The following is a 144,179-nucleotide window of genomic DNA, read 5'->3' as shown; positions in this document are numbered from 1 at the left end:
AAACAATTTGGCGACAGAGAGGAGCAACAGAGACCAGAGGGCTCTGGAGAGGGCCAAGACGGTAGAGTAATACTTCCACCAGCCATGCGAGGAGACAGATTTGCAGAAGCCCATGGGCTGGGCCATGTTGGGCCAGCACAGATGTTAAGGAACTTGTGCCATTGGAAGCACCCGTTTATGGTAGACATGGTACGTAACTACACTAGGACATGCACCATCTGCACTCACCACAATCCAAAACCGATGATTAAACCTGAGATGGGGGCGTTCCCCATGACGACGAGACCTGGACAAGAGATAGTGATAGACTACACGGACATGGGGGAAACAGTACGGGGGTGCCGTTACATGTTAGTGTGTGTGGACATGTTCACAGGGTGGCCAGAAGCCTGGCCGGCAAGAAGGGAAGACAGTCAGACAGTGATCAAATGTTTAGTGAACCAGTACATTCCCAGACACGGCTTCCCAGAGAAAATCAGGTCAGACAATGGGACTCACTTTAAGAACAGTGATTTACAGAAGGTAGAGAGTTTATTGGGCCTAAAACATGCTTTTGGCAATGTATACCATCCACAGTCCCAGGGAAAGGTAGAAAGGATGAACCAAAATTTAAAAAACATGTTGGCTAAGATATGTACACAGACTAAATTGTACTGGGTAGATGCACTGCCACTTACATTTTCATCTGCAGGATAAAGCATTTTCCTCACCAAGTCAACCGGTGCAGATCAGCATCAGCTTCTTGTAAGAGCGTCGTGTGAGCAACATTATAGTAACACTTCCGGGTCACGAAAATCTGGAATTTTTCAAAATAAAAGAGACCAACGAATTACTTAAAAACAGAGATAAATTGAGTTTATTGTTTGAGAACATGTACCGCTCAAAACATTGACAACAATTCAAATATGATCATATTTAAGAGTAATTTTGATAAAAAGTGGGTGTTAAATCACGTTCCAAGGGTAAAATTCAGACAATGCCAATGAGAGAATATGGAATACATATTGCCTCATAGCTCATAAACTATTGAATATTCCACAGAGAAAGCAGTGTAGGAAATGTCCAGGAGAATGTGTAGAGTAAGACAAACCTGTCTAATCATGGGGAATGGTGTGCTACATCTAGCAACACAATATTTCCACACCCTCTTTTTCCACAATGTAACTTAATGGATATGAAATACATATTCACTCATACAGAAAAAACTATTATATACGCCGCAGTGTATGTATTGTAGGAAATGTTTAGGAGACTATATAGAGTGTTTATGTGCGAAAGAATCAAGAGGCACTGTGTATTTGCAATTGTTGCTGGTGTTTAGCTCCGCCCACCCCATTGGCCACAATGTAACTCAATGCATATGAAATATATATTGCCCTATAGGAAAAAAACGATTCTATACGCCACAGTGAATTTGTTGTTGGAATTGTTCAGGAGAGTGGATAGAGTAAATATATGCAAAGAAATCAAGGGGCACTGTGTATTTGCAATTGTTGCTGGCATTTTACTGCGTTCATACCATTGGCCACAATGTAACTCACTGGATATGAAATACATATTGACTCATACAGAAAAAACTATTCTATACGCTGCAGTGAATGTATTGTAGGAAATGTTCTGTAGACTCTATACACTAAGCAAAGTGGCAAAATAGATTCATTTAAAATTATTAAAATTGTTTTAAAATGAAATTGTAAAATACATCTTTAAATGCAGGAATACACCATTTAATATGTTATGTGTTTTTTCATAAATTATTTTATTTATCAATTAAATTATATATCTCACTTTATATTTATTTCATGGTGTATATATATATATCCCTAACATTCCTCCATATCTGTCCAGTCTGTCTGTATAATGCAATGGCTTGCAACCATAAACGTCTGCATTTAGCTTCAGGGCGTCTTCGACTATGGTATTCTATAAAAACATAGATTTTGCATTCCTATTCTGACATCCAGGTTCGTTTATGTCTAAATATTAATAAATGTGAGCTGTTGCCTTTAAAGGATTGTAATATAAAAACCATTTGCAACATTCCAATCATGAAAGAAGTTACGTACTTGGGTATTATTATCTCTAAAGATCAGACAATGAGATGCCCGTTAAATTTCTCTACATTCATTCATTCATAAATGTTTTTCATCATCTTCCGCTTATCCGGGGCCGGGTCGCGGGGGCAGCAGTCTAAGCAGGGATCCCCAGACTTCCCTCTCCCTAGACACTTCCTCCAGCTCTTCCGGGGGGACACCGAGGCGTTCCCAGGCCAGCCGGGAGACAAAGTCCCTCCAGCGTGTCCTAAGTCTTCCCCGGGGTCTCCTCCCAGTGGGACGGGACCGGAACACCTTCCCAGGAAGGCGTTCCGGAGGCATCCGACACAGATGCCCAAGCCACCTCAGCTGACCCCTCTCGATGTGGAGGAGCAGCGGCTCTACTCTGAGCTCCTCCCGGGTGACTGAGCTTCTCACCCTATCTCTAAGGGATTGCCCAGCCACCCTGCGGAGAAAGCTCATTTCGGCCGCCTGTATTCGGGAACTTGTCCTTTCGGTCATGACCCAAAGCTCATGACCATAGGTGAGAGTAGGAACGTAGATTGACCGGTAAATCGAGAGCTTTGCCTTGCGGCTCAGCTCTTTCTTCACCACGACAGACCGATACATCGACCGCATTACTGCAGAAGCTGCACCGATCCGTCTGTCAATCTCCCATCCATCCAAGACCCCTAGATACTTAAACTCCTCCACTTGAGGCAGGCACTCTCCACCAACCTGAAGTGGGCAAGCCACCCTTTTCCGACTGAGGACCATGGCCTTGGATTTGGAGGTACTAATTTTCTTCCCCACCGCTTAACACTCTGCTGCAAACCGTCCCAGTGCATGCTGAAGGTCCTGGTTTGAAGGGGCCAACACGATAACATCATCCGCAAAGAGCAGAGACGCAATCGTGTGATCCCCAAACCTGACACCCTCCGGCCCCTGACTGCGCCTAGAAATTCTGTCCATAAAAATTACGAACAGAACTGGCGACAAAGGGCAGCCCTGCCGGAGTCCAACATGCACTGGGAACAAGTCTGACTTACTGCCGGCAATGCGGTCCAAGCTCCTGCTTCGGTCGTACAGGGACCTGACAGCCCTTAGCAAGGGACCCAGGACCCCATATTCCCGAAGCACTCTTCACAGGATGCCGCGAGGGACACAGTCGAATGCCTTCTCCAAATCCACAAAACACATGTGGATTGGTTGGGCAAACTCCCATGAACCCTCCAACACCCCGTAGAGGGTATAGAGGTGGTCCAGGGTTCCACGGCCCGGACGAAAACCACACTGTTCCTCCTGAATCCGAGGTTCTACTATCGGCCGTATTCTCCTCTCCAGAACCCTGGCATAGACTTTCCCAGGGAGGCTGAGAAGTGTGATCCCCCTGTAGTTGGAACACACCCTCCGGTCCCCCTTCTTAAAAAGAGGGACCACCACCCCGGTCTGCCATCCCAGAGGCACTGTCCCCGACCGCCACGCGATGTTGCACAGGCGTGTCAACCAAGACAGCCCCACAACATCCAGAGACTCTCATCCAATTCCGTGCCTTGCCACAGAGGAGTTTCTTGACCACCTCTGTGACTTCAGCCCGGGTGATGGACGAGTCCAAGTCTGAGCCCTCATCCTCTGCTTCCTCAATGGAAGACGTGATGGCGGGATTGAGGAGATCCTCGAAGTACTCCTTCCACCACCCGACAACATCCCCAGTTGAGGTCAACAGCTGCCCACCTCTACTGTAAATAGCGTTGGTAGGGCACTGTTTCCCTCTCCTGAGGCGCCGGACGGTTTGCCAGAATCTCTTCGAGGCCAGCCGATAGTCCTTCTCCATGGTCTCACCGAACTCCTCCCAGGCCTGAGTTTCTGTCTCCACAACCACCCGGGCTGCAGCCCGCTTGGCCTGCCGGTACCCGTCAGCTGCCTCAGGAGTCCCACAAGCCAACCAGGCCTGATAGGACTCCTTCTTCAGCTTGACGGCATCCCTTACTTTCGGTGTCCACTACCGGGTTCAGGGATTGCCGCCTCGACAGGCACCGGAGACCTTACAGCCACAGCTCCGAGCGGCCGCTTCGACAATGGCGGTTGAGAACATGGTCCACTCTGACTCAATATCTCCACCCTCCCTCGGGATCCAGTCGAAGCTCTGCCGGAGGTGGGAGTTAAAGATCTCTCTGACAGGAGACTAGGCCAGACGTTCCCAGCAGACCCTTACTGTACGCTTGGGTCTGCCGAGTCTGTCCAGCTTCCTCCCCCGCCATCGGATCCAACACACCACCAGGTGGTGATCAGTTGACAGCTCCGCCCCTCTCTTCACCTGAGTGTCCAAGACATACGGCCGCAGGTCAGATGAAACGACAACAAAGTCGATCATTGACCTACGGCCTAGGTGCACTGATGGACACCCTTATGCTTGAACATGGTGTTTGTTATGTACAAACTGTGACTAGCACAGAAGTCCAATAACTGAACACCGCTCGGGTTCAGATCAGGGGGGCCATTCCTCCCAATCACGCCCCTCCAGGTGTCACTGTTGTTGCCCACGTGGGGTTGAAGTCCCCCAGTAGAACGATAGAGTCCCCAGTCGGAGCACTTTCCAGCACCCCTCCCAGAGACTCCAAGAAGGTCGGGTACTCTGCACTGCCGTTTGGTCCGTAGACACAAACAACAGTGAGAGACCTATCCCCGACCCGTAGGCGCAGGGAAACGACCCTCTCGTTCACTGTGGTAAACTCCAACACATGGCGGCAGAGCTGGGGATTTATAAGCAAACCCACACCAGCCCGCCGCCTCTCACCATGGGCAACGCCAGACTGGTGAAGAGTCCATCCTCTCTCAAGAAGTGTGGTTCCAGAGCCCAAGCCGTGCGTAGAGGTGATCCCAACTACCTCTAATCGGAACCTCTCAACCTCACGCACTAACTCAGGCTCCTTCCCCGCCAGCGAGGTGACATTCCACGTCCCTAGAGCCAGTTTCCGTGTCCAGAGATCGGGTTGTCTAGGCCCCTGCCTTCGACTGCCGCCCGATCCTCTTCGACCGGCCCCTTATGGTCCCTCCTGTAGGTGGTGAGCCCACGGGAAGGCGGCCCCACGTCGCCCGTTCGGGCTGAGCCCGGCCGGGCCCCAGAAATATGAACTCGACACCGGTTATTACAGCAGCATATTAAAACTAGTGATAGAGCTCAACAGTCATATAAAAACACATGGTTTATCGGTGGGGTACGATGAATTTAAAAATAGAGTGTTTCTAAAAGGTGAGCCCCAGTTTAGTTTGAAATTTAGTGCAAAACTGGAACAGATATTGGGGTTAAAACCAGGCGAGCGGTGGTCCGCCACATGGTACGGAACATACCCCACAGATATTCTGGCGGGGTTTAACACCCTATACATCTACACAGATATAATTGATTATATGTGTTGGTGACAGTCATGTCCCACTGCTGCGAACTGTACATATTACAGGGAGAAAGAACGAAGTTGTCACAGTGACGTACAACAAGCCACACTACGTACCTCTTAGTAAGAGACAATTTGATGAGATCTGTATTGAAGTAAAATCTGATCAAAACCAGCTGGTTTCATTTGTAGTGGGGAAGGTGATTGCAAAATTACACTTCAGACCCGTCAAACAATCTTTTAGAGTTTAAGATGCAGCCGCAGAAGCTCTATGATGATCCTCGAAGGTATGTTGAATACTACACAACACAGGCCGGTAACGGTTTACCAGGGTATCATGGTAGCTCAGCAATGTATGGGGCCGGTCTAGGGGGCCTTTTCCGAGGGCTTTTCCGGATGGCAATACCTTTGTTGAAGCGTGGGTTCTCCATAGCAAAACCACATCTGAAGAATGTGGCTAGGAATATAGTCGGCGATGTTGTCAACAGTGTTATGTCACGACAAACAAAACAGCAGGATGGTTCTGGATTGATGGTTATGTCTCGAGGTGTTAGAAAGAGACCACCTGGTAGGCGGAGCCTACCTAACAGTAAAAAACGTAAGAATGAGACAAAAACAAGAGCCAAGGTTAAAAGAGGACATACACCCCGGAGGACACTCAAAGGGAACACGACAAAGCTGATTAAGAATATATTTTAGAAAGATGGCACTCCTACACCGTATGTCTGGCGAATGTATGAAGACTGAGTTGGATTTATTCACAGTTCCATTCACACAGACATCTATTGAGAAAAATACATACATTGAAATACCGACCCTATCAGACGCAGCCCCTCTGGAGTTCCTTATTGCCGGGAATGGCGAAGACTACGTTGATCTAAACAATACTTTGCTGTACCTACGTGTAAATTCACTAAACCGGACAGAACTAATATTGATGCCGGAGCACGTGTTGGGGTTATCAACTATCCGATAGCCACCCTATTTTCACAAGTGGATGTCTCCTTGGGTGATCGTTTAATTGGCCAGAGTAGCAACGCATACCCCTACAGAGCCGTTATAGAGAGCATTCTGAATTATGGATGTGATACATTAAAGACACAGTTTTCAGCTGGGTTGTTTTACAAGGATGCCGCAGGTCACATGGATGTTACGGACCCTGCAGGCGAGAATGATGGACTTACGAAAAGGGCAGCCTATTCGGCGGATAGCACCACATTTGAAATGATCGGCCCTGTTCATAGCTATATCTTCTTTCAAGAGAAACTTATGTTAAACGGCGTTGACATTAAGGTTAGGATGGTGCGCGGTAAAGATGAGTTTTGCCTTATGGGGGTCGGGGATGTGCGTTATCGTTTGCATATACTATCAGCATCACTATTTGTCAAGAAAGTGTCTGTTTCGCCAGCCGTGAAACTTGGACACGCTCAAGCGCTACTCTCAACCAATGCCAAGTACCCAATTGAAAGAGTGTGTATGAAGACATTTAGTTTACCGGCTGGGGGTCGTGTTTGCAACCAGGAAAACCTATTTTTAGGACCTCTGCCAAAATGTATTGTAATCGGATTGGTGGACAATGACAGTTTTACAGGAAGTTACACAAAAAATCCATTCAATTTCAAACATTATAATTTGGAGTTTATGGCTATGTATGTAGATGGTCAGCAATTTCCTAGCAAACCATTCCAACCAAATTACACAACAGGGTCAGCAGTGCGTGATTTTTACCAATTGGCCTTAGCTTCAGGAAAACACCTAAAGGACCAAGCCTTGGCTATTGACAGGTCGGACTTCTTACACGGCTATGCCCTTTATGCATTCAACTGCGCGCCAGACGAGGAATGTGGTCAGCACATATCCTTGATCAAGTCAGGGAATGTACGACTTGGAATGAGGTTCAGACAACCACTACCCCACACAATTAATTTAGTTGTTTATTCAATCTTTGACTCCATTATCGAAGTGTCAAACCGGCGACAAGTCATGGTTGACTACTATTAGGAGAACTGTGTGGAAATGAATACCGCAGAATTGACCAGTGTGGTGAACAAATTTTCATCTAGGACCCATTTCTATGGTGTGCTGGCAAGTGACCAACTACCTAGGGTGCCTGTCCGAGATGTTGCATCAATGATGATTGTTAATACACACCCAAGCAATCACCCTGGGGAGCACTGGCTGGCTATTTACATAACGGATGATGGCATTGGAAGGTTTTATGACAGTTTTGGAAACCCCCCGGATTTTACATATTTTCCCAAGTCAATCAAGGCCTTTCTGAAAACCTGTGAGAATGTGGAATACAGTTCAAAACAAGTACAGGACCTGGTTTCAACCACGTGTGGACATCATTGTTTGTTCTTTCTCTTTCTAATGACAAAAGGTCTGAGTTATAAAGATTTATGTCTTTTTATGCTGATGATTTACGAGAAAATGATGCCCTAGTCTCAAAGTTTGTAGCTAAGATGTACCACAGTAAGCGTGATAAGCAAATGTTTAATTGCATACAAAATGCTCAATCTTGTGAAACGTTTAATTTGTGCCATGGTTGTTGAAGAAATAGAAAAGCCAATCACGTGTATGTCAAATTTATTATTCAAAAATAAAAACATTTGTAAAACCACATCAATGTTTACATATTATTTTTCATACAACATTTATTCAAGATAAAACAAACATACAATGTATCACAAATAAAATAAAAACACATTAAAATGGAAGCCATTTTGCGGGGTCCGTGGTATGAGGTTCAAAGAAAGCTTTGGTTGTTTGAAAACCAGTTGCTGGTGGTGTGGCTAAATCTTCCATTGTGTCACCAGACTTTTGTTTATACAAATTGATTTTACGTCTTACATGCGCATTTGGAATAGTTGTAAAAGGCATGTTGAGACAAGCCATGGCCTCTAAAAACACACCCCACCCCAACGGTCTTCTATCGTCAGCAATTTTATTGGTAGCTGTCATACTTTTAACAAGATCCAATAGGTGCGAGCCCTTGATTATCTCTCCTTTGAAAACGAATTCACCATTTGAATTCCATGAAGTCAAATCTTTAGACCTGTGCATTCTAGTAAGAATATATTCAACATTCTTTCTACACCTCACAGGCACATTATCCAAAATTTCATCAACAAGGTCAACATTTCGGTCAACAGTTTGCTTATTCTCAGTCATGTTTACTACAGCAGACCCGGTCTCAGACCCGGGTAGACTTAAAGTCAGGGTGTTTGTATCAAGCTCCCCCTGGCGCACAACAGTCAAAAATCTTTGTAAAATGGCAGAGTATCTTTTAGCTCTCTCATGTAAATCCATATCAGGCTTCAACAGTATATTGCGAATCGATGAGTCCAAATAATTCTCAACAGACTGTCTTACATCGGTGCTAGTCGTTTTGGATTCTCGCAGTTTTTCTAACTGATGTTGTGGCACCAGAAACATTTTCTGAGCATGCTCCATGTTGTTTAACCCTGTCTCGATGCAATTAGACTGGTTAAGAATGGAACTGCAACGCTTAGTAACGGCAGTAGAAAACCTCCAGATTGGTTGATGGTTTTTCTTTTCCGTGCAACTGAAGTGTTCTTTCTAGACATGTATATAATTTTGGCTTTTTGTCTCTTTACTTTTCGGAGCTGCGACTTGGTTAAGGGTATATTACCGCGCCTTAGATTAAGCGCTATTTCACAGTGATAGAATGAGGTCGGTGGATGCTGATTCTAAAATAACTTTTCGTTGACTTGCCGGTGCCTTAAATATCATTTTCAAAAGTGGTAAATTTCTACGAATGCGTTTAGACATGATCAAACTTTCCTAGGAATGTACACGACAGGCCAATCCCCTGAAAATAACCCTGTTCTCAGACGGTAGTCTTCTGGTGTTGTAGCTTTAAAGTCAATAAGTAAATAACCAAAAGGCGGATGTGTTGCATCTTTAAAACTCTCCATGAAGAATCGAGAAAGACCGGGGTATATCTGTCTGCCTAAAATACTAATCTGCTGATTGTCGCGGGGGTTTTTAAACAAGATGAGGTAGTTTGTGTTCAAGTTAATAGTTCTACTAGATTTGCCTTTAACAAACATGTTTTGGACGAGGTAAATTGCACTCAGGTTACGGTGGTGTGAATATTGTGTGAAAACTCTCTCCATCTCCAAACTCTCTGATGCACTTTTCATTAAATCGTCAATAATTAAAAGGTTGTTTTTCTGAATCGGTAGCAGATTGTCATCACACAGCGATGTTGGTAGACCTTCTATAAAATGTATCTCCCTTACTTTCAACAGTTCGTCATACAGCGTTTGCCAACATGAATAAACCCAGACGATATTTTGAATTTCTTTGGAGAATACAACCTCTGCATTATCCAACAACATCTTCACAAAATATGTTTTACCAGAGTTACTGGTGCCATTAATGACACAGCTGAACGGGTGTTGTAGTCGCGGGTCAAAACCGCTATCCATCCTAGACTGTGGTTTAGTACCCATAAGGCCTTGTGCTGTAATCAGGGAGTAGTACACGCTTGTTGTACACAACTCTGAAACGCTTAGACACTATTCGGTTTTTCAACGTGAATGTTCTTTTATCTCTATCAATTGTGTCTGCATTAGCAAGGACATGATCATCATCACCGCCCTCACCCCATACAAAGTTGTCAACCAGTCGTGTCAGCGTCTCCAAATTAACAATGGTTGTGTTGTAGCTGTTGAGCGTAATGCCTTTTGCTTTGAGACAGGTCAGACCTTTAACGGTTTTGTAACCATATGTCTTTGGCCCACCACTAACAAATTGAGCTATGCTGTCACCATCCGGTAACTCATCGGTCAAGTCACCCAAGAACGGGCCCAGTGGGGGGACCCAATCCCCATGGCGTGTGACAAAGATCACGGAATCAGTGTCTGTGTAGAGTACACATCTATCCAACTTCTCCAAGAGTGAATACAACTCGAGTCTAGCATAAGCGGTTGTGAACGCGGCAATAAAAATTTTGCCGTTACGTGGTTTGATTGGTGTCTGTTTTGTGTAACGCCACTGTACCATCGCAACAGTGTCTGAGATGAACGAGAAATAACCAACATCTATTTCACTGGAAAAAAGGTAGTGGCTAAACTCCTCCGGATCTGTAATTAACATTGTGTTCATAAGGTTAGTCCGCTCACCCATCTTACCCCAAAGACTATTCATTGCCAATTTAGCTAAAGATCGCCTAGCACTGTTTACAACAATGTTTTCCTTGTCAAGCTGCACACCCTCCTTTTCATGATATTCACGGATATACCGGTCTTTAGCCTCATCGTTAACCACAGATGGTGGGAAGCCACTAGCTTCCTGCTTGTGCTTCAGGAATGTTCTCATGTACTCTGCAAAAAGATCATCTGATGTCCTGGTGAAATCCCAGACTTCAAATATTTCCACAATGCGATAACCTTTCTCAACAGCCTTAACCAGCTCAATAGAAACCCAGGTACCGGTTAAAGATCTTTCTGAATCAGTATGTGAACAATCAGTTACCTGGTTTTCAGACTCTGCACATAATCTACACAATGGAAAGAACAGCTTACCGCGGTGATAAAGGCGGACACACTGTAGCCTTAACAATACCAAAGTAGTTGTCTAGTGGTTTGAAATCTCGAAAGATTATGTCTGGATGCCCAATCGGATAAGTCTTTGTCTTGTTGCAGAATGGGTAAAGACTACAGACATCGTTATACTGAATAGTCTCCCCTTCTCGAGCCGTAAACCTCAGATGAATCGCATTAGTACGACCACCAAAAAGAGGATCCCGAGGGTCAAGGCGCTCTGGAGAACCTAAGGTCTTCAAGAAAGCTTTGACATCTGCGGATGTGTTTTTAAGCCGATTCCACTCACACTCCCATATGTATTGAACATGTACGTTGTGTTGTTCTTTCAAAGCCTCTAGCTTTGTCAACCATTGCTGGTGCATCAACCCATACTGAATCTTTGTCATTGGATTGATGCTTGTTGAACAATGACACTTTGGGTGACCGTGCCAGAAACAACATAGAAATTCATAGACCGTGCTAAAACCATCGCGTTCAGCATATCCATCAACGTAGTAGGCACCGATTTTCACTTCACCCCTGTTCAGGGCGTGCTGTATTGATATATTCTCATTGGAGGCCACATATTCAAGCCACTGGATTGAGCTGTTTGAGAATGTCTTCTGACAACGGTTGTAGTTGTCTGAGGGGACCAATGCAATGGTGTCCTTGGTGAGGAATCTGTTGCAAAAGACTTTCATGCAAGCCGAAGCAATCGTAATTGACCGGAATGGGTCAACACCACCACAGTCCAGGAACTCGAGTCTGTAGCGCATACAACCCTCTCTCAAGATGACCACATCATTCACGCAGTAAGCCTTTATTTCATCCTGCATGACAAAGGGGTCTGCGGAAACAGTTGCATACCATTGCAAAAACTCATCTTTTTCTTTAGCCATCATGGTATTCACACCATAGTAATGCGGTTCCGGATGGGGGCCAACATAGTTCTCATTCTCCTTGATGTTAAATTTGTAAGGAAAGTACCCTTTTTTCGAATCCTTAAAACCCATAGCACGTGGCAAGGCTGACAGCTTCATAGGTAGAAAGCAATGACTATCAATGTATCTCTGATTGAATGTGCTGTCTGTAAAAATCATGAGCTTGCTACCATTAGCAATAAGTGTCGTGCCAATACCATTGTTAGCAAGGTACTGCATCAAGATGTAACCACCGAAACCTTTAGAGTTGTGTGCTATAAATGTGTAGTCATTATATTTCGGTTGCCTAAACTTTTGAAATAAAGCAGTGACACAACCATCTCCGGCTGAACACCACGTCTTGTTATCAAAGCTTATTGCACACACAAAATTTGCAGTGTGTACACCATTCACCGGATTGGCAATTGTCTCAAAATCATAAAATATGTAGCGCTCACTGGGGTCCTCGGGCTTGGAGGGTTTTATAAAACACTTATGATTCATTTCAAAAGCCAGATCCACATTACAATTGGGGCACATGTTAGCAATGCACCTGTGTGCTTTATAGTTGTAATACTGACATTGTAATAGCGACCACAATCGACACAGTATTTCTTCTGGTCACACCTGCTAACCCAACGATCCACACTTTTGTGGTACTTCAAACGTTTATGCTGGCTATAACAAAAATCTGAATAACATATCCGTTTACAGTCAGGGCACTGCTTTGTGTTACGGGGTTGGGTATGACAATCTTCATGAAGACAGACACTACAGCTATGTTTACAACCATGATCACCACGTGTGTTGAAACCGGTATAGCACCAGTCACAAACATAAGACACACCCAGAAAACCCTTCAGATTCATGATACCGTAGAAATGGTTATCGTGTAAGTACATAAAGACAGTTCTAGGGTGGGTTTCCTCGCTGTTTTGAAACTTGGTAAAGTGACCATCCCGTGTTCGGTGAAAGACAACAATTTTACACCCTGTCATTTCTTCAAACCGAACAATATCTGTGAATGAAACACATTCATCTAACGCTAAACCAGCCCCCTTATGTAGCTCATGACCACTAACCAGGGCCTCAGGATGTGTACTGCGGGTTCAACATACCCATCAAACAAACAGAAAAACACGTGGAATCATTATTCACAGCCACATATAAATGTCTTCTTTTTTTATTGATAATCTGATCTATCAACAATGTTTGAGCTTTACGTCGCGGGGCACCACCCTCACGGTTTTTGACAATTTGTACCACCAGTTCTAGTGATTCATCAATCATAAGCTCCGTATTACTCTGCATAACACTTTCAAGTAAATTACCAAACGTGCGTTCATTATATTCATCCGCTGTCATGGTCACGTGTACGGGATCTATCAGAGATTCACCAATCAACTCAATCTGCAGACGATCACCAGGCCCTTGTACAAAGTCTGAGGCTCTAACAATCAAAGTATCCAAGCCTGCCATAATACTTGCGTAGAATGTGCCAAAATCACCAACTTCACCAGTATTTTGTAAATTGATCAACTGTCGTAATTCAACATTGTCAAACGCATTAAGCTGTATAACTCTAACATCGCCATCACTGCACTGAGTTTGCATCAGAGAGCTCGAAGGAGTGTCAACTAGATCGTGTGAAAAATTGGGGCTACTAAGCTCGGTTAACAAGCCTTGTATCTGAGGATTATTGTGCGCATCGCTGTGTAACAAAGTAATGGTTGGTTCATTTGTATTTTGGGGTGTGGTCGATTGATTATGTGTAGAGGTTGTGGCTGTTCCGTGTCTGGACTGTCGTTAGCATTATCTTTCGCCATTTCTCTGGTTTAACGTGTAAATAAAAATCCACTTTTCAGATTTAAATATTCTAACTCAAACATACATTTACATACAGTGCAGTTTTGAAGAGTTGGCTGTATTACCTTCAGCTTTCAAGCCTGAAAGAAAACAAAAATCCGCTGTGCAGCCACAAGGAAGGGTGTCCGTAACTGACCCCATTGTGGTAATGTACTTTGTATCATCACCCGGCTGTCCTCAATCTGTTGGAATATAGAATGTTGTACCAAGGGTCAGTATGCATAGTCGTAATTGTTAATAACACTTTAAACATACACAAAGTATCTGCTCAGGTTGTGTAAGATCACAGTCTGACCACCCAGTCCAACTGACGCAGATGCCGGTCACTTGAACTAAATACAAATAGGATTAACAAGCATATACAGGTAATTAAAGCTGATTAACAATAATGTCAAAAGTCTACTTACCAAGATTTGGAGGTCCAAAAATTTGTTTACCAAACACGGTCGGTGTTCAAATCCGCTCAACCTAAACCGGAGATTTAACCAGGCAATATGAAAGACAGCTAAAAATGAATGGATTGCGCAATCGTAAAATTGATTTACAAATGATTTACAAGTTGCATCACAATTCAAATAAATTACTTCAAATAAAATAACTTGTACTTACAGCAGAAACTATATACTCCACGCTTGAAACAACCGCTGTCTTTTGTGGATGCTGCAGGGTTTAATTACTGTCTTCACATCGCAGCCGGGGCTCCTCCAGCAAGTCACGCCTCTTAACTTTGTCATTGGTTACATGTCATCGTTCTTCACGTTAGATTCAAATTGTGTTAGAACTATACATGCTGCAATGATACAAATTCAGGATAAAACGTAACTATTTAGTTCTGATTTTTGTAGCCATTTGGCAACCAAATATATTGATATATCCTGTCTGGTAGAACAGCCGTTCTCGTTAATTTTCGCGGCTCAGCCGTGACATCACGTCATATAATTGTATTTATTAACGATGAACTCATCTGCTTACATATAAACGCTTGCTATTGTCACCATATCCCAAGAAATCAGTTAAACATTTAACAAACACAGGACCATAATACAGCAATACAAAATCAGATTTCACAAGTTGGTCATTAAGAGAATGCAGCATCTTCACCCGGAAGTGACAGCATAAGCCCATACTAACACAAATACTATAGTATTTTTTTAATCAACGTTGCCTATTATTAAACATTTCTACCAATGTGTGGAAAACAATCTTGCGTTGATCTCTGTTGTACAATTTCAAAAGACGGCTTTACGAATGTTTTAATTACCTGAAATAACCTATCCTTACCTGTCAATGATTTGCCTTATAATGCAACATAGAAGTTAATGCTGACTTAAACAACCATTTTTATTACAAAACTCAACATTGCTCATACATACACTTGTTTTTATTTATAACAATATTTTAAAACCCCAACCACGACGCAATCCACCTTTGCGAAATGTGTGGTTGGCCCTGGGCCATGGATGCTCCTTCAAAATAATAGCATTGCTCATGCGATGTTAGCTTGCTGTAATGCTGTGTTGGACTACAAACCGTGAGACACGGGATGGTTTCTAACCTGCATATACTACAGTTTGTATTAGTGGTTATTCAGGGACCGTTACTACTGAGCAGATATAACCTTGAAGCCCATCTCTTGTTAAAATGAATGTTGGGCTGAAAACTATCCAAAATTGTAAGTCCCTCCCCATCCCCTTCTTTATATCTTACACGTGAGAGACATGTTTTTCTGTAACTCTGTGTTTGTGGAAAAACACCATGTTACAACCACATTGTAAAACATGGAAGTTTACATCTGTACCACAAGGCATTGGAACCCTGGCCCCCTTTTGTTTAACACCAAACACCTTACCGCTGACACAACACTTATTTACTGCATGGGAATTTAACATTCCGGAACCCTAAGCCCCATTTGTTAATCATCAAACATAACCCACCTGTTAGAACACTAGTCTGGTTTGCTCATCAGACGTTGTAAAACATCAAACACTGACACAGCAATGTAATCATAAATCACAAAGTCACCGGACATGCATACGTCACTCCTGAAGTCCCGCCCTAACATACGTCATACAGGAAGTCCCACCCTAACATACGTCATACCGGAAGTCCCACCCTAACATATGTCATACAGGAAGTCCCACCCTAACATACGTCATACCGGAAGTCCCACCCTAACATACGTCATACCGGAAGTCCCACCCTACAAACCGGATGTCCCGCCCACCTGTCACATCAATATGGAAGTCCTGCCCCCCAGGGCCATAAATCACCATTCTGACACATTATACCCTACACTAACTACTGTCATCCATTCCTCCAGCAGATTATCTACCCCGGAATGATCGTATGCGACCCCTTGACATAGTCCAATTCAATGCCCCCAAATTTCCTCAAGCAGGTGTCCTCAGGTGGGGTCGCAAACCTCTTCGCTGGGGGAATGAAGACCCGATGCCAACCTGGGAAACCTGTAACAATATACAACACACATCATTATTCTACCAATGTCCATGTACCACTTCATTCTATTATCATCTCCCCAGACCTTTCTCTGTAACCCTGTCATCTTGGTACGAGTGGTAGGAGCCACTCAGTGTCCTAAACCCCCTTTTGTTACAGTATTCTTTCGGTTCCTTCCCCTAAAAGTCTATTCCCCTAGCGCCGTCCTTTGTCTCCTTCTCTCGCTCGTAGTCCCGCAGTATCCTGGGGTCCGCTCCGGGCACTGGTCCAGCTGGTTTTGGTCCTCCTTCCGTCCACACTGGGGCAAGCTCCTCCTTCCCGGTTTGGATGAGGTCCGTCAGTGATCTCCCTGGCTCCTGCGCTGGTGTACACTGGCTCCAATGGTACCACGTCTCTCCTTTGTCCCTAAGGCGGACCGCATGGCTCGTTCTCTCCACCACCTGATGAGGACCCGTCCACCTTGGCTCCGACCACTTTCGTTTGATGACCTTCAGCAGCACCCACTCCGCCTGGAGCAGGTTCTGGTCTGATCCTGGAAACTGATCCTGGAAACTGTCTCCCCGTCAGCAGCTCGTATGGGGTGAACCCAGTGGTCTGATTTAACGAGCATCGAATCGTCATGAGTGCCAGTGGCAGTGCATCTACCCAGTTCAATTTAGTCTGTGCACATATCTTTTACATTTTCTAAATTTTGGTTCATCCTTTCTACCTTTCCCTGGGACTGTGGGTGGTATACAGTGCCAAAAGCACGTTTTAGGCCCAATAAACTCTCTACCTTCTGGAAATCACTGTTCTTAAAGTGAGTCCCATTGTCTGACCTGATTTTCTCTTGGAAGCCGTGTCTGGGAATGTACTGGTTCACTAAACATTTGATCACTGTCTGACTGTCCTCCCTTCTTGCCGGCCAGGCTTCTGGCCACCCTGTGAACATGTCCACACACACTAACATGTAACGGCATCCTCGTACTGTTTCCCCCATGTGCGTGTAGTCTATCACTATCTCTTGTCCAGGTCTCGTCGTCATGGGGAACACCCCCATCTCAGGTTTAATCGTTGGTTTTGGATTGTGGTGAGTGCAGATGGTGCATGTCCTAGTGTAGTTGCGTACCATGTCTACCATAAACTGGGGCCACCAGTGGCCCAACCCATGAGCTTCTGCAAATGTATCTCCTCGCATGGCTGGTGGAAGTATTACTCTACCGTCTGGCCCTCTCCAGAGCCCTCTGGTCTCTGTTGCTCCTCTCTGTCGCCAAATTGTTTTCTCTTGTGGGGACGCCCCCTTTTGATGTCTCACTAGTTCGTCACTCTCAGGGCCTTCTCCCCACCCCACTTCCTCTTCTGCTCTTACCATCCTTACCTGCGGAGTGTACCCTGCTGCCTGTTTTGCTGCTGTGTCTGCTGCTTGATTTCCCTGAGCTACTGCACTATTTGAGCTATCGTGTCCTTTGCATTTTATGATGGCTACCTTTTCGGGCAGGTCAAGGGCCTCGGCTAGTTCTCTCATCTCCGCCTCGTGTTTAATCGGTTTGTCCCCTGCTGTTTAAACCCAGCTTTTAACCACTGTCCTAGCTCCACGTGTGCTGCGCCTACCGCGTATGCCGAATCTGTGTAAATGTTTACTCTCTTCCCCTTGGCCTGCCTGAGTGCTGCTCTCTGGGATGACTGCAGCCCTTGAAGTCTCTCTGCTTTGACCGTGACTAGACCCACTGGTGTTAGTTTCACCACCGCAAAGCCGCCCTCAGCCCATCTTGTTTGTGTCTGAAACAACACCCATCAGTGAAGAGGTCCTCTGCCCCTTGGAGGGGTTCTGCCTCCAGATCGGTTCGTGTCTTACTCTCCCTCACTACCTCTTGCGCGCACTCATGTGGTAGCCCCGTCCCCATCCGGTCTGCCATATTTATCCCCTCGTGTGTGAAAGTCAAATTTGGAGCCCCGAGAATTTTGCTTAGGTGTTGTTGCCTGAGGGAAGTCATAGTGAACATCTGTGAATTTACATACGCCACTACACTGTGTGTTGTAAGTATCTGAAGTTGATGTCCCATTACTATGTGTGCGCCTTTTTGAATGAGTCTCGCCACCCCTGCAGCGTGCTGTGTGCAGGTGGGGTGCCTTTTTTCGGTTTTGTCAAATCCTACGCTTATGTACATAAGGATGTTCCTATCTCCCCCTTTTTTCTGAAACAGGACCCCATTCATGTCTTGTCCTGTTTCAAAAACATCTAGAAAAAAGGGTTCTGTGTAGTCGGGAATTGCTAAATCAGCTGTGGTGGCTAGTTGTTGTTTCAGCATAATGAAGGCCTGGTCGGCCGGGCAAGTCCAATTGAGTGCGGCTTTAAGTTTACGCATTCCCTGCTCTTTAACTAGCGCCCTAAGTGGCCCTGTGAGCCCTGAGCCCTGTTTGGGATGTAATTGCGGCTGTACCCCGTGAGCCCCAGGAATGATAGCATTTCCTGAACAGTAGTGGGTTTAGGATGGGGGAGGATGGTTGTGTGGTGTGCCGGTGAAAGCCCCGCTCCCTTCTGCGAGATTAATCTGCCCAGAAAGGAGACCTGTGTTCTTACCAGCTATAGCTTTTCTTTCGACACCTTCAACCCTTTCTCCGCCAGTCTGGTGAGGACCGTCATTGCAGCGCTTCTCTCAGTACCTGGTTGAATATGCCAGGGGAAAGCGCAAACCCCTGTGGTAGTCTCGTGTATCGCCATTGTCGACCCCTATGTGTGAAAGAAAAGATGTCACGAAGTTCCTACGCTAGTGGGAGACAGAAAAAAGCATTAGCCAGGTCAATGCCGGTGAACCATTTTTGATCAGGGGTCAAATTAGTGAGTGCTACATACGGGTTAGGTACCGGTATGGTGGGTGTGAGTAAAATGTCGTTAATAGCTCCACGCGGAACATGACTCCTCCAACACCCCTGTGGGCCACAAACCATTCAATGTTACCTCCCTTCGCTCTAAATATACCCAATCCGTCCCTGGTGCCTCTAACCGATATGTCTTACAGCCGGGTGAGTACCATACGTTTGGCGCCTGAGTTGGTGTCCAATCAGTGCATTCGACCGCCCTTTTAACCATGGGCCCCAGGTCTTTTGCTTGATGTTTAGGATGCAGGGCCAGTGAAACATGCGGGACGGACTCCTCCGCCATCATGTACCACTGTTCCTGCTCGTCTGTCAACTGTACATCTGCCGCAACCCCTTCAGGGCCTACATATATGAATTTAGACCCGACCTGCCACGTGTCCCCACACACTTCATCCTCAAACCCCTCTCTATACACCTCATCGCCCTGTCGATCATAAAATAGGGTTACATGTGGGGGGTCTGGCGGAGGAAATGTCACTGGCAAAGTCTGTCCCACCCCGTCAAACCCCACAACCTCCACAGTCTTGGAGGATAGTCCTGTGGCGGGAGGGGCGGTGATGGTGGGAAAAGTGGCACCTGTGTCAACCAGAAAGGGGAAGTCCCTCCCGTCGACATTCAGGGACAGCATAGGGTCTACCTTTCCCCCGCTGTCCCCTCCCCTCCCTGTAGACCGTCATTCCTGGTCCCACCCTCCGTCATAAGTGAGTGGGTACTGGCCAGGCGCGCTAGGTGGTGGGACGGCGTGTGTGTTGGGAACTGGAGCTGCCCCTTGGTCTGGGTATCCTCTGCCCCTCCCAGCGTTCTGTGGGCACTCTTTGGACCAGTGGTTTGGGTCCCCACATGTAAAACAGGCTCCGTATGGGACTTGGGCTCCTGGAGCACCTCTGCCTCTACCCCGCCCCCTCCCCCTACCGTAACCTCCCCTCGGAGTCCCTAGTCGTCAGGGCGCGGTGAATGCCCTCCGGCCTCCGTGAGGTTGGGGTGCCCATGTGGGAACAGGGTATAGATCGGGTGTGTCAGGTTTTCCTATTTCTTTTTACACTTATTTGCCTTTGCTTTGGCTTCCCCCAGCTGTAAGCGCAGCAGTTTTTCTTTCAGTTCATCTATCTGTTTCTCTTTCTCTGTCTCCTCATCTTTAGCCCTCTGTAAATGATGCACTACATGTCTTTCCCATACGTGTGATTCACTGCCCGGCAAGTCAGGATTTGCCATCATTGCCTCTTTTATTTTCTCTGGAAGTCCCTCTAAGACCCCCTTCTAAACCACTCCTGCTGCAGACCCCCCTTCCCCGGGTGGTGCCCTGTGTGTTTGGCCCATGTTTCTTTACATGCTTCTAAATACTGTCTAGGGTGTTGATCTTTTTCCCAAGGTAACTTGGGTACCGGGGCCCCAGCCGGCAAGGGGAAGCGGTCCCTCAGGCCCGTGGCTATGCGCCCGACCACCTGACTGAAAGGGGTGTCATCAGGGCTCCGCCTAGTGGAGTCATAGCCTGGGCGGACATGGTTCGGGCGGCTACTGCCCTCCAGTCCCCCAATGCCAACGTTTGACCGGCTGTGAGTTTGTCAAATTGTGCCAACCATAGTCCACCTCCCTCTCCCATCAGGGGTAATTTATCTACCAGCGCCTGTACATCTCCCAGCCCCAGTGGTTTATACCGTGCCTCACCGCCTCCCACTCTAAAGAGAGGCATCTGAAACCCAGCGCAACTAGTTTCCCCTGCTTGTGATCACGTATACATTTTATGTTGAGTCCTTTGGGCCGATTCTACTCCGTCATGGTGTAGTTTTTGTTCTGGTGGGGGCGAACGCGGCAGAGGTTCTACATCTATGTCTACCTCTACGGTCTGATTCGGTGTCTTCGTCTGAGTCAGTCCATCTCCCTACTGCTTTCCTCGTGAGTGTCACCCGTCCTCTATGTGAATTTCCCTTTTCCTGCTTATTTTTTGTCTTTCTCAATGTGTCACTCCCATCAGACCCCAACCCCGTGTCCTCACCTAACCTGCCTTTAGCACTGCCTAGCCTTTTCTTCCTGATTCCTTGAACCTCACTTTGTTTGTTAAGTTTCTTACTCCTCTCCTGATACGCTCCGTACTCTCTCTCTGCCCTTGCCTTAAATGGTTTCACTTCCTCCTCAGTGTCTGTCTCGCTCTCTGACTCTGCCTTCCTACTCAACTTCCTCTTGTCTTGCTTCTCGGTGAACTGAGGTACAGGCTCGCTGCTCTGTGTGTCTAGGCTCAACGTTCCTTGTTCTATGCGCAGCACTGGATACAGTGGTGCGGGCGGTGCACTAGGCGAAACCGGGTCGTCTTCATATGCTGGGGGTGCTATCTCTCCTTCCTTCCTCTCCTCCTTTTTCTCCTTGTTCAAATGCTCTACTCCCTGACACCACACTGCTAACTTACACCATTATTTTCTATAATTTTCCCATGCCTTTTACTCATCTTTATACCTCCCTCTCTTGACCAAATTTGCGGTTTCCCTCTTGTCCCTAACTCCATCTGGATTCTTAGCACAATCCTTCTCTTTATCCCACACAATTACATGTAATGGTCTCCTTTCATCCATCCTTAGTCCTGCCTCACTCACCACTTGTCGCAATTTCTCTTCTATCTTTCCCTTTTCTTTCTGAGTTGGGTCCATCCTGCCTACAACTGTCATTACATTTGCCACCTGTATTCCCAATTTCTTCCATCTCCCGGAACCTGGACCCCACCCATTGTCATCTACTTCTCTCTTAAACTCCCTGTCCATTTCCTTACTAGTGTTTATCTATATGTGAGATCCTATCTCACCCGTTATGTTCGAGGTGTCCCTATCTCCTCGGGCCGTTCACCCGACTGATTGTCAAGTCCCTTACTTACAATCTCCACCGTCCCCGTCGGGAAGTGGTCTAGGGTAGTCAACCCGAGAACAAATACCAATTGCCTCGCCCTCCTGAATTTAAACCAGTACCCCACTACGTTTTCCACAGGTTCACAATTTAGTCCATAGCCAATATGCAGATTTAGATATAACAGGCTCTGCTTACCTTTATCATGAGCCGGCTCGGAACCTGTGAATCTCGTGTAGGTTGTCTGGACCGGGTCGAATTCCTTCTCCTTTTTCCAATCCCGGACGAGCCCCCAAAATTGTTGAAGTCTAACACTTCCCCGAGTTGGTTTGTTGGAAAGGAGAATAAAACACCAGGAGTCAGGTCAATTACCGTACCTCATATTCCGTTTATTACAAAAGCTTTTGGAGACAAGTGTCGCCGCACAATGTCTAAATATGAGTGGGGGCGTTAAGGTAGCCAAGCAGTGTGCCATTGGTACAATTTATGTTCTATACCTTATATTATATAACTCATATTTGGGCTTTATGTCTTCAGCTTGAAGTTCCTCAGTATGTGTGTGCGTTGTCAATCTGTGTCCTGTTTGCCTAAGACACCCAAGCTAAATCTACTTCCTCTTCCTAGCAACCGTCTAAATAAGATTTCCTGTTTTCAACATTTGGCCTTAATGCCCACAACAGTTTAACAGCTTATACAGTCAATATATCCACAGTCTCTAGAGCTAGTTTCCATGTCCAGGGATCGGGTTGTCGAGGCCCCCGCCTTCGACTGCCACCCGATCCTCTCCGCACCGACCCCTTATGGTCCCTCCTGCAGGTGGTGAGCCCACGGGAAGGCGGCCCCACGTCGCTCCTTCGGGCTGAGCCCGGCCGGGCCCCATGTGGAAAGGCCCGGCCACCAGGCGCTCGCATACGAGCCCCAACCCCGGGCCTGGCTCCAGGGTGGGGCCCCGGCTGCGCCATACTGGGCGACGTCACGGTCCTCAAAATGTTTCTCATCATTAACCCTTTGGCGCATAAGATCACACCGGTGTGATCAATCTAGAGTGGTCCCTGAAGCGTACGATGACACTGGTGTGATTAGAACGTCATGTTTAGAACGCACCATTAGCATGCCTAGCTACAAGTAACGTAACAATGGCTGGTCAGACCGCGCTGTTATTTATTCACATTTAGCTCAAACAGTGTTTATAACTTTAATTCCTGATTGTAATTGTTTCAAGACCATACTGTGATATTAACCAGCTAGAAAGCATTCAAATAGGGACAAGAAGTTTTACTTACGTACCAACAGACAGCCAACACTAATACACAAAAACAAAATATATTTGCGACTACTACCGATCCAAACCATTGCAAAAACTTTCTAGAAGTTACGTTACCCGTTGTATGCATTTTATATAGTTTATTCATTTTCACTGCACTGAATTACTGGTCACGATTTGTTAGCTAGCAGGCAGCTGACATTTGCTAGCGGTTAGCTGACGTTTTCTAGCTAGCTACAGTTATAAATCAACCAACTTTTGCAGCTCTTAGAATTCGAGTCAACGAGAGAAGCTTGCAATGCAATGCATGTAGTGTTCCTTACCTAGCAAGATGACTGTTCAAATGCTTGTGTGAGTTGAAATGCTGGAGAGTACTGAAGTCACGTGCAAAAAACTCACGCTGGGGGGGTCGGTAAGGAATATTTGAAACTCACACGTGAAAAGGTTAAAGGGTTTTGAACCGCTCTTAGTCTGACCCGTCACCTAGGACCTGTTTGCCTTGGGAGACCCTACCAGGGGCATATAGCCCCAGACAACATAGCTACTAGGGTCACTCGGGTACTCAAACCCCTCTACCACGTTAAGGTGGCAGTTCTTGGAGGGGTTCTACCTTTAAAATAGGGAAAACATCTACCTTTGACAGGGACCACCTATAATAGGGAACAATTCACTATCCAAACATACCATGATAGCCGTCATAATGCAGATCATTAAGCATCATCACAAATACGCCAAAGTCCAATATTGGGATTTTCATTGTATAGTTTCCCACCTGTCTTGCGAGAAACAAACCTTCATACATATGAAATCACCATATCAGTTAATGTAGGAAAATCTTAGATTGTAAGGAAAGAAGTTCGTTTTCAATCAAGTGTCCTTCAGTTCTTGTCTTCAGTGTGATGTGGACCCAGCAAATTGCCTGGTGGGCCTAACAAGTCAGTGTAGGTGTATAATGGAACAGTGAGTTTCCAACACTTCACTAATTCAAGATTAACACCACAACAGTGTCTTCCACTGTGTTGGGACCATGTGACCTTTCCAGTCAACTGGCCCATGGTACTCTGACCTGTAGTATGTGGAGTCCTTCAGGACTCAGGTGGATTCTCCCCTCATCTTGCTGTCGATGATTCATCTAGAAACGGAGTGTGAAGCCAAGTGATCTGACCCTGGCATCCTTCTGCCATGTGAGTGGTCAGGAAAATTTGGAACAGATTCAACCAGTGTAGTTGTAGAAATCCTTCTTGAACATGTTGCTGGTACTCACACACTCAGTTGTCTGTGTCCAGTCAGTGACGTGATGTATTATCAGAAAAGGGTTTGTGATGTCCTGATCTGTTGAAAGTATAACTACAAAACAACGATTAGTGTGGTTCAACAGTCCATCGGACTTTTATCCACTGGGTATGGTTCCATCAACTCCCAACAATGAAGACAATAGATAAGTCCTGAAAACTTGTGGATCTCAGAAGTTCCATCATAAGAGTGAAGCATACACCCTATTCAGCCAATTTTCCATAAAAGTCTATGTCAAAGTTCCTTTTCCATCCAGAACTGGCTTGGTTGATGTTTGGTTCCTTGTGCTATATTATTGCCCAATAGCAACTAGCAGTGGAATAAGATTGTCAGACTTGACTTTGCTTAGCCAAATCATAAATGGTTAGATCTATTCTATTCAACCATTAAAATGTTAGACCTTACATCAAACAAAACAATCTCCAAATAAACCAATTAAAAACATCCTGTAAATGGAAAATGTAAAACATAACAGATGCCAATGCTCTGTTATAACTATGCAAACAGGAAAAACAAAATTTTATACGTAGCCCCTTATAAATACCAATTTGATTTGCCTTGAGCCCTAAGCTCAACTCTTTCCAATCATAATCAATTATCATATCATACATCCCCCCTGCCTTCACTTCATTAAGTCAATGGAAAGTGACACCATGAGTGAATGCAGAACAATGACAAATACAGCCACAGGAGGCGCCATCCTGAAACTTGCACTGACCATCTTTTCAGGACAGACATGAAAAATAGAGGATTGGTAGTAGGGATGGATCTATAATCCATTCGATAAGGAGTTGCATCCTGTATATTCATCAAAACAAAGTGAACAAGTTAAAAAACATGAACATTCACTAACACCATCAAAGACATCAATGTGCAACACGATCGCTTGTGCAAAGGAATTATAAACCATATAACCCATTAACAAATTTTACAACATAGCTAAACAGCTCTCAAATGTGACTTTACCACAGTACTGTCACATAGGTCTGTGAAATTGGCTATCATGCATTTATAATATCCTGTAGTTTCTTGGCACTAAATTGTTTGGCCCCCAGGGGACAAGCTGCACAACTAAATTGTAGGAGTGAAAAAACCCCAGCCCATGTGGAGTGGTTTACCTGTTTTTTAACCTGCAACCACCAGGGCAATTGTATTAGCATAGCTACAGCATACAAATTTTGCCTTTTTACAGGCAATGGCCAAACGACCTCATGGCAAACACAAAGTGTCTTGATTAACCTAAGGTTTAGGGAATTCGCAAAGTTAGATTCATTTTTCTTCCAAATAGTGTCAGTCAGCCAAACCCTAAATCACAATTTTATTTGTTCTATCATCAACAATGGGGGATGACTTTAGGTCTCTACCCTCACTTCAGTTGGTTTCAAAATACTACATTTCAACATAAAAGCTACAGAGAGGAAAATATATTTAGCTTTCACTTAATGTTTGTTCATCCCAAAACTGTATATGCTTGTGTTGATAAAATTACCATAGATGAGACCAGACTGTGTTTATGGTCCTCAGACTATCCTATCAATTTAGCCGACATTCTTTGTTAACTGAAGGTTTAGATTTAGTGTCCAACTCATCTAATATATTTCCAGTTTGTAAAAATTTGCTTATTTTTATCTACACAACAACTCAACATTAGGGTGGAAATTAAGAAAACTCTTAAGAATGGCGATGTAGACAGAAAACAGATGTATGATGTCACTAAATCAAGGTACAATAAGTAATCCAAAGGAAACTCAATGTAGGCCTTAAATACTGTTACATCAATACCCTATTTGTTCATTAGTCAAGTTACCATTTTAGAATTTAAACTCCATTAACAAGTATCAGGCGTTGGTTTTAAAAACACAAGTATTATTCCAGTTATCATTGGTAAGAGAAACTATATTATTTAACCAAACTCAATTCAGCATTTAAAATACATAATTTTTATTTATTGTGGGGAGTAAACTCGCTTTAGCGTTATTACCCTTTTTTATAACTATATTGGATTCAAATTCAGTCCTCAAGAGACACAGCGTGTCTCCTTGCAGCCTTGGTAAGCAACACTCTGCTTTTTAGAGATAAGTCCCTTTGCAACCACTGGTTCAGTTTGTTCTGAGTTTTTTTAATGATTGGAGAGAAATGATGGGGCCCGGCCGGGCTCAGCCCGAAGGAGCGACATGGGGCCGCCTTCCCGTGGGCTCACCACCTGCAGGAGGGACCATAAGAGGTCGGTGCGGAGAGGATCGGGCTGCAGTCGAAGGCGGGGGCCTCGACAACCCGATCCCTCGACATGGAAACTAGCTCTAGGGACATGGAACGTCACCTCGCTGGCGGGGAAGGAGCCTGAGATCGTGCATGAGGTTGAGAGGTTCCGACTAGAGGTAGTCGGGATCACCTCTACACACGGCTTGGGCTCTGGAACCACACTCCTTGAGAGAGGATGGACTCTTCACCACTCTGGAGTTGCCCATGGTGAGAGGCGGCGGACTGGTCTGGGTTTGCTTATAGCTCCCCAGCTCTGCCGCCATGTGTTGGAGTTTACCCCGGTGAACGAGAGGGTCGTTTCCCTGCGCCTACGGGTCGGGGATAGGTCTCTCACTGTTGTTTGTGCCTAGGGGCCGAACGGCAGTGCAGAGTACCCGACCTTCTTGGAGTCTCTGGGAGGGGTGCTGGAAAGGGCTCTGACTGGGGACTCAATCGTTCTACTGGTGGACTTCCACCCCACGTGGGCAACAACAGTGACACCTGGAGGGGCGTGATTGGGAGGAACGGCCCCCTGATCTGAACCCGAGCGGTGTTCAGTTATTGGACTTCTGTGCTAGTCACAGTTTGTCCATAACGAACAACATGTTCAAGCATAAGGGTGTCCATCAGTGCATGTGGCACCAGGACACCCTAGGCCGTAGGTCGATGATCAACTTTGTTGTCGTTTCATCTGACCTGCGGCCGTATGTCTTGGACACTCGGGTGAAGAGAGGGGCGGAGCTGTCAACTGATGGTGAGTTGGATACGATGGCGGAAGCTGGACAGACTCGGCAGACCCAAGCATACAGTAAGGGTCTGCTGGGAACGTCTGGCCGAGTCTCCTGTTAGAGAGATCTTTAACTCCCACCTCCGGCAGAGCTTCGACTGGATCCCGAGGGAGGCTGGAGATATTGAGTCAGAGTTGACCATGTTCTCAACCGCCATTGTCGAAGCGGCCGCTCTGAGCTGTGGCCGTATGGTCTCCGGTGCCTGTCGAGGCGGCAATCCCCGAACACGGTGGTGGACACCGGAAGTAAGGGATGCCGTCAAGCTGAAGAAGGAGTCCTATCAGGCCTGGTTGGCTTTTGGGACTCCTGAGGCAGCTGACGGGTACCGGCAGGCCAAGCGGACTGCAGCCCGGGTGGTTGTGGAGGCAGAAACTCAGGCCTGGGAGGAGTTCGGTGAGACCATGGAGAAGGACTATCGGCTGGCCTCGAAGAGATTCTGGCAAACCATCCGGCGCCTCAGGAGAGGGAAACAGTGCCCTACCAACGTGGTTTACAGTAGAGGTGGGCAGCTGTTGACCTCAACTGGGGATGTCGTCGGGCGGTGGAAGGAGTACTTTAAGGATCTCCTCAATCCCGCTGTCACGTCTTCCATTGAGGAAGCAGAGGATGAGGGCTCAGACTTGGACTCGTCCATCACCTGGGCTGAAGTCACAGAGGTGGTCAAGAAATCCTCTGTGGCAAGGCACGGAATTGGATGAGAGTCTCTGGATGTTGTGGGGCTGTCTTGGTTGACACGCCTGTGCAACATCGCGTGGCGGTCGGGGACAGTGCCTCTGGGGTGGCGGGGTGGTGGTCCCTCTTTTTAAGAAGGGGGACCGGAGGGTGTGTTCCAACTACAGGGGGATCACACTTCTCAGCCTCCCCGGGAAAGTCTATGCCAGGGTACTGGAGAGGAAAATACGGCCGATAGTAGAACCTCGGATTCAGGAGGAACAGTGTGGTTTTCGTCCAGGCCGTGGAACCCTGGACCACCTCTATACCCTCTACGGGGTGATGGAGGGTTCATGGGAGTTTGCCCAACCAATCCACATGTGTTTTGTGGATTTGGAGAAGGCATTCGACTGTGTCCCTCGCGGCATCCTGTGGAGAGTGCTTCGGGAATATGGGGTCCTGGGTCCTTTGCTAAGGGCTGTCAGGTCCCTGTACGACCGAAGCAGGAGCTTGGTCCGCATTGCCGGCAGTAATTCAGACTTGTTCCCAGTGCATGTTGGACTCCGGCAGGGCTGCCCTTTGTCGCCGGTTCAGTTCGTAATTTTTATGGACAGAATTTCTAGGCGCAGCCAAGGGCCGGAGGGTGTCAGGTTTGGGGCCCACACGATTTCGTCTCTGCTCTTTGCGGATGATGTTGTCGTGTTGGCCCCTTCAAACCAGGACCTTCAGCATGCACTGGGACGGTTTGCAGCAGAGTGTGAAGCAGCGGGGATGAGAATCTTTACCTCCAAATCCGAGGCCATGCTCCTCAATCGGAAAAGGGTGGCTTGCCCACTTCAGGTTGGTGGAGAGTGCCTGCCTCAAGTGGAGGATTTTAAGTATCTAGGGGTCTTGTTGACGAGTGAGGGAAGGAAGGAACGGGAGCTTGACAGACGGATCGGTGCAGCTTCTGCTGTAATGCAGTCGATGTATCGGTCTGTCGTGGTGAAGAAAGAGCTGAGCCGCAAGGCGAATCTCTTGATTTACCAGTCAATCTACGTTCCTACTCTCACCAATGGTCATGAGCTTTGGGTCATGACCGAAAAGACAAGATCCCGGATACAGGCGGCCGAAATGAGCTTTCTCCGCAGGGTGGCTGGGCGATCCCTTAGAGATAGGGTGAAAAGCTTGGTCACCCGGGAGGAGCTCAGAGTAGAGCCGCTGCTCCTCCACATCGAGGGGGGTCAGCTGAGGTGGCTTGGGCATCTGTTTCGGATGCCTCCTGAACGCCTTCCTGGGAAGGTGTTCCGGGCCCATCCCACCGGGAGGAGACCCCGGGGAAGACCTAGGACACGCTGGAGGGACTATGTCTCCCGGCTTGCCTGGAAACGCCTCGGTGTCCCCCCGGAAGAGCTGGAGGAAGTGTCTAGGGAGAGGGAAGTCTGGGCATCTCTGCTTAGACTGCTGCCCCCGCGACCCGGCCCCGGATAAGCAGAAGAAGATAGATGGATGGATGGATAAAGGTAGAATCTGTCACAGGTACAACAGGATATGCATTAGTCTTTTGTATGATATTGTCGCATGGATCATGATATGGACAAGGGGGGGTTTGAATGTTGAATGGACTTTGGGGGACATGTTTTATTCATGGTGTCATGTTTTTGTCAGATTTTCTGCTGAACACCGTTAATACTAATAATAACCTGTTGATGTCAATATGTTTCTCGACTCATTGATGACGGGATTGATGACTGTCATGCATTGAGTTATGTGTCGGAGTGTGGTGTGTCAAATGTCTTATCAACATTCATTTTCATTTGAGGAACAATGAGACCTGCTTGGTCAGATACTCCTTTTGTTGTTTCATTTTAGTGATTTGTAACATAAGTGTATGGGCCTTTTCTTTTCATTAGGTATTGAATTGTACTTGTAATGTAATGTTTTTCTTTAAATGTTTGATAGGGGGGACTGTGGAATCTGAGCATTAACAATTACAATATGAATGTACATTTCATTGGAAGTGAATGTGCGTAGATAAAGAGAACAACAGAAACCTCTGCTTAGATTATCTCTCTGTAGGTTGTTCTCTAATGACCAAAGGAATGTTTACGATGGCCATTTGGCATGGGGGTTACTGTCTTGGAAACCTGATCTTTGCTAGGTAGGCACACCCTTCAATGTATATATCAGCTTGTAACCAACATTATAGTGAGAAGAGATTGAGTGAGATGAGATTGAGGTTGTGTAAGGAAGACCAAGTCTGTAACCTCATGAACAAGACTTTCTAATGTTGCAATAAATAATATACTTTCTCTCTCCCTTGACAAACGAGTATTCGATAATTATTACAACCACTATACGAAACGGCCGATTTCTAACAAGTACAACCACAAGAACACCATCTCAACCGTGTAGGTGGAAACATCATTCTTTGGAGATGCTTTTCTGCAAAGGGGACAGGACGACTGCACCGTACTGAGTGGAGGATGGATGGGGCCATGTATCGCGAGATCTTTGCCAAGAACCTCCTTCCCTCAGTAAGAGCATTGAAGATGGGTCGTGGCTGGGTCTTCCAGCATGACAACGACCCGAAACACACACCCAGGACAACTAAGGAGTGGCCCTGGTCTAGCCAGTCTCTAGACCTAAAACCAATAGAAAATCTTTGCAGGGAGCCGAAAGTCAGTTTTGCCCAGCGACAGCCCCGAAACCTGAATGATCTGGAGAAGGTCTGTGTGGGCCAAAATCCCTGCTGCAGTGTGTGCAAACCTGGTCAAGAACTACAGGAAACATATGATCTCTGTAATTACAAAGTTTCTGTACCAAATATTAAGTGTATCAAATACTTGTTCTCCCCACTGTATAAACAGAGACACAAACCCATTACAAAAGGTGTGTACAGAGGTGGATGACATTTATTGTTCCAACCTCTTTAGGAAAACAAACAGGGACACCATAAATACTTTGCGAGACCTTTGGTTCACACAAAAAATATCCTATCAGCAGTTGCATCGCACACAACATTTCCCTGCCAGGAATCTAGCTTGGGATGACGCTGCCACCTAGTGGTTTAATGGTGGTATGACGGGAATGACAAAACCATGAACTGGTCTCCAGACAAGATTATTGGTTCGGATTGGTTCCTGAAGTTAAATTCCTTTTTCACTAGAGTGCAGTATTACTGAAGGTTAGAAACAGTGTACTCCATAAGAACTTGGACAGGTTGTTGTTTTGGCTCTGTATTCAAACACACTGGATTTGAAATCAACCAACGACTAAGATGTTAATATGCAGATCAGCTTTAATTTTAGGTTATTTACATCTACAAACTGTGAACCGTCTAGGATGTTTAAACCCTTTTTAAACATAGCTCTCTCCATTTTTGGAGACAAAAAATTTGACCAAATGACAAAAATATTCATTTATATTTAGCTCATGGTTACACATCCTTTGAATGGTTCAATGAAGTCAGCACATCCCCAGATATCATCACTGTTGACGGTGTACCAGGTCGGCACCGCAGCCATCTTCAGTTCCTGTTCGGTTTCAGGCCATTTTTGCTTTCAGTCCTGTCTACAGCATGTAGAAACCCATGCTCATTTGGTTTCAGGTCATTGCCACTCATGAGCCAACAAATGCATTCTTTATTTTCTATTTAATATACCAAACAATAGATATTGGGTTATGTCTCTGACTGATTTACTGTGATTGATCTGGGTCATGATGGCCAGCTTGACCTGCATTGATAGTTCTTTGGTCCTTGTTCTGTCAGAAACCAGCAACTGACACTAAATGCAAATGCATTAAGTCTTGAATCAAGACAAGGCATTGACAAGCTCTCGTGTTGATGCACTAATGATGCAAACCAACACACCTGCATAAAAATAAACAGCTGTGAAGGTAATGTCCAAATACTTTAGGTTCCCTTAAATGGGGATACTTTGTATGAAACGCTTCTATTTTTAAATGTTTCATCCAATATGGTTAGAAAAACACTCAAATCAAAGCTGACAGTCTGTAACACCCTCATCATTTATAGTTTCAAAGCCAGACTGCTGGAATGCAGAGCGTAAACAACAAAGCATGTCACTGTCCAAATACTTAGTTTTTTTATTGGTTATCCTTTAGAGTGATCAGGTGGTCTGTGGCCACTCAAAGCAAGGACAATCTAGATCAGCAACAGAACTAAGTGAACTTTGGAGAACTAGGAGTCTACAGGCTAGGTAGTTCTAAGGTGTGGTCCTAGAGCTGAAGTGCTCCTAAAATCAATCAGATAGACAGGATGAATTACCTCAGACAGGACCATTAGACTAGACTAGAACCCTGGCACATTGACTGGAGACTGATACTCTTTTCAGACATACAATGCTGCATCAGTAACATATCAATGACTTCAGGAACATGTTTTGGAGATGCTGCTAATGGTTGAGTTGGGGGCGGTATCTGGAACAGCAGTATGACGCACACAGCCAGTAGGCAGCAGACCGGCTCTGCTAACACTGCCTGAGATTATTTGATTGGCAGTTTTGATTGCCAAGTGATAAACATTGTTCTTGCTTTAGACCCGGCATTCCTTTACAGATTAATAAAATGCCAGAACGATTGCTGTTCGAAACTATTTCCAGAGAAGAAGATATACAACAATGCGGGAACCAAAACAATTCCAAGGTGACTCAGTGCATGTTTGAATAGGGCATGACACTATTCCTTTAATGAAAGGCTTGCCTGTCTAGGGAGTGCTGTGTAGTTTTAACAATGCTCACATTCCAAGTGTCTGATCATGAATATCTGATCATGAACCAGCCAGAGCCCAGACGTGAATCCAAACAAACATCTGTGGGGTGATCTGAAGAGGGCTGTGCACAGATGTCCTCGCAATCTGACAGATTTGTAGCACTTTGGCAAAGAAGGGTGGGCAAATATTGCCACGTCAAGATGTGCCATGCTAATACTCCTACCCAAAAAGACTGAGTGGTATATAAAATCAAAAGGTGCTTCAACAAAGTATTGGTTTAAAGGGGTGCACACTTATGCAACCAGGTTATTGTTTTTTTTATTTTTTTATTTCTCCCCCTTAAAGATTTCAGTTTGTTTTTCAATTGAATTGTTTACGTTATAGGTCACATTAAAGTTCTGACATGATTTATGTTTGTCTCATTCTTTTACATCAGAAGAACCTGGCATTTTAACAGGGGTGTGTAGACTTTTTATATCCACTGTATAAAGGAGATAATCAGGGCCAAATCAACACAAAGGTGCATGTATTTTTACAGTCTGTCCTGAACGTCTTAATGGGCAGGCCACCATAGCTCAGTCTGCTCGCTGTGCTCCTTGTGCCCACTGCACCGGTCAGTTACTTCGGATGACCAACACGGAAAAAGCACTATTCTCCCCTCACTGTCCAGTTAGAAAAGCACATCTGCCAGTTCAAAACACATAAACTGGAAGCAGACACAAATCATCTCTCTCTTTATTTCTTTACTCTCTAATTTATCATGCACTTTTCAATTCAGTATTTACCTATTAATTATGCATATAAAAACAAACATTTAGGAAAAAATAAGATAAGAATTGTGTGGACAGGCTTGTGTAAAAAAAACAAAAACATTTTAGGCTATAGTTATATTAACTATATTGACTTTGCATTGTGAGTGATGTGACTGACATGAGTCCTTCCTGAAGTGGATGACTGAAGCTTCCATTGAGCCAATGCAGTGTCATTGCAGTAATCATTATTTGACCTGCTATTAATTATTTCAACCAGTAGGTGCCCTCAGTGGTGCCTAGAGCCACTCTTTCAGGTTCAGACTATGACCCTCAGACCAGCGCAGAGATGGATAGGGGAGTCCTCATAGCCAGGACCTGACAATATTTTTTAACTAGGGTCCTAAATTTATAGGACTGGAGAATAGTAAAGACGTATTTAACAGTTACTATTGTTCAAGACTATTTTGAACATAAATAAAGATAGTGATCGCAAATAAACCAGAACAGATTTGTGCTTTGTGATGGAAATTCCATGTATCGACACTCGGAGTAAGGAACACAGAGACAAAGTTCTCTTTGTACATTCTAACAGTTTTATTAACTATTATGCACATATGAGAGATGCGTCAACCGCTTACACACACATAATCGTCTGAGGAGTCTCTGACTTAATATAGCTCATTCAACCTTATATATCACATAGAAAAAGGGGTGTGCTAAGATGCTGTCCTATGTCAATAAAACACCTTTGTTCTATCACACAAGTCAAATGCTATCTTACCCCCACCTTATCCTTCCTGCCATAAGTAACTTCTTCAATTCTAAGAGTTTCAACCGAACCCGAACAGACAATAGATGCCCTGATGAGTTATACAGATGAGGAGATAAAGAGTAACCATTTCATCAGCTGATACCAGTCCATGATACCCCCTTGGTAAATACCAGCTCCCCCACATTCCTTTACCTATCAAAACAATTTTGACTCATGTCCTTTAATCAGTAAGAATGCATCAGGATTCAGAAACTTCCCCAACAGCTTTCTGCAAGCAGTGCTGAGAAATTGCTAGTTTGTGCACCACCCTGCCCAACCCTTAACTATTGCCTCAACATGCAGTTCTAGTTAGAACTGGAACCAGTAGGACCTGTTATATAGGTCCTGAGGGCTGGCAGCTAGGGAACCAAGAGGCAAACCAACTTCCCTTCATCATACCAACATAATTCCCATCATACTGGGATAAGAACAGTTGCATGTTAGTAACCAATATCTTTTCTAGATTTCATGTTGGGGTGCTGAGGTGTTAAACATGTTCCCCCGACACTGGGGGCCCTTGCTTCAGAGTAGGCCTTCATAACCTCTTAGAAAACCACCAGAAATCCAAGGCTTGATAGTCATTGGCTTAATCTGTAAATGTAAACAATGTCCTAGGTCCAAGGTCTAACGCTGCTATATTATTGTGCTGGGGGAGTAGGGTCAGTTCTCCCTCTCCACTAAGTTCTCCTTCTCCACTTTAAATTGTTGTTGATATGAGGAATGCATTTTCTGATTTTTCCCAGTCTCCTCCCGTTTTAAAATTAGGAGGACACAAGGTCCTGATCCACACCTGCGGAGTACCTGGCTTGGTGGGCCCATTGCTGTCCCTGTCCAAAGTCATCCTGTTTGTGTTGCAGATCAAGATGATACCTGACAATTTCAGCTGCCACTGTGCTGACACCTCCTCCCTCTCTTGAGTTGTCCCTTTCCTTGTCTGACCATCTGGTCATGCATTTGACCTGGTCTAAATTTAAATAGACTCTGGATTTAGCCCACAATCATTTATTAATTATTACATTTGGACTCTAAATATTTCACCTGGGAACAGTCAGAAGAGGACTGGTCACCCCTTTGAGCCTGGGTCCTCTAGGTTTCTTCCTAAATTTTGAGCCTGGGTCCTCTCTAGGTTTCTTCCTAAGAACTGCTGATGTTAAAAGGGTTTTATAAGTACATTTGATTGATCCTACTTTGCCATCCCCCAGAAAATGTCTCGTTCAGAGCTTTAGGGCTGTTGGAAGATATATTTGATGCAGTTCTGTCATGAGTATGCAAACTGGATTTACTAACAGCAATAAAAGGACACAGAGAATCTGTTTGAGACAGCTTGTCTCCTAATTCAAAGATTGCAACTGGCCAACATTGTACTCCGTTTTAGCCTGAAAGCCATTTGTTACGGTTGCAATTATATGGTTCCTCCTTATTACCCCTTGGCTCTGTATTCAAACACACTGGATTTGAAATCAACCAACAACTAAGATGTTAATATGCAGACTATCTGCTTTAATTTTAGGTTATTTACATCTACAAAGTGTGAACCGTCTAGGATGTTTAAACACTTTTTAACATAGCTCTCTCCATTTTTGGAGACAAAAAATAAAATGGACCAAATGACAATCTTAAATTCATTTATATTTAGCTCATGGTTACACATCCTTTGAATGGTTCAATGAAGTCAGCAACCAATAGACATCCCCAGATATCATCCCTGTTGACGGTGTACCAGGTCGGCACCGCAGTCATCTTCAGTTCCTGTTCGGTTTCAGGGCATTTTTGCTTTCAGTCCTGTCTACAGCATGTAGAAACACATGCTCATTTGGATCCAGGTCATTTCTACTTATGAGCCAACAAATGCGTTCTTTCTTTTCTCCTTAATATACCAAACAATAGATATTTGGTTATGTCTCTGACTGATTCATTGTGATTGATCTGGTTCATGATGGCCAGCTTGACCTGCATTGACAGTTCTTTGGTCCTGGTTCTGTCAGAAACCAGCAACTGACACTAAATGCAAATGCTTTAAGTTTTGAATCAAGACAAAGGCATTGACAAGCTCTCGTGTTGATGCACTAATGATGCAAACAAACACACCTGCATAAAAGTAAACAGCTGTGAAGATAATGTCCAAATACTTTACGTTCCCTTAAATGGGGGTACTTTGTATGAAACGCTTCTATTTCTAAATGGTTCATCCAATATGGTTAGAAAAACACTCAAATCAAAGCTGACAGTCTGTTACACCCTCATCATTTATCGTTTCAAAGCCAGACTGCTGGAATGCAGAGCGTAAACAACAAAGCATGTCACTGTCCAAATACTTAGTTTTTTTATTGGTTATCCTTGTGATCAGGTGGTCTGTGGCCACTCAAAGCAAGGACAATCTAGATCAGCAACAGAACCAAGTGAACTTTGGAGAACTAGGAGTCTACAGGCTAGGTAGTTCTAAGGTGTGGTCTTAGAGCTGAAGTGCTCCTAAAATCAATCAGATAGACAGGATGAATTACCTCAGACAGGACCATTAGACTAGACTAGAACCCTGGCACAATGACTGGAGACTGATACTCTTTTCAGACATACAATGCTGCATCAGTAACATATCAATGACTTCAGGAACATGTTTTGGAGGTGCTGCTAATGGTTGAGTTGGGGGCGGTATCTGGAACAGCAGTATGACGCACACAGGCAGTAGGCTCTGCTAACACTGCCTGAGATTATTTGATTGGCAGTTTTGATTGATAAACATTGGTCTTGCTTTAGAACCGGCATTCCAGATTAATAAAATGCCAGAACGGTTGCTGTTCGAAACTATTTCCAGAGAAGAAGATATACAACAATGCGGTAACCAAAACAATTCCAAGGTGACTCAGTACATGTTTGAAAAGGGCATGACACTATTCCTTTAATAAAAGGCTTGCCTGTCCAGGGAGTGCTGTGTAGTTTTAACAATACTCACATTCCAAATGTCTCATCATGAATATCTTATCATGAACCAGCCAGAGCCCAGACCTGAATCCAACTGATATTCTGTGGGGTGATCTGAAGAGGGCTGTGCACAGGAGATGTCCTCGCAATCTGACAGATTTGCAGCGCTTTTGCAAAGAATGGTGGGCAAATATTGCCACGTCAAGATGTGTCATGCTAATACTCCTACTCAAAAAGACAAAATCAAAAGGTGCTTCAACAAAGTATTAGTTTAAGGGTGTGCACACTAATGCAACCAGGTTATTGTTTTTTTTTATTTATCCCCCTTAAAGATTTCAGTTTGTTTTTCAATTGTATTGTTCACGTTATAGGTCACATTAAAGTTCTGACATGATTTATGTTTGTCTCATTCTTTTACATCAGAAGAACCTGGCATTTTAACAGGGGTGTGTAAACTTTTTATATCCACTGTATAAGGGAGATAATCAGGGCCAAATCAACACAAAGGTGCATGTATTTTTACAGTCTGTCCTGAACGTCTTAATGGGCAGGCCACCATAGCTCAGTCTGCTCGCTGTGCTCCTTGTGCCCACTGCATCGGTCAGTTACTTCGGATGACCAACACGGAAAAAGCACTATTCTCCCCTCACTGTCCAGTTAGAAAAGCACATCTGCCAGTTCAAAACACATAAACTGGAAGCAGACACAAATCATTTCTCTCTTTATTTCTTTACTCGCTATTTTAACGTGGACTTTTAAATTCAGTATTTACCTATTAATTATGAATCGGAATTGTGTGGACAGGCTTGTGTAAAAAAACAAAAAAATGTTAGGCTATAGTTATATTAACTATATTGACTTTGCATTGTGAGTGATGTGACTGACATGAATCCTTCCTGAAGTGGATAACTGAAGCTTCCATTGAGCCAATGCAGTGTCATTGCAGTGATCATTATTTGACCTGCTATTAATTATTTCAACCAGTAGGTGCCCTCAGTGGTGCCTAGAGCCACTCTTTCAGGTCCAGACTATGACCCTCAGACCAGCGCAGAGATGGATAGGGGAGTCCTCATAGCCAGGACCTGACAATATTTTTTAACTAGGGTCCTAAATTTATAGGACTGGAGAATAGTAAAGACGTATTTCACAGTTACTATTGTTCAAGACTATTTTGAACATAGATCTTTATTGGAATAAAGATAGTGATCGCAAATAAACCAGAACAGATTTGTGCTTTCTGAATGCAGTTCTGAGAAATTGCTAGTTTGTGTGTGTTTGCTAGTTTGTGTATTCTTACAAGGTTCAGCTTCCTTCTCCTGTTTGCTGGATCCTGTATCCACATTTATAAAGGCGCTGTTTTTCTCAGTGTCATACTGGAGAACCTGAAATTCCTCTGGCAGTTCAGCTGGGTCATGAGGAATAGACAACAACCTACTCAACAACATGTGACTGTTTCCAAGCAGTACAAACTGTAAAAAACCCACACAGAGCAGGGGATTAAGCCACCACCCTGCCCAACCCTTAACTATTGCCTCAACATGCAGTTCTAGTTAGAACTGGAACCAGTAGGACCTGTTATATAGGTCCTGAGGGCTGGCAGCTAGGGAACAAAGAGACAAACCAACTTCCCTTCATCACTACCAACATAATTCCCGTCATACTGGGATAAGAACAGTTGCATGTTAGTAACCAATATCTTTTCTAGATTTCATGTTGGGCTGCTGAGGTGTTAAACATGTTCCCCCGACACTGGGGGCCCTTGCTTCAGAGTAGGCCTTCATAACCACTTAGAAAACCACCAGAAATCCAAGGCTTGATAGTCATTGGCTTAATCTGTAAATGTAAACAATGTCCTAGGTCCAAGGTCTAACGCTGCTATATTATTGTGCTGGGGGAGTAGGGTCAGTTCTCCCTCTCCACTAAGTTCTCCTTCTCCACTATAAATTGTTGTTGATATGAGGAATGCATTTTCTGATTTTTCCCAGTCTCCTCCCGTTTTAAACTTAGGAGGACACAAGGTCCTGGTCCACACCTGCGGAGTACCTGGCTTGGTGGGCCCGTTGCTGTCCCTGTCCAAAGTCATCCTGTTTGTGTTGCAGATCAAGACGATACCTGACGATTTCAGCTGCCACTGTGCTGACACCTCCTCCCTCTCTTGAGTTGTCCCTTTCCTTGTCTGACCATCTGGTCATGCATTTGACCTGGTCTAAATATAAATAGACTCAGGATTTAGCCCACATTCATTTATTAATTATTACATTTGGACTCTAAATATTTCACCTGGGAACAGTCAGAAGAGGACTGGTCACCCCTTTGAGCCTGGGTCCTCTCTAGGTTTCTTCCTAAATCTTGAGCCTGGGTCCTCTCTAGGTTTCTTCCTAAGAACTGCTGATGTTAAAAGGGTTTTATAAATACATTTGATTGATTGATTGATCCTACTTTGCCATCCCCCAGAAAATGTCCCGTTCAGAGCTTTAGGGCTGTTGGAAGATATATTTGATGCAGTTCTGTCATGAGTATGCAAACTGGATTTACTAACAGCAATAAAAGGACACAGAGAATCTGTTTGAGACAGCTTGTCTCCTAATTCAAAGATTGCAACTGGCCAACATTGTACTCCGTTTTAGCCTGAAAGCCATTTGTTACGGTTGCAATTATATGGTTCCTCCTTATTACCCCTCTATTCAGCCACTATGCTACCGTAATGCATTCATAATTTGTATCAACTTGATCCTACTTTTTAGAGGTAGTAACAAGGTATTGTCTATTCAAGCCTTAGTAATGCACTTCAGACCAAATCTTCATATGTTCTTATTGAGGAAGCATTGCGTAGATCTCTCAGTTCAGTCCCCCCTAAAAATGTCAAAACAGTATTGTGACCTATGTAATGCACGATTTATTAATAGAATATCGGTGACCATGGCAATGACACAACCAAGTGATGGAGGTGCAGTCCATGAATAGAAATTCAACATTTTAGACTGAGCTTTTTTGTATGCACCAAAACTCTTTGCTGGTGAAAACATTGTGTTGAACACTATCATTCCACTATTACTGGATTAAAAATATGGACATTTTCTTATATTACAATTATATTTCTTTATATAAATCCTACATATAGCCATGTAATCTTTTTTATTTTCATATATTTGTTTTGTGTATGGGTAGTAGGAGAGGATGAAAACCAAAAAGGACATAAAGGCTTTCATGATCAAGGTCATAATGAATGGTGTGACGATGTTACCCAATACCACAATAGAGTACAAAACATTTCACACAATAACTCTTCATTAAACAGACAGGATAGACTCCCAATGTACTGTTGTTAGTCGTCATAGCTACTGGAGCTCAGGGTACAACAGAGTTACAATAGATAAATATTCCGGTTTTGTCCTAGAAACCCAAAGACCATTTAAACTATTGTGGAATATTGTGTAATGAGCAATAACACTGGCTGAGATGTGCAGCATTGCATGCAATTTTACTTGGTGTGTTAACAGTCTGGTGACATAAACATGACTCAGGTTCCAGTCCAGTCAAAACCTGTCTGGGAAGATTGCTAAATAAATTTGATTTTCAAATAGGACACAGAGAAGTTTTTCTGTCTGGACTAATTCCAGAGACTAACATAAACTACAAAACTGCTGTAGTCACACCCATCTTAAAGAAACCTGGTCAGGAACCCAGCAATTTCCATAACTTCCCCCCATCTCCAACCTCCCTTTCCTTGCGAAAACCCTCGAAAGGACTGTTGCCTCCCAACTGCAATGTCACCTCCTCAATAACAGTTTAATAACAGTCAGTCTAGCTTCTGACCACTCCTTAGTACCGAAACTGCCCTCCTCAAGGTTGTTAATGACCTCCTCATCTCTGCGGATGCTGGTGCCCTCAACTTCCTTATCCTCCTTCACCAGAGTGCTGTGGTTGACAGTTTTAGTCATGAGGTCCTTCTCACCAGTCTCGAGACTCTGGGTGTTGAGGGAACCGCACTCTCCTGGCTACACTCATACATCACCAACCGTACCCACTACATCTCCCTCAATGGCCATAATTCGGATTCAGCTGCAGTCACACAGGGTGTCCCTCAGGGCTCTGTTCTTGGCCCAATGATCTTCATCATCTACATCCATCCCCTTGGTCAGATCCTCCATCACTTCAAATATGACTTCCACTGCTATGCCGACAACTCAAATTTACCTTTGTACCAAATCTCTCACCAACCCACCTTTGGTCCACATCGAATTCTGCCTGTCATTGATAAAAACATGGAAGCAGCAAAAGTTCCTCAAGCTCAACAGTGGTAAAACGGAACTCCTACTCATAGGCACTAAATCCACGCTCACCAAAACTGGCGCTTTCATTCTCTCTATTGACAACACAATTATCTCTCCTCTCCATGCACACAACCTTGACATCTTCCTGGACTCAGCTTTGAACAACACATAAAACAGTCAAATTCTCATTCTTTCACCTCCGCAATATTGCCAAGCTAAAAGCCTCCCTCTTCCATACTGCCACTGAAACCTTAGTACATGGATTAATCTCCTCCTGCCTAGACTACTGCAACTCTCTTCTTTCTGGCATCAACTCTTCATCTCTCCATAAGCTACAAATGGTCCAAAACTCAGCAGCCAGACTTCTCACCCACACCAAGTCCTGGCAGCACATCAATCCTGGCTCCCACATTGATTATAAAATTATTCTGCTCACCTATAATACCCTCCATCAGCTTGCTCCACCCTACCTCTCTGATCTTATTCATCAGTACCCACACTCTCGGTCACTCCGCTCTGCTACAGCTGGTCACCTCATCATCCCCCAGTCCAAGCTACGGAGCTTTGGAGACGGGGCTTTCTCTAGGGCTGCTCCAAGGTTTTGGAACTCACTTCCACAATCAATCCGTGACACTGAATCTGTTACCATCTTCATCCGTCGCCTCGAACCTCATCTGTTCAAACAAGCCTACCCCTGGCCCCTTTCCTTTTTCCATTTTCCAGTGTCATGCCGGAGTCCTTTTCTTTACGTTTGTCTGTGTTGTCTAATCGCTCTCCTTGGATGTTGTTTTTTTTTTCCAGATGTAAAGCAACTTTGGGTCCCAGAAAAGCGCTTTAATGTATTATTATTATTATAAAATTCCTGTCTGTCTGGCAGTATAGCTGTGTCATTCTGGCCAGAAGCTCAAATTCTGGTTGAGGGGTACCAATGATTCCTTGTGTCATGTGGCAGTGCAAATTGACTCTGCACCTCTGGGGGAAGTGGGTGTCAGACAGGTTAAATTGATTGATAGAGCGCCTATGGAAAACTGCTACTGGTGTGATAAGAACCAGAAAGCTTAGTGAGGACACGTGGCTTGATATTTGTCTTTGCTGAGTCTGCTGGGGAGTTGCTGCCATCGTATGTGGTGCCTGTCATGGTTCCATCCTGGGGCTAATCCTGTTTTCTTTGTATATGCTTCCATTAAGTAGTATAACTCTGCAGCATGACATTTCCTTTCATTGTTATGTAGATGATACCCAGTTGTATTTGTCGGTTAAGCTAAATGATTTGAGCAAGTTGTGTGTTCTGCATAATTGTCTTGAAAACACTGATAAAACTGAAAGTTTTTATCAGAAAGGACCTGTGAACTAAAGGTCCCGAGTTTGTATCTCGGCGAAGCAAAGTACGCATTATGAATTATTCTGTATAGATGAAAACTTCACTGACTAAAACCTCCAGTGATTACATTATAGTAAGCCTGAAATAAAACAGTTCACGGTTGTAGTGCAACTGTTTCTGGTGGATTTTCGAAGTAAGTATCCCTGCATGCGTTTTGGGTCAAGATAGACAAACACATTGCTGACTACAACATAGGCTACAGTAGTTATGTTACAGTGAGCCTTAACTAAAACTGTATACGGTTATATTGCAACTGTTTCTGGCATGGAAAAGTTAATCTTCAGTCTCGCTAGAAATTTCCCAATTCTTATGATCATTTAGTTATGGTTAAAGACAGTGCCTCCCGTTGTTGAAGATCTCTGCGGACCGCCACCGCGGGGAGGCCCCGGTGTATCGGCCGGGCGACCGGGTCTGGCTCTCGTCCAGGGACCTGCCTGCCCTGCCGGAAGCTGGCCCCACGGTTTGTGGGGCCCTTTAAAGTCGGCCCGGGGGACGCGGAGCAGGGCGATCCAGCCGACGCTGATGGAAGTCGCGGACAAGGACGGGAGCCAGGACGTCCTTCACCGGAACCCAGCTCCGCTCCTCCGGGCCGTACCCCTCCCACTCCACGAGGTACTGGAGGCCCCCCGCCCGGCGCCTCGAGTCGATGATGGAGCGGACGGAGTACGCCGGGGCCCCCTCGATGTCCAGAGGGGGAGGGGGAACCTCCCGCACCTCACACCCCTGAAGGGGACCAGCCACCACCGGCCTGAGGAGAGACACATGGAACGAGGGGTTAATACGGTAATCGGGGGGGATATGTTACCTCGTTGACTCTCCTCAGGACTTTAAAGGGCCCCACAAACCGTGGGGCCAGCTTCCGGCAGGGCAGGCAGGTCCCTGGACGAGAGCCAGACCCGGTCGCCCGGCCGATACACCGGGGCCTCCCCGCGGTGGCGGTCCGCAGAGATCTTCTGACGGCGGACAGCGAGCCGGGGGACCAGTCGTCCACCGCAGGGGTACCAGCCTGACTCGGCGTCCAGGGCGCCAGGACCGGCTGGTAGCCCAGTACGCACTGGAAGGAGTGGTGCAGAGAATTCAGTGCGTATTCTGCCCACGGCAAAAACTCTGCACACTCCCCCGGCCGGTCCAGGCAGTAGGACCGGAGGAACCTACCCACTTCCTGGTTCACCCGCTCCACCTGCCCGTTGGACTGGGGATGGTAGCCCGAGGTCAGGCTGACCGAGATCCCCAGGTGTTGCATGAAGGCTTTCCATACTCTGGACTTGAACTGGGGACCCCGGTCAGACACGATGTCCTCGGGCACCCCATAGTGCCGGAAGACGTGTGTAAACAAGGCCTCCTCGGTCTGTAGGGCAGTAGGAAGGCCGGGCAGAGGCAAGAGGCGGCAGGACTTCGAGAACCGATCCACAACGACCAGGATGGTGGTATGGCCCTGGGAAGGGGGGAGATCAGTCAAAAAATCAACAGATTGGTGGGACCATGGTCGTTGTGGAATGGGCAAGGGGTGCAACTTGCCCACAGGTAGGTGCCGGGGTGCCTTACTCTGGGTGCACACCGAGCAGGAAGAGACGTATACCCTCACGTCCTTGGCTAAAGTGGGCCACCAGTACTTACCGGCCAGGGCGCGCACCGTTGGCCCGATGCCAGGATGACCGGAGGAGGGAGATGTATGCGCCCAGTAGATGAGGCGGTCGCGGACAGACGCCGGCACATACGTACGGCCCTCAGGGCATGTGGGCGGAGAGGGCTCGTCGCGCTGCGCTCTAGCGATGTCCGCGTCCAGTTCCCATACCACCGGTGCCACGATGCACGACTCCGGGAGCACGGGAGCATCATCCACTGGCCTCTCCTCCGTGTCATGCTGGCGGGACAGCGCGTCAGCCCCGACGTTCTTACTCCCCGGCCTGTAGGTAAGAGTAAACACAAACCGGGTGAAGAACATAGCCCACCTTGCCTGGCGAGGGGTCAGCCTCCTCGCTGCCCGCATGTACTCCAGGTTCCGGTGGTCAGTCCAGACGAGGAAAGAGTGCTTAGCCCCCTCTAACCAGTGCCGCCACGCCGACAAAGATCGAACCACGGCCAGCAGCTCATGATCACCTATGTCGTAGTTTCGCTCCGCCGCACTGAGCTTCTGGGAGAAGAAGGCACAGGGACGGAGAATGTTACGACTCCCCGTCCGTTGGGAGAGAATGACACAGAGCCCACAATCGGACGTGTCCACCTCCACGAAGAACTGGAGTGACGGGTCGGGATGGGCCAGGACCGGAGCGGTGGTGAAACGGTGTTTCAGTTCCACAAACGCCCGTCAATGTGAGGCTCCTCCATAGCCACACCTGTGCTGGAAAAGCGATAACCCAGGAAGGACACAGACGACTGGAAAAACAGACACTTCTCAGCTTTAACATACAGGTCATGCTCCAGCAGTCGAGCCACCACTCTGCGCACTAACGAGACATGTTCGGCGCGGGTGGCAGTGTATATCAAGATGTCATCGATATACACCACCACGCCTTCGCACAACAAGTCCCGGAATACGTCATTGACGAAGGACTGAAAGACTGAAGGAGCATTCATCAACCCGTACGGCATCACTAAATACTCGTAATGGCCAGACGTGGTACTGAAGGCTGTTTTCCACTCGTCCCCTTCCCGGATACGCACCAGGTTATAGGCACTCCTGAGGTCTAATTTAGTGAAAAAGCGGGCCCCGTGCATCCTCTCCACCTCCGCAGAGATCAAAGGGAGAGGGTAACGGAAGGGAATGGTGATCTTGTTCAGCGCCCGGTAATCGATGCACGGGTGCAAACCACCGTCCTTCTTTTTCACAAAAAAGAAACTCGAGGAGACCTGTGATTTGGAGGGCCTAATGTAGCCCTGTTCCAACGCTTCCGTAACGTACGCGCCCATCGTCTCCGTTTCGGTGCGGGACAGTGGATACACGTGACCCTTCGGGAGTGCGGCTTCGTCAATGAGGTCTATCGCACAATCCCCCGGCCGGTGTGGTGGCAACACAGCGGCCTTAGCCTTGGAAAAAACCGCAGCAAAGTCCCTGTATTCAGGGGGAATGGGTATGGCGTGAGCACTGTCTGGACTTTCCACCGAGGTCGAGCCAACGGAAACACCCAAACACCTACCCTGGCACTTCCGCGACCACCCCGACAGACTTCGACTTGACCAGGAGATGACGGGGTCATGTAGGGACAACCAGGGGAAACCCACAACGACAGGGAACGTGGGTGAGTCGATGATGTGAAATGAAAGGATTTCGCTGTGTTGGTTGTCGGTGATCATGAGGGGGGGAACAGTGCAACTTGTGACCAGACCTGACCCTAGTGGCCGGCTGTCTAAAGCTCTCACGGGCAGGGGGGTGGCGAGGACCTGGAGGGGTATGCGTGACCGCAGAGCAAAGGACCTATCCATGAAATTCCCAGCTACGCCTGAGTCTACCAGCGCCTTACACCGGGAAAGCAGCGGAAAGCCGGGGAATGGGCATGTGCTACCTGGGGTGACGCGGAAGTGCCATGCCTGTCGCCTCTCGACTCAGGGAGGGAGGTGCGGTGTGGTGCAGTAGTACGGCCTCGTTGCCTCTTGGAGGCACTCCGCACCTGTCCTCCCCGACGTCTGCCCGGCAGTGCAGCCGCCGCCAATTCCATGGGGACGGCGGTGTCCGGTTGGTAGGGTGGAACGGCCGGGCCTCTTCCGGGACGTCCTCGGGCAGCCAGCAGGTTGTCGAGACGGATGGAGAGGGACACTCCTCGACAAGCTAGCTCCATCCGGACGTCCTCGCGAAGGCTACACCGGTAGTGGTCGATCAGAGCCCGTTCGTTCCACCCCGATCCCGCTGCCAGGGTCCGGAACTCCAGTGCGAACTCCTGCGCCGATCTCGTCCCCTGCCGTAGGTGGAACATCCGTTCACCCGCCTCTCTTCCTTCGTGCGGATGGTCAAACACGGCTCGGAAGCGGCGGGTGAAATGGGCGTGGCTGCCCTGGGTGTGCTGCTCGGAGTTCCAGACGGCGGTGGCCCACTCCAGCTTTTCCGGACAGGCAGGAGACGAGTGAGGTGATCTTCTGGGTCTCGGTCGGCGCAGGGTGCATCGCCTGGAGCGCGATGTCCAGTTGCAAGAGGAATCCCTGGCAGCGGTCCGCCGCCCCGTCGAAATCCCTGTGCAAGGGAAGATGCAGCGGCCCCATGTTTGGCGGCGAGGCTGGGGCAGGCGGAGAGACGGCCGGTGCTGGGGGGTTCTACTGGCTCAGCTCTAGGCGCTGCACCGCTTTTAACACGTTGTCCATTGCAGCGCCTAGGCTGGCCAGCATTGTTGAGTGTACTTGGACCGCCTCCGCAACACCGACCTCGCCTGTGGCTCCTTCGGGCTCCATATCCTTGCAGTCTTCTTTAAGGTGTGTGATTCTGTCACGGCTTCTGGGTTAGAGGAACAAGGAGAAGCAGGAGAAGGCGTGGTGGAAGGATATTTAATAGTATCCAAACGAAATATACAGTATATGCTTCACGAAGAGTCGCACAGCTCTTTGACATTTAGAGACAATCACACACAAAGACAGGGGGAGCAGAGGGAACATATATACCGGGGGTAATAGCGATGATGAGGAACAGGTGCACTAAACGGGACACAGGTGAAATGTTTGATGAGACGATGGTGTCAGAAGGCCGGTGACGTCGACCGCTGGAGCCCGCCCGCTGCAGGGGGAGGTGAACCAGCAGAGGTCGCAGTTGTCACACCCGTGGAAGGCTCAAGTTCGAATCTATTGTGAACAACGACATTTATTTATTTTATTTCCACGATTCTCTCGTCGTTTCACTTGAAGAAAAAGTAAGTTATCGTCACCTTTCCTGATAGTTATTGTATTGATGACATTCACGAATGAAAGAAAAAAGTATGTTGTTATGCCATGAAAGAAAAAAATATGTTTTTATGCCATGAAATGAAATAATTTTGGCAGACTCGCTAGCAATTGCTCAATTCCTATGACTATTCCAGTAAGTTAGTAGATACTAGTAAAGTCTATTACTGGCTAATAAGCTGTTCAAATGGCCAGGTGGCAAAAGCTAACAGTTCATAGACGCTATTTGTGGTGGAGGTAAACTTAGTAAGAAACGTTAGTCAGTTTAACTGTATCAATATCCTTCACGAATGGCCAATTAGCTGTTAAAACGACCAGTGGCAAATGAAGATTTGTTCATAGACACAAGAGGCTATACTGACATCTGTCAAACATAGAGCTCTGTGTGGTAGTGGTTTGCAACACAGCCTTTCAAGTGGGTGACCCAGGTTCAAATCTCAAGAGTGCATTGGTTGGCTGAACTAGGCTTGCCTGGTTTCTTGTTTATTATTATGAGTCAATGCCATAAGGAAAAGGTGGAGGAAAAGGTGGTAAAAAAATAAATAAAACGTTTTGCTGTTTAGGGTTCCTGTTAGCTATTTGTCACAAGAGAAGTATCATTACTATAATCATACAAACTAGATAGGCCTATCACCTTACTGTACATGGCCTTATATTGGTCGTTAGTCACATACAGGATGTTTTATGTTGATCATTGTTCACAAAGAGGATGTCATTGTAATGGTTTGGTTTATTTTTTTTTGTATATTGATTTAGGAACTCCTAATACATTTGTTTGTATTAATTTATGTTATTCAAAGTCCGTTAATATGGACATGAGCGTCACATGGTGTCCCATGACGTGTTGCGCAGGTTTCACTCAGTCAAGTCTGGATTTGAAGAAAGAGGTATGTTGTATGGTGGTTCCCAAACCTCTCCTGGGGCCCCCCGGCCATTCCATCTATTAGATGTATCCCAGAGCTGACTCACCTGATTCAACAGGTAAGGGCTTGTTGATTAGTTAATAAGTTGATTCAGGTATGTCAGCTCTGGGATACATCTAATAGATGGAATGGCTGGGGGGTCCCCAGGAGAGGTTTGGGAACCACTGATAGATTGCACTGGTTAGAAGTTTCAAATAATTAACATATATAGTTTAGTTAGAAAATGTTCTGCCAATAAGCATTATTAGTATTGTGTACAACTGTATTGATATGTGCATTTCAATAGTTTTCTGTGAATAGTTTTTTTATTAGAAAATGCATTGATAGTTGTGTTAGCATTCTCAGCCCGCCAACATAGTTGGATGACGCCAGCCCACAATGTTTGCTAGCTCTGTAAATAGTGCTTTCTTGGGTATATTGGAGAGAAACATCACATCCATGCTGCAATTTCGAATTCATGCAAGTGTTTTTAGCAAGGTTTTCAACATAATGTGAAGTAGGATGGCCCATGTGTTTTGTCACCGTTATGTAGGCTATATTTCATGAATGCGTGCGTAAGATCAGAGTTGCCGCATTTGAGCAAAAACCTTTGGCATTAAGTACGGTATTAAGGGTAATGTAATTTATATCCTGTATCTACATGTCATGTAGAGCTATTATTTGTTCACTTATTCTCTTGCAATTCATTCTATTTGAAAAACAAGTAGTTGACATTTCTGTAAGCATTTTTTTTGAAAAACAAAATATTGGTGCATTGAAGAACGTCTGCTTGTTGTTATTCATATGATTGCAGGTACTGAAATTTTATTGTGACTTTCCAATTGATATATTTCTGTATAACCTTTGTACCTTTCTTAAATGCTCAGTCAAGTCTGGATGCACCAATATTAAGAAAAACTTAATTTTGGTGCATTGAAGAACTTCTACTTGTTGCTATTCATATGATTGCAGATTACAAATTGCTCCGTCACAAATAAACAAACCAAAAGGGCAGGGGTGTCGTGTGGTCCTGTAGCAGTCCAGAAATCACTACATCATGTCATGCTCCTAAAATCTACTAGTGCTGGCATCCTATTCATGAGAAACAAAGCACTGGGGAATGTGACAAACTACAGTTTATGAAAATGTCATGATAGCATTATGACTATCCTGTGTCACTTTACTTGAGCTGACAAAATACAGTTTACAAAAAGAAGCATACAAAATACAAATACAAAAGAAGCATTAAGACCATTTTCATTGGAGCCAGATCTAGTGCTGGTATCCTAGTCATGAGAAATGTTCCATTGGAGAAGGTAAATATCTGATATCACTTCATGCATAATTATATTGATATATAGCATTTATAATGAAATGTATTAAGACTGTTTATAAAAAATATTGTTTATAAGAAGACTGGTGTAACCGAAATTTTTTATATATATATGTCAAAATATTTCTAAATATGTGTCATTACAGTGTTGTGACCATGTTGACAGGATATGACATGTTATGTCAGCTGACATGACGCCTTATGACATGGTTATGACAGAGTTATGACCATGTTATGACACTACAGTTTTCTAACCAGCTACAGGCAGTCTAGGCCTATTGATTTCAATTTATGAATTTATGAGTGATCAACAGTGATCAGCTTTTTAATTGAAAATGTAATTAAAAAGTGCTGGATGGTGTTTCTTTTTATGTAGACTTTTTATCAAGTAATAAGTTAAGGAACAAGAGAACATCTGTGTTTAGATTGTTTCACAGGAAGTCATGCTCTGTCAACTTCAGGAATGTGTGATTGACCATTGGGCATGGGGGTTGTCGCCGTAGAGTGATCTCTGGGTTACAGAATGAGTGCATTCTTCTAGATAGACACGCCTATCTTGATTTTAGGGTCTTGTGTATTTGTATTATTTGCATTGTCTGTGTACTTTGTAAAATCCCTTGTAAATAACTATGTATTTTAAATGTCAATCAGCTTATTTGTAAAAAAAACTCACATTCATAAAGTAATAATACAATCAAAATACTACACACCGCTGACCCATTCGTTGTGTGTATATATACAGTATATCACAAAAGTGATTACACCCCTCACATTTTTGTAAATATTTGATTATATCTTTTCATGTGACAACTCTGAAGAAATGACACTTTGCTACAATGTAAAGTAGTGAGTGTACAGCTTGTATAACAGTGTACATTTGCTGTCCCCTCAAAATAACACAACACACAGCCATTAATGTCTAAACCGCTGGCAACAAAAGTGAGTACACCCCAATTGGGCCCAATTAGCCATTTTCCCTCCCCGGTGTCATGTGACTCGTTAGTGTTACAAGGTCTCAGGTGTGAATGGGGAGAAGATGTGTTAAATCTGGTGTTATTGCTCTCACACTCCCTGGTACCTCATGGCAAAGAACTCTCTGAGGATCTGAAAAAAAGAATTGTTGCTCTACATAAAGATGGCCTAGACTATAAAAAAATTGACAAGACCCTGAAACTGAGCTGCAGCACGGTGGCCAAGACCATACAGCGGTTTATCAGGACAGGTTCCACTCAGAACAGGACTCGCCATGGTCGACCAAAGAAGTTGAGTGCATGTGCTCAGCGTCATATCCAGAGGTTATCTTTGGGAAATAGACGTGAGTGCTGCCAGCATTGCTGCAGAGGATGAAGGGGTGGGGGCTTAGCCTGTCAGCACTCAGACCATACGCCGCACACTGCATCAAATTGGTCTGCATGGAAGAAGGAAGTCTCTTCTAAAGATGATGCACAAGAAAGCCCGCAAACAGCTTGCTGAAGACAAGCACACTAAGGACATGGATTACTGGAACCATGTCCTGTGGTCTGATGAGATCAAGATAAACCTATTTGGTTCAGATGGTGTCAAGCGTGTGTGGCGGCAACCAGGTGAAGAGTACAAAGACAAGTGTGTCTTGCCTACAGTCAAGCATGGTGGTAGGAGTGTCATGGTCTGGGACTGCATGAGTGCTGCCAGCACTGGGGAGCTACAGTTCATTGAGGGAACCATGAATGCCAACATGTACTGTGACATACTGAAGCAGAGCATGATACCCTCCCTTCGGAGACTGTGCTGCAGGGCAGAATTCCAACATAATAACGACCCCAATCACACCTCCAAGACGACCACTGCCTTGTTAAAGAAGCTGAGGGTAAAGGCGATGGACTGGGCAAGCATGTTTCCAGACCTAAACCCTATTGAGCATCTATGGGGCATCCTCAAACGGAAGGTGGATGACGACATCCGTGATGTCGTCATGGTGGAGTGGAAGGGGACCTGTGAAGCTCTGGTGAACTCCATGCCCAAGAGGGTTAAGGCAGTGCTGGAAAATAATGGTGGCCACACAAAATATTGACAATTTGGGCCCAATTTGGACACTTTCATTTAGGGGTGTACTCACTTTTGTTGCCAGTGGTTTAGACATTAATGGCTGTGTGTTGTGTTATTTTGAGGGGACAGCAAATTTACACTATTATACAAGCTGTACACTCACTACTTTACATTGTAGTAAAGTGTCATCTCTTCAGTGTTGTCACATGAAAAGATATAATCAAATATTTACAAAAATGTGAGGGGTGTACTCACTTTTGTGAGATACCGTATGTATATATATAAAAATACAATATACAAATCTTAAAAAACATTATTTTTTATTACTATCTGAATGTGATTTCAAAACTTATAAAATGTCGTGTTTTTTAAGATGAATTTATGTTGGGATAGTCTAGTCATTTGAAACAAAGTTGGTTTAATTGCCAAAGGTATTGCTCTAAAAGACAATTTGGAGCCTGGGACTCCTACGTGCTCCTATCTTTTGTCTCATATTTTTGGCTTTAATCTGATTGTCTTGGTGTTTATCTGGGTTTTATCTGGGTTTTCTGGTGGGTTGGCATGTGGTTGTCTCATGTTTTAAGTTTGTGGATGTGTTTAAATCCTTGTTGGATCCAGTCTTGGTTGAATCAGGAGAAGACCTCTTTAGGTATTTGTTCTGGAAAAACAATGATATGCATAACATACATGTTTACATATTTCTTGGTTCAACACTTGCTCAAGCAATCAATTAATTTAAAATGGAAATATACCTGTCTTTGATCAATCATAAGCTTTTTCATGATTTCCAGAAACTCTGGCTCCATTGATTTGATTAGAGAGATGTTTTTCATCTTCTGTGTTATGTTCTGGCTTCAGTTCCTTCCACTCCTTGCTTGTCCTGAAAACAGAGAGATGGTGTTACTCATTCTATATCAGATTCCAATCAATGAGTTACATGTAACAGCCCTGCATGGCAGTTCAACTTCATATTTTGAGGACTCAAATGTGAATTCAACATGAAATCAAAAAGTATGAAACAGTACAAACAAGATTGAAAATGTACACTTTCACTACTATAAGTTGTTTTGGATAGCAGTATCTGCTAAATGACTTATATGTAAATAAATAAAAGCCACCATATCATTGAATTTAGGTGGCAACTTTTTTCAAATTGTATCACATTCATGTTTTTTGTTGATATGGAAATATTTAGTCTTGCTGAAATTGTCAATGTTGTTGTTGTAGCAATAGATAGGCATTCTTTCATTTCCAGCTATAGACTATTATCAGAGTTCTGAATTGGCTGAGTTGGAAGAGCATGGTGCTTGCCATGCAAAATGCACTAAATTAAATGTAATTCTTGCAGCGGTCAGATACATAAAATATGTATGTACGCACTACTTAATGTTGCTTCGGATTCAGTTATTTGCTTAGTGGCTTAATATACAAATTATATGTTGATATACTGTATATGTACTGTATGTACTCTTTTGTTTGCTTGTGGTATATTTCTGTCCTGTTTAATAAAAATATGTGTTTCTAAGTTTACAACACTGATAATGATCCAGAGGCATGTAAATGAGGATCCAGACATTTCAGATTTGTTCCCTTTCCCTAATTATTGGGGTGATGATATCATAAAAGATCATGTTGATTAAGAGCATTGTTAGTAGTACTCTAAAGACTAATGAGTAAAATTGCTTAAGAGTTAACATTACATGACATTTCATGATATAGGGCGGATTGTCATGGAATGTCTTGAAGTAATGTATTCTTACTGATTAAAGTACGGAGTCCCCATGTTTAGATAAGAACAGGAATGTTGGTTGTGCTGTAACTGTAGGAAAAGAAGAATGAAGTGTTGCGGTAAACGTCAACCTTCTGTCAGGATGGGGTCGATGCAGGTCAATGGGTTTTAGGACAGGATAGAGGTAGACAGGAAGTTGGAAGGATAAAGTACATGACATGGAATAATTTGGCAAGACGAGTTCAGGAATCAAAGACAGAGGATTTCATGGCAATACCTGGAACTGACGTGAGCTTATATAATCATTGATTAATTGTTTTAAATGTGTTTCATAAAATGTATCGTACCTAAATATTGAGTAGAGTTGGAACTTATCAAGGATATCTGATCAATTCCTTTGATAATGACCATGCTTAATCAAGTGAATATTAATTTGAAAACACATTAATGGTATATGCATGTTTTAATAGGCATTTGAAATAGCCTGTTTTGTTTTAATAGGTATTCAAGGAATACCCTGCTTTGTTCTTGATTGTCATGTTCACTATGTAAATTTAAATCAAACACATTTATTGTGTTGATGATAATGTTTAAAACCGTAAGGCCTCAAGGAGGGTCTCATGACAACGTGGGTAGGCTTTTTTCAGGCCCACCGCATGGTAACCATATGTTGCATGCTAAGCTGTTCACTAGCACACGTAGGTACATCTAACCCTAGTGATAAATTAGAAATTGGTACATTGATGATTTTCAAATCTGGTAAAATAGTCTCATGGTTTTCTTACAAAAGGTTAAAATATTGTGTTTTTTCTCTCCTTATATATTGTATAAGTGGTAGCATGAAGAATCCACATGGTGAGAGTTTTTAACGTTAAGGAGACACACTGTGTCCCATGAGGACTGAATATGAATCCAAAACAGCCATAGGCTGTTTTACAGAGGGTTTCCACCAAGTTGGAATGTGTGTGTGTTTTCTCTCTCTATGCCTCGTCACAGGATAACTGGTGAGAGCGAAACAATACACAGAGGGTAATCATTTTTTGAAGTTGGTTTTCCATGTGCACAGAATTTGATTCTAATACATGTTATACTTTGTGTTTAGACAAAAGATTGAGGTTACAGTCTCATGTGAAATTATGACAAAAAGGGTGAAAACAGCCAAAAGCGAATTCATCCCCTACAATAAAATTAAATATTTTATTTTGAATGCTAAATTGGCTTTGGTTTACTAATAAAATTTTCATTTGTTAGTTTTTTGTGTTTCTCTTATAACTAAGATGACATTTGTGCTTAATAGAACAAGTTAGATACTAAAAAGTTGACTGACTTAAATAGTCTCACCCTTGGTTCAGAGAGCAGCACAGGAGGTAGGAGTGCTTGAGCCAATCCCCCCACACACAGCCCTGGGGTAGCAAGAGTAACATAGGCTTACTTGGGTGGTCATGTCTGTTTTTGGTTTAGTCATATTTTTATCAATGTTTTGGAATGTCCACAAGAATGTTACGTTACTGTATAGATATGATACGCATATTTTTACAAACTGCACACAATACTAAAGATGGGTAGGACAATAAATCTGAACCTTCACATAACAAAGGATATTGGCTAAGTTGAAAGTATAACATACGGTGGGGAGAACAAGTATTTGATACACTGCAGATTTAGCAGGTTTTCCCACTTACAAAGCATGTAGAAGTCTGTAATTTTTATCATAGGTACACTTCAACTGTGAGTGACGTAAAACAAAAATCCAGAAAATTACATTGTATTATTTTTAAGTAATAAATTTTTATTTTATTGCATGACATAAGTATTTGATACATCAGAAAAGCAGAACTTAATATTTGGTACAGAAACCTTCGTTTGCAGTTACAGATATCATACGTTTCCTGTACTTCTTGACCAGGTTTGCACACACTGCAGCAGGGATTTTGGCCCACTGCTTCATACAGACCTTCTCCAGATCCTACAGGTTTTGGGGCTGTCGCTGGGCAATACGGACTTTCAGCTCCCTATAAAGATTTTCTATTGGTTTCAGGTCTGGAGACTGGCTAGGCCACAGATGATGTAAAGTTCCAATATCAGTTTTTATAGGTAGTGTGATGTGAACCCAGCAAATTGTCTAATTCAAGATTAACACCACAAGAGTGTCTTCCACTGTGATGGGACCATGTGACTTTTCCATCATCTGATACAAAACAGAAAAGACAGAAGACAAGCACTACAGGACATTTGATGAAAATCTAGCTTAATTCCTAACAATCAATGGTTTTCCTAAATTGACTGGTGTTTTGATATCTTATGTATGTTCACTCCTCACAAGACAGGTAGAGGACTACATATGACTGATAGTTGCCTGGGACTTGATGTGTATGGTAAAGATTGATCACGATGGTCACTACGACTGCAACGCCATACAGTGTTATGTGTCAGGACAAGGTGTGTTGCATCTTTTTTGCATTTCATTTAAGGAATAATAAAGCCTCATAGGCCAGATAATCCTTTTTATTATTTTTATTTATTGTTTTTTAACTGAAGTGTTTGGACCCTTTCCATTCATTAGTAATTGGATTGTACCTTTATTTTGCTAGTTTTATCATCATGTAAGGATTATTTGTTACATGATTGAAGGGGGGACTGAGAGGAAATGGGCATGAGGAACTTAACACAACACAGATGTGCTGACTAACTCTGAACAAAGTACAATACATAGGACGTGATGCCTGTTACTGATGGGCCCCACACGTCCTATGTATCCTGGCATAAAAGACTGTGTTAACTCTGTAATTATTGGAGAGAAAAATGAAAGAACTATGGAAGATTAACATCGTAGCCTCATGCTGAGTTAAGATGGCTCTGACCTGACTTCCGGTTGCATACATTTTGTTCCTGCATCAAAATTGGACAGAATCTAACTGGCCTCATAGACAATTATTACAAAAGGCTGCACACTGTCATTGATCCATAAAGGGGTCAATACACAGTATTAACAACTAAAGTTATGCAGACTTTTGAACAGGGATCAGTTCATTTATTTCTTTGTTGCCGGGTTTTAAGATTGTGCCATTCTGTTATGACCTACAGTTGAATGTGAATTCCATAGGAAATGAAAGACATGTTTTACCTGCTCACTCATGTTTTCCATACAAATGGTGCATATATTATCAATTGACCAAGGGTATGCAAACTTTTGAGCACAACTGTATATACACTAATGAGCCAAATCATTATGACCACCTGTTGATAGTCTTTGTTGACCTCACGCATCAATGAGCCTTGGGCGCCCGACACCCTGTCACCTTAGTGGTTTGTCCCTCCTTGGACTACTGTCGGTAGGTACTCACCACTGCCTGACCCGGCGCACCTCACAAGCCTTGCCCTTTCAGAGATGCTCTGACCCAGTCATCAGAGATGCTAACACATTTTTTTAAACCCACACAGAGCAGAGGATTGGGCCACCACCCTGCCCAACCCTCAACCCTTGCCTGAACATGGGCGAAAATGTTTCTAATCTAGCCTTTCAATTACAATCCTTTCCATATCTTAAATCTCTAGCATGGAAACCTCTCTTGAATAATGCAATAATCGGCCAAATATAAATCCTACATTTAGCCCTTTAATATGTGTTTTATTTTAATATATTTGTTTTGCGTATGGGTAGTAGGAGAGGATGAAAACCAGAGTGGACATAAAAGCTTTCATGATTAAAGGTCATAATGAATGGTGTGACGATGTCACCCAGCACCACAATAGAGTCACTCAGTGACTCTTCATTAGACAGACAGGATAAACACCCAATGTATTGTTGTTAGTCGTCATAGCTAGTGAAGCACAGGGTACAACAGAGTTACAATAGGTAAATAATTCCGGTTTCATCCTAGAAACCCAAAGACTATTTAAAGTATTGAGAAATCTTCGGTAATGAGCAATAACACTGGCTGAGATGTGAAGCATTGTGTAAGCAATTCTAAACCTTTTGCTGTCTGGTGGCATAAACATGACTCAGGTTCAAGTCCAGTCAAATCCTGTCTGGGATCACAGATTAAAATGGGACTGAGGGAACCGTAGTCTTTCAATCTGGACTAATTCCAGAGAACTTAAATTCCCGCCAGCCGGCCAGTATACAGTTATGTTGGGAAATAATTGAACATTGACACAAGTGTTTTTATTTTGGCTGTTTACCAAAATGTATTCAAGTTACAGTTAAATAATGAATATGGGCTTAAAGTGCAGCCTCTCAGCTTTAATTTCAGGGTCCAACGCACATCCAAATTGGAGGAAGGGTTTAGGACTTACAGCTCTTTAATATGTATCACCCTCTTTTTCAAGGGACCAAAAGTAATTGGACAATTGACACAAAAGCTGTTTCATGGAGAGGTGTGAGCTATTCCTTCGTTATTTCTTCAATAAAGCAGGTAAAAGGTCTGGAGTTGATTCCAGGTGTGGCATTTGCATTTGGAAGCTGTTGCTGTGAACCCATAACATGCGGTCAAAGGAGCTCTCAACGCAAGTGAATAAAGGCCATACTTAGGCTGCAAAAAGAAAATTCCTCAGAGAGATACCAGGAACATTAGGAGTGGCCAAATCAAGTTTTGTATGTTCTGAAGAAAAAAAACACACTGGTGAGCTCTGCAACACAAAAAGGCCCGGACCTCCATGGAAGACAACAGTGGTGAATGATCATAGGATCCTTTCCATGGTAAAGAAAGAAAATATTTGAATAAAAGGATGTCAGTAATTCTAACCCCTTTATTTTGACATGAAGATGACTTGTAAATTCAATTTGTTTTCTTTGAGTATTTGTATTATTTCTTTAACATATCATTGTCATGAATCATTCAGCACAGGCAGAAGTGGTGTGGTTCCAGATGCAGAGCAACAGGCATATTTATTAAAGGGTTAAGGTAGAAATCGTGATCAGACAGGCAAATGGTTAAAACACAGTAATCCAGAGGTCTCAAACCGGTTCCATGGAGGGCCGAGTGTCTGCAGGTTTTCGCTCTCATCTTGTACTTAATTGACTAATTAGGTCACTAATTGGTTTGTTTCTACCCCCACCTGGTTGTTCAGGTCTGAACTGGGAACCAATTTAAAGGAAAACCCAAAAACCTGCAGACACATGGCCCTCCGTGGAACCGGTTTGAGACCTCTGCAGTAATCCAATGCAGTCAGGCAAAGTTTCCGAAACACTAGGTAGACAGGTAGTCAAAAATACAAGGCAGGCAGAATGGTCAAAAGGGATAGCTAGAGTTACATTGAATAACTAGACAGCCTTTGTACGCTGAGTGACAAGTTACAAACAACAATACTTCACAATGAAGAAACATAACTGAACAGACAAAGTAGGGAACACTAATTGGGAACAGGTGTGTGACACAGGCAGGGGGCAATTAACAAAAGACACAAGCTACCTTCAAGATAATGAAAAATAATGAAAAGAAACCAAAATATTAGGACGTAGAAAAAAAACCAGAACAAAACAGGCAGACATGGAACCTCACAATAGATTTGGGAATTCCATATCTTTATTTTCACCTTAATTTGAAAATAACTTTTATTATATTGTGATCTTGTAACGGCCAGCCACGGCCTGTGCCATGCCGGTCATTCTGTTTCTATGTTCAGTTCTAGTTTCTTTGTTACTATGTTCTATTTAGATCCCTTAATTTATTGGTGTCACCTATTCCTTGTTTGCCCCATGTTAAGTCCCTATTTAAGTTCCTCCTGCCCTATTGTTTGTTGTCATTGTTCCATGTGACATTGCCATTTTGAGCCTTTTGTGTCACCAATTCTGTTTATTAGAAGACGATTTGTTCAAGAAACCTTTGTGTCTGTGCACTGCAACCCACCAAGAAAATGACAGATCTCAGCATTGGTCCAGAGCTTGGAAACTTAAGCTAATAACACAATGTCTATTTGAAGATATTGCCATATTATTCAGAAATGTTTTAGTATATTTGAACAATTTAAAAAAAATGGTCTCCCTGTTCAGATGGATGACCATGACATTACAATCTCAACTATATGGGTAAAAAGGTAAAAGGTACAGTAACTGACCAATGACTAAGAGGATGCTAGATCACTGAGCTGGCAATGTAAAATTAATATGTTAAAATGAATATGAGTATGTTCTTTAGAAAATCACAAATGTATAATTTAAGTTGCTTTAAATAAGAGCACCTGCAAAAAAGTTATAGACCAATGATCGCTCAACTACGTAAGTGTGTGCATTAAACCCAGAACATGATAAATGCAAGGCTTTTGGCTCCAGCAATAGTCAATATTTATAATGATGTATGACAATATTTATAACTGATGTCATCCAGCTGATCTCAAATATTTATATTTGAGTAATAAAAGTATATGTACATGTTTGAATGCAGTCATTTCACATTTACTTTGTCAGAAATATAGCATCAATATCAAAAGGAGGTTTTTCTCCTGATAATGTCTGTTTCAAAAGTTTTTTCATTTTTATTTTCATTTCAGAAATCAAGTTGCCCTCTATTGAAGGTAATGGCAGGTGACCCCTTTCAACCTCTTCTGTGAGAAGATTACTGAGGCTCTCAAACTCTGCACAGTTTCCAGGGGGATAGGGGACCGGATTGTCACCTTTCAACTGAAGAATATCCTGACAAGATTTGCAGGGATCAATTATTAATCGTTTTTTTATGTTATACGTTTCAAGTATTAAGTCTTCTAAACCTAAACGTACTGTTTCACCACTTATTTGATTGTTTTTGTTTTTGGATGGGAACTGCAAGCTTACAGCATAAGCTATGTAATCATTCCACGTATGCAGACATGATTTAGCTATCATTATGTTTCTGGCTTTCTTATTGAAGCAAGACAAGGAAACTCCGTAGTATTTCACAGGAGGGTTAACTTTTGATTTTGGATTGTGGGAGACACACACAGCTGTTGCAAACCATGGGCTATTGCCATCCACTTCATATTTTTCCCTAAGAAATGTCAACAGCGGCATTATATTCTCATCCTTTGGCCTGTTCATTATGATGACCTGGAATATAAAAAACATGATTAATATGACTGATTCATAATTGTTAGATGTTATAAATTAATTGAATATAACATGACATGGACATATATTATGCACAAGGTGACACCAAGTCAAGTTCAGTACCAAGGTGACACATGAACAAGTATGTAACCACTAAGTAGAACACACTATCTATTCCTGCACTGCAGTGAAGGTAAATTTGAATGCAACCGCAATACTTACCATCTCAAGTATATAGGAGAAAGGAGTCTTGGAGGGCACAACTGTAGTGTACTGCTGAAATGGTTTGTCAAACAATTTCCGCAGGTTTTTACACATATTTTTTCCCAAAATATGTTTTGGCTTAATTTTCTTCAAAATATAGCCTAGGAAAAAGATGCTATGGAGCATCTTGGAAACACATAGTGTACGTTAGTGTTGTATCTAAAAGTATTGTTGGACTCTTTCTTGCTGAAATACTCATGATGTATCTAAAATCCTGACACCCAACCCGGGGAAGATGCCAACCCTAAACACATGACACTGGCTGTGATTGGATCTGTTCTTTTCAGTCTTTCCCGACATGTCTTGATCAACTAATGGTAAATGTGTGGCTACAAGTTGTCCTGCTTGTCTTGAATTAACTCAGCTCAGTAATATTAAATGGGTGTGATTACACTCACCTAAAGGATTATTAGGAACAACCATACTAATACTGTGTTTGACCCCCGGTCGCCTTCAGAACTGCCTTAATTCTACGTGGCATTGATTCAACAAGGTGCTGAAAGCATTCTTTAGAAATGTTGGCCCATATTGATAGGATAGCATCTTGCAGTTGATGGAGATTTGTGGGATGCACATCCAGGGCAGGAAGCTCCCATTCCACCACATCCCAAAGATGCTCTATTGGGTTGAGATCTGGTGACTGTGGGGGCCATTTCAGTACAGTGAACTCATTGTCATGTTCAAGAAACCAATTTGAAATGATTCGAGCTTTATGACATGGTGCATTATCCTGCTGGAAGTAGCCATCAGAGGATGGGTACATGGTGGTCATAAAGGGATGGACATGGTCAGAAACAATGCTCAGGTAGGCCGTGGCATTTAAACGATGCCCAATTGGCACTAGGGGCCTAAAGTGTGCCAAGAAAACATCCCCCACACCATTACACCACCACTACCAGCCTGCACAGTGGTAACAAGGCATGATGGATCCATGTTCTCATTCTGTTTACGCCAAATTCTGACTCTACCATCTGAATGTCTCAACAGAAATCGAGACTCATCAGACCAGGCAACATTCTTCCAGTCTTCAACTGTCCAATTTTGGTGAGCTTGTGCAAATTGTAGCCTCTTTTTCCTATTTGTAGTGGAGATGAGTGGTACCCGGTGGGGTTTTCTGCTGTTGTAGCCCATCCGCCTCAAGGTTGTGCGTGTTGTGGCTTCACAAATGCTTTGCTGCATACCTCGGTTGTAACGAGTGGTTATTTCAGTCAAAGTTGCTCTTCTATAAGCTTGAATCAGTCGGCTCATTCTCCTCTGACCTCTAGCATCAACAAGGCATTTTCGCCCACAGGACTGCCGCATACTGGATGTTTTTCCCTTTTCACACCATTCTTTGTAAACCCTAGAAATGGTTGTGCGTGAAAATCCCAGTAACTGAGCAGATTGTGAAATACTCAGACTGGCCCGTCTGGCACCAACAACCATGCCACGCTCAAAATTGCTTAAATCACCTTTCTTTCCCATTCTGACATTCAGTTTGGAGTTCAGGAGATTGTACAACACCCCAAAATGCATTGAAGCAACTGCCATGTGATTGGTTGATTAGATAATTGCATTAATGAGAAATTGAACAGGTATTCCTAATAATCCTTTAGGTGAGTGTATGTTCCATAACTAAGCACCATGACAGCATTCATGGAGTTGTGAATGTCTCTATCAACAATGGATCCTATTCAACCCAAACAGATGTACCTTTTAATCCCTGCTATTCAATTTAATTTTGTCTGATGTGTTGATGATATAAATCCAAACTATTTTTTAGGGGATTGGATAGGGTCCATTGCAAGACTGTTTATTTAAGGACTGCATTCATTGGCTGGTTTATGTATCAGGCTGATGAATAAGATTTATAGCTAATTGCAATCACCCAATCCTATTATCATGGAGCCAGTCACCAATAGTGTAGGTATTATTCCATACATACATAGCCTACCTTTTGTGTGTTTTCCTTTAGGATCGGCCAATCCTGTAAACAGATAATTACTTATGGAATTACTACATTCAGAAAGTGTTTAAAGCTGTTAATTTTGATTAAAGTCAACATGCAGTCATAACAGTATAGAAAGATCAATCATAGAAAGATGAATACGTAGCCATTGTGTACAACGCAAAACGCTCCAAAACCTTTGAGACACTGCGGTGACGAAAAACATAGTGTCGAAGCTTGTTTAAAAGTGGCCAAATGACGTGATCTAAACAGATGAAATCTCGGTTATATTATACAGTTTCGATCATGTTTTGATCACCTATGCCAGTCCTTGAAATAAAAGTCAATGAAAATTGACAGATTTCGAGAGTTGTTTTAAGTAGCCCCTACAAAAACAAAATGTTTGCGGCAGATTTGCGGCAGATCTGGTGTTGAGCAAATATATTGTAACCGAACTTTTACATTCGTCACCCCATAACTTATGTACCATTGCTAGCATTAGTAATTAGTAGGCTACATGAAGTCGTTGTGCTATGGTGAAATGCCCCTTTACAGGTGATGAAATACTGTCACGCAGCAAAAAGCTGTAAATGCATCCATATATTCATTTCGGCAAAAAAAGCATTGAGAAGTGAATTGTGTTAAATTGTTCCCAACTTTGATGTGAGAGGACATGACCCTTATCATCACCAAAGACCTTGGTTCAATCCTCCCCTCCAACTTTTATTATTATATGTCTCTCAAAAATCTGTCATTTTATACAAGTTGCCATAGCCACGGGAGAAAGAGGTGCTGCAGTGCCATCTGTCATAACCTCAACATCCCCTGGCGAAATTCCCAAAGGTGAATTTTAGCTTTTGTACATAACTGATTTGATGGGCAGACAAATAAATGGACGGATAAACAAACAGACGATGGCCGTCCCTAAGTCCGACGGGCATTTGTTGTCCATGTAGATCGCTACAACGAATTCTCCCACTCCGCTCTTTGCAATCATCAACACCCCCTCATAGAAACATTTTGTCCCAGCTTTGAATGTGTTTACCTTTAATTCGTCTTCAGTTTTTGCAGGATTTTTTATAAATGCCTGTTTTAACAACAATGTCATCAAGAAGTTTATTCCCACATCACAATTAAGCAATTTGTTAAAAAATATTTATACAGACACTTAAGGAAGGCTACTAGATCAAGGTCATGACGGGCGGAGTGCTGACAAAACATTAAAAGCTTAACATAGTGAATTGTTAACATAGAAGTAAAAGACATAGGTGCCACACTTAACTGAATTAAAAGGTATGCCAAATTAATTGAAAAGGACATGCATACCATCAAATCTTCGATCCTGTTTTTTATTATCTTCTTTGCATTTTGAATAAAGCTGTTTAGATGTTTGTTCCTAATCATAATCACAAAAATGCAGAAATCAGTAATTTTTCTTATTTCATTTACCCTGATATTACATGAAAAACGTGTAATCAAGTTTGAACTTACCAACGACCTTTTGCCTTTACTTCGGCATCCTACGTCATAGTAATAGGACAGTTGTTGGTTAGACCAAAACATAATGTCTTGAGCTTCAGGCAATATAAATAGTTTTAAAGTTAATACATGAATGAATAGATTGATCAATTCTGCTTACCTTAGTAGTCATGTTAATGTCTGGTGTTGATGGTTACAGATCACACAGGGGAATGGTGCATTCCAGTCACCACAAGGAAATGTAGTCATAACTTACAAACTGGACGGACCAGAGGCAGGCAAAATAAATATTACGTTGTCTACAGTTAGACGCCACCCCTATGCCAACAAGTAATTTGGGTATCATGCCTGAAGTAAGCCTGAAGCAATCCGCCACTCTCATCAAGACAACATCAGCCACTGGAATTGGCCTATGTGCTCCGATATTTCTGGAGGGCACTGTATGTGTGTGCATATATATCTGTGAATTTTACAGTGTTGTGCTGCCAAGTGCATACTGCCAAGTGCATACAATAGGTCCTAATTGTAACAAAACATACAGTACATTCATACAATAACAATACAATCAGAATACTACACCATTTTACATAGAACCAGAATATATACAGTGGATATAGAAAGTCACTGTATACAACCCTGTTTTCAAAAAGGTTGGGACACTGTGTAAAATGCAAATATAAACAGAAGGCAAGGATGTACAAATCATTTAATCCCTATATTTTATTAATTGAAAATAGTAGTAGAAATATAAAAAAAAAACATTTCCAATGTTGAAGCTGAGAAATGTTATTGTTTTTAGATAAATACACTGCTCAAAAAACTGAAAGGAACACATCGGGTATCGATGAACAAAATATATAAAAGTCTAAATCTGTATTGTACAATGTGTCATTTGTTGACACATTGTACATTAAGAGACAATGCAAACCTTCTTGCGACGGCACATATGGATGTGCCATCCTGGAGGAGCTGGACTACCTGTGCAACCTGAATGGGCTGCATGTATTGCCTCATGCTACCAGTAGTGACATGGGCACTGGCAAAACACACAACTATATAAGAATCAGTCTGGAAGGATGAGGAGAAGACAATTACAGTGGGGAAAACAAGTACTTGATACACTGCCGTTTTTGCAGGTTTTCCCACTTACAAAGCATGTAGAAGTCTATAATTTGTTTCATAGGTACTCTTCAACTGTGAGTTACGGAATCCAGAAAGTCACATTGTATGATTTTTAAGTAATTAATTAGCATTTTATTGCATGACATAAGTATTTGATACATCAGAAAAGCAGAACTTAATATTAGGACAGAAACCTTTGTTTGCCATTACAGAGATAATACGTTTCCTGTAGTTCTTGACCAGGTTTGCACACACTGCAGCAGGGATTTTGGCCCTCTCCTCCATACAGACCTTCTCCAGATCCTTCAGGTTTTGGGGCTGTCGCTGGGCAATACAGACTTTCAGCTCCCTCCAAAGATTTTCTATTGGGTTCAGGTCTGGAGACTGGCTAGGCCACTCCAGGACCTTGAGATGCTTCTTACGGAGCCACTCCTTAGTTGCTCTGGCTGTGTGTTTCGGGTCGATGTCATGCTGGAAGACCCAGCCACGACCCATATTCAGTTTCAGCTGTCGCATTCCTTGTGTCAAGCCACTCTTGAACAAGACACAGCGTCAGAAGCGTCTCGCCTGGGCTAAAGACAAAAAGGACTGGACTGCTGCTGAGTGGTCCAAAGTTATTTTCTCTGATGAAAGTAAATTTTGCATTTCCTTAGGAAATCAAGGTCCCAGAGTCTGGAGGAAGAGAGGAGAGGCACAGAATCCACGTTGCTTGAATTCCAGTGTAAAGTTTCCACAGTCAGTGATGGTTTGGGTTGCCATGTCATCTGCTGGTGTTGGTCCACTGTGTTTTCTGAGGTCCAAGGTCAACGCAGCCGTCTACCAGGAAGTTTTAGAGCACTTCATGCTTCCTGCTGCTGACCAACTTTATGGAGATGCAGATTTCATTTTCCAACAGGACATGGCACCTGCACACAGTGCCAAAGCTACCAGTACCTGGTTTAAGGACCATGGTATCCCTGTTCTTAATTGGCCAGCAAACTCGCCTGACCTTGATCCTATAGAAAATCTATGGGGTATTGTGAAGAGGAAGATGCGATACGTCAGACCCAACAAATCAGAAGAGCTGAAGACCACTATCAGAGCAACCTGGGCTCTCATAACACCTGATCAGTGCCACAGACTGATCGACTCCATGCCACGCCGCATTGCTGCAGTAATTCAGGCAAAAGGAGCCCCAACTAAGTATTGAGTGCTGTAAATGCTCTTACTTTTCATGTTCATACTTTTCAGTTGGCCAACATTTCTAAAAAATTTTTTGTATTGGTCTTAAGTAATATTACATTTTTCTGAGATACTGAATTTGGGATTCTCATTAGTTGTCAGTTATAATCATCACAGTTAAAAGAAATAAACATTTGAAATATATCAGTGTGTGTAATGAATGAAGTTTAACTTTTTGAATGGAATTACTGACATAAATCAACTTTTTCATGATATTCTAATTATATGACCAGCACCTGTACAGTTCCCGAAAAAATTAAGAGACCACTGCACCTCTTTTTCCTTTTCCAATTTACAGTGGTCTCTTAATTTTAACCCTTCTGGTCTTTACTCAAAACCTTCCTTTTCAGCTTTTTTGTAAGGGAAAGAATAAGATGCAGTGGTCTCTTTAGTTTTTCCAGAGCTGTTTATTAGTTTTTTGCGGAATTCAACATCAACTTCAGGTCAAACAGAGATTTTGCAGGAGTAAATTTTTACTCAAGAATGAGTAAAGAGTGATCAAAAGTGTCAAAGGCTTTTGAAAGATTAATAACAAGTGCTGGATGGTGTTTCTTCTTATTTATACTGTTTATCCAAAACCAAGGAAAACAAGTCAAGGTAAGAAAGTGCTATGACTGGGTCTTTACCCTGATTAAATGACATTTAAAATACATACTTATTTACCATGGATTTTACAAAATACACCAAAAATGCAAATAATACAAATACTTAGGACTATAAAATCTTAAACAAGCACATGTAGAGGTAGGCAACCATCCCTGTCAACTTTCCTAGCAGCACCAATGTGTCCAGACCCAAAGAATTCTAGTTATTCCAGAGGGCAGGTGGTGAAAAACCAAATGGAGACATCCCAACTTCAGATAAGACATTCAGAAACTTGACTGTTGTCCACCACTGAGTCCTAGTAATGAGTATGTTGGGATAGTCTAATAACTCTAAAATGCCTTCAAACTTGACAGTTTCTTCTAGGTTTGAATAAAAAATTATGGGTGTTTCTCTGGCATTAATCTTGGTTTGGAACATAATTCATGAAAGATTTGTGCTTTTGAAGGTTTCTTCCTCTGACCAGTGTGTTTTCTGGAATGGCTTGTTGTTTGCTTTTTTTTTTGTGGTTGTGTCCGTCCATGTTGGATTCAGTCTTTGTTGAATCAAGAGAAGACCTAATTAGGTATTGTTCCTGGAAAAGGAATGAGATGCATAAAATACAAATTTACATATTTATTGGTTCAACACTCAGTTCATTTAAAATGGAAATATACCTGTTTTTGATCAAACAGAATAAGCTGGTTTATGTTTTCCAGAAACTCTGTATCCGACATAACATCTTTCCTGTCATGTTCTGGCTTCGGTTCCTCCCACTCCTTCTTTGACTTTGAAACAGAGAGATGGTGTTACTTATTGAATATTGGATTCCAATCAATGATTTACATGTAACAGCCCTGCACATCAGTGCAACTTCTAATTTTGAGTTCTCAAATAAACGTGAATTCAACATGAATTTGAAAAGTATGAAACAGTACAAACAAGTATGAAAATGTACACTCACTACTACAAATTGACTTAAATGTAAATAAAGAAAAGCCACCATATCATTCAATTTGGGTTGACATTTTTCTTAGTTTGACAACTTCTTTCAAATTGTTTCACATTCTTGTTTGTTGTTCATACTTCATATGGAATTATTTTAGTCTTACTGGAAATAAACTGTGTTCATAGCTCTGCATTGGCTGAGTTGGAACAGCATGGTGCTTACAATAGGTAAGCGCTAAATTCAATGTAATTCTTGCTGCGGTCAGATACATCAAATATGTATGTACGCACTACTGAATGTTGCTTTGGATTTGGTTAGTAGTGTCATTTGTTTTATTTTTACCATGTTTTCAAATCGTTGACCATAGTTAAAGGTTGGGATGCCAGGATACTGAAGCCCAGAGTCAAAGAGGTCCTTCAGGCTCGAAGCGACCAGGTGCATCTCCTCTCCATCGTAAGCATACACCTGGCGGTCCTCACAAAGCATTATGACCAGCTGGGCACACTCATTTGGGAAGGTGAGGTTTTTCACAGCTCCCAGTACCTCCATCTTTACACTTTTACTAGGCAGGAATGCATTTTCCCAATCCTCTGCCTTGTCTTTATCTCCTTTGTAGATGGTGTTATCCTGGCCTCCAATTGTGAAATTAAAATCTCCCATATCCTTTATTTTGATATTTATATTTTGACTACAGTAATTTGACACTGAATTTGCTGCAATTTCAAGGAACTTCTTGTCATCTACCCAGACACCAGCAAAAAGGAAACAAAAAACATTTGTGAACAACTTGACAAACTTACTGTTTCACTGTACGTAGTATTACATAATATATATTTGAATGAAACGCATTATGGGGATTTCTTATGCTGTTGGAAGCTATACAAGTCTGAATTGCAAGTGGGAAACGAAAATAAATTCTACACTTAACAATGACCTTTTACAGTTTAATTACAAAGACAAATCTGTTTTTGTCTGCAACAACCTTTTGGATATAGATAATGAAACAGTTTTTATCATATTGTCTATGTTAAGCAAGCTAGCAAACTAACAATTTTATTGGATTAAAGTATCTCATCACTTTTAAAGCAATTGAACATAAAGCACAGTCATGTCAGATCTCTCAGGTATCAATTTACAACTTCCCACAAGCATATGAATGCCTCTTTATTAACATAGCATTTGTAAAATACCTTTAATTGCATTCCATTGTTTGTAATGGCTCCTTATTTCTTTCACAACGCTGTAATGTAATAAGTCAAAAAATTTGAACATCTTATTTTTAGATTTCTAAAATGTTCACACAAATAATTTTCTGCTTTTACTACCCGAATACAATAAAGCTCTGACATTCATTATGGCGTGTTCTGCCTTCTGCTGTGTGGTTTTAGAATGTTTACTAAATCCATAATATGTCTAACAACTTACCTAATGATTATAGCAGTCGACATCTTTAACAGAAATGGAAGATGTTTTCCTTTAAAATAATAGATGTACAGGCTTTAAAAGAACACCTATGCCCCATGAAGGTGAAAGAACCTGAATGCACTCTGTATCGACAAGTATGACGGGTGTGTGGTATGATGGGTGTGGTCCCTTTAAGACAGAAGTGGGTGGGGCTGGCCGCTAAACCTGTTTGGGGCAGCTTAACTTCCTGCACACTCAATGTTGTGACAACCGCAACTGGCTTTGTCTAGTGCTTGCTGGTGAGCCATTGTTTAAGCGATCAATAAGTTCCCAAAATGTTGTGCATACGTGTGTGCGTGTTGTCATATAAATTTACTAGGTTAATCTGTTTCTGTGTACTGGCTCGAATAAAGGAATGTACACGGTTCCTTGCTGGTCACATGATGAAAACCTGGCAGAGTGGAAAAGTCAGTCTTTTTTTTTTTTACTCAAGGGGACCCGAAAATGAAAGTCATGTTTTGTCAGTCCGTGGCACAAAAACGTTTACGAATGGCTGATGTAGAGAAAACACCAGACAAAGATGTCCGATCACCAAAGGTTTTGGGACAGCCGAGACTGGAGTAGTTATGGCACGCGCTGCATTTAAAACTAGATACTGAACTGGAACTTGTGGTTCCGTAGTCTGGAGAAGTGAAAACAAAAGCAGAATCAGCAGCCAAAAGAACAAATAACAATACAACACTCCATATAGCCCAAAAAATTCCCAATTTTGGAACAGCCTTCCTCGTAAGGACACTGAAATGGTAACACAACTTTAGTGAGGACAGCACCAGGGAGTAATTTCCATGTTTAATTATAACTGATGGCAAAAAGTATAATAATATTTACATATTACACATAAACACTCACGGTCTCTGTACAAAGTAAAATATACATGCAAAAGGCGTAGACAGGCATAGACATGTAGTTTGGTCTACGCCTATTGAAGTCAGTTTCTGAAGAATGAGTAAAGAGTGATCAAAAGTGTCAAAGGCTTTTGAAAGATTAATAACAAGTGCTGGATGGTGTTTCTTTCTATTTAGACTGTTTATCCTGTAATTCAAAACCAAGGAAAACAAGCCAAGGTGAGAAAGTGCTATGACTGGGTCTTTACCCTGATTAATTGACATTTAAAATACATACTTATTTACCATGGATTTTACAAAATACACCGAAAATGCAAATAATACAAATACTTAGGACTATAAAATCTTAAACAAGCACATGTAGAGGTAGGCAACCATCCCTGTCAACTTTCCTAGCAGCACCAATGTGTCCAGACCCAAAGAATTCTAGTTATTCCAGAGGGCAGGTGGTGAAAAACCAAATGGAGACATCCCAACTTCAGATAAGACATTCAGAAACTTGACTGTTGTCCACCACTGAGTCCTAGTAATGAGTATGTTGGGATAGTCTAATAACTCTAAAATGCCTTCAAACTTGACAGTTTCTTCTAGGTTTGAATTAAAAAATATGGGTGTTTATCTGGCATTAATCTTGGTTTGCAACATAATTCATGACAGATTTGTGCTTTTGAAGGTTTCTTCCTCTGACCAGTGTGTTTTCTGGAATGGCTTGTTGTTTGCTTTTTATTTTTTTTGTGGTTGTTTCCGTCCATGTTGGATTCAGTCTTTGTTGAATCAAGAGAAGACCTAATTAGGTATTGTTCCTGGAAAAGGAATGAGATGCATAAAATACATATTTACATATTTATTGGTTCAACACTCAGTTCATTTAAAATGGAAATATACCTGTTTTTGATCAAACAGAATAAGCTGGTTTATGTTTTCCAGAAACTCTGTATCCGACATAACATCTTTCCTGTCATGTTCTGGCTTTGGTTCCTCCCACTCCTTCTTTGACTTTGAAACAGAGAGATGGTGTTACTTATTGAATATTGGATTCCAATCAATGATTTACATGTAACAGCCCTGCACATCAGTGCAACTTCTAATTTTGAGTTCTCAAATAAATGTGAATTCAACATGAATTTGAAAAGTATGAAACAGTACAAACAAGTATGAAAATGTACACTCACTACTACAAATTGACTTAAATGTAAATAAAGAAAAGCCACCATATCATTCAATTTGGGTTGACATTTTTCTTAGTTTGACAACTTCTTTCAAATTGTTTCACATTCTTGTTTGTTGTTCATACTTCATATGGAATTATTTTAGTCTTACTGGAAATAAACTGTGTTCATAGCTCTGCATTGGCTGAGTTGGAACAGCATGGTGCTTACAATAGGTAAGCGCTAAATTCAATGTAATTCTTGCTGCGGTCAGATACATCAAATATGTATGTACGCACTACTGAATGTTGCTTTGGATTTGGTTAGTAGTGTCATTTGTTTTATTTTTACCATGTTTTCAAATCGTTGACCATAGTTAAAGGTTGGGATGCCAGGATACTGAAGCCCAGAGTCAAAGAGGTCCTTCAGGCTCGAAGCGACCAGGTGCATCTCCTCTCCATCGTAAGCATACACCTGGCGGTCCTCACAAAGCATTATGACCAGCTCGGCACACTCATTTGGGAAGGTGAGGTTTTTCACAGCTCCAAGTACCTCCATCTTTACACTTTTACTAGGCAGGAATGCATTTTCCCAATCCTCTGCCTTGTCTTTATCTCCTTTGTAGATGGTGTTATCCTGACCTCCAATTGTGAAAATAAAATCTCCCATATCCTTTATTTTGATATTTATTTTGTGACCACAGTATTCTGACATAAAACTTGCTGCAATTTCAAGGAACTTCTTGTCATCTACCCAGACACCAGCAAAAAGGAAACAAAAAACATTTGTGAACAACTTGACAAATGTACTGTTTCACTCTATGTAGTATTACATAATATATATTTGAATGAAACGCATTATGGGGATTTCTTATGCTGTTGGAAGCTATACAAGTCTGAATTGCAAGTGGGAAATGAAAATAAATTCTACACTTAACACTGACCTTTTACAGTTTAATTACAAAGACAAATCTGTTTTTGTCTGCAACAACCTTTTGAATATAGATAATGAAACAGTTTTTATCATATTGTCTATGTTAAGCAAGCTAGCAAACTAACAATTTTATTGGATTAAATTATCTCATCAATTTTAAAGCAATTGAACATAAAGCACAGTCATGTCAGATCTCTCAGGTATCAATTTACAACTTCCCACAAGCATATGAATGCCTCTTTATTAACATAGCATTTGTAAAATACCTTTAATTGCATTCCATTGTTTGTAATGGCTCCTTATTTCTTTCACAACGCTGTAATGTAATAAGTCAAAAAATTTGAACATCTTATTTTTTGATTTCTAAAATGTTCACACAAATAATTTTCTGCTTTTACTACCTGAATACAATAAAGCTCTGACATTCATTATGGCGTGTTCTGCCTTCTGCTGTGTGGTTTTAGAATGTTTACTAAATCCATAATATGTCTAACAACTTACCTAATGATTATAGCAGTCGACATCTTTAACAGAAATGGAAGATGTTTTCCTTTAAAATAATAGATGTACAGGCTTTAAAAGAACACCTATGCCCCATGAAGGTGAAAGAACCTGAATGCACTCTGTATCGACAAGTACTCTAATATGACGGGTGTGTGGTATGATGGGTGTGGTCCCTTTAAGACAGAAGTGGGTGGGGCTGGCCGCTAAACCTGTTTGGGGCAGCTTAACTTCCTGCACACTCAATGTTGTGACAACCGCAACTGGCTTTGTCTAGTGCTTGCTAGTGAGCCACAGTTAAAGCGATCAATAAGTTCCCAAAAGGTTGTGCATACGTGTGTGCGTGTTGTCATATACATTTTCCAGGTTAATCTGTTTCTGTGTACTGGCAGACTCAAGGGGACTCCAAATGAAAGGGGACTCCAAATGAAAGTCATGTTTTGTCAGTCCCTGGAACAAAAACGTTTAAGAATGGCAGTTATGGCACGCGCTGCATTTAAAACTAGATACTGAACTGGAACTTCTGGTTCCGTAGTCTGGAGAAGTGAAAACAAAAGCAGAATCAGCAGCCAAAAGAAAAAATAACCACACAACACTCCATAAAGCCCAAAGAAATCCCAATTTTGGAACAGCCTTCCTCGTAAGGACACTGAAATGGTAACACGGCTTCAGTGAGGACAGCACCAGGGAGTCAGTTCCATGTTTAATTTTGAAATAACGGATGGCAAAAATTATAACAATATTTACATATATCGCATTAACACTCATGGGCTCTGTACAAAGTAAAATATACATGCAAAAGTAACAAAAAAAATAATACATACATGAAATAAATCCTCTTAAAAATACACATGTATAAATGATGATTGGAACAAAAATAATAATAAAAATCCAGTCAACTATCCCACATTTAAAACAACATTTTTACAACTTTACAAAAACGGATTAAAAAATAATTTAAAAGGACATGGCATGGGACTTTACAGGAGACAATGGACCCTATATTCGTTGATTCCTTCCTCCTCTCCCTGAATATCTACCAGAAGGAAATACTCCAGTTAGAATGTTCCATATGACACATAATACCTCCCAAACGACAAACAACACATTTCAGTATATGAAATTAGACTGCATCACAGCTTGGATACACTCATCTCTTCAGAATGTTGACCAGTCACTTGGTAAACCAAACCCTCGAAGTTAGGCCAAATATAGTTCTAATATGAAACATACCTCTCGCTTTGACCGTAAAAACGTCTACCCAAAACATGGTAAGAGGACAATTTCATTCAGAAGAGATAGAAGTAATGGACTGCCGATAGTTTCAGATTCCCTAGCAACTGAAATGAAATGTGAAATACTACTCACTGTCAGGCTGTTTTACCATACGTTTTTCAGCAGCATCTCCCAGTGTCGGGCTGTGATTCTACGCATGTTGTCGGTAGGATGTTGTCGGAAGCAGTGAAACTTTTAATAACCGGAATCATGAGAAATTGCTGTGAAGGTATCTGTTATTATATTGGTAACGTAATACAACAGGTTTTGACATTCAGTTCATGAACACTATGAATGCCTCTTGTTCGCTTCATAATAGACAACGGCAGACCAGAGCCTTCTCTTCAGAAGACTTCTGACTTCAGATATTTATCTTGGCACTGGACTTTTTATCAGTGTGAAAATAACCTGTAGTTCTATATAGTCTAATTTGTAACAGGTGGGAGACATTTCCAAAGATCCAAGCAAGAAAGTGTGGTTTGTTAGAGTTGGATTGACACAGAGAAAAAAAACATTAAGGTAAAAACAAAGTGTAAACTACCCATTAGGTTTTCATAGCGCAGAACAAAAAAACCTGATGTCATTAACAAATGTTTAATCGTTAAAACAATAGCGTAGTACAGGGATGCTATGGTAACGACAGGACAGCTTTGGTATACCAGTAAAGTACTGTATATAAAGACCAAGGACGATGGGGAAAAGTGACAAATCAAAAATCAATACATTAAACTTGTTGTTAGAGCAGTGTAGAGAGCTCTGGAGGTTAGGTAACCGAGAAAGTCATAACCATACAATCAGAAAGTCCTATGTTGGGCACCACTCCTAATACGCTATCATTCACCAATTTTCAAGGCCTGTTCTACTAATTTTTTTCCTATGGTGATAAGTTAACACCCCTAACGGGGTCATAGGTCAAATAAAGAGGACCACCACCAGCAGAGCTTGCAGTACCATGTACATGCTTTTATCTCTATTTATTACATGTACAACAGATGTCTTCATAAATAGTTGCATAAAATGTTAAAGCCGCAACATTGCACATGATAAGAATGGGGGAACATAACATACAGTGAGTGCATTTACAGTATTTTGTCTTCCTCATTTCCTCTCCGTCTGATTGGCCATCTCTGCTGCCACTCAGGCTAGGTCACCCAATTGGCGATCGACTACATTTCATTTATGAGATCCTTTAGTCCCGCCTCCAAGAACATCCTCAAAAGCAGACAGACATTTTGAAACGGGAGGAACAGAAGGCAGAGTCTATATACAAAGGCAGAGTCTATATACAAAGTAAGGCTTAAACATCTTAACTCTGCACAACACAATTTGTGTTCTAGTAAAAGCAAAAAAACCATTTTCATTTTCAGAGACTTCGCAGCAGTTAGCAGAATCTCTATTGTTACTTTTAACAGGGTTGTTATCATGGTTTCTTAGATTAAGTAAGCGCAGCAATCAAAAAGCTCTGATTGGACATAAAACTGTCTCAACAAAGTGAAGGAGCTCAGTCATTGGATAAGTCCTCCCCATGTTCTAGAGTAGCATAGCGACTTTCCACAGCAGAGTGTTTTCTTAGATCTTTTTCTGAAATGTTCTTCTGAGTTTTTCATATTTTTTCAAACATGTTTTTGAAAAGTCGCGGACATTGTTCTGTCTATACATTGGTTCTTTATGAAAAGCAGAGTCTCAAAAGACTTTGAGTCACATTATTGTAAAAGCACAAAAACTAAATCTCTCTCTGGTAGCAAGAGGGAAGGTAAAGTTGCTATGCGTGCTAACGCTAGCCTCCTAAGCCACTTGTTCTTCAGAAAGCTCAGTATGTTTGTGCAGGTACATACACCCTATCCTCCACATGACAAAGATCGATCAGAGGCTCTCCTGTTGATCGACTGACTGCCAGTAAGATGGAGAAAAAATAAGGGACTCCACCGATCAGTCATTTTTGTTCATTTTTTTTTTTTTTGTATTTTAAAAAAGAATCAGTTTGAGTGTAAACCAGCAAGCAGCAGTAGACCGGTGAGGACATTGTGTTATCATTGTTTTGATTGGCTGAGAACTCAGTATGTGTTCTTTCAGGGGAAACTCAGATAAGGACCAGTAGGCCAACAAGCTCTATGTTCTGATTAGCTGAAGGAACACAGGACTCAAAGAATAATAAAAAAATACATAATCTGGAAGAGGATGAGATCAGCACATTTTTCTCTTCACCTTCTTCTTTCTCTGAGATGCCCAGTCTCAAATCAAAACACTCGACACTTCCTGTGGACCGGAAATGAATGGATAGGTCTAAGCAACATGGTTCCTCCAACTCCACCCTGCACCTCTGACAGTTTTTCCACTTAGCCTAATCTAATCACCTCAGATCTACACCAACATATTCGTGGGTATCTAGGAGTGCATTTGAGATTTGAGACTGGACATTCTCTCTACCTTTCCCGTCAGGTAAAAAGGGCGGGGGCGGGGCATCTCTCTCTCCCATCATCCTTTGCTCAGGTCTGTGGCTGTAGCCGGCTGTGTAGGAAACTCTGCATACCGACGATGGGCTTGGCATCCGTCTGGTGCTTCCTTCTGTCTATGAACAACACCAGGCGAGACGTGTCCAGGCAGCCCACCTCCACCCTGCCCTGGGCATCTGCTGACCCGGCTTGGCCCTGGACCCAGGGCTCCTGCAGACACAGTCCAGCTGGCGGCCTCCGGGCTGGTTCTGCCCGCAGTAGCAGGCGGACAAAGTCCCGGGCTTCCCGGGTCACCCCCTGGAAGTAGTCCTGGGGGAAGCTGAAGTCCAGCCGGCAGATGTTCAGACACGTCTCCTCCACGCTCTCGTCCAGGAAGGGAGAGGCCCCGCTCAGGAGGACGTAGGTCACCACGCCCAGGCTCCAGAGGTCAGAGGTCAGGGTGGCGGGCTCCCCAAGGACCAGCTCAGGGGAGGCGAACTCGGGGCTGCCCAGAAGAGGGTGGACGTAGTGGTCACTGTTGAGCTGGACGGCGTCCCCGAAGTCAGTCACCTTGACCACAGGCTGGCCGGACGAGGTGTGGGCCACCAGAAGGTTCTCAGGCTGGAGGGAGAGTACGGTAAAAGTGAGGGGGAGACGTGGTGGGGGTAAAGACGGGTAATAGAAGACAGAGAGACGGAATAAAGAACAGGTACCTTTATGTCCAGATGGGCTATCCTGCAGTTGTGTAGGTAATGTAAAGCTTCTAGGATGTTGCGCAGGTAGCTGGCGACTTTCTTCTCAGTGAGGTTCCCCCAGCTCACAATGTAGTCCAGGAGACGACCCTGGTCAACCCTGTAGATCAGACAAACACACACATCAACGTTTTGATGAAGAGTGGTGTCTGAGAATGCATGTGTGTGTGTGTGTGTGTGAGAGACTCACATCTCCAGGACCAGAGCATAGCTGCTGGGGGTCTCGTAGGTGTCCAGCAGGGTGACCAGGTGTGTGTGCTGAACCCTCTGAAGCAGGCCGAGCTCCTGAGTCACCTGGTCCCTCTTCATCAGCTTCTTATTGACCAGCTTGACCGCCACCTGGCGCTTGGTCGACTTCTGGTCACAACACTTGACCACCGAGAATCGGCCCCTGAGGAGAGAGAGGTCAACGTCATCTTCAGAAGGTGCCTCTTGGGCTTTTTTAACCGTGGTCACTCATCATCACTAGCTTTAGAAGTGCGAAGGGTAGGACATAAACCCCCCTCAGTGGGTACAGTACCTGCCGAGCTCTGCCACCTCGGTGTAGTGGGACTCAAAGTCATCCTTCCAGCTCACCCTGACCCCATCGCTGGACGTAGCTAAACACAGGAGAAAGGTCAAGGGTCATCACGATCAGGGGTGGACAGACAGATAAAATGCACCCAACGTTCCACCGATCTCCCTCCTCCTCGCCGTCAGTGCGCGCACTCGCGGCCTCACCTAGCACCCTGAGGCTGGCCGATGACGTCACCGAGCCCAGGTTGTTAGTGGCAACGCAGGTGTAGATGCCGTCGTCTTCCGAAGAAACGCCCACTATCCTCAGCGTGGCCTCGCCCGTCTCACTGCGACGGAAACACACCCGGTAACAGGTCAACAGCAACACCACTATACGGCCAACAGGCAACAGCTGCCGGCTGTTCTTAGACAAAGCACTACGGACTGATAAACCATGACAGCTTCCAGCCAATCAGCATCCGGGGAACAACCCACCCAGTTCTCATCCCACTCTCTCAGGGCAGTAAGTGAATATATATTGTATTTGGGATGAACAGAACATGCTATTTCATACTGTTTCCCTCTCCCAGGCGGGTTTGGGTCTGCGGCTCTGCGGGTGTGTTGGGCCCACGGGTCTGTGCGTTGCCGTACCTGTAGGCGATGCTGTGGTGTCCGTTGGTCGTCAGGGAGGTCTGGTCAGGTCCTTTCCAGGTGATTGTGGCTTTTGGCCGACCGCACACCTTACACCTCAGTGTCACGCTCTCGCCATTGTCACACGTCACCTCGCTCAGGGGGACTAGGAACTCTGGCAGACCTAGGGGTCAAAGGGCAGACGTCGTCACAAACGTTATATTTACACACATACTTCAATTCTAATATGTTGTTGTGATCTTTGCTCAGGCTAACAGATTATAGACTTACCATCATAGATGTAGTTGGGGTTTAGAAGCTGAAGAAAGGTAGAAAACCAACAATAAGACATAGAAATAAGCTGTTTGTTCTGAAACTATTACAACCACCGAGACATCCCTAGAAGACCAGGTTGAGTTTACACTCAGAAGACAGTTCAACACCCGTTTCTACAAACAGAGGGTTTTGTGGCCATGGCTGGCAATATGAAGCAGGCAGACATGAAGGCATTCAGCTACTTTTTGATTGAACATTAGAATAAGCAGAACTAGTGTTGTAAACAACATTGGCCTGATGATAACAGACCTTTACAGAAACCTTGTTGGTCAGCCCTTCTCTGGATTTCCTGTAACCATTTTCCAGCTTGCCCTCTTTCTTTCCCTCCTTCTCTTTCTTCTCAGACTTTTTGCGGATGCGCAGGGTGGTGTGCCAGGATGAGGACTTCCTGTTTACATTAATGATGTAGTATTATTGTACTATATACAATAATACTACAAATGATAAAGACATACAAAACTATACACAATATAATATATATAATTTATTATTATAAATAAATAATAATAATATATACAATATAATACTATACATTATACTAATCAATTACATGTTATTATAGTCATATTACTGTCATTTTAGACCATATCTTGCGTGTGGTGTCCCAGTATAATCATCCCCCTTTATAAATTCACCACAGCCTCTTACTTGATGGTTCCGTCTGGGTCGGGGACGATGGTGGAGGTGTGTCCTAGAACGTAGCCGGGGATCCAGCCCTCGGCCGCGGGGCCCTGTTCGGTAGCGGCCCGGAACACCAGGAACATGTTCTGTTGGTTACTGGCCAGGATCTGGACCACCTCGCCCTGGGACACACTGATCTCATCCTCCTTCAGGGCCACATAGTCCTGGGTCACCAACATGGTGGACACACTACTGCTGCTGCTGCTTTCACTCTGAGGGAGGAAGGGAGGGAGGGGGTGAGAGAGAGAGAGGGAGAGAGAGAGAGGGAGAGAGAGAAGAAAGTGTGGTGATGAGAGAGGAGTGCATGATGTAGGTGTATTTGAAACGGGATTACAGACGCCAGTTGATTCCCCAACACCAGACACACAGAATCATGACGTCCCAAAGAGGACCAAGAGGACCAAGCAGCTGAGAGGAAAAGACCGTCACATCAAACTTGAGTCATTTGAGGGATTGTTAGCCATCCATTCGCTACGTTTCACACACACACACACACACACACACACACACACACACACACACACACACACACACACACACACACACACACACACACACACACACACACACACACACACACACACACACACACACACACACACACACACACACACACACACACACACACACACACACACACACACACACACACACACACACACACACACACACACACAGAAGACTGCAGTAAAACTCCATGAGACACAGAGAGCATCCAGAGAGGGGTCTCACTACTCCTTCATCCCAGAGGAGGAGTCAATCGGCTGCACTGAAGCGGAAGAGAGAAGGACACACTCAGAGGGATGTGGCGAAAAGGGTAGTGTTGCAAGTTGACGTCTTTGCCATTTTGCTCCGACACAAAGACCCAATTAGTTGGAGAGATTAGTCGGTATGATAGAAGCCTGGTTAGATTTAAAAACAGCAGACACGAGTCATCCTTGTGGATTACAAATATTTAAAAAAGTCAAAAACGAGCAGAAAATCATTTCACTCTTTCAGCGTAGTGGTTGTTAGAGCTTTGTTAAAGACATACAAGAGGCACATAGCTAGAAGTAATAGTAATAAAACATAGCTAAAGCGTTCCTTGCAGAGTGGTTTAGTATAGCTGATTCATTAGAGACTTAGAAGAGTTGCGTAGAAGTAGTAGAGTACTAGTAGTGGTAGTAGTAGTAATGTTAAGCATACAGGAAAGGTCTTCGGTGAGTGTTGGATTAGTCAGTCAGGAGCAGGCCACACTGAAGCCTGGGTAGCGGGTACATCTCTTACCCCATTGCTCTGGGTGGACTGGATGGACTGCTCACTGGTCGACGAGCACGTACTCATGCGATCTGCCTCCTTGCTGTGTGTTGAGTGTCTGTGGGAGCCAGTCCCGGACTGAGCCGGGTTCTGGTTCTGCCTCCCTAGGTTCTCCCCTGCCTCCCCAGGGAAGGTGAAGGAGCCGGGCCGGCTGGCTGGAGAACCAGGCATGGAGCTCCAGAAGGAGCTAGACTTCAAGCCGGGGCTTGCAGGGGGAGGGGACAGGGCGTCTTTCCCAAAGGCAGGGGTGGCCAGGGGGGACGCCATGGGGGAGATGGTTCCTGGGCGAGGCTTTGTGGGGGTCGAGTGAGGCAGGGGTACAGGGAGGGGAGCCACACTGGCCCGAGGGATAGGGCCGAGGGGAGGGGGCTGGTCGTCTGAGGCAGAGACGGGGCGCGTAATCTTGGGGATTCCCCCTTGGACCCTCACCCCACGCTGGGCCTCCCTGAACTCCCTCAGCCCTCCTGCCGGGGCCTGCTCCCTCTGGTCCGCTGAGACCGACGGAGGGAGGGAGGGGGGAGGGGGGAGACGAGACGCGGAACCTGAATCAAAAGTGAGGAAAACTGAGTGGACGGGCGAGCAACTCCTGTGACCGGGGAAACGCCCACACACACACACGCACGCTCTGTAACACGGGGGGAGCCTCGGCCTACCTGACATCTTGCTGGGACCGTCTGGGTCTGCGGCCCCAGAATGGTGTGGGTGTCGTAGGGGCTGGGGCAGGCGTGAGGGCTGGGGTATCCTGGAGGGCCTCCTGGACGAGCTGGCTCCGCCCTGGGGACCACCACCCACGAGGGGACTACCTACGCCGAGAGGCCCGGACTGAGGCACACCCTGCACGCCTACGACCGGGGCCACACTGGGCTCAGCGCTGCTCACTGACGGAGCTCCGCCACCAGGCAGACACGCCCCGCCTCCGGCCCCTACGTGGTTCCTCTGGTACTCCATGGGGGAGGTCAGAGCTGAAGGAGGATTGAACACAATGTCAACCTGAGCTGGACGAGCTGAACATGAACCAATGCATACATGCGACATAGGTCTATGTGCGTGCACGTTGCGTGTGTGTACCGTTGAGGAAGTTGCGCTGGCTCTCCAGGATCTGGCTGATTTGAAGGGTCCAGACCTGGCGTACTCCTAAGTGGGAGGAGTGGAGGACAAAGGATTCTACGCTGCTATTGGTCACCCTGGAGGTCAACACAAACGTACAGGGGTCACCGTCCACACTGTCCTCCAGCCCCAGACAGCTGACCTACAGTTGAGGGAACAACAAGGGAACGCAGAGCTTAAAACTGGCCTTTTCTGATCACGCAGCAAAATGCAGGAGGGTCTAAAGGATTATTCCGCAGTTTGGACAGACACAATGGCCGGTTACCTTGATGCTGTTCTTATACAAGAAGCCCGGCATGGAGAAACCCTTCTTCTTATCCAGAGGCTCGCTGAAGACGACCACCTGTTCGAAGAGGAAGACCCTCCTCTCCCTCATCCTCCCTCCTCCCTCGGGGTCTGAGACCATGAAGGTGTCCTGGAGCATGAGACGACCCTGGGCCACTAATTTACCCTGGGGGGGGAGAGGAGAACACAGAAGAAATTGAAGGGGAGAGAAATGACAAGGGACACTGAGGAAGAGACAAGCAAGGCAGATTAGGGCACAAGTGAGGAAGACGGAAAACCAAGTGAGCTTATCCGTTCGACCAATCAACTCATCCACTTGGTAATGTCCGTTTCTATGTTCCGTTTCTTACGTCGAAGCCTTGGAGTCGGCCAACACTCATCATGTCGTTGCATCTCTTTGGTACGATGCACATGAGCTCAACTCCTTTCTGTAGGACACACAGACACGCTGAGTGGGTTCAAAATGGCACACAAGGACGTATGGACATGAAGAAAACTGAGGGAAAACACCTGAAGGATGGTCAGTGCCCTCCCCTCACCTCAAGCTCAGCTGAATCCAAGCCAGCCTTTTTAGAGAATTTTTGGAAGTCCTACAAATACAACGACACGAAGTTAAACAGGCATCACAAAAAGGTGACTTGCAATTTCAGGTAAGAATAAAGTGGCGGCTTGTTAATTGGCCCCTCCACAACAAGCTAGGGAAATGTGTGTGTTTGCGGTGCCCCCTGCTGGACAACGGACAACACGACTGGTACACTGGAACACAGGGGGAGGGTAAGAACACACCTTGAGCAGCAGCTGGTACTTCATGATCCTCTGGACAGGTTTGATGAGGAGGTCAGTTATCTGAAGCCGGTGACCGAGGCGCTGCTTTAGGTCCTCAAAGTAGGTGTCGATGTACTCTGACACAATGTGCTCTGACTTGGGCTTGTTCTGACAGTACACTATGTACATGTGGAGCCTCCTCTCCTGCAAACAGAACACACACACACAGATTGTAAACACAAATATACAAACACCAAATTTTTATATATATACACACACACACACACACGTACAAACAGTTTAGTAATTTCGTAAATCCATGTTCTCTTACCTTAACCCTAATCCTAACGATAAGCTAAACCTAACCTCAATAATGACAAAACGTTCATGCCTAAACTTAATTTAGGCCTACTGCCCTGACCTATAATGCCTCAACCTAAAATGAACACCTAATTGTAACTCTAATCCCAAATATAAATTTGACCTTAACCCCTCAAAGGGAAATTGACCATGTCCTCGTGGGGACGGCAAAAGGGCCAGTGTTTAATGTTTCATCATCCCTGAGTGGGCTTCTGCTCCTAATCTGTGAAACACAAACGCACGCACGCACACACACGCACACAGTTGGAGCGCTAGTCAGCCACTCACATGCTTGACAAACAGCGGGCCGAGACGGTCCGGGTCTTCCAGACATTTCTCCAACTCTCCCATGAAGACACTGAAGAGAGAGAGGAGGTTAGGGCGGAACATCCGTATGTGGACCGTGGACGTGGACTGACGTGTGTGTGTGTGTGTTCATGTGTGTGTGTGTGTGTCTGTGGGTGTCATACTCTCTGTGCCAGTCGTAGATCTGGTGGATGTTTCCAAACACAATCTTGTCCTTCCCTTTCATATCGTCTGGTACCCCTTCCTCCTTCATCCGTGTCATATAGCTCTGAAACACACACACACACACACACTCAGGGCCACAGCGTCACACCATCTCATGTACCTCAATTGACAGGAAAGGAGAAGGGCTCTGAAGGGGAGAGTGATGAGTTTCGTCCTTACCTCCACCAGCAGGCCCAGATCTCTGACGTAGTCCCTCTCTGTCTCCACCAGCTCTAACAATACATAACTAGAGAGACAGACAGAGAGAGAGAGACAGACAGAGAGAGAGAGATACAGACAGAGAGACAGTCATCAACATGTGTGCATCTAGTGTTTAAGAATTCCCAGTGTCCAACGCCCAAATGAGGACTTCTGCTAAGATTCAGAATGTCCTAACATGGCCGCCGTATCAGTGAGTCAGACACAACATCCAGTACATACTGTCTCTTCTTTAGGAAACCTGTCTTGCGTTCCTCCATCTCATCGATTGGGGAGGAGGAGGAGAGGAGGGAGTTGTCGGAGGGGTTGAAGGAGGGAGAACTGCTATCCCCCTGTTCTACCGACAGAGTGCTAGGACGATCCTCTAAAGCCTGGAGGAAGGAACCGAGGGAGAGGCGATGTAAACCAGACAACCTCCTCTGTGTGTGTGTGTGTGTGTGTGTGTGTGTGTGGTGCGTGTACGCGTGTCCTCACCATCTTGCTCTTGACCAGTTCCTCGATGGCGCTCACCAGCTCCGCTGCACTAGGTGTCTCGGAACTGGACGGACGGACCGAGAGACGGGAGGAGGTCTGGAGATGAGGAGGAGAGAAACGTGTGAGAACGTTCCAGTCAACACGGTTCAACGTCAACTTAATCTGGCTGAAGGGCTCATTTACTGCTGTTCCTGTTATCCAACAACCAATCAATCAAAAAAATCAATTACTATCAATTAACTGATCTGTCAATCAAGAAATCACAGTTGTTAAGATGAACAGTGATCAACATATTGGTTTATCCTAATATGACCACACCCTCTTTCAAGGGTGAAATAAAACATTCTAATCTCCAGAAAAATTGTAAAATTACAGAATTCAACCAAAAACAATTTTATTCCAACTTCAACCCAAGATTTCTGAGGCAATAATGGTGGATGAAAATCTGCTAGCCAGCTTTATGTTGGAGTTTTCTGAAAGTCATTTGTTGGTTTGTTTGTGATCTCGCTTGGTCTACCATGACAATGTTAGGGCAATGTTTGTATTTTGATCCTCTGCTCTCCATGAGTGATCCAATGCCAGAACGTGAAAAAGGTCTTAATATGAAGTTTAAAGAAAAAAAAAAAGTGAATCTATAATGGCTCAAAGAAAGTTTGATAAAGAAAATGTGCAATGAGTATCATAACATAAAATAAGCTATTGAAAAGCAAGAGGGAACACGTGAGGTTAAGGTGTAGGACATTGTGAATGTCACAGTCTAGTATAGATATATATTAACTCAGATGGGGAATTCCAAATGAGGTGAAGTGGAATGAAATAAAACGGTGTCCTGAAGTGTAACTGGAACAAAGGACATTGAGACAGAAAGACAGTGTCTGAGAGAGTCCTCACCCTTGCCGCGCTGCGTCTCCAGACTGAGCTGTGCCCGACTAAGGGTCTTTGTGTGTCGGGGGTTGTGCCCTCTGGCCGCGCCAGCACTTACAGTAGGCGCCAATTAATAACACGGTGCAATGGGGTTAACGCACAAAGTGGAGGGGTGAGGAGTGGTGAGGGGGGGTGAGGAAGGGGGGTGGGGGTGGGGGGGGGGGGGGGTTCTGAGTCATTGTCATTTTGGCACATCGTGACTTGGTTTGTCCGTACGGGTTCTCCGAACTCAAGACATGGCCTTTAGGCACAGATTTAGGACCAGCTGGCCCCATTCCAACCCTGAAGCGTATAGGGTGACAGAACGCAAAAAAAAAAACGAGCGCGGATCAGCATCTACCGACATCTACCTACTCTGTATGGGCCTCTGAGTTACTATAAGGGGTCCAATCACAGTCACCAGGCACTGAGGCAGATTATTAATCTAACAATGTCAAACGCATCATTAAAATGTAGACTTGTTAACTGAAAGCCATATATTAAAGCAACCGGACTGATGAAGGACATTTTCAAAGAGACAAAAACTAAAAAGGAAAATGGCAAGAGGCAATAATACTATAATTAGATAGAGCACTGCAGAGACTAAGAACGGGGGGGGGGGGGGGGGGGGGGGGGCTGTAGAAGAGAGTGTAAGGTGGGAGACTAAGAGAGCTCCTGACAGAGACGTTTGGACGAATGTCCGTCGTCTCAGACAGAGAGAAAAAAAAAGAACAACTATAACATGGGAGGGGATTTAAAAGCTCCACATCCCGAGTCCTTAGACTGCCTATAGAGAATGTAAAGAAAAACACTCTGTCTACAATAGAGTTACCGAGAGGGGAGGAGAGACGGAGAGAGAGATGGAGAGAGAGAGAGAGAGACAACTGAGGTTCTGAGGGGAGAGAAAAAAGGGAAAGAGAGGTGGAGGGATTGATTCAGGAGATGGAGAGGTATGGGAACTGAGACAAAGCAAAGACAGGACATAAATCAAGATAATGCTACAGCATGCAGACAGTAAACAGACAGCAGACCAACGGTCGGAAAAACAAAACAAAAAGAGAAACACAAATTAGTGTCAGAGGGAAACGCTGCTGTGCCCCCCCGCAGGGTTTCACTGCATTTCTGTTTGAATAACATTCTCAGTGTTTTCTAACGGACTGAAGTCTCGGCCTGTGTTCCCCAAAGTGTCTCAGATCAAGGGCGCAAAACAAGGATCAGATCAGCCATGAAACCCATAACGATTAAGAGGGAGACCCTGATCTGAAATGGTCAGTCCTGCTCTGAGTCGCTTCGTGGATACAGGCCCCTGCAAACAGGGACGTGATAAGGAAACTAAACTAAAATGGATGCAACGTTTGTCAGTAGATAATAAAATAATCAAAGTCATGACTAAATAATAGGAGAGAAACCGCAACAAAAAGGATGAGTGTGTCGTGTGGGGGATTTAATTCAAATATTTCAGGAGTGTTTAGTGTCTCTGAATATTTCCACTACCAGGTAATAGACCTAAGGAGTGTACCAGATGTCTTTGACCTTTAACCTTTCAACCCATCCACCCCGAACGTCTGTAACCCGGTTCCTCCCCACCCCACCTCACCTTGTCGTCCTGGGCGTCAGGTTGCAGTAGGCTGTGCTGCTGGATGGCCATGGGGGGAGGCAAGGGGACGGAGTCCGCCCCCTCCTCACCCTCCTCCTCCCCACAGCTCTGCATCCCGGATGAAGAGGACTTGGACAGGGTCCCGCTGGACAATCCCTCGTTACGAACTCTCTGTGGGGGGGAGAAACGAGGAGAAATGGGGGACAGAGATGAAGAGGTTAAAGAGAGAGATACAAGAGAAAGAAAAGGAAAAACAGAGAGAGGAAAAACGTTCGCTCCTCACCTCCTCCACAGTTTCATCCTGGGGCGTGGCTGCGCTGTCGTCACTGTCCTTCTGGGCGCTGCCCGTCACCTCGCCGCTCTTCCTCACCTCCCGGTTCTTCTTGTGCTTGTGGGCTAGCTTCTTCACATGCCCGTCTGCCTTGCCACTGCTCAAGCGACGCACTGGGCTGGTCAGCCACTTACGCAGAGTGTTACCTGGGGGGGCAGCGTTAACATCAACGCTCATCGCCGCTAACACCAACGTTCATCGCCGCTAACGCCAACGTTCATCGCCGTCTGTGTGAGTGTGTGTGTTTACCTGGTCGTTTGGGTCCTGGCGAGGTGTGTGAGCCCATGCCGTGGTGCCCAGGCTGCAGGGTGGCAGAGGAGCCTGGCATGATGGAGTCATTACTGCACACCGACAGAGTGTCTGGAGAGGGGGGGGGGGCGAGGGGTTAGCAAACATCCACGAGGACATAAACACATCGCTCATCCCACACGTAACACAATACTACGCACGACGGCCCAGTTCTGGTCCTGGGCGGGGATTGGCCCAAAGCTTTGGTATAATCGGCCATTTAAGACCTCCTTGAGGCACATCGAAAGGCTGCACCCCTTCCGAACACACCTTTATGGTTGAATATCCCCTCCATCTCCATGGAGGAGCGCGAGTGGGCGATGCAGAGCATGGCGCAGGGCACCAACCCCTCGTGGGCGGGGGAGCGGTCCGTGGTCCGGACCAGGCACCAGTCGGGCTTGTCGTGGCACCTCTCCAGGACCTCCACCGTCTGGCCCCGTCGGACAGTCAGCTCGTTGCTGTTACCCGCCATGAAGTCATGGATCACCACGGTCAACTCACAGCCCCCGGACAGCTGGACGGGGGAGGACGGAGAGGGGGGGGGGGGTGGCTCAATGCTTTGTTTATCGGGATTACATCATCATCCCCCTTGGGGGGCGAAGCGGGAAGCCTTGTGTTCACGATGAAATGGACCTTTACTATTACTGTGGGATGTGCTCACCGGTCCATGAGAGATGACTGTGTGTATGTGTGTGTGTGTGTGTGTGTGTGTGTGTGTGTGTGTGTGCGCGCACGCGCACTTACCTTGTCGCTGTCCAGTGTGTTCTGGGAGGTGCGTGAGGCGATAGAGATGGTGTCCGGTTGACTGCTCCCGTCACCCTGACTGTCCAGATCCTCTCCATCCCTGTCAGAGGCAACACACGTCAGATGTCAGCGTGTGTGTTTGCTGTGAGTGTGTGTGTGTGTGGGTGTGTATGTGTGACAAGGTGGTCGGTGTGTGTACCTGTACCTGCGGTGTCCCTTGGGGTGCTTGGCCGTGGCAGACTTGGGGATGTGGATGGGCTCCTTCAGGGCTCCTCTCAGGTGGATGGTGCGCTCCTGGATCACCTCCCGGATGTGTTTGATCCAGTCCTGCTTGTTCTCGATGCTGGACGCCTGCCGCCGTCCCAGGGAGGACAGGGTTAATCCCTGAGATGCCCGAGCTCCCTGAACTGACATTTTAGCTTATACGTCCTCATAAACTGTAATATTCCCATATCCACACTAACGGACCACAGTGAATGCGTGTCCATTAAATGTCTCCATGGCAACTTAGTAAGCTAGCGTGGACATGCAACCCAGAAGAGAGTAGGAGGCCACAGAAGATATCTTGGATTCAGCCCAGCGGCTGTGTTAGGTGTTAGGCTAGTTAGTACTGTATTTACTCACCATAGATCCATGTTTGCATCCCTGACTTGGCTTTGGTTAAAATATAGAATAGAGAATTTCACTGGTTTGTTTGGTAGTTAGTTGGTGTTACATTTTCTATGACGACAGAATGGCTCGAGATGACAGACGGACAACAGTGTATTTTGGCGGTGGCCAGTTGATTTGGTGGTTAATATGGGTAGAACAGTTATATTAATGGGCTGATTAGAAACAGAGTCCTTTATACTGTCAAAGACAGAGTCGATGGGTTACTAGCATGGCAATGTGCTTTTCCAACCACTGACACGAAAATATTTGTACTTTCAAATAGTACTAAAGAACAGCTTTGGAGGTGTGTGTTGAAAGACTTAATTTGTCATGGAGAGATGGAGTACACAAAGAAGACAAAGAGGGAATGAGAAAAATAGGGTCAACACATGGGGTCATTTTATAAATCAACAGGAGGTTCATTTTTCTAGAAGAGAAAAATGTTTATGACTGTAGTCTATGGAAAGGAAGTAGAATGAGGGCGTGGGAATTTCAGAATCGTGATTCACGTGTTTGAGTTCATGTCAGAAGTGTTGGTGTAAGCACAGTCGATTGGTTAGCGAACAGATGGTTAATATTCAGAGATACAAACACAAACAGCTCCAGCCGCAGACGTACTCCCTTAAACTAGAGCGTACGATGGTGCAGATACTAGCACAAAAATGTCCAGGTGTCTGAGAGAGACAAGCAGACACAGGAATATACAGTGGATATAAAAAGTCTACACACCCCTGTTAAAATGCCAGGTTCTTGTGATGAAAAAGAAAGAGACAAAGATAAATCATGTCATGGATGTGTGCTTTGGGTCGTTGTCGTGCTTTCTAAGGGACGCCTGAAGATTTTGTGCCAAAATTGCCTGGTATTTGGAACTGTTCATAATTCCCTCCACCCTGACTAAGGCCCCGGTTCCAGCTGAAAAAAAACAGCCCCAAAGCATGATGCTGCCACCACCATGCTTCACTGTGGTCATGGTGTTCTTTGGATGATGTGCAGTGTTGTTTTTGCGCCAAACTTACCTTTTGGAATTATGGTCAAGAAGTTCAACCATGGTTTCATCACACCTTAACACATTTTCCCACGTGCTTTTGGGGGACTTGTTTTTGCAAACTTCAGCTGGGCTTGGATGTTTTTCTTTGTAAGAAAAGGCTACCATCTTGCCACCCTACCCCATAGCCCATTCATATGAAGAATATGGGAGATTGTTGTCACGTAGCACACTGCCAGTACTTGCCAGAAATTCCTGCAGTTCCTTTAATGTTGCTGTAGGCCTCTTGGAAGCCTCCCTGACCAGTTTTCTTTTCGTCTTTTCATCAGTTTTGAAGGGACGTCCAGTTCTGGGTAATGTCTCTGCTGTGCCATATTTCCTCCACTTGATTATTTTGTACCCTTCTCCTGATATCTTTCAACAATGAGATCCGTCTGATGCTTTGGAAGCTCTCTGCGGACCATGGCAGGAAAATCCTACAAGCTGAACTTTATTTGTGATTAATCAGAGTCACTTTAAATGATGGCCGGTGTGTAATGACTTCTATTTAACATGAGTTTGAATGTGATTGGTTAATTCTGAACACAGCCACATCCCCAGTTATAAGAGAGAATGCACACTAATGCAACCAGGTTATTGTAAAGTTTTTCTTTTTCATTTTTCCCCCTCGAAGATTTCAGTTTGTTTTTCAAATTAATTGTTCGCATTATAGGTCACATTAAAAGTGGAATGATTTATCTTTGTCTCATTCTTTTACATCACAAAAACCTGGTATTTTCACAGGGGTGTGTAGACTTTTTAAATTCACTGTAGAGAAAGAGAGAACAAGTGCGGGAAAAATGAACAAAAACACTTTCCGAACTAATTAGAGCGAGAGATGAGGGAGAAAAAGAGAAAGCAAGAGAACACTTGAAGGAAAAGAGAGAAAAGTGCGAGAGAGGGAGAACAGAATAGAGCGAGAGGGACAAATAGCTCATACAACACTTTACATCCATCAGGCTTCACCGCACAGTCATGCAACCAACAGGATAGAAGGAGAAGGGACGGGGGAGAAGAGGAGAGGAAACAGGAGGAGGAATGTGGATCGGAGGGGGCAAGATAGGGCAGGGAGGGAGGAGAAGGAAAGGAGCTATAGTGCTCTGTTCTTACTTTGAGTACAATCTTGTTGTCGGAGGTCGGGGTGCGTCCCACCCACAGAGCAAACTTACAGGGGTCCCCCTCCACATGTTCGGTCACCCCCAACTCTGACGTCTGGGGATGGGAGGAAGGGAGAAGAACGACAGCCATTGGCCTGGAGTTTCTTGGGCAACAGCACGTGTATTTTACCCACCGACCCACCAGAGGGCGATAGAGGAGAGAGAGAGAGAAACTAACTGGAGAAGCAGAGTGAGAGAGTTGTACTCACGTAGAGTTTGCTCTTATACATATACTTGCTCCGTCCGTTGGAGTCCTTGACCTCCTTGCTGAAGACCAGGGACATCTCAAACAGGAAGAGGTGACGCTCACGCCCCTTGCGGATCAGAGTCTTGGGATCCCACACCTGGAAGGACTCCTGCAGGATCAACTCTCCCTGAGACTCAATGTTCTCATCGAAACCTACGCGGTTGGACCGGGAGGGGGGAAGGGACGGAGTAGCAAGCGTGAGGAGGTGTTATGAGACGTGCTGGTTGATGGCCCAGAGGGAGGACCTCCAGTCGGACATCATACAGGCTGGTTGACTGAAACCTTTGACCTACCCTCCAGCATTGACAGGTGCATGGCATCGTTGGCTCTCTTGGGGACACTCAGCATGACCTCCAGGCCGTCCTTGATCTCTCCCTTCCCCTCCTCACAGCACGTAAGCAGTTCCTAGACACACACACACACGAGAGAGAGCAATACAGTGAAAAAATACCCTTTAAAATTGAGTATGTTTGCAGTGAATCACAAAAACACCTATTAGCGAGGTGAATCAAACGTCATGTTAATTGCGGCAAAAGACAAAAGGCGCGGAGCGGAGATGAATCAACATGTGGGTTGTAACCGTGGTGACAGTTGCATGAAAGCTACTCAACAAACAAAAAAGGTGTCTCTCTATACCGTGTTCATTACACGCCGATACAAACGTGTGGAGGTGTTGTTAAGCGCTTCACGGGAGAGGTTCGCTTCAGTTACCTTGAGCAAGAGCTGGTACTTAGTGATTCGCTGAACGGGCTTGATCAGGTAGGAGGAAATGGAGTTGGCCAGACGGTGCCTCTGCTGGATCTCCTGTAGACGCACATGCCAAGAAACAAAGAGCTGTGATTGGCTGCAGGGAGCTGTCAAGTCACAGCGAGAGCCAACGGGACGGGAGGACACTCACGTCAAAGTATGGTCCGGCGTGCTCGAGGATGAGCTGCGTGGAGTCCGGTTTGTTCTTGCAGTAGTTCACGTACATCTGGAACTTATCCGCCTGGGCATACAGAAACACAACCAAGGGGGTTAAACCCAGCTACTCTGAACACATCCAGTTCAGCTGCTTTCTCAGCTACAGCGTCAACGTTTGGAAACAGATTTTCACAAGACAACTCTTTACGTCGCGGGGCTGACGTTGTTCGACATCGTTATGTCAATCGACTGTTCTGGATCAACAGATTATTCAAAAGAGTTAGAAATGAATCAATCAGCACACACACACAAACACTCACCCAGGTGACGAAGCAGTGGCCCACATCTTCTGGTAACTGTTCGTACTTCTCTAGCTCTTTGAGGAAGATACTGTTGACATAGGAGAGAGACGTGGCCAGACACCATCATTAATGATAAAACCTTGGTTTGTATATGACAGCTTTATATGTTAACGATCTGATTCAACAGAACTACCCAGTATTGTCTGACCCTCTGGGCCTGTCGGTCTTTGTCTCTCTGGGTATGTCTTTGTTTCTGTAGGTTACTTACTTGTGGTGGAACTCATAGAGGTCCCCCATGTTACCGAAGATGATGTGTTCCTTGTTGACTATGCCTGGAGGGATCTCCTCTACGCCACTTGTCATCTCCCACAGGTATGTCTGGGAGGAGCAGAGAGAGACACCCATCAAATACCAGACAGACCAACGCCCCACTGACTGATTTCCTGATCGAAAGCATCCTCCAGTTGATCAGTAGGTGGTGCGAGGACAGGAAGGAAGCTTTAACTTACATCTGTACACTCCCTCAGGTCTCTGACATAGGTCTTCTCTGTCTGAATCAGCTCAGCCATGATGAACCTACACAGACACACACACTTACTTTAGCTGATTTATGGCAATGTCAATAGAACCCTCTTTGTATGTCCACTCTGACCATTTAGACTGGTCAATGACGTAAGGTGGATACGACTTCCTGTCAGCTAAAAGTAATTGTAACATAAAAACCATAACTCACTGAGACGTTTGTGGATTATTAGTGAGCAGCAGGATAAAATGCAGTGTCATGTTTTTAGTTGTTGCTGTTCGAGGTGTGTGTGTGTGTGTGTGTGTCTTCATAGCATCAGTACTGACACAATGGTTTAGTCATTATATTAGGAGGGGCACATTTGCTATCTGATTGGCTGACTGCCACCAATCCACCCGTCTGAGCACGACTGATGCAGAGACAGGAAGTAGAAAGGAAGAGATGGCGTACTCCTTCCTGCGAGCGGACTTGCGTTTCTCCTCGTTGAGTTCGTGAGCTGCGTCTCTCAGCTTGACCTCTGACCCCTGAGGTGTGGCCGGTATGATGTCCAACTGGAGATCCTTACTCTGAGGGAGAGAGACACTTGAAGTCAGTGCGCAGTCATGATTTTTTCCATAAATATATCCGGCTCCGCCAGACCCCGGAATGCCACCATCCCCATACGACCCCCCCAGTCTTACAGCCTTGGAGTTGGAGTCGGAGGAGATGCCCAGGGCCTTCTCCAGACTGGTGCGGTACTTGTCCATGCGCAGGGAGAAGTCCCGGTAGCGTTTGTCCACCGCCGTCACCCACTTCTTTATCTCCACAGCGTGACTGTGGCCCTTGTCACAGAAGCCGTCTGCCAGCTGGATCAGCAGCTTCACACGCTCTTTGGTTTGCTGGGAGGAGAGGGGGAGCGGTGGAGGAGGAATGAACGGAGGAGAGGGGGAGCGGTGGAGGGGCAAGGGAGGTGAGGGGGAGCGGTGGAGGAGGAATGAACGGAGGAGAGGGGGAGGGACGGAGGAGGAAGGAAGGGAGAGATTCGTCCTTAAATGCTCGGTCTACATGTGTAGGTGTGTTTGTCCGTCTGTGTGCGCGCGAGCGCTCCTACTCTGGCTGTGATGTGGAAGTCTTCGTGCTCCTTCAGGAGCTCCTGTGTGTGGTGTATGCTGGACCCGGTGGAGGTGTGTGTCGACAGGTAGAACTCCCCCGTGTCGTGGATCCACTCCAGAGCCTGAGGGGGGAGACACACAGTTTAGGCAGGACTGCGGGAAGAGCGACCCACCACGGCCCCTTTGGGCCGGGCTTTGAGAAGGGATGGCAGAAAACGGAATGGCGCGTTGGTGTGAGGAAGGTGGAGGCGGGCAGTGATTGAGCTGGTAGCTCACCTGTTTGGCGCTGCGTTCAAACACCACGTACTGCTGACACTGGTCCAGTCGTCGTTTCCTCATGGTCCAGAAGTGGAGAACACGGTTCTCCCTCTGCAGCAACTCGTTCAGGATGTCTGACGGCAGCAACAACGCAAAGATTAGATTTGCCGGTCTTCAGGAGGCCTAGCGTGGTCAGGCGGGTCTGAGACACTGCCTCCGGTGCGCGCACACTGCTGCGGCGTAGGTTCGAATCCGGCCCACTGCGCTTTGTCTCAACGCAATCGCTCATTAAAATGCCCGAATATTTATATCTATATTAAAACCAATTATACTATCTTAGTTTCATACTTAGGACTGGGTTGATTTTGGGATAGGCGAATAGTAGCCTTTTGATAATGTGACTGGGGGGGATGTATCTAAGCAAACGTGTGTGTGTGTGTGTGTGTGTGTGTGTGTCTGATACTCACTCTTGACTTGTTGTTCAGGGGCTTTGACATGACTAAGCATCCCGGCCATGTTAACACTATTCCTGTGCATGTACTTCAGGAAGACATCGGCGTTCCGTCTGGCCAGTGTACACGCCTAACCACATCCGGCGCCGGTTGGGGAGAACGGGCACAATGTGAACAAAGGCCCATACAGGAAAAAATAAAGAAATAAATAAATAAAAGGGTGCATGTGTTGGTGTCTGTTTTAATAAGTGTGTTGGGGTCTGTGTGTCTGTGTTTTAATGAGTGTGTGTTGGGGTCTGTGTGTCTGTGTTTTAATGAGTGTGTGTTGGGATTTATGTGTCTGTGTTTTAATGAGTGTGTGTTGGGGTCCATGTGTTGCGTATTCTGACCTTGAGGAAGGCCTCTTTCTGCTCCAGGTGTTTGCTGATCATGGGGGTGACGTGGTCAGACTCACAGTTTGGACCCAGTTTATCGGCCCCCCCACACCAGTCCTCCTCCCTCTTATACTCCTGCTCCAGACTCTCCAGAACACTGCACACCTACAAAACGTAGCACATGGGCTCAGACTACAGACCACCACTACAACTACAACTCCCATAAAGCCCTGCAGCTTCCATGATCCTCCAGTAGCCTTTTCATGCAGCAAAACTACAAACCTATTTACGTACATTCATCCTCACTAGAGCGAAACCAGCTACATACCAGGGGAAATAGCGCCACCTAGGGCTGTGACTAAATTGTGGAACATCTGGGGGTCCCTGAGGAGAGGGTTGAATCTGTCGTAGAGGTTGTTAGAGATTTCCAACACCTACTGAGGAGTGTTTTTTATTACATTATCTCACCATCCCATCTGTAAATGAACCACACAGTCCCCAGCAGTTGGATGTCACCCCCTACCTGTTCGGAGGTCTTGTAGAAAGCTACTGATGCGTTGACCAGCTTGAGCCGGTCCTCCATCTTCAGCATGAGCTGTTGCCAGTGGGACGCCACGCTCTCGGCACAGTCTCGGATGAGGTCCATGTCGTAGTGGTTGGCCTGGAGCAACGTCTCTGCCTTCTGCTGGACCTGCAGCGCACTCTGGTGGGTTTTCTACAGGACGGACGGAACAGAGTCAGGGCAGTCGAGACGAAAGCGAGTCAGTGCAGCCGAGACGAAAGCGAGTCAGTGCAGCCGAGACGGGACCGAGTCAGTGCAGCCGAGACGGGACCGAGTCAGGGCAGCCGAGACGGGACCGAGTCAGGGCAGCCGAGACGGGACCGAGTCAGGGCAGCCGAGACGGGACCGAGTCAGGGCAGCCGAGACGGGACCGAGTCAGGGCAGCCGAGACGGAACCCAGTGTCACGTGTGCAGCCGAGTCTCGTTGGTGCCCCGCCGCTTGGCAGTTCACTATCAACCATCTCAGGTTTTCAAAGGGTGCATTAGCCTAGAAGTAGTTCGGCTAATTTGTATCACGTTTCAGTCCTTTGAAATTCGCTGAGGAAGATCATGCAATGATTATGTGAGTATGATCTTTTTTTAAGAAACGTCTAATCCTACCTACCCAGTTCCAAAGGCTTCTGAAGGAAACCCGATACGGACACGTCTACCTGGTCTACTTAGATATGAGGAGTAAGGCCACGTTGTACTACACCACTGAAAAGATAAGGCACATTTATGGGGGGAAAAAACTGAAACCTTTCTGTTTGACACAACTATATTTCTCATATACTGGCGATTACTAACTTAATCTCTGTTCTATGTGCGACTTCAGAGAGAGACCGAAATAGAGAGAGACATATTTTGTTTTTTTTTAAATCAGAAAGATGAATGGAAGACGCAACACACGCTTTGTTTGAATGTCTAAAAGAGCGTGTGTGTTTGCGCTCACCTCGATGGCATGCTGGAACTGCTCGTGTTCTCTCTGCAGCTGCTCGGCCTCCTGGAGAGAGCTGGCGGTGATCAGACCCGCGTTCAGCATGGATTCCCCGTTACGGATCCAGCCCAGCACCTACACAAACCAGGAACCGGGACGCGTGTTACCGCGGTGGCATTTCGGGGGAACAACGCCGTCGTGATTTCCCTGGTGTTACTACGGTAAGGTTATCAGAACCAGGACATGTTGGGATGAATGGACCACCCTGGGTCATAAGAGGTCTCTCCTCCAGGCCGTGTACCTGTTTGACTTCGGCCTGCAGGTGTCTCAACTGGACGCACTGCTCCAGATGCCTCCGGTGTTGCTCTCCGGACACGTCCAGCTCCTGTTGTTTCTCATGGAGGAACTCCAGAAGGTCCTGAACGCGCGTGGCCATGTCCACATCCCTGTCACACAGCAACTCCACACCTGGGGGAGGAGGAACAGAGGGCAGGGGGGGGGGGGTCATTCAATTCCCCCATCCACGCACGGCCAGAATTCCCCCATCCACAAAACGAGGGCCGAAATGGCACAGGTCTATAGCTTCCTCCCATGTATGCATCTCTAAAATATTAACATATACCCATGAAGACTCCTGGACCACCCACACACACACACACACACACACCCACAACTACACACACACAGCTCCCTTTTCTCCTGGTCAACACCAGCATTTCATGAAAAGTCATATGCAGCAGTTCTGATGGTGTGTGTGTGTGTGTCTGGAAAAACCTGCTGGTGAGTGTGTTTCTGACTGTGTGTGTGTGTGTGTGTGTAATCTCTATTGGCACCAACGTGTGTGCAGGTCAACTCACCCGTGGCCTGTACTTCGTTGACGTACTGCAGCAGCTCCTGTCCCTGGTGGATGACGTCGAAGGTCAGGTTGTTCATGGTCAAGGCCTTGTCAGCGTGGTGCTGCAGCCTCTGCTCCGCCAGGGTCAGGTCCTCCGTGTCGAAGTCACTCATCTGACCGGTCAGCTCCTCGTTCCACGACTCCAGGTCGGAGATGATCTGAGCGGGACAGGCGGAGACGGGTCAGGAGATCGCCGGACCCGTCTCTGTGGGTCGGGCCGTCTCGTACACTCTGGACCACGTTAGCGGACTAACTCAAAGTGTGGCAGAGAGTGGTTCTCACACACAGAGAGACGAGGGAGACACTCACATCGATGGCGTCCCTCTCGAAGATGCGTAGCTGCAGGAAGAGTTCCAGCTTGATCTTTCTCTCCTGGAAGAGCTCCTCCATCTGGGCCTGGGCCTCGTCCAGCTGCTGGAGGACGCCCTCTATGTGGTTGATGGAGCTGTTGTGAGGCGTCTTGTTACTGGAGATGGCAGAGTCCCTACAACGACAGGAAACACACCACACTGAAAACACACACTTTGAACGAAACATATACAAATGCCTTGCTGGGTTCTGGGGCAATTACACGGACACTGCAGAAATCATTACATAACACACGCGCTCACACACACGCACACACACACACACACACCTAACTCATATGTACACAAGACTCACACAGTGTAGAAGTGAGTTCAGGGAGGCTACTTAATTAACCAAACTGTGATGCAACCAGATTTATGTAACAGAGAGGACAGAATGCACCAGGGAAGGAGGGATGGAGAGAGAGGGTGAGATAGGCAAGGTCACACCCTCATAAAAATAGAGCCATAAGAGTCAGAGAAGAGAAGAAAGGTCAGATTGAGAAAGGTTAAATAGATGTGATATGTAGCTTCCCCCCCATCTTCTCCATCTTTCTACTTGTCCCTTCTCTTCATCTTTCTACTTGTCCCTTCTCTCCATCTTTCTATTTCTCTCTGCCGTCTGGCAGTCCACTATGTGACAAGGCTGTTGTGTTTGTAATGTATCCCTCCTCTCTGCCATCCTACTCACCTTCTGCTCTACTTGGAGCTTTATGCTGTGTGGACGTGTGCACGCCTGTGCCTCTTTTGTCAGTGTGAGTGTATATATGTCTGTGTGTTTGTCAGTGTGAGTGCATATATGTCTGTGTGTTTGTCAGTGTGAGTGCATATATGTCTGTGTGTTTGTCAGTGTGAGTGCATATATGTCTGTGTGTTTGTCAGTGTGAGTGCATATATGTCTGTGTGTTTGTCAGTGTGAGTGTATATATGTCTGTGTGTTTGTCAGTGTGAGTGTATATATGTCTGTGTGTTTGTCAGTGTGAGTGTATATATGTCTGTGTGTTTTGTCAGTGTGAGTGTATATATGTCTGTGTGTTTGTCAGTGTGAGTGTATATATGTCTGTGTGTTTGTCAGTGTGAGTGTATATATGTCTGTGTGTTTGTCAGTGTGAGTGTATATATGTCTGTGTGTTTGTCAGTGTGAGTGTATATATGTCTGTGTGTTTGTCAGTGTGAGTGTATATATGTCTGTGTGTTTGTCAGTGTGAGTGTATATATGTCTGTGTGTTTGTCAGTGTGAGTGCATATATGTCTGTGTGTTTGTCAGTGTGAGTGTATATATGTCTGTGTGTTTGTCAGTGTGAGTGTATATATGTCTGTGTGTTTGTCAGTGTGAGTGTATATATGTCTGTGTGTTTGTCAGTGTGAGTGTATATATGTCTGTGTGTTTGTCAGTGTGAGTGTATATATGTCTGTGTGTTTGTCAGTGTGAGTGTATAAATGTCTGTGTGTTTGTCAGTGTGAGTGTATATATGTCTGTGTGTTTGTCAGTGTGAGTGTATATATGTCTGTGTGTTTGTCAGTGTGAGTGTATATATGTCTGTGTGTTTGTCAGTGTGAGTGTATATATGTCTGTGTGTCAGTGCGTGTATAGGTCGGTGCGTGTATATGTCGGTGTGTGTATATGTCAGTGTGTGTATATGTCAGTGTGTGTATATGTCAGTGTGTGTATGTCTGTGTGTGTATATGTCTGTGTGTGTATATGTCTGTGTGTGTATATGTCTGTGTGTGTATAGGTCAGTGTGTATATATGTCAGTGTGTATATATGTCAGTGTGTATATATGTCAGTGTGTATATATGTCAGTGTGTATATATATGTCAGTGTGTATATATATGTCAGTGTGTATATATATGTCAGTGTGTATATATATGTCAGTGTGTATAGGTCAGAGTGTGTATATATGTCAGTGTGTGTGTGTTACCTGAGCTGCTGGATGAGGTCTTCTCCCTCCTTGATGACGTTAACGGTGACCTGCAGGGTGGTCTGCTGCTGCTGGCCGAAGCGTTTGATCAGGTCCTGCACCGCCTCCACCGACTCGGCGTACACATCGTCCAGGAGCTCCTTCTGTAGCTCCTCCAACCACGTCCACAGCTGGGAGCAGACACACAGAGCAGGTCCAGAGAGACTCACATTCAATCCACGGGAACGCAGGGTGGCATGGTCACGATCGACATTGTGTTATTGACATGTTCAGACGGGGAACGAGACGTGTCACACAAGCAAACAGACACACGAGGTTCATCTGTCATCAGGGGGCCTTACAGGGGTGCACTGAACCAGGGGTAGTCGTGGTGCCCGGTCTTATTAATTGAAAACCAAAAAACCTGTGTAAGCACTTCTAATTTTTATGCTGATTTCGAATCTCTTTAAGCGTGACATAGTTTTCATGTTTCTTGGGCATTTACACTGATTTTAAGCCATGCTTGATGTTTTTTCAAAGTTAGTTTGAGCAACTGCTAGTGAAGATGTGTCTTTCAAGGGGCACTGAGGTAATGTCCCACATACTCAACAGCACACAGTTGAGAAAATATGCCTAACTAATGGCAATGGCGCAAACTTAGCAAACTCAAATGCATTAAATTAGTATATATGACTACAATGTTTTATACACAGGGTGTGCCTTGAAATCAAGTGTTACTGGCTTCAAGAGCACTTGGTTATTTAATTTGTTTTTATTCAGTTAGATATTATGTAGGCCATGATTTCTTTGACCTCAGGTAAGAAGTGACGGTATCTATGTCATTTACAGAGTGTTTGAACATCGCAATACATAAACGAATTGCAATATTTATCCAGATTGTGGCCACACCCACACCAGTCCATACCTCTTTGACGTGTGTGTGGAAGGCGACAGACATGTCCAGCAGGACCTTGCGCTGCTCCACCCTCCTGACAAAGTCCTGGATGCGGTCCTCTAGCTGGTGTGCCGCCTGGTAGATCTCCTCTGGATCACACTCCCCGGTCTGGGCTAACTGCTCCGCCGCCTCCAGCAGCTTGTCAGCGTTGGTGTAGGTGTTCTGGATGGGGGAGGTGGACACCAGAGTTAAATGGCCCACAGGAACATCACAAGATCGACTAAATCAAGACGAGTGCGATCAAAGCGGAGCCGAGAGGTGTTTTATCTTACCTGAGCCACCTCCTCAAAGTCCTCGTGTCTTTTCTGCAGCGCTCTGGCCCGATGGAGGGACTTCCCAACACCGGTGTGTTTACTGAGGAACGCCTCCCCATGGTTCTCTATCCAGTCCAGAACCTGCACACACATGCACACACACACGCACACATTAGCTAAGATGCTTAGAAGCTGTTAAAACGTCATGCTGCCTGTCTACCACCGGGGGAGCTCTATGGCTGACAGACACAGGAGCATTACTTCAGCCTGTTAGAAGAAGGAGTTGACATGGGGGTGACTTCCTACCCTCCCTAGCTCTCTCCCAAACGCCTATATCTTCTCCTCCTCCATCCATCCTGCTTTCCACCATCCGAGCATCTCTCTCTTTCTCTACCACTTGATCTCATCAGAATAGACCCAATCTGGCTACAGGCCAGCATGATCACCATGGCAACAGTTACCATGCCTCCAAAGATGAGACCTTGTGTGCAGGAGTGCCTCATCCATCACCGCCCTGTGATCCCTGTGGGTACTGAACTCACTACCTTGGTTCAGTGTCTGGTTTCGGAGGGCTGGACTGTGTTACCAGATATTAATACATGATAACATGGTTTAAGTTACATGATTTTGTAAAAGGATTGTCTTTGATGTTATCACAGTGTCACAGACAGTTTGGGTTAGATATTAACACGTGATATCCCATGTGATTTGGGTCCGACTTAGACATGTGATGCCCCATGTGATTTGGGTTAGATATTAACCTGTGATATCCCATGTGATTTGGGTTAGATATTAACCTGTGATATCCCATGTTATTTGGGTTAGATATTAACCTGTGATATCCCATGTGATTTGGGTTAGATATTAACACGTGATGTCCCATGTTATTTGGGTTAGATATTAACCTGTGATATCCCATGTTATTTGGGTTAGATATTAACCTGTGATATCCCATGTTATTTGGGACAGATATGAACATGCGATGTCCCAGATGGTTAGGATACTGGGAGTTGCTCTGCCCACCTGCTGAACGTCCTGCTGGAACACACACAGCTGCAGTCGCTGGTGGAGGCGGACCTTGCGATGTTGCCAGATGTTCTCCAGTTGTCTCTGGTGGTGCAGAACCTCGTGGATGACGTCCAGCACGTGGTGCACGGCCTTGCTGTAGTTGGCAGAGGCTGTCAGGGAATCAGCTGCCCCTGGGGTCAGAGGGCGCTGCAGCTTATCCAATAGGGCCTTACCATCCTGGCTGACCTGGAAGAGGGGGAGGGAGCAGGGCTTGTAAAACACACGTGCACACACGTCTTGGTACTGAAACATCAACAGGCGGACAGCGGGTCACATGGGACCCAGGACTTGATCAATATGTATTGAGGGGGTTTAAAACCTGGTGTTAAAGAAACACACCAGATAAACAACATTTAAAACTAGTAAAAATGTCAGTAAAAGACCTGTAAAACTGGCATTTCTCTCCCCTCTGCCAGTAGAAGGTAGGGACAGTTTGGGCCTCCTGGGTTGTGAGGTTCAATTACAACCATCCACCCGGACCTTTGACATGTCATACCTCATCTACACGACCCAAACATCTCAGATAGTATTTGAGTACACCTGGTACTACCCCCCCCCCCCCCCCCCCCACACACACACACACACACACACAAACCCCCACCCCACAACAATACTCAGCCCCCCCCCCCCCCCCCCCCCCCCCCACACACACACACACAACGACACTCAGCCTCCCCCCCAGCCCCCCCACAACCAGTCAGACACAGGTGTGTTACCTCTGGGTCGGCAGCAGTGTAGTTTACCTCTGAGTAGGCCGCGGTGATGTGTTCATAGAGGCCCTGGTGGTGGTGGATGGCATCTTCCAGGTCCTGGAGCTCCGAGGGCAGATCCACCTCACCACACGCTTTACACCACGAGTCCACGTTACTCATGTACTGCCGAGAGAGAGGGAGAGAGAAAGAGATGGGGAGGGAGAGAGAGAAAGAGGGAGACGGAGAGGGAGAGAGACAGAGAAAGAGAGAGTATTATATGTTTGCCCTTAAACAATTCAGACACATAGACTGATAGTGTGGCGAGGCTTTGTTTTACAAGTTTTACATTTAACGGTGGAACATGGACAGGTGCACTGATGATATGGAATATTCCAACTGGAAAAGCTGGCCGCCCAGTACGTCTTTATTTGTGTCACATGCGTGTGTGTGTGTGTGAGTCGGTGTGTGTGTGTGTGAGTCGGTGTGTGTGTGTGCACGCGTGTGTTCAGAATGGGGTGGGTGTCGAACCAAATTGTGTTTGCTTTAAAAACTGCTTCATAAACAACAGATGACAACGCAGACAGTGAAATGTGTGCAGTGTGTTTGTGGTACGGGTGTGGTGTTGTGTGTTTGTGGTACGGGTGTTGTGTTGTGTGTTTGTGGTACGGGTGTGGTGTTGTGTGTTTGTGGTACGGGTGTTGTGTTGTGTGTTTGTGGTACGGGTGTGGTGTTGTGTGTTTGTGGTACGGGTGTTGTGTTGTGTGTTTGTGGTACGGGTGTGGTGTTGTGTGTTTGTGGTACGGGTGTTGTGTTGTGTGTTTGTGGTACGGGTGTGGTGTTGTGTGTTTGTGGTACGGGTGTTGTGTTGTGTGTTTGTGGTACGGGTGTGGTGTTGTGTGTTTGTGGTACGGGTGTTGTGCAGTGTGTTTGTGGTACGGGTGTTGTGCAGTGTGTTTGTGGTACGGGTGTTGTGTTGTGTGTTTGTGGTACGGGTGTGGTGTTGTGTGTTTGTGGTACGGGTGTGGTGTTGTGTGTTTGTGGTACGGGTGTGGTGTTGTGTGTTTGTGGTACGGGTGTGGTGTTGTGTGTTTGTGGTACGGGTGTGGTGTTGTGCGTGCGCCAACACCACCCACCTGGTCACATTTCTGGTGGAAGGCAGCAGACATCTCCAGCAGGGTGCTGCGCTCGTCCAGGGCGGCAGCGAAGGCCTTCCACTCGGCCTCCAGCTGACTGGAGATCTGTTTAATCTGTACCGAGGCATAGTGACCCGACTCCAGCAGCCTGTTTCCCACAGACATGATCCTGTTGATGTTCACATAGACGTTCTGGGAGAGAGGGAGGACGGGTGGGTCCGGGGGGGAGAGAGGGAGGACGGGTGGGTCCGGGGGGGGGGGGGGGGGGGGGGGGGGGGGGGGGGGGGGGGGGGGGGAGGGAGGACGGGTGGGACCGGGGGGGAGAGAGGGAGGACGGGTGGGACCGGGGGGGAGAGAGGGAGGACGGGTGGGACCAGGGGGAGAGAGGGAGGATGGGTGGGACCAGGGAGAGGGAGACATTGATTTGGTGCATATAGCTATTAAAACAGAAACTATTTTAAAAAGACATTAAAACATTTGAAGCAGCAAACAACATGAGAGATGGACAGAGATGAACATAGCAGGCCTAAAATAAATGAGTGGGGTCTATCCACATCCAGTTAAGGCGAGCTAAGCTATAATATAAATCCCTGAAAACAGGATGTCTCTGGTTTCTGCTGACCCCGCTAGAAAGAAAGAGAGAATGCGCATGCGCAAGCAAGAGAAAGACAGTGTGTGTGTGTGTGTGTGTGTGAGTGAGAGAGGGAGCAGGGTTGTATTGATCTTAATGCAGGGCTTAATGTCACTGTCACCGTGGTGTACCTAACGCAACACAGCCCACTGATCTGCTGTAAGGCCGTCCGTTTCATAAGCATTATATAAGCTTCCCGTCACCTGACAGATCACTGTTGCTGTGTGTGGTGCGAGTCGATCTGTCTTTGTGCGTTTCCTCACCATGCAGTTCATGGCAAAGTGGTTGTGCTGTGTCTGTAGTTCCATGGCATGAGGGTGGTTGTTTCCGATCTCCGTGTAGCCGGCCAGGAACAGGCCCTTATTGTGCATGATCCAATCAAACATCTGCAGGAAAGGGACCCACGCATACACAGGTTATGATTGGTCATTCTGGGGGTCACACGTGTGTATGACGTAAGTGCTTTCTACACACGTCCAGTAGGGGGCAGTGTAGAGTACACACAGGTTTGGGGGGGGGGGGGGGGGGGGGGGGGCACAGATATATATGTAAGGAATTTGAAATTTCTCACTTTCTAGGCGAGGGATTATAAGGCAGAAACACACTTCACATCATGCTGAAAGTAACCATAGTCACATCCAAATGGGTATGGTGATTTTGTTCCCCATCTGTTTTGGAGTCCCCTATCAACTGGTGTGTATTCACAGATTTCGGATTAAGTCAACACACAACAACACGCACACACACACACACTTGCGTGCACGCGCGCACACACACACTTAGAGATACGATTGGGCAGGCATCAAAAAACTCCAGATGGCAGAGTGCTTTGGCGTTGGCGTATCTGTATGCGTGTACTGTGTATGTTTGCATGTGTGCATTTAGAAACATGAAAAAACACTTAAGCGTGCGTGCGTGTGTGTGTGTGTGTGTGTGTGTGCGCGTGTGTGTGTTTGAATATATTATCTGCAGGGAGAAGAGAGATGGATTGAGTGTCATAAGAGAATAACAACAGACTCTTCAGAGCAAACTACTCGCTACGGTGTCCTAGCAACAAGCCCTTACCGCAGTCCAACATTAATCAGTCCACTGTGCTGCAACCATCCATCAACTATAGCCAATATCATCGTTTAACACTGTGTTATATAACACCTCACATCAACCATCCATCAACTACAGCCAACATCAGCGTTTAACACTGTGTTATATAACACCTCACATCAACCATCCATCAACTACAGCCAATATCAGCGTTTAACACAGTGTTATATAACACCTCACATCAACCATCCATCAACTACAGCCAACATCAGCGTTTAACACTGTGTTATATAACACCTCACATCAACCATCCATCAACTACAGCCAACATCAGCGTTTAACACTGTGTTATATAACACCTCACATCAACCATCCATCAACTACAGCCAACATCAGCGTTTAACACTGTGTTATATAACACCTCACATCAACCATCCATCAACTACAGCCAACATCAGCGTTTAACACTGTGTTATATAACACCTCACATCAACCATCCATCAACTACAGCCAACATCAGCGTTTAACACTGTGTTATATAACACCTCACATCAACCATCCATCAACTACAGCCAACATCAGCGTTTAACACTGTGTTATATAACACCTCACATCAACCATCCATCAACTACAGCCAACATCAGCGTTTAACACTGTGTTATATAACACCTCACATCAACCATCCATCAACTACAGCCAATATCAGCGTTTAACACAGTGTTATATAACACCTCACATCAACCATCCATCAACTACAGCCAATTTCAGCGTTTAACACTTATATAACACCTCACATCAACCATCCATCAACTACAGCCAATATCAGCGTTTAACACTGTGTTATATAACACCTCACATCAACCATCCATCAACTACAGCCAACATCAGAGTTTAACACTGTGTTATATAACACCTCACATCAACCATCCATCAACTACAGCCAATATCAGCGTTTAACACTTATATAACACCTGACATCAACCATCCATCAACTACAGCCAACATCAGCGTTTAACACTGTTATATAACACCTCACATCAACCATCCATCAACTACAGCCAATATCAGCGTTTAACACTGTTATATAACACCTGACATCAACCATCCATCAACTACAGCCAATATCAGCGTTTAACACTGTGTTATATAACACCTAACATCAACCATCCATCAACTACAGCCAACATCAGCGTTTAACACTTATATAACACCTGACATCAACCATCCATCAACTACAGCCAACATCAGCGTTTAACACTGTTATATAACACCTCACATCAACCATCCATCAACTACAGCCAATATCAGCGTTTAACACTGTTATATAACACCTGACATCAACCATCCATCAACTACAGCCAATATCAGCGTTTAACACTGTGTTATATAACACCTAACATCAACCATCCATCAACTACAGCCAACATCAGCGTTTAACACTGTTATATAACACCTCACATCAACCATCCATCAACTACAGCCAACATCAGCGTTTAACACTTATATAACACCTCACATCAACCATCCATCAACTATAGCCAGCATCAGTCTTTATCACTGAATTATTTAACACCTCACAACAGTAAACCACATATAAAAAAATACTTCAAATATATCTGTTACACCTGCAACTCCCTCACACGCCACCAGCTACGTAAGTGTTAACAGCCTTTGGCCGGTAATCAACCTGAGCCACACAGTTAGCCCCAACTGCTTCCCGAACGGTCAGGGCCGCAGTCCGCCTAGCCTCGTCAGAGAGGTGACCGGGGTTTAGTGTATCTCGGCAAACCCGACAAATGTCCCAGCATGCGTCCCGACGCGGCGCCCAACCTTTTCGGCGTCCTGTTCAAAGAGGCGCAGCTGGAAGCACTGATCCAGCTGCAGCTTCCGGACGTGCCAGGCCTGGTGGAGGTGTTGCCGCGTGGCATGCAGTTTGTCCAGCAGGGTGGCCACGCGCGGGACCAGGCCCTGGGTGTCGGCGTTACACACGCCGCTGGCGTTGGAGTTCCGGTACGACTCGCTGCTCTGGATACGCTGCAGCAACCTGGAGGAGGACGCACGCGGGCGTGTCATATCAGCATCAGCGTCAGCCCTGTTCGAAGAGAGGGGTGTCGAATGCGTGTGCGTGCGTGTGTGCCCTACCTCTGACCCTCCGTGTCCAGCTCCTCTATGGGGGCCTTGATGACCTTCTTCTTCAGCGCGGCGTGTTCCTCGATCATGCGCCTCGCCCCGTCTAGGTCCGTGGGGAAGTCTTTCCTCGCCACCACCTCCTGCATCTCCTCCAGCCTGGAGAGCATGTGACTCGCGTGGCCGGTGAACTCCTCAAACGCAACGCGCACCTGGAAAACAACGCGGGGGGGGAGGACTGAGAGATCCAGACCGCATATCATTTCATCTCTGTTTATTATCGACGCCCCTTTTGCGAAACCGCGGGCCGGCCGGCGGGACGTACCTCAATCCACTCGTCGTGGTTGTACTCCAGGCTTCCCTCAAAGTCAGCGGTCAGCTGGGAGGGGTCAACCACCTTGGACAGGCCCTCCAATGACACCATCGTGGTCTGGATAGAGAGGGGGGGAGGGAGGGAGGGATGAGGACAGAAGAGGGGGAGGGAGAAGAGTGGGTTCAATTCTGATGCGATAGTTATCTCGGCCTGTCCATCACTGGGACACAATGACGGGCAGGACCCTGCAAGCTCTGTAACCACCCTGTTGTGGGGCCCCTCCCCCTTCGCCTGTCACAGGTAAACACACAACACTACTAGTGGTGATTCAGACATCTGATTGGCCGTGGCAAAAAGGGGAGTCTTGAGGAAACCGAGGGTCAGAGAGAAGAGAGTCTGACGTCTCACCTGATTGTTTCCTTTTCTCTGACATCACACCCCTAATTCTCTCTCAAGAAACTGCTGATATTAAACACCATTTTGGGGTACATTTAGGAAATGTCTTTGCTACCTCAAAAATGTGAAGACACCGACTAAGAGAGACAGTAATATGAGTGTTTTCATTCTCCAGTGCGTCTGCTGGCAACATAACACCATCCCACACAACAGGGTTAATGAACCCACACACTCGCACAGATAAAGGGACAGAAAGAGGAGAGACCTGACAACACCAGCGTGGGCAGAGAGAGAGAGAGAGAGAGACCTGACAACAACTGCGTGGGCAGAGAGACACAGAGAAAGAGAGAAAAAGAGAGAGAGCAGAGAGAGAGAGAGACACAGAGAGAGAGAGAGAGAGACACAGAGAGAGAGAGAGAGAGACACAGAGAGAGAGACACGGAGAGAGAGAGAGAGACACGGAGAGAGAGAGACACGGAGAGAGAGAGACACGGAGAGAGAGAGACACGGAGAGAGAGAGACACGGAGAGAGAGAGACACGGAGAGAGAGAGACACGGAGAGAGAGAGACACGGAGAGAGAGAGACACGGAGAGAGAGAGACACGGAGAGAGAGAGACACAGAGAGAGAGATGGAAGAAGAGAAAAACTAAGACCTCTACAGCCACATGAAGGCGGAGAGAGGTCAAGGTTTAGAAAGCATCTCCACATCTTTATCATCTAATACATCTAATCTCTACTACAGGAACGCACCGTCTGTTCCAGCTCCTAATGGCAGTTTAAATGTAACATTTATTTGAAAAGCCCCACTAAGCATTGGGTGGAGAAAAAGGGATTTTCACCGAGTGGTGCTTAAGAGTGAACACACACACACACACACACAGAGAGAGACAATGGATGTTAAAAATCATGTGGGGTTGTGTGATCTGTCATGTGATCTGTCATGAGGCAACCGACTGACACTGAGACACATGGCTTCACACACCCCCACCCAATCAATACAGCCCTCAGAGACACCGGAATACCTCAGAAGCACCCCACCAGGGGTGTGTGTGTCTCTGGGTGTGTGTGTTTGTGTTTGTATACGCGCGTCTCTGTGTGAGCGTCTCCATTAGCCGATCATTGACAGCCTTTTCTAAGTGTCTGTGAAATAAAATAACTGGCAACGGTACTGCCCGTGGTGTCAATCATACAGGGCGGTTTCACGCTACAGCTCCACACGTACGCAACTGCCGCCGAGGAAAGTGAGAGGAGCTAACCAGTCGAGCTAAAGGCAAGTTTGACGGAAAGAGGACACCCGGTAATGATGAGCCTACAGGGGAAATGTCCACAGTCACACAACTTTTAATGCTGTAGTGGACAAATATTAGAGACATTGCGGTGTAAACAATGGTCAACGCGTACAGCAGCTGTGCCTCAAACTACTTCTCCTAGAGTTCAAAGGTTAGGTGAGGCAGGCTGGATAGCGTATGTTCTGGTTCTGTTCAGGCCCATCCATCGATAACATTCCAGCCCTAAATATATTATCGCTCATTTTTTGTACATATAAATAATATGTATAAACAAGTGTCTATTCTTCTTGGATAAACAAGTCAGGGCACAAGTTGGTAAAAAAATTATAATAAAAAGGTCATTCAGTAAGAGTAGTTTCTTTATACTTCCGGGTGGGTTCAGTGTTTTTCTCTTGATGTGCAACGGTGTTACATAGATTTGATAGAATCATGGTTGTCTCACCGTCAAGCACCAGGAACTCAGGGCTGTGTGGCACTGACGGTTTCACTAAACCAAATGGCCACCGTTGCTATTTCTGGTTGTAAAGGTTGTTTCTGAGTACAGACTGGTCAGCCTGGGGGTGAAAATCTTTGTGGTACAATGGGACATTGAAATGGTCATGTGGAAGTATATAAAACACTGAATGTGTGTGTGTGTGTGTGTGTGTGTGAGTTGCATTATTTTCTTATGCCACCCCCGAGTCAGACTGTCATTCTAATCGGTGCTAGAAAGAATGGATGACTGGTACAATATTTGTTTTATATTTCAAATATGTAAAATGTCCCTATCAGTTTTCCGCTGCCTAACCCTGCTGTGTGTGCACGTGTGCGTCTGTGCACATAGTTAAAAATAATGCTCATCTCACGATCAAATTAGACACAGCAAATCAACCAATGTAAATCAGTCAAACCAAACAGCCTAGGTCTTCGATACATTACTGCATCGCTCCGTCAGAGTTACAACCCATTTCTAAATGATGAAGCCCACAAGCCTATCAGAAACCACTCCAAACAGCAAAGAGCCCAGTACAGCACTCGAATTGCAGTACTCCTCGAACGTGAAACAATCCACGCAAGACATATCTGAGCTTCCCATACCGTCAGACGTCGGTTTACCTCGAATTCGAACTTGGAGCTGCCGAAGTTGGTGCGTTGTTTCTGCCAGAAGTTGTCCGGTTTGATGATGAGAGCGACGTGAATACAGCAGGGGAAGGACTCCTGCAGGATCTTCAGTAGAGGTTTGATGCTGTCCCACTTACTGCCTCGCATGTCCACTATGACCGTGAAGCCATGCTTGGCCACCTCCTCGCTGGGGGGGGGGGGGGGGGGGGGGGGGGGAGCACAAGAGTGGGAGGTTGGGAACGAGACAGAGGGAGGTGAAGTAAGCAAGACGGTGGGAGTGGAGAGAGAAATTGAGGAGGCGGTGAAGGTGGGAGGTGTGGGTGGAGGTGGCAGGGACAGAGGGAGGTGGTGGTAGGAGGAGGTGGTAGGGACAGAGGGAGGAGGAGAAAGAGTGGGAGGGAGAGGCAGAGAATCAAAACAAACCATCAGATGATGACGCATTTTCTCCACGGTGAAAAGCCCGCACAGCAGAACACATGCAGACAGAATGATAAACCCCCAAACACACACTGATCTGCAGCCAGAGAAATCAGCACATTAACACCTCGTGTAAGAAGCCAAACAAACAAAAAGAAACCCAATGCCAGCGTTGTGAATGGAGTTACACTCTTCACCTCCGTCCTTCATCTCCCTAAATCCCTCATTCTGTCAGAACACACTAGAATTCCTCCCCCTTTCTGATGTCCATCTGTCCGTTCATCTGTCCATCTCCCATCAAAGCCAAGAGGGAGACATTTCCATTTAGACGAATGGAGAACACACACACAAAAATACGATGCCACAAAAAACTGAAGCAAATGCATCTACGGATTATCTCCCACTGTACACGAAGAGCGGAAGAACTGTTGTAAAGGAGCTCGTAAATGAGCGAAAGAGAGAGACACGTACCTCCGAGGAATGAGAAGTACCTCAGAGGAAAGAGCAGCAGAGTACAGACCTACTCATCCTCGGCCATCGTCATAACAACAACTACTGAGCAGATCCAGCAACAGCACCGCCTCTGCTACTGCGACACTGTTGTCCACACACAAACTCCCCACGCATGCGCTCTTCCTCTGTTTTAATCCCCTGCTCTCTCCATCCCTCACTCTGTCCATTCCATGTGGACTCTCCCCATCCAGCTCTCCGTTCCTCTCTTCCTGTTTCATTAGAACGCTACATCCCTCTCTCCCTCCTCCTCTGGGCCAATCACCATCAATTCGTTTCACACTCTCCATCCATTTTGCTCTCATCTCTCTCCTAGTGGAGGGAGGATTCTTGGCACCAGAGGAGATGCGGCGGGTTTCGGGCTCAGAATCTCTCTCTCTCTCTCTTTTGTTTCTATCCTTCCATCTCCCTCCCCTATCCCTCTTTCCCTCGATTGCTTATAATCTGAATCCAAAAGACAAAAACACCCCAAAAAAAGATGCATCGCACGCACAAACATGCACACTCGCACGCACGCACGAACAGGCTCGCACGTACGCACGCACAGGCTCGCTCAAGCCTATGCTCACACGTACTTGGGGATGCTGGCGAGGTATGCTACGAGTCTCCTGAGGTCTTCGGCTCGTATTCTGTCGTGGTTACTGCGTGACGGAAACGTTAACACAGGCCCTCCGCGTCGGTCTCGGCCGCCTGGAACAAGAAGGACGAAAGGGTTAAGTGAGAGAACACACACCACTGTTATCACAGCCAGTAACGGACTCTCTGGGGGAACCGGACTGTGCACAACAATGCAGCCATATAGGCGTTCATAAGTCATTTTTTGTAAACGAATCAATCAAATCGATAACGTTGTTAATAAAAAAAACGATTGATTAGTTGGGTCTGCGTAAGACGCGGCTAAACAAAACACAGAAAGATGGAGGAGACCGCGGACCTGAGGGTTCTGCTTATCATAGAGCTGGAGTTGTGTGTTTACATGAAACATCAGTCTACTAATGTGATTGATCATGTCATCAGGGTCATAGAAACTTTGAAGAGTATGCATCCCCAGTCACCCTCAATTTTCTGAGTTGTAGATATGTTGTCTGTGAACTTCAGGCTATAATGTAAGAAGATTCACAGCAATATCTAACCTTTACTTTACTCCTTACATACTAACACATTAAGGCATACTATTCAGTGGGGGTTTAGCATACTATTTTACATAGTATGACAACCCTATTACGTAGTTGTATTCTTCATTTCTTTTGATCCCTTTAGAATAGCTCATTGGGAACTAAAGAGTAAACTGGGGTCAGACCTCTTTTTCAACCAGCATTTTTATAGTCAAACAGTCTGAATTACGTATTTTCTTCTGACAACCCTGACTGATTTGTGCCTGTGCCAGTGTATTTTATAGAAGAGGCCAAGGGTCTGTCACAGATTACCACTCCATGCCAGTGTTTTGTTTTTCTGTGGGGGGATTGTCAACAATCAGTCTACCAAGATCAAGGCTCCAGAGCTGTAAATGTGTGAAGCTGTACTTAGTGAATGTGTCATGTTCCATTAGCGTGGTTTATAAAGAAAGGAGGATTTTAGCTTGAGCTCAAACACACACATAGTAACACACACACACACACACACAATAACACCCACCCACACACCCACACACAATAACACCCACCCACACACCCACACACAATAACACCCACCCACACACCCACCCACAATAACACACACAAACCTGATAAGAAGGCAACTTTTTCCTTTAGAATTGGCAACACCTCCATTGCCTTCATTTCTTCATTTCTTCGAAAACCTGGAGAAGAGAGAGGGATTGGAAAGATTAAACATCACATAAAAGCTGACAACTGCCCATACCTTTCTCTTTTCTTTTTCTTACAGAAAGTAATTGTTCAATTACTCCCTTCCATTAATAAAGTAAATGAAAAATAGGTATAGTTTTAGTGAAATTGTTTTACAAATTCACTAACATTTTTATTTCTTCATTGAGCAGGCTTTGAAGAGTATGTTGCCTAAAACTACAATTTAACTTACAACAGATTACAACAGATGTGATGCCTAAAAGAAAAAAAAGGTTTGTGCTAGAGATTCAACAAGTGGTGATGTTCATAAAAAAAATATGAATTTCATTATCAATTCATTATTACCCCCAGAAAAAAAAGGGTGCCAGTGGTTACAATGGTGGAAAGTCGTCATTATGACAGGAAAGGGAGAAAGGTCAGCATGATGAGGTCAATCTAAAACAAGTGTGTAATGTAATGCTCTTTTAAAGAGCCCGTTTCAGTTAAGCGACATGGCATGATATGTGTGAGAAACAGAAAGTGATAAACCTTTCACCTCAAGCGATGAGATTAATTCTATTATTTTATTTCCAATTGTATATTAGAACTGTCCAAACAAAGATTTTGATGGACTTAATAAGTCCACTTATTTGTTATTTCTGTTCTGATATTAAATTTACTCTCATTGTTTTCATGTTGCTGATTCACAGCCTGATTGAATTAAGTTTCCAATGACCAGATAGAAACTCCAACAACAGACAAAAACACAGACACTCAAACACACACAATTTATCAAAAGTGCATACACCAAATTTCCAGCGTACACCTGGCGTACACCCAAAACCACGGTGACTTTGAGATTTATCAATATGGACGTTGGCGTATGGCACTCTCAAATCCTACGCCAGCTCAGGAGGTGGTGTACGCACGTTTTGAGTTAGTGCGGAAATGCGCATGTTGAGTTATATGTTCTCATCATTTATGTTATATTATGTTGTTTAATTATGATACTGACTGTTGTATACCCAAAATTGTGCAAGAGTTAATTGTGCGCATGTGTGAAGAGACGGGACTTTTATTTTGACCTGTCTCAAGTAAAAAATGTGCAGCTGTATACTCAGCCCCTGCTGCAGTTCCCTCGTGCACTGATGTTATGCCAGTGCAGAGATGTAAACTGAAAATAAAACAGTATTAATAGTTATATTTGGAGTGATCTTTGGTGGATGGATGACAACAAAATATTGCACATGGACATGGCGGAGAGAAATGAAACCTTAACAGCGCAGAAAAGAAAATCCTAACGCACTGACAAACTAAAAGATGTGATATATTATGACCTACTGTAAAAAAAAAAAACAACATAATTACAAACTTCAGTGTTTATTTTTGTGCAACATGGACTTCAAGGTTTCATTTGTGTGACTTTACCAAAGCATTTGACTTGTATTCCTTCAGATGCGAGTCTGTGCGCTTTACATGACGTTTCAGGGTTAGGCCCGGCAGTTGCGCATGGACTGGGTTCAGTAATAAAAGGCTTTGAATTACCAAAATATAATTCAGACTGACAAAATAATAAAATGACATTCTTCTTCTTTTAGACAATAATAGAAATAATAATAATAACGACATTCTTCTTCTAAATAACAATAAACGTCATTGATAAATATCATGAAATAATAAGACGAATATTACAAATTGTCATGCAGTTATTAATGTGAATGAATAGTACTCCACATCACATCATCATCTTTTATTCCGCGTTTTAAACTGCCAAATGAAACAATTTTATTTCTTTCTATCTCCCTGGTGATCGTCTCAATCTCCACGTCAGAGAAGTTTCTCTTTTTTGCCGTCTTCCGTGTGTCCATGGCGTAAAATGAGGGCGTGGGGGAAGCGGAGACTTGAATATATAGGGGCGTGTTATTCTAATGACGATCGTTTTCATCCGCGGCATTTATCAAGGGAAGGTATTGCGTACACCTGGATTTTAAAGGTACGCACAGTTTCATAAATCAGGTGATGAGAGGAGTGTAAGCAAAATCTTACGCCAACATATACGCCCGTTTCTACGCAAGAATGATAAATGAGGGCCAATGAATGCAGTATGATTTTCGGAAATAGGAACTCACACCGTAAGTTAAAAACACAGGTACTGGAGTTAAAAACACAGGTACTGGAGTTAAAAACACAGGTACTGGAGTTAAAAACACAGGTACTGGAGTTAAAAACACAGGTACTGGAGTTAAAAACACAGGTACTGGAGTTAAAAACAGATTTGCTTGGTCAAGAGAAACCAAAGAGCTACTCCACCTACACCAGAACATATAATCTAGCCGATACCACAAGGCCTAGTCTAGACAGCACAACATCTAAACCACAAGGCCTAGTCTAGACAGCACAACACCTAAACCCCAAGGCCTAGTCTAGACAGCACAACATCTAAACCACAAGGCCTAGTCTAGACAGCACAACACCTAAACCACAAGGCCTAGTCTAGACAGCACAACATCTAAACCCCAAGGCCTAGTCTAGACAGCACAACACCTAAACCACAAGGCCTAGTCTAGACAGCACAACACCTAAACCACAAGGCCTAGTCTAGACAGCACAACATCTAAACCACAAGGCCTAGTCTAGACAGCACAACATCTAAACCACAAGGCCTAGTCTAGACAGCACAACACCTAAACCACAAGGCCTAGTCTAGACAGCACAACACAACACTTGACATTGTTGTAATTTAGCATCTAGTCTACGCTACAACACGGAACCAGCTGTGTAGCAAAAGAGCAGAAAAGCCTCATTATCGAACTTAACGCAGAGCAAGAAAATGACCCCTTGTTGGGCAATACCTCAATATCTATAGGTTGGTCACATTTCCTCCTTTTCACTCTATGGCCTCTCTCTCTATACTCCTCTTCAATTTCTCAACATCCTGCAGGAATTGGGGACAGAACTTTTTTATGCCCCCACACAGCCTTCTCCCCTCTTCATGTCCCTCAATCTCTCTCATACTCCCTTCTGCCTGCTCTTTCCCTGCAGACTCATACGCGTGTGTGCTTAAAGCCATCCGGGACAGTTCTCCTGGGAGGGAGGGAGGGCTAGAGGTGATGTCACTATGCTCTTTCTGCAATGTGACAGTACCCTGGAGGAGTAAATGAGAAGACATCATAATGTAGACGCTTCTTTTAAATGGCGCTGTTCCTGAGCCACACAGACACACACACACACACACACACACACACACACACACACACACACACACACACACACACACACACACACACACACACACACACACACACACACACACACACACACACACACACACACACACACACACACACACACACACACACACACACACACACACACACACACACACACACACACACACACACACACGGGAGCTGGCAGTATACTACATAGCATGCCTCCACACACACAAGGCATTGTGGGAGTGTTTACGGCTGAGGTGACAAGCATGATCCTAAGGCTGATCCTCGTCTCATATTCTCTCTCTCCCGCCATCTTTATCAGGTCTTAATCAATCCTCTGAGGGGGTATGAAATTAGATCACGTACAAAACAAACGATCACCTAGACACAGCCCAAAGCCCAGGCCTAGTCATCTTAGAGATCTAACATAGTGGGGACTCAAAAACAAAAATTCCATGTTCCCCAAAACCTCACGCTAACCCTAACCCCAACCTAATTCTAACCTTAACCATAATCTAAATTTACTCTCAGTTAACTAGCCCTAATACCTAACCCACAACGATTTAACTTAGCCTACCCATAATGCCTAACTCTAATTGGAAGTTTCACCCTAAACCTAACCCCAAGCCAGAAAATCATGATCGTTTTTTTCATGTTTTACTTACCCATCTTCAGACATTTGCTGAGCTTTTGTTCCCAGAAGTCAAACTTGCTCAGAGAAACACACAAACAGGGAAGCGCAGCAACCAGGCTCCCATCATCATCAAACGGCAGCCCCTTAAATGGTTTGGAGTGTTCTTGTGTTCCCCTCAAATCATTACTTCTTTAATGGTACATATTGTTGCCCAGCCATAGATTTCACAATTCAAGAGAGAAGGATGGATTAGCAGTGAGAATTAGCGTCACCTACGAACAAACACATGCAGCGGGCACAATCATGCCCACTAAGGGAAAATGCGCTTCTGCTGCCTTAAGTGAATTTAGCGTGACAGGAATACAATTTCTGATTTGTTTGCAGTGCTCCATAGGCTAACTTCTATTCCGTGAAGATTTCCCATTATCAGAAGGTTGTTTCTGCCCAACAGGCAACACAGTAGATGCCCTAATGAACCCCTAGTGTACCCCGGGCATACGGACACCCCCACATTTCTTAAATATCCCATATATTAAAAAGGCAGTCAGTCAAATATCCGGTGCCAAATTTTCCTGACAGGAAACCTGAGTGTGTGTTCACGGGCCCTGCTCAGTATTCCACAATAAGTCCAGTGTTATTTCTTGGATGTCATGACCTGAGCTGCTCTATATTTTTAGCCTTCTAAACTCCCCTAACATGACAGAATTAGGAAGAGAGATGAAGAAGTGAGTCCATTTTCTGTTCCTCAACAGCCAAAAAATTTGGTTTAGGGGTTGGGCCTATGTCGGCACCTGGTTTCCCGACTCCGATAAGCGATTATCACGTTCACACTGCCCACCTGTCAGCAAGGAAAGCTTTATAGACGATTGTTTTGTTGCGCATGCCCTTTTCCTATTCGCTCGTTGACTTTCAATAGATTTCTTCTCGCGTCTTTTGATTGGCTCAGAGCTGACATCTAGCGACCAGTGATTCAACAAGACAAGATGCTAAACGTTAGATGCTACTCGGCGATGGTAATCAAACACAGCATAATGTTAGCGACCTGAGGTAAGATGAGCGCCAAGTGATCACAACTTCTACAATCTCCACAGTGTCCCATGGCCTTTACCGGGTTACAGATTAGTGTTAAGTGTCAGGGTTAGAAGTTAGGTTAAGGACTGAAATCTAGGATTAAGATGAAGATTAGGTACTTTGTTCCTTTACGGTCTATATAATTCTTCGTGGGGGGGGGGGGGGGGGGGGGGGGTTTGAAGATGTTTGAAAGCAGCTAAGAGGTGAGAGCCAAGATCGATGACTAAATAAAATGAGTGAATAAGAAAGAACCTAAAACCCTGCAATGCTGCTACAGAACATGATGTCATCCTGACTGGCCACCACAGACTCTCATGGATGGACGGTTGCTTCTAAATCCTTCGGGTTTCCAGCCGTCTGGTCTATCCCTCTCTCCCTCGCTTTTTTTTTTTGGATAACAAGTAAACTTTTTCAAGCCTTTCTTCAGCACTCCAACAGACCCCCGAAAGGCGAGAAGCAGTATGGGTGCGTCAGTACACCTCTCCTGATTCAAGGGTGACACTTTATTTTTCTTGTGTGGCTCTATCGTGTGGCGCACTGTAAAAGGAACCGTCGCTGCTTCACACCAGTCAGCTGGATGGGGGCGGAGCTTGTCGAAGGGCTTCGGCCAACCACCAGCGACGATGTCGCGTAAACGCGTAAACACAACGGCCCGTTAACCTACACTGGACCCAAATATACGATCTTACCGAGTTACACTCGGAGGCTAATCAAGGAAGGACAAGAAAGAAAGGAGAGGATTTCAGCAGGCCAGAATGAACCCACGCTGCCGAGGTACATGAACACCAAACGAGGCCACCCCCTAAGCCACAGGCTACTTTTTAAATGAGTGTGAATTTTGAGGACTGGTGATAACACATGCTAAGCTCAGTAGCAATCACTCCTTTAAGCCCCTCCTGTGTACAAAAGTCCTATGACAGTTTAGGAGGGGGACAGGTTCTTTGCAGACTTTTAATCTCAGTCTTAACTCTCTCAGCGTGTGTGTGAGTCAGGGGAGAGGGATAAGAGAGTCAGGGGCACTGGAGATAATCCTGACCGTGATCAGACGTGTGGTGTCTCTCTCACACACACACACACACACACACACACACACACACACACACACACACACACACACACACACACACACACACACACACACACACACACACACACACACACACACACACACACACACACACACACACACACACACACACACACACACACACACACACACACAGACAAAATATGCCAGCACAGCGTTGTTTGTGTACGGATAAGAGAAAAATGCTTAGAAAGTGTGAAAGGTGGAGTTTCAAAACACCCTCCAACGTTTGAATAGACAATCAGCACTCTACTTCAGACATATTTACCCTACCGCTCCACATAATGTTTTACTATATTCACCTGTAGGATATTATCTGCTTGGAGACTAACTGAACTGGCAGCTCTATCGCAGTGAAGCTGTCCCTAGCTGGAGCAGGGGGTCTGGTGGTTTGTCGGCCACTGGACGATCTTGATGAAATTAGGTCTTGGGAAAATTACTAGCTCAAAACATGCATCTGGTTATTTCATTATGGTTTCAGTTATTTGTTTGCATTCTTCAGAGCAAACAACATCTTAGAAGTGTTTTACTCGGGTTCTAAAATGGCCATACAAACATATATTCATTCCGCACTGGGCCAACATTCATCATCTCGCTCTACGTTGCCCTTTCCGCCTTCTGGACATGCATCCAATGAATTCTTTATGAATATCATTTATTTAAATCTATTTCTTTCAGCAGGAACACTGTAGCATTAGGAACACGTTGTTGACCCATTGTTTTACTAGTTTAAATCCCAATTGCTTTGGTTCAGCACCAGTTTGGTTCAGTTTTGGGTCACAGACTTGATCATGACTCACATGAATACTTCACCAATAGGTGTTTGCATGTCAAACCAGATTGTGAGCTCCTATTAGGTAAACGTCCACCACACACTCTCCCTGCACCACAGAGTGAGAGAGAGAGAGCGTAGCTTGGAGAATGGAAGAGACAAGCTGGATTATCGAAGCAAGATTTGAAATTGGCCCACACCTGTTTTCAGCCCGAAAAAGCTGCATTCTTTAAAAAAGATGCCTACATGACAAATGCAGAGGTCTGCTTTAAAACACAGACAAAAAACGTCATTTTCCATGTCCATAGTAACGGTCCTTGTTTAGTGCAGCAATGACCACAACACTCAGACAATGGTCAGAGACACAACCACCACTTGCCTGAGCAATGGAGTGGCAGAGAGACAGAGACAGACAGAAGAAGTGAGAGACACAGATAGACAGAAGGAGACTGAGGAGGTGTGCGAGGGGCAGACAGAGGGGGAGAGCCAGATGGAGAAAGACAGTAGGAGGCAGAAACAGAGACAAAGATAGTGAGAGAGTGAGTGAGACAGAGGCCGAGTGAGAGACACAGAGGGAGAGAGAGACAAAGAAACAGACAAGGGGACCGACAGAGTTAAAGGGCACCGAAGCTATGCATCATTTCCATCCGTGTCTTCTATGGAAATCAGATGACAGCGGGTCAGATAATGGCGTGTTGAACTCTGCATGCGGTTCTTCCTGAGAACGATGTCCGTGCCATCGTGTCCTGACCCCACAGGGTCAAAGCGTACATCATCTCTCCCCATGTAGGGCTGGCGGGGGACAAACACACACATGAAAGGCTCTGGCCGAAGGAGGGATCCAAGAGGTCAAGTGAGCATTAGTTCCTCGCAGCCGCAGAGTCACAAGCGCGAGCACACGTGCACACAACCTAACCCCTTAAATCCAACCCGTAACCCGAACCCCAACAAGAATCCCCAAATGTCCCTTTTAGCCAAAGATTTCGGACGAAGACAGACGCTGCTGAAAGCACTGCTAGACAACACAGTGGCAACGCACGCATCATTATTCATCTCAAATCCATCTCAAGAAAACAGACTCAGACTCGAGCTTCTATTTGTTTAATCAACCTGCCCTGGAGGTGTCTGGGCCCACCTGTCGAACACAGGTTCTGGGTTCAAATCCAGCTCCGTGATGGCACCGTCCTGGATGAGCTCAACATATTCTACGCTTGATTCAAGGCCGCCGGTCAAGACAACACCCACGGTTACGTCTCTGTGGACATGATTCTTCATTCCTACCTGCTTCAAGGGGACCACCCTCGTTACAATGGCCCCCCCGCCAGCCAGTCAAACCCAGATCACTGGGTCTGGACAATGGACACTGCACAGTCACAGACACAGCTTTGGCATCATCGTCGTTGACCTCGGCCTGCCACGGGTGTGTCCACAGCATTCGGCTCTAGTTTCTCACCCCCCCCCATGCGTCTCAGCGCAACACCCGTACTTCCTGATAACAAACACCAATGACTCAGTCTACACAGAGGAGGTGAGCAAACTTAACCACATGTCAACACAGCGATAAGAAGTGTGTGTTTGTTTCAGTTGCTAGGGCCATGAAAGAGTGATATGGACAGTATACCTCTCCCACACACACGCACGCACGCACGCACGCACGCACGCACGCACGCACGCACGCACACGTTGATTGGATATCCTGATCCAGTGCGTCTCAATGGTTATGGTCGGGATTATACTCATGTAAACCGATCTGCAACCAGCTGGTGGAGGGGCCCCCATGCGGGGCAAGAGATTGGAGCGGTTTGGGTAAGGCCAGGTTTGGTATAGGGGCCGTGCAGACATACATTGCATCATGGGCGTTCTCCAACTGTAGGCTGTGTTGGAATTCCTAAGATGGATGATTCACATTCTTAACAGCAGAGCAAGAAACATGACAGAGAGGAGAAAGGCCTCCCAGATGACAGAGGGTCTGACCAACACACACATTCACACACTCACTCCACACACACACACTCCACATTAACACAACATCAGTGCCACACGGCCTGGTTTTTCCTTCTTCGGTTAGTTTATTTTGCTTCCCTCTGGCTTTTTCCGTCTTTCGGTCCATATCCATCTCTCTCTCTCCAATGAGCTTCATTTAACTGTCTACTCCTCCGTCTGTCTCTTTTCCACCCTCTCCCTCCCCTGTCTCACTTCCCCTTCCACCATGTTCGCTGTTCCTCCTCCTCATGGTCTCTCTACTTTCTCCTCCTCCTCATGGTCCACTCCTCTCCCTTCACGGTCTCTCTTCCACCCCGCGCCGTCATGGTCTCTCTACTTTCTCCTCCTTCCTCGTGGACTCTCTTTCCTCCTTCTCCGTCATGGTCTCTCTTCCACCCCCCGCCAACCCCCTCATCATGGTCTCTCTTCCACACACCCCCCACCCCACACGCCATGGTCTCTCTTCCACACACCCCCCACCCCCCCAGTCATGGTCTCTCTTCCACACCCCCCCCCCCCACACCCCCAGTCATGGTCTCTCTTCCACCCCCCCATCACGGTCTCTCTTTCCCATGTCTTCTTTGCTCTTCCTCCCCAATTATCGTCCTCCTCCCTCCATCATAGTCACTCTCTTTCAGCAATTCCTCTCACTCAGTTTCCCCAGAGCTTAATCACTCCTCTTCCTCAACCAGATCGTTGCTAGTAATTATTTACTACACACAATGCGCTCTCACACTCTCTTTTCACAGTGTCTCTGTCTGTCTCTCTCTCTCTCTCTCTGTGCTGTTGCCAGCCACTCTAACCCCTATTAGCCTAGTTTAGTCACTTTGATTGACATCAGATTCTTCAGCCCCAAGGAGTAGATCCGGTTGGCTGTTGAAACAGAGAGGGGGATCCTACTGGCTACAGAGACTGCAGGGGCAATCTAACTGGGTGATCCGCCACAGCTGTGGCTAGCAAACAATGCCCTCACTTGTGGGTAATGCTGGCACACACACCGGTTTCCATCAGCCGGCAATTGTCTGCTTTCAGTGATAAAATAGAAACGAGCAAATAAAACTGTTGTAGGACACATTTTCTAAGACAGAAACGTGTGACGAAGCGGACCAAGACCCATGAACGTACATCACACAGTTCCTCTTAAATGGCTGTGTTCATCTTTCCCGCTATATCAAGGAGGCTATTCATCATTTCGAAACGCATATTATCGTAGCTCTTTCAACGGTGTCATTAAAATTACAGTGCATGCAGGGAAACGGAGTTGGAAAAGTACACAGGTGAAAGAGCTACGCTAATATATGTATAATGAATAGCCTTCTTGATATAGAGGGAAAGATGAACACAGCCATTTAAGGGGAACTATGTGAGGACATGCAACTGCAATCTCAGTCTTAAAGCTGGGGATGGTGTGACCCACAAGCAATCATGCCCCAGACCAACAGTTCCTGGTTGTGCGAGCCGCGCGATGGGAATCAAAACTTATTGGCGAGACGTTCTTGGTGGAAAGGTGTCTCAATCCTCAAACTATTTTATTGTTACGGGAGTTATTGCGATGAAACAAGGCCATAACAGTGAAGGTCTATTAAAACCACCTTCCCAGATCAAACTGGGGAGACAAACATTAGATAGCTGTGGCACAATACATTAGTCGTAGTTCGCCTTCATGAAGTGTCGAAGTGCAGTGGCCAGGAAACCCTCCCTGAGAGTGGATTGTTTGGAAGGATTCACCGTCATCCAAATGTGGACACGGAGCACAGTGGAAGGATCCCATCACAGTTATAAATGACCACTACATTTCTCAACTTCTGATCAATTAAAAAGCTGCTGGTCAAAGGTCCAGTGTTACATTCTCCCAACAGATTCCCTGAAACGCGCACGCGCGGCCGTCCATCCTTTTCGTTCTCCTGCAAGTCCCGTTCACTTATCCCTTCTTTCTGTCCTCCCACTTTCCCCCCCCATTTCTTCACTATTTCAGGAAGACAGTCTGTTTGCCAGCTGCATCTCTCCGTCTACCCTGCCTGGTTCTCTCCATCCGTCCAGACCTCTAATAACAGGGTAGAGGAGCAGACTGAGACACAGGCCAGGGTTACCCCAATGACCCGGGAAGAGAGGGATGACGACAGAGCCGAGGGAGCGAGAAGGATGAAGAGAGAGAAAACTGAGGATGATGGGCGAGGGACAAAGTTAACGAGGCCGAACCCCGCCCCAACTCTAATCAAACATCTGTCAGGGACCAGACACATTATCAGGAGTTAGGTAACACTCTCCCTTCACCTTCATAGGTGTGTGTGTGACCAGTGAGATACAGCAGACCACCAGGTGGATTAGTTTGACTCCTCAAATCATTGGAAACAAACCATTTGATGACATCAGATGGTTTGTTTCCAATGATTTGAGGAGTCAAACTAATCCACCTGGTGGTCTGCTGTATACAGGGTGTTAACCCTTTATGGGCAGAGCTGTGACATCACTAGTGAATGAATGGGATCAACAGTCTCGATCTATGACACCGCCCACAAACAAGGTGGTCCAAATCAGACATTTTAGACAGGACTGGTGAAATTAGTTGGGGGGGGGGGGGCATTCCTTGTTTAGACACACCTAATCCAAACACACACACACACAGAGCTGTGACAGACAGATGACCTGAGATGGAACACACAGAAACAACCATCGGAAAGGGCATAGGGTCGTTAGATCACAGGAACACACAAAACCATGATGTGCACGTGTTTATATGTTTTGTCATACCTGGTAGCTGACTGGACAAGTCTCCTTTGGGCTCTTTTTGGAGAGGACCATCTGGCGAGAGGGAAAGAGAAAGATCTATAATTTATAATTGTTCTAATAGCTATTGTGTAGGACTCAGTCCTATCTTTCTTCACCCAACTCATCAACAGACCTGGGCCGATAACACATGCCTTTTTAGCTGGAGAGGTTCACACCTGGAACCCAAAGAGACAAACCAGGAAAAAAATTACAAAATAATCACGGATTGTCAAATGTTTTACTAGATGTTGCACTGATGCAGGCTTCATGCTAAAAAATGTCCAATCGGGCTCTAGGATTTCCCCTGTGTGTTCCTAATGCTTTTGATGGTCCAGGTAGAAATTGTTACGGTAGTTTATCTAAAGCTCCCAAATAACTGAAAGTTAAAATCATCATATGGCTACAACTAAATGACACTTCTTTTCAAAGAACACAAGAAAAAGGAAGTAAGAGAGAATGTTAACGAGAATTGCCCCTAATGCCCCTTCAGGCTTAAGGAAGAGAGCTAAAACGTTAAAACACTAGCTACGAACACTGCACTAAACACATGTGCTATACACATCAGCAAACCCTTTCCAGTCATTAGCATATAGTGTTCCTGACTCATATATAAGTCAACAATGGGGGGGGGGGGGGGGGGGGGGTTGTTGTATAGAAAGCCAGTGAAGACAGCGACAGACGAAGCAGGGGCGAAGGAGCGATAAAGCTTAGTGATAAGCAGACTTCCTTAGATCTCCTTAAAATTATTCTCAGGGAATTCCTCCCTGGTCCATTATTTTGCAGGAGCAACAATAACACAAAGATAAAAAGAGAGTTCCACAGAGCAAACTGACAGGCTTTAATTAAGTTATCGTGAAAAGACAAAACATTAACAAAGTGAACCTACAGCAAACCGTACACAGCTTTGGAGTCCTTTAGTGGAAGTAACTAACCAAATTAAAGTGGCAGCTTTAGAAGTGTGAAGCTCAAGAGAAAAAAAAAAAAACATCTTAACACATAAAATACAGACAGACACACACACACACACACACACACACACACACTCACGTGGAGAATAGGTCAGGCTCAGATCCCAGAGAGAAACCAGAAGAGGTTTGACTGGATCAGAAGTGGGTTGATAATGAGAACACACTCTACACCCCTTTCATGCGGTCTCTCACACACACACACACACACACACACACACACACACACACACACACACACACACACACACACACACACACACACACACACACACACACACACACACACACACACACACACACACACACACACACACACACACACAGTGAACGGTGCAAGACCAGCCTACTGCTACCTCGTTCATTAGCTGACAGCCAAACATAGACAGGCACAGAGAGGGACAAAGAGAAAGAGAGAGACAGACAGACAGAGAGGAAATGACAAAGCAGAACCAAGAGCACCGTCAGAAGTCAGGACTTTAGCCCACTCCTACCTCCATGGAAGAGAGACCATGGTGATGATTCAGACGTCACTTTCCATTTGATCATCTGACACACACACACACACACACACACACACACACACAGCTTGCTCTGACACTGTCTTTACAGGGCTATTGACAGCATACAAAAGCGAGACCACCAATAAAGAGGAACACACTGGAACACACACACACACACACAGGGACATAAAACAGGGCCCGTTTCCCCTTGACTTCTCGGCAAAGCTAGTCACCAGTACGACTCACTCACATACATATCACATACAGCGCATGAGTCACGCCCCCCGACCCTCTCAGCATACCGATACCGTTGATCACAAAACCCAGAGGGAGGGAGTGCAGAGCGCGAGAACGGCGAGTGAGACAGCACTTTAAGGCCACCAGAGGCCCTGAGAGGAGTGCAGTGGTCCATGAGGAGGTGTCCTACATTACCTCACACTCCTTCTGGTGGCACGTTTAAAACAGGAGCAGCACCAGAACGACACTGGCAGTCTCCATGCAATCAGTCAGTCAGTCATAAAAAACAAAAAAAAAACGATGTTTGGTGAAGCAGAACTCAGTCAAAAAGTGATCAGGAAGACAATAATATGTAGACACACTTTTGACTGCGCAGACAAAGACTGACGATTTAACACCGCATATACGCACGAGTTGAATATAGTGCATCACACAAAGTTGAATATATTCCACCAAAAGCTAGTTTGCTCCTGACTTGTGCGGCGATTCTGTGAGCTACTGGCTAAACCAATCCAAGGTACCTATTGCCTAGGAAACAGGTAGTATTATTATTCAACACCGATGGTTCTTGTTTTAGGCCAGTAAAACTACAACTTCATGAAAAAAGCAGAGCAAACTGTTGGTGTCATAAAAAAGAGATTGTGAACTCGGCTATGTCAGTCAAGTCAGACACAGGTAGTATTCTTAGACTTCTGACCTCAGATCTCTCCAGATCACTCGATTGTAATAAACATGGGTGATGTAATGTATTCCCACTGCAGTGACCTGCGGGTCATTTAGAGTTCCAGAAGATTATAAAATGCTTTATTGCTGAGGCAAATGTTGTAAAAGTCTGGATCATCTCAATGAAACCGTGGCACTTTTCACAGGCCCTAGCACACGAGACAGAAAACAAGTGTTCATCAAAAGGTGTTTTTTAAATTTAGAATTCTGGCGGGAGTTGTTGCCAACACACGAGTGTCAAACAGATTTACTAAACACACACACACACACACACACACACACACACACGTGCACATGCACAGCTTTGTATGTTTCTTCTTGAAGGGATCAGAAAACAAAAATCTACGACTCCTAACCTTAACAACCTAACTCCTATTTTACTAATTAAACCTAAACTAGCGTTAACCGTAAAACCTGAAACCAGAAGTAACCCTACTTCTAACACTAACCCCAGTTGTAAATGTGACCTCTGAGCCAGAAATGTACTTTTCCCTCATGGGGACCTACAAAAGGTCCAAATAAAGTTTTAATATCCTTGTGAGGACTTGGTTGTAATTCAATCTGTGAAACAAAATCACACACCTCTCTCGCCCAGTTATGCTCTGTGTGCTAAGATGGTGTTGACCTATATTCAGTCCCCAAGGAAGTCTCCAGGTAGCCTTCAGACGAGAGACAGACAGTAGTAGAGAAACGGAAAGAGACAGACAGTAGTAGAGAAACAGAGAGACAGACAGTAGTAGAGAAACAGAGAGAGATAGACAGTAGTAGAGAAACAGAGAGAGATAGACAGTAGTAGAGAAACAGAGAGACAGACAGTAGTAGAGAAACAGAGAGACAGACAGTAGTAGAGAAACAGAGAGAGATAGACAGTAGTAGAGAAACAGAGAGACAGACAGTAGTAGAGAAACAGAGAGACAGACAGTAGTAGAGAAACAGAGAGACAGACAGTAGTGGAGAAAAAGAAGGGGGACAGACAGCAGTAGAGAAAAAGAAGGGGGACAGACAGCAAGAGAGAAACAGAGAGACAGACCGCAAGAGAGAAACAGAGAGACAGACAGCAAGAGAGAAACAGAGAGAGACAGGCAGAGAAGGTCTGGAGAAGAGGGGTAGTGAGGAAAGAGAAAACTGGAGAGAGGGTATGTGTGTTAGCTAACAGTGTTAGGTGAGTTCTGTTCATTAGATTACGCACTGACCTATACCCTAATCTAATCTAATCCTGGGATTACATTCTTCAGTTGCCCCATGGTTATATTTAACACACACACACGGGATGTATGATAATGGGTGTCTGTCCTTCCCTCTAAGGCAGTGACAGAGACTGAAAGGTGAAAGGGAAAGGAATGAAGAGGTTAAGAAGAGAGAAAGGAAGGAGAGAGAGCAAGGTTAGAATTAGACAGCAAAATAAAGAGAGAAGAGCAGAAAGAGGAGAGTGAGAAGAGCGCGAAGGAGAGTGTGAAAGCAGAGAGCTAAGAGAGGAAAAAAGAGGGATGTTTCACATGTTCGTCATAGCACCGATATCAAAGACACATACACACACACACACACACACACGAGTGACTGTATGTGTGTGTGGCACTTGTCTGTTCCCATGGTTACACTGATGTCTGCCCCATATCCACCTGCATTGCATGTTCAGGTGAGATGGAAACACAGACCTCACTGCAGACGACACCCATGCATGCACCGCACAAACGCGCACAACACACAAATATGTAGGCTCTGAGGAAGCAAATAAGGACACCGTGGGGCTGTTATGGTGTGGTTGAGGGAAGGTTAAATCACAGTAGGTGTGTCGTCCTGATAAGGCCGGGAGAGACAAAACAACGTCCCAAAGCCAACAGGGATCCTCTCAGGTTACTTCCACGCCAGTCGTTCAGTCATCAATTGATAAACCAATCAATACGTTTCATTTGGATATTCTTTTTGTGTAGCAGGATTCGGGTGATTAGTTTGGGGCCGCTGGCAGGAACGTTGCGCTGTTCTAAAATGGCCTATGCAGACACACTCACACCCACACGTGGACACACGCACGCACACAAACATGCACCCACACGCTCTCTTTTGTCATCGTGTTTCCAGAATGAGGTCGTCCCACTTTCACTGTCTTTCTACCGCTTTCTTGTTCACTAACTTTGCGGGCTTGATTGTTAATTGTTATGGGCTTGTGGAACATTGTAGATCTGGCTCAGTCTCTCACTGGGAAGGGAGACAGAGGAGTGAAAGAGACAGAGAGAAAAGGGACAGAGAGTAAGGAGGAGGAGAAGAAAGGTGTAAAGAGGTGCAGGTCCTCAGAGTTAGATAATTAATAATGCCATACCTATGAAAAGACATTCATATCACCATGACATGACCACGCTACCGTCATGACATGACCACGCTACCGTCATGACATGACCACGCTACCGTCATGACATGACCACGCTACCGTCATGACCATCATGGAATGACCACCCTACCGTCGTGACCATCATGACATGACCACGCTACCGTCATTATCATCATGACCAGTGTTATTATCATGTAGCAACCACAGAATATTTGTGTAACCATTATATAATGACCATAGCAGTCATGTAGTAGTTCAAAAATGAACCGTCAGCCACTTAAAAAACATTTATTATTCATTATTAGTTTTTTATTGGTTTTTTATTCTTATTGCTTTACAGAGCTTTAGCAAGCAAGCAAGTTTATTTATATAGCACAATATATACATAGAAGCAATTCAATGTGCTTTACAAAGAAAATATATAAAAATACAATAGCATAAAAATAAATTATCAAATGAAAACATCAAAACAACATCATAATAATAAAATATAGAATAAGAAAATAGAATTAGAATAAATACGGGATAAAGCCATAGGAAGCTAGACAAGCTGTAAGGCTAAACAGTGCGGTTAAGTTTAAGTGCTCAGTCACAGGCGCGTGAAAAAATAAGTGTTTTTAACCTGGATTTAAAAATGGATACATTTGGGGCACGTCTAAGAGCTTCTGGTAGTTTATTCCAGTTGTGTGCAGCATAACTGCTAAACGCAGCTTGACCATGTTTAGTTTGGACTCTGGGTTCTATGAGCTGACCTGTCTTCATGGATCTAAGAGCTCTGCCTGGTATATAATCTTCAAACATATCAGAAATGTATTCGGGGCCTAAACCATTCAGCGATTTATAAACAAAAAGCACCAAATTAAAATGTGTTCTGTAACTGACTGGAAGCCAGTGCAAATATTTAAGAACCGGAGTGATGCGCACAAAGACGCCTTTATGAAGGACGCCTTTATGAAACTAAATGTGTATCAACAGTATTATAGTGGTCCAGGCATGTTTGAATAATAGTATAGTTATATATTGCCAAAGCTCTGTGAAGACAAGTTATAGCATTTTCTACCAGTGATGAAAGGTGAGGCTAATAATAGGATTTTTACGCTACCATATATTTCTTCTACATATTTAAAAGAATACTTCTATACACAACTGATATTTTTGAGCAATAAAAACTGGTGAAAATCTGACTCCCGAGTCACTAATGTCCAAGGAAGCACACAGGACTTTGTCCAGGCAGCACCCTGATTCTTCAGTTAAGAGCACTCAATCGTGTACACCGCTCAAAAAAAACAACCTGGCCCAAGTCAATTACTCTGGTGGTTGATCAAAACCTGATTCTAATTCTGATGTGTGATTATGACCAAAACTGAGACCAATGAGGCCAGTACTGGCAAAGGAACCTGTATACCGGACTCCACAAGTAATAGAGAAAAGGGTCACGGAGGGGAAACAAGAGCAAGTGAATGGCAAGTAGCCTTTCGTCACGATATGGCATATGTATGTATTCATATACTGTGTTTATATACTTAATATAGACTGTGATGTATGAAAAGGCACCTGGACAGTAACAAGAGGCTGGTCAAGTTTCTGTGCTCAAAGGTCCCTCGTTTCAAGTCACCAGCCCCCTCTTGGCTTGTCTCTTGGAACATGCCACTGTAAACTGAAACAGCATGTAAATTATTATGGAAGGCACCTTTCTCAATTCGCTGAAGCTTCACTACATACACTTCAATTCACAGACAAACGATGAACCATTTTCCTTTACACATTCTTGAATAACCGTCATAAGCAAAAGCAGAGTGTGTTTTAAGACTTACAGTTGGATCCTCGCAGCGCCAGAGAGACAAATACAGACGGACAGTGTGAATGAAAGAGGAATGAGCGTAAGAGCAAGACGGAGAAACCAAGACAACAGAGGGGGAGGTTGAGGAGAAAAACATACCCAGTGGCCAGGCAGGCACTAAACCTGTGCATGTTAGAACATGGCCGGGAGCTGTTATATAGCCGGGAAAGGGGGGGAAATGTGGCACTGGCAGTGTGACACTCAACACATCACACACAACTGCGTGCCCCAGTCTGCGCAGCCGGGATGGGTGACTAATTGTGTATTAAGATATCGGATGCTAACTGTCGGTTACGAACTCTGCGCAGGAATTCACTATATTAGCGCTCCGCAATTTCACCCATGTTCACGTCACGAGAGAGATCATTGCTCCTGTAGTGTTGATGCTAGTATTGCTGTGCATTACAGAGACGACGGGAGCGAGAAAAAGCTTGAGTCTACTTCCGCTCCAATCAGAGCTTGGTTGCCCGCAGTGATAACAGGACCTAGCTCAGCTGGTTGCCAGGAGCTCTCACAGGGGTGTCAAAACACTGTAATGACACCCCATAATAGCCTGTCATTATCCAGCCACAAAGGATGACACCAGGCAGTGGTACTGGGTCAGATTAGCAAATTTCCTTAAAAAATGGAAATAAAATGAAGGAAGCAGGGAATGTAATTACATTAGGGAAAGTAAGATGCACCTAAACACTGTATGTACCTACAGACAACTTTTACAGGAGAGCAACAACACATGGGGACAGACATACGGCTGAAGGATGCACACATTATGATCAACCATTTTAACTAATCTCTCCAGATTATTTTTTTTTAATCAATAGGGGGTGGGTATGTGTAATGGTTTCACAGAGGAGTGGTTAAGGTTTGGGGGAGGGGTATGGCAAACTAGTGGTTAAGGTTAGAGGGACGTGTTCGGGGTAATGTTGGTTAAGTAAAAAATTGGGATGTAATTCTAGACTGGGTCTGTCAATTACATGTATTTCATATAAGAAGACTACATCACAGGGGAACAAACTGCAGATTGAATGTGGACACAGGACTTCCCATGTGGGTTATCTATAGGCACGCAGACTGAAGGCAAAGGCTGTCTCTCATCTCCTTCCCTTGCATTGAGGCTTGGATTGACAACAAAGACAGGAAACAATTAAATACACACAAGGTTATTACCACCAATGGTTTGATTGATGAAATGTTTTCTGGACAATGGAAATTTAGTGCAATCCTACTGCAATTTTAAGATTATGCACAACTGTATAAAAAAAAACGTTCTAATAAAACAGTAAGCTATAATGACTACCTGAATCCTATTTGTTTTTCTAAATATTGTTATGGTATGTTAGAAATGAAACATTCGTACCTCTCTCTCTAACCAAAATAATAGCTCATTATACAAGGCATAGATATTTTCAAAAAAGTACAAAACGGTAAATTCCATTGGAAAGGAAATCAACAATGTAAGACTTTGAGCCTCCATATTAGGGACCAGCTAACTGTTATCAATATACTCAATCAAGGACAGGCCCAGAATAGTGTTTATACATGCCTCACTTCACCAAGCTAGTTAGCAAGCATGATTGACCAACACTATCCTTCAAAAATACCAATAATCATCTTTAGCAATCCAACATGCATGCCACTCAGACACCATGCATTGGCAAAACACTGCAGAATAAGTCACAAATGTATGCATCCCTTACCCAAGCGTGACATAATAGCCATAGTAGGGGAACCCTCAGCTAGCATGCTAACCTAGCCACAGACCATAGAGCAATGCATGCCACGCCGTTGTATTGTTTACATAGCACGCTCGATTGTGTTCTATTTTGACAGCACAGAAAGCATTCGCTATTCATCTAAACACGTTTTAGATAAGTAATAAAATCTCTAACACGTGGAGCTACTTCTATGAAAGATGTTTATCTTATCCAGTAACTGCCATCAATCTGGCAGTAAGCGGTTTGTGATATGCCTGTCCTAATTGCCTTGGCTACCCAGCTTTGCTAGCCATAGCTATTTGATTCTGAACATACTAGCTAACTTAGCTTCATACTCTTAATTCGCCCATCTAACGTCGTCGTGATTTAGCCGTTTTTATTTAAATGTTTTACAACCTCAGTGACAGCAAGTAGCTATCTCTGATCACCATCTGATGTGTTTTCTTTGCATATGCCAAACTTAAGCACGGTAACTAGCTACGTAAGCAAACTAGCTAGCTAATTTCAGGGTGCAGTCAGTTACAAAGCTAATAAAGCTAACCTTAGCCAGTAAGTAACTAGTAAGTCTTTTGACTGCTGATGGCTACTACGTGAGTAACGAGCTTTGCTTGCTAGATGACATGGTTTGTTACATTTTACTGAGTGTGTAATAAATGATTTTTTTTCTGCATTACAGCCCCCACCCCCTCCCCAATTTATGATCCATTGTCGCTTCTAAAAATGAGTAACGACACCTGGGCGAACCTCCCCCACCCCACCGATCCATTAAACAGTGCACAATCGGTAACAATGCCCCCATAGCCCTTGTCGTCTTGATGGGAGCGGCTATTTTGCACTGCCCGATCTGATCTCCCCTGTTCGTTTTCGGGCTTACCAGATTTAAAGAACGCTGCTATATCGGCAGCGTCCTTCGGCGTCTCCTCCGCTCCTTCTCCAGAGCTCATGATGGTGGCCACCAAAAACGCGATCCCAACTAAATTCCCAATGCGTTGGGCCTTATTAATGCCAACGTTATCAAGACAACAATCTGTTCGTTTCTCGGAAAAGCGTCGGCCGAGGCACGGAGACAGGCTGGATCGCTTCTAGACGCTAATGCCATCAGCATACCTCCATCTTGGGTAATACAAACGCACAGCCGGGCAGCCGCCGGGTTCCTCCTCCGAGTCTAGCCGAAAAGAGAGTCGTTGTAGACGGGAGGTGGGGGGGGCAGACGGACACGGGACTCGGGAGGGGCTGGGTCTCTATTCGGTTTATCTTCGGAAACCTTCGGAAACGAGCAGCGAGGACTGTAAAGCACTGGTTGACCTGCGACGACTGCAGTGTCTGTGAATCATAATGACCACGACAGTGATTTGTGTACCGTTTACCTAATTATTTTTCCTCATAATTACAATTAACATTAAAACAAGAAACCCACTTGCACCCCAAACAATGACTTTAGAAAGCCGTACTATAAATTCTCAGACTAACAGAATTTTTTTGGATAGCATGTGTTTCAGTGCAAATCGGCATACAAGGTAAACAATTATTGCAGATAAATAATTTTTTATAGCTAGGCCTACTATTCATATACAAAATGTTCCTCAGCGAGTTTCCAGAATTCTAGTCTACCCTTGTAGTAATGATACTTGATACTATTCTAATTTATGGCGATTTCAGTATTCATATGGAAAAGTTTAATGATCCTCTTCAAAGGCCTTTGAAGCCATAATTTGGTTTTGTCCCACATGTCTCAGGGCTTACGCAAGGCCACAGTCATACCTTAGTCTTGTCAAGAGAAATAGATATTGTGTACCTAATAATTTTTTCTCATAATCCCGGAATTTCCAACCACTGTATTACATTTACCATAAAAACAAGAAACCCACTTGCACCCCAAACAATTACTTTAGAAAGCCTTACTATAAGTTCTCAGACTACAAGAACATTTTTTATACTCTTCCAGGCTCACTCATCGATGACAGAGTACATAAATCTGCAAACGATCTAATCGAGGATCTAAACGGAACACCGCGACATACCTTAGATATGGTTGCACCACTAAAAACAAAAGAAATACGCAACAAGGAACTTGCTCCCTGGTACACAGACAATACTAGAGCTCTCAAGCAAGCCTCCAGAAAATCTGAACGAAAGTGGCGCTCCACCAAGTTGTAAGTATTTAGACTAGCCTGGAAAGACAGTACAGTGCAATACTGAAAAGCACTCACATCTACTGGATCAGCTTACTTCTCTAACCTGATTGTAGTGAACAAAAACAATCCCAAATTTCTCTTGACCTGGTATCAACGGAGATACTTAAATTATATTTTATACTATATTAATAAATACACCAATTGTCAACTAGACCGGATTCCAACAAAACTACTTAAGGAGCTACTTCCTGAGCTAGGTCAGCCGATGTTTAACAAAATTAATTGTTCATTATCCTCTGCATGCATACCAAACTCACAAAAATAGCAGAAATTAAGCCAATTCTGAAAAAGATCAAATCTGTATCCCGATATTTTATAATTATAGGCCAATATCGAACCTCCTGTTCCTCTCAAAAATCGTTTTCCCAAAAACTTAATGCTTTATTGAAGACAAATAATATTTATGAAATGCTCCAGTCCGGTTTCAGACCCCATCATAGTACTGAGACTGTACTTGTGAAGGTGATAAATTACATTCTATTGGCCTTAGACAAAGGTTCCACATCCGTCCTGTTGCTTCTTAATATTAGTGCTGCCTTTGACACTATTGATCACTCCCTTCTCTTGGAGAGATTGGAAACCCATATTGGGCTAATGCAGACATGTTCTAGCCTTGTTTAAATCTTATTTATCTGAAAGATATCATTTCGTATGTGTGGATGGCATATCCTCTGACAAATCAAAGGTATGATTTGGTGTTCCTCAAGGCTCGGTTTTGGGACTGCTACTGTTTGCACTGTATATTCTGCTTCTGGGTGATATCTCTTGAACCACAATATAAATTTTCACTGCCATGCTGATGACACCATTGTATGTTTCGACTGAAACATGGAGAAACCCCCAAATTAGTTACATTGGAAGCATGTGTTTCATAAAAAAAATTGTAATGCTTGTTTTAGGACCCAAGAAACATTTCTTTTTGGCAGATCTCACAGTGAACCTTGATGGTTGTATGGTCGTATCCCAAAAAACTGTGAGAAATCTCAGCGTTACCCTATATATTATTATTACTATACTATGCCCTTTCATGGAAGTATATTAATTTCCACTAGGAAGAGTTGACATTTTCTTTGTGGCATTTCATTCATCCCAACTCCACCTTATCAGGGGGGTGAAGAGACATGTAGTCATTTTAAAGCAAATTTCTTACAATCTGACACCTTTTTGCAATGACTAAAGCCACGTTAATGTGACTTCCAAGTGAAAATGACTAACAAAATCGGCAGAGAGCTCCATGGATGTCTGGGCCCCTGGGAAGGCACCCTGTCAGTATTCGGCAACATCTTATACCAATCTTAACGATTAATTTAACATGAGTCCATGAGTCCTTCAATGAATACAGCTGAAGTCTTCACTTTAAAAAATATAAAAATAGGAGGTGGCCCTGACTTGCGAAGTAGTTACGTCTCTGCCTGCGTCATTCCTTTTGGACCAGCATTAAAATCCTGCTCATGTTAGCCCAGTGGTCCCACAGAGGGATATGCAATTGGCCAGCACTATGCAGGTTGGGGCCGGGGGTTAGTAAACAAATATATGGCTGCCTTGCCTGATCACACTCCAGTGATTCCTTCTGGCGGTTTTGGGCGTCTGTGAACTAAATCAAAGTGGAAGCCAAGAGTGTGTGTACTTTATGGGTGTGAGGATTCTGGTCTATCCTTCCTGGTTGAGTGAGCAGCGTGATAAGAAACAGAACAACATCGGCTGTGTTTCAGAGTACACACATCTCACCATTGACTGTCCTGAATTCGCTGGAATTGGGGTTATCAACAGTATAAAAGTAAAAAACAAAAAAATGAAGTACATTGCATCCATCCTAATGCGTCCACATTATTTTCTCTTAAATTTTCTGAGAGTCTAACTACAGAAATGTGAGTGAATCTGACATTAGGAAGCCATTTCGCTGACTCATTAAGCGACAGTTGATTTTTAATCTGTGTCCACGAAACTGGCCCTTAAAAATTTTGGAGTCTATTAAATAATTGAGATATTTTTTGAAAGATGAACGAGATTTGTTATCCAGTGGGACAAATACCTGATCAAGAACATTGAACTTGATAAACTGTTGTGTATTGGATGAAATAGAATTGAAGTCTATAATTTCCAGATTTTTTCAGCAACTGAATTTCTTGAGGATTCCTGTAAGTAATTCAGAAGATGGACCATACACATTTGCAGTTATTCAATCATCAAATGTTTTTTTTAAGTTGCACAAAATGTCAAGGATGGGGGAAATTCCATCCTAAAGAAACTTGTGGGTCCCTGAGACAAAATTGTTCAGTGTGAGGAAAGACACAAGCCTCCAAGTCTAAAATGTGTCAAACAGGGCAGTGTATATGTGCTTCTGTGTGATACTATTTCAGCGATGCTCGGGTCAGCTGTTGTTTTCCGCAATTCCTAATAACAGATCCGAAACCAACAAAACAATTTAGATAAAGTGAAATACGGAAGCCCGCACCCGACCCGACCTTACACCTGCAGATATTGACCCATAGGCTTACTTTCCAGACAAGCAAAACTACAGGTGCTGGTCATAACATTTGAATAACATCAAAAAGTTGATTTATTTAAGTAATTCCATTCAAAAAGTGAAACTTGTACATTATATTCATTCATTACACACAGACTGATATATTTCAAATGTTTATTTCTTTTAATTGTGATGATTATAACTGACAACTAAGGAAAACCCCAAATTCAGTATCTCAGAAAATGTGAATATTACTTAAGACAAAAATACAAAAAAAATATTTTTAGAAATGTTAGCTAACTGAAAAGTATGAACATGTACAGCACTCAATACTTAGTTGGGGCTCCTTTTGCCTGAATTACTGCTGCAATGTGGCGTGGCATGGAGTCGATCAGTCTGTGGCACTGCTCAGGTGTTATGAGAGCCCAGGTCTTCAGCTCTTCTGCATTGTTGGGTCTGGCGTATCACATCTTCCTCTTCACAATACCCCATAGATTTTCTATAGGGTTAATGTCAGGCGAGTTTGCTGGCCAATTAAGAACAGGGATAACGTGGTCCTTAAACCAGGTACTGGTAGCTTTGGCACTGTGTGCAGGTGCCAAGTCCTGTTGGAAAATGAAACCTGCTTCTCCATAAAGTTGGTCAGCAGCAGGAAGCATGAAGTGCTCTAAAATTTACTGGAAGACAGCTGCGTTGACCTTGGACCTCAGAAAACACAGTGGAACAACACCAACAGATGACATGGCACCCCAAACCATCACTGACTGTGGAAACTTTACACTGGACTTCTGTGCCTCTCCTCTCTTCCTCCAGACTCTGGGACCTTGATTTCCAAAGGAAATGCTAAATGTACTTTCATCAGAGAACATAACTCAGCAGCAGTCCAGTCCTTTTTGTCTTTAGCCCAGGCAAGACGCTTCTGACCCTGTGTCTTGTTTAAGAGTGGCTTGACACAAGGAATGTGACAGCTGAAACCCATGTCTTGCATACGTCTGTGCGTGGTGGTTCTTGAAGCACTGACTCCAGCTGCAGTCCACTCTTTCTGAATCTCCCCCACATTTTTGAATGGGTTTTGTTTCACAATCCTCTCCAGGGTGCGGTTATTCCTATTGCTTGTACACTTTTTTCTACCACATCTTTTCCTTCCCTTCGCCTCTCTATTAATGTGCTTGAACACAGCTGTGTGAACAGCCAGCCTCTTTAGCTATTACCTTTTGTGTCTTGCCCTCCTTGTGCAAGGTGTCAATGGTCGTCTTTTGGACAGCTGTTAAGTCAGCAGTCTTCCCCATGATTGTGTTGTCTACAGAACTAGACAGAACTAGACAGAACTAGGCCTTTGCAGGTGTTTTGGGTTAATTAGCTGATTAGTGTGTGGCATCAGGTGTCTTCAATATTGAACCTTTTCACAATATTCAAATTTTCTGAGATACTGAATTTGGGGTTTTCATTAGTTCCATCCATCCATCTTCTTCCGCTTATCGGGGCCGGGTCGCGGGGGCAGCAGTCTAAGCAGGGATGCCCAGACCTCCCTCTCCCCAGACACTTCCTCTAGCTCTTCCGGGGGGACACCGAGGCGTTCCCAGGCCAGCCGGGAGACATAGTCCCTCCAGCGTGTCCTAGGTCTTCCCCGGGGTCTCTTCCCGGTGGGACGGGACCGGAACACCTTCCCAGGAAGGCGTTCCGGAGGCATCCGAAACAGATGCCCAAGCCACCTCAGCTGACCCCTCTCGATGTGGAGGAGCAGCGGCTCTACTCTGAGCTCCTCCCGGGTGACCGAGCTTCTCACCCTATCTCTAAGGGATCGCCCAGCCACCCTGCGGAGAAAGCTCATTTCGGCTGCCTGTATCCGGGATCTTGTCCTTTCGGTCATGACCCAAAGCTCATGACCATAGGTGAGAGTAGCAACGTAGATTGACTGGTAAATCGATAGCTTCGCCTTGCGGCTCTGCTCTTTCTTCACCACGACAGACCGATACATCGACTGCATTACTGCAGAAGCTGCACCGATCCGTCTGTCAATCTCCCGTTCCATCCTTCCCTCACTCGTGAACAAGACCCCTAGATACTTAAACTCCTCCACTTGAGGCAGGCACTCTCCACCAACCTGAAGTGGGCAAGCCACCCTTTTCCGACTGAGGACCATGGCCTCGGATTTGGAGGTGCTGATTCTCATCCCCACCGTTTCACACTCGGCTGCAAACCGTCCCAGTGCATGCTGAAGCTCCTGGCTTGAAGGGGCCAATACGACAACATCATCCACAAAGAGCAGAGATGAAATTGTGTGGTCCCCAAACCTGACACCCTCCGGCCCCTGGCTGCGCCTAGAAATTCTGTCCATAAAAATTACAAACAGAACCGGCGACAAAGGGCAGCCCTGCCGGAGTCCAACATGCACTGGGAACAAGTCTGACTTACTGCCGGCAATGCGGACCAAGCTCCTGCTTCGGTCGTACAGGGACCTGACAGCCCTTAGCAAAGGACCCAGGACCCCATATTCCCAAAGCACCCTCCACAAGATGCCGCGAGGGACACAGTCGAATGCCTTCTCCAAATCCACAAAACACATGTGGATTGGTTGGGCAAACTCCCATGAACCCTCCAACACCCCGTAGAGGGTATAGAGCTGGTCCAGTGTTCCACGGCCCGGACGAAAACATTAGTTTTCATTAGTTGTCAGTTATAATCATTAAAAGTAAAAGAAATAAACACTTGAAATATATCAGTCTGTGTGGAATGAATGTATACATTATACAAGTTTCACTTTTTGAATGGAATTACTTAAATAAATCAACTTTTTGATGATATTCTAATTTTATGACCAGTATTCTCTCCCTATACGTAGACTATGTCAGGAAATGCGCAAGTATATCATTATACTACTTATAACATCACCACCTGTAGGCCAATCTGTGTCATTTTTTTACGAGTTGCTCATGTTTCAGTAAAGCTACCTGTCAATATTTGAGTTCTTTAATTATGGCAAGGGGAACAAATCTGTCAATATCATTCAGTTAGTAATAGGAGATAATTATTTTGTATTAATTTCTCCAATATTAAGATAGTTAAATGACTTGGAAAACCAACTACACATTTTCCATGAACATGACTGAAGGCATACAGTTTTAAGAGGACTGAACAGCATGCAGAACCAAATACTTCGGGTATACTTCGGGAAGGACGCAATATTGAAGAAAGTACATCTGGTTTTGATGTTAGACTGAAGGTAGGTGATATATGCCATGTTATTCAATTGGGTTGAAAGAAAGGAATGATACAAACAATAAATGAATATATAGAGGGTGCAGACCTGAGCACTGACAGTCTGACAAGCAATCAGTATTGCCTTATTCTTGGAGAGCCTCAGTGTGCGAGGCTTTTGTTCTGGCACAACACCGAGGCAGTTCATTGTTCTAAGGTTTTGACAGGGGAAAGGTCTGGTTAAAGTTCAAAATGTGTATGAAAACAAAATATGTGTAACATTGTTGAATGGAAGAGAACACACACAAACAACAACAAATCTCACATCAAACCATTGTACACGGAGCAATATACAGTGATTGTGTTGAACTGAAGACAGGATTCACCTTTAACCAAAGTCACATTTTTTATTAATGAATTTGTTTTATACAACTTTAATGGCCACTGGTTAAACTGAAGTAAAAGTTCTAATTTGATCATTTAGATGAAATTAAGATGGTTTGATTGTTTCTTAATGGCATCAGGCTCACCATTCTAAACAGGTCAAACTAACAGGGTAATGTTCATCAGGGAATAACAATGAGTGAGTTTTGGAACAAAACATTTAAATGAGCATTTCCCAGGGAGTCCCTTCCGCTTTCCATGCTTTTTCATCTATTTCATGCCCTATTTAAAGCCTAGTGTTTTTTTAAAACGGCCACTCTTCTTCTTGACAAAATTCACTTTGGAGAGTGCATTCTCTTTGCACAATGACAGATGATGGGAATACACATATGGTGTTTTTACAATAAAGGATTACAGAGAATGGAAAATGGCTGAAGTGACAAGATGTATTCAGTAGTGGTACGTTGAAAATGAATACAACAGAACTTTGGACCACCTAATCCAAGAATCATGCTTCAAATACACCTTCCAGTACATCTTCATAGATGGCCATAAGCCGAATGCGGCTGTGTAACAAGACTGTAACAACTAAATCAATGCAGTACGCATGTATCAGCGGTTGGTAAAGAACCCTTTTTATTTTTCAATGTGCTCAAGCAATAATCAGACAAACATTTGGCTGGTGGCATTTATTGAATGCTTTACAAATACCAACCAAATAAAACTAACTTGATTGTCATTATCAGTATGTGTGAATAGACCTGATCCCATCCAATAAACCAGTTTCGATTATTTCAGTACGCGAGCGGACCTAACGCACTGCAGAAGGAAGGAAACCAGCAGAGGGCACACTAACCACACTGAATCTTTGCTCTCCTCAAAAGTTAAATAAACTGATGCATTAGGTTTGACTGTAATGCAGTTGTGAGCATTATATGCATGAGTGAGTGTTTGACACATGGTGTGTGTGTGTGTGTGGGTGTGAGACAGACGAGACGTCTCCCGGGCATTCCCCTCCGATGCGAGAGAAATCTAATTGATCTCGTAACCTGTCCATTTTTAATAACTGCTGTTATATTGTAATACGGTGCTTTGGCAATATGTTTATGAAACGTCATGCCAAAGAAAATGGAAATTGAGAGACAGAGAGCAATGGAGAAACTAACTAAATATCACCATCACCCTCTGAAATGTCACACTGTTAACTGGATTAATCATGGGTCTCTACTGTGCAGAAAACACACTCACTGAAATTAATGAAAGAAAGCAGGTCTCTTGCTTTCCCTACCTACATCCTTCCTGTCCTAGTCTTTAGCACCCCTTCTCTTCACTGTAGTCTTTCACTCCCCTCCTATTCACCCTAGTATGCTGCCTACCTCCGCTTCTCCCAATTCTTTATTCCTCTCTCCTCTTCCCTCTAGTCCACCCCCCCCCCCCCCCCCCCCCCCCACCCACACACACCTCTCTGTTCTATTTTCACTCTCCATGACCTCTTTCTTTGCCTCTGTCATATGATAGACTCCATTCAAACAGGTTGATACTGTCTTCAATAGGCTTACGAAGCCGCCAGGCATCTCTAAGGTTTAATTGACAGTACTGGCTTTGCATGCATCTATGCATCTATCTCAGATTTAGTCATGTTGATTGACAGGAAAGATATTATTCCTTTTCTCCCTCTTTCTGTGCGTATGCATAGTATTTGGGTGCTCCCGTGTCTCTCCTGTGTGTGTGTGTGTGTGTGTGTGTGTGTGTGTGTGCATGTATGTGTGTGATACTCCAGTCCAGTTTGCTGCACAGTGTGAGTCTTTTATTGGCCTATATCCTGCTGTTCCTCCATAATTATGGTAGACAGAGGGAATAACAACATCAGGTGGAGTGGGAGGTTTGTCTGGGTACATGCGTTTACCCATCCGTGTGTGCCCGTTTCTATAACTTTTATAAAGTGTACTTTTGTGTGCTAGCAGAACTACCGTGTCTGCATATGTA

General features: G+C 44.7%; 3 protein-coding genes across 12 annotated transcripts; all 3 read right to left on the bottom strand.

The window, feature by feature from the left end:
* Window positions 1-67,331: 67,331 nt before the first annotated feature.
* Window positions 67,332-69,942, bottom strand: LOC117594996. Its single transcript, XM_034294888.1, has 5 exons — window positions 69,845-69,942; window positions 69,610-69,659; window positions 68,762-69,159; window positions 68,148-68,258; window positions 67,332-68,065 (listed from the first exon to the last, which is right to left on the bottom strand). Exons 1-5 carry the CDS (start codon window positions 69,865-69,867, stop codon window positions 67,892-67,894), a joined length of 756 nt encoding a protein of 251 aa, XP_034150779.1. The 5' UTR covers window positions 69,868-69,942; the 3' UTR covers window positions 67,332-67,891.
* Window positions 69,943-70,659: 717 nt separating this feature from the next.
* LOC117594994 lies at window positions 70,660-73,852 on the bottom strand. Of its 2 annotated transcripts, XM_034294846.1 has the most exons (5): window positions 73,311-73,852; window positions 73,076-73,125; window positions 72,228-72,625; window positions 71,614-71,724; window positions 70,660-71,531 (listed from the first exon to the last, which is right to left on the bottom strand). In XM_034294846.1, the coding sequence occupies exons 1-5, from the start codon at window positions 73,331-73,333 to the stop codon at window positions 71,316-71,318; spliced, it is 798 nt and encodes a 265-aa protein (XP_034150737.1). In that variant the 5' UTR covers window positions 73,334-73,852; the 3' UTR covers window positions 70,660-71,315. The 2 variants fall into 2 exon arrangements, 1 of the variants encoding a protein (XP_034150737.1); XR_004576284.1 differs by lacking the exon at window positions 73,076-73,125.
* A 1,311-nt stretch (window positions 73,853-75,163) lies between these two features.
* On the bottom strand, window positions 75,164-135,129 carry trioa (trio Rho guanine nucleotide exchange factor a). 9 transcript variants are annotated; one of them, XM_029122624.2, is made up of 62 exons: window positions 134,824-135,126; window positions 125,623-125,673; window positions 114,046-114,120; window positions 112,898-113,012; window positions 111,390-111,582; window positions 108,621-108,725; window positions 108,311-108,507; window positions 107,999-108,212; window positions 105,391-105,513; window positions 104,497-104,688; window positions 103,388-103,546; window positions 102,627-102,857; window positions 101,622-101,744; window positions 101,320-101,511; window positions 100,416-100,585; window positions 98,455-98,629; window positions 98,108-98,303; window positions 97,552-97,718; window positions 97,266-97,385; window positions 96,296-96,487; window positions 95,788-95,937; window positions 95,414-95,528; window positions 94,965-95,080; window positions 94,688-94,810; window positions 94,278-94,475; window positions 94,048-94,163; window positions 93,584-93,650; window positions 93,343-93,452; window positions 93,093-93,162; window positions 92,768-92,857; window positions 92,581-92,673; window positions 92,163-92,274; window positions 91,832-92,022; window positions 91,576-91,677; window positions 89,415-89,444; window positions 88,990-89,141; window positions 88,791-88,890; window positions 88,317-88,560; window positions 88,008-88,118; window positions 87,711-87,904; window positions 87,428-87,598; window positions 84,928-85,023; window positions 84,676-84,824; window positions 84,415-84,481; window positions 84,195-84,298; window positions 84,013-84,082; window positions 83,386-83,568; window positions 83,139-83,189; window positions 82,950-83,027; window positions 82,580-82,765; window positions 82,276-82,456; window positions 81,861-82,169; window positions 81,178-81,749; window positions 79,879-80,123; window positions 79,480-79,618; window positions 79,186-79,213; window positions 78,916-79,078; window positions 78,490-78,611; window positions 78,290-78,368; window positions 77,960-78,160; window positions 77,731-77,869; window positions 75,164-77,638 (listed from the first exon to the last, which is right to left on the bottom strand). In XM_029122624.2, the coding sequence occupies exons 1-62, from the start codon at window positions 134,891-134,893 to the stop codon at window positions 77,072-77,074; spliced, it is 9,444 nt and encodes a 3,147-aa protein (XP_028978457.2). In that variant the 5' UTR covers window positions 134,894-135,126; the 3' UTR covers window positions 75,164-77,071. The 9 variants fall into 9 exon arrangements, with proteins under 9 accessions (XP_028978457.2, XP_028978458.2, XP_028978459.2 ...); XM_029122625.2 differs by having other exon boundaries at window positions 88,996-89,141; XM_029122626.2 differs by having other exon boundaries at window positions 103,415-103,546.
* Window positions 135,130-144,179: the final 9,050 nt, after the last annotated feature.

This window comes from Esox lucius, chromosome 10, assembly GCF_011004845.1.
Source record: "Esox lucius isolate fEsoLuc1 chromosome 10, fEsoLuc1.pri, whole genome shotgun sequence".
In the NCBI taxonomy this organism is placed as follows: Eukaryota; Metazoa; Chordata; class Actinopteri; order Esociformes; family Esocidae; genus Esox; species Esox lucius.
This window is presented reverse-complemented; position numbering and strand designations above follow the sequence as displayed.

Bases quoted from the DNA above. Each gene is read 5' to 3' on its own strand.
- LOC117594996 (XM_034294888.1), bottom strand. From the start codon at position 69,867: ATGTCGACTGCTATAATCATTAG. The intron at 69,660-69,844 runs GTAAGTTGTTAG...ATTACATTACAG, and splicing joins TCGACTGCTATAATCATTAG to CGTTGTGAAAGAAATAAGGA. The intron at 68,259-68,761 runs GTAAAAATAAAA...TCTGTTTCAAAG, and splicing joins GTCAACGATTTGAAAACATG to TCAAAGAAGGAGTGGGAGGA.
- LOC117594994 (XM_034294846.1), bottom strand. From the start codon at position 73,333: ATGTCGACTGCTATAATCATTAG. The intron at 73,126-73,310 runs GTAAGTTGTTAG...ATTACATTACAG, and splicing joins TCGACTGCTATAATCATTAG to CGTTGTGAAAGAAATAAGGA. The intron at 71,725-72,227 runs GTAAAAATAAAA...TCTGTTTCAAAG, and splicing joins GTCAACGATTTGAAAACATG to TCAAAGAAGGAGTGGGAGGA.
- trioa (XM_029122624.2), bottom strand. From the start codon at position 134,893: ATGAGCTCTGGAGAAGGAGCGGAGGAGACGCCGAAGGACGCTGCCGAT. The intron at 98,630-100,415 runs GTAACACACACA...CTGTCGTTGTAG, and splicing joins GACCTCATCCAGCAGCTCAG to GGACTCTGCCATCTCCAGTA. The intron at 91,678-91,831 runs GTGAGTACAACT...TCCCATCCCCAG, and splicing joins TGTATAAGAGCAAACTCTAC to ACGTCAGAGTTGGGGGTGAC.